Raw genomic sequence first — 144,179 nt, 5'->3', positions numbered from 1 at the left:
AGGCAAAGAATGCAGACCTAGAAAGGTGTATGTATAGAGAAAAGATTGTATATGTAGCACGGTGCTGCCCTAGAAAGTGGTCACAGATATGAATCCCCTGGAACGCTTACCGAGGGAATATTTGCAGCCCGCCACATAGCATTGATTCGGATTATCCCCATACCCAATAAAATGTCCTTACAGTGTACTGTTGTGCTGCACATTTTATGTCGATGAATGTTTAATTAAAGGAATTCGAAAAAAAATATGGAAATACTCTTACTAAGGTAAATAGGCTTTTAGAAAGATGGACGTTACTACCTCTCTCACTACTGGGCCGAGTTTACCCTAGTAAAAATGTCAATACTTCCCTTGCTGGTTTTTCTGTTTTTAAATATTCCTCTAAAAAGACCAACTTTATACTTTAAGGAGTTGGATAAAGTTATTTCTGAGTTTATATGGGCAAAAAAAAAAAAAACCTCGGGTCAAACTATCTATTCTACTGCTAGATATAGAACAATGCAGGCTAGCATTGCCCCATTTCTTCACCCTTTAACAAGCTGCGTTAGTTAGTCTACTAACTCAACTGACAGCCCCTTCTTCTTTGAAGTTTGATCTTTTTATACTAAACAGAAAGCGCATTTAAGTTACCAGTGTTTCTTCGTACAATGAAATTACCAACAAAAAAAAGATTTCAAGTCATAAATGAAATTGCAACGCGTACCCAATATTTATATAAAATGTATGAAGTTCCAACATGCCATGCATACACCTCTCTTCAGGATTGTGAGATATGGGGTCTCCAGCTTCCCCAAGGGGTGCTACAGTATTACAACAATCTAGGGTTTTGGTAGTTGGCAATTTTTATAATTATACACATTTGATAACGTGGGAATCATTCACATTGCAGTTTGAATCCCAGAGCCGTAGCTTGTGTTTAAGTTTCAGACAAATCATAGGCTTCCTTCAGAACAACTATTCAATGATTAATCAGACTGGAAAAAAAACTCCTAAAAGCATTCTTAGAGAAGAATCTGAGTGGTGTTGGAAACTGGTATCTGGTACTACACCAGGGCACAAATAATAAGCTAATTGAGGAGACGCTCCCAAAAATTGCCCAGGAAACAAACTATTGTTTTAATATTAAGGAATGGCAGTCATTTTGTGAGTTTGGGAACAAGGCTTTTAGGGCGGCCAAGTTGAAAAGAATGTCCTTCTTGTCTAAATGGCTGGCGTATTAATCCCCCCTTAGACTGCATAAACTGTTCCCATCAACTCCTAACCAATATTTTAGATGCAATATGGATGGAGTGGGAGAATGGTTTCATATATTTTTACATGCCCTAGACTGCAGCACTTTTGGGAAGAGCTTTTTAGGTTCATTAGTTGCTGTATTTCCATGGTCATTCTCCCCTCAACCTTGCTGGCCTTATACGGATTCTTCCATGCTGTCCTACAATTGCCAAAATGTTGCTAATACTTTGTTTTCAGAACAATAGCGTTAGCTAGATCCCTGGTGTTGCAAAATTGGAGATCATTGAAGGTACTGACAAATGGCAAGAGTCTCTCCAAGCTGGATCGGACCTATCAATTCGAAGAGGCCTAAGCAAAGAGGGTAGGGGCACTCTGTAGATTTAGGGCTACGTGGGAGGACTATGTTTTGATTACTCACGTAAATTGAAAAATAATAAAAAGAGAGGATGGGAACATAGCTTTAAGGTGTTAGCAATGTTTTATGCCCTTATTTATTTTTTTAGGGTATGAAATTTGTCACTGGATTTGTGATATGAATTTATGCTATTTGTTGTATGATGTAAGATGCGACCTTGTATTATGAAGTGTTTTTTAATCTTGTACTATTATGTTGATTATTTATGAATTAATTTTTATTATCTGTCTGTTTAATAAAAAAAAGGCATACTGCTACCCAATGTATGTCCCCACAGGGTAGAAAAGTTGAACCTTATCACATCTTCCTTCAAAAAACATAAACACATAACATCTAGACAAAATTAAATACAAAAAAACAACAAAGGAAACAAGTCTGAGGGCGAGGGGGATAAACTGTGGAGGCAGTAAAGCCCTCCTTGTATTTTAAAGTGAGGAGCAACTATCTTCCCTAATCCCGGCTCAATACTGTCCTGCAGTTCTCATAATCTGTTGATGTTTCATTCACTCTTTTAGTAATTTCTAGGGACCATCATGAGGACTTGATGAAAGTCCAAAGGTTCTAGGTTACTGTAATGAAATGCATGTTCACATAATAATATGTTGAAGCAATTGCGAGCGCGGGTATCTCATAAAACTGTGATATGTAGCTCCGCTCTAAACTTACTAAGCGAACCTCCAATTTCCATGCATCTTCGGGTCAATTAATTTTTGCCAATATATTAGAATGGAGCACAACTCAAAGGCATCTCAAAAATAAACATCCTTTTCAGCATTTGTTTTTCAGTCAATAATCAGAGGTTTGATAAAGTTTTAAAAGTCTATTTTCCCTTTAAGAGATCAGTCTCTATTTTTGTCTTTTTATACAGATTAGTCAAATAAATCAATTTATAGAAATACTGAGAAAATTTGGTTAGAACAAGCATACAAAATAATAGCATGTTCCATGAGAAAATTAGTCCCTATCTTAATCTAAAGGACCTAACTTATCCTAGCAAGAACTCGAAAAGAATTACTTTTTTAAAAGAGCAAGTACTTTTTGAGCACAGAACGAATGACTAAGAAAAGGTTGACCTGCCCATAAAGAGCAGTTCTGGAAATTCAGCCGAGTTCCCTAATAGATGCAGTAGCAACTGTTAAAACATGTAAAAGAATGTAATCACAGCAGTAGTGTCGATCAGCATAAAGCGTAAGGAAACAAAGAAATCACTGTTGGCAGTAACTTATGGCAATTTGGACTAGCACAACAAAGTGCTAAGGGGCATGGCATGGTAGGGGTGCATAGACTGTCTTAACTCTCTAACTAGAAACACATACTATATAGAAAGCACAAAACATGTTGCAAACTATAAATGTTGAATTCTCTCTAACCAATAGGAAAGACTCTTCCAATCGGCTGTCGTCTTCTTCCTCGATTCCGATGGTAAAAGGCAATGTCAAAGTAGTTATTTGAATGTGGCTACAGTGTATTACTAAAAGAAACATCTAAGAAGGTTCTCATGAGAACCTTTGCAAGCCTATTCTGTTAGCTATTCGTTGTCCCATTGTGTAACAATGAGCTATTCTATGAAATGAAACAATTAACCTGGTTAGATCATGGAATTTAAACCAACAGCGAGCTTGTCCACTATAAGCATGTGGCAGAGGAAACTATCTAAACTATAATTAAGTCATATGGTGTGAGGGAGGAAAGAAATACATTTTGCATCAAACAGCATATTTCAAGTAGATGACATTCTACAGTTCAGTTATAATGTTAAAGCATCATTTACAAAAAGGCATTTAAGGGCAGAATTACAAGCCCCTTGCGACACTTATGCATCACTTTTAAAATGGGAAAAGTGACGCAACAGTGGCGCAAGGGGCTTATAAATCTGCCCCTTAGATTTTTTTTAAGGGATAGGAAAGAAACAGGGAAATATTGAGGACTAGCAGTAAAAGAACGATAGAAATTGGACCTTTTTGCAGAAATTAGGAGCATTTTCACTTTTTGCATATTTAGCAAAAGCACATTTTTTAGCCACTATTTTGATATGCATTTTCTATATTAATTTAAAGCACATTTTGTATTATTATGAGGTTAAATTTCCGTAAACATTTTCAACTTCCTCATAAATTACTATATCTCATTGAAACTGTATACAACACAGTGTACAGATATTTCTCATAATTGCAAACTGAATTTCATGGATATTTAGAAAGGCTTTCATCATCTCTCATGAATTTATTTCCATCAATCACATTATTTTATACCAGTCGTATAGCTTTTAAATGCCACAAATATTCAATGCCACATGTCAAATTTCTTATAGCATAAGGCAAAAGCAATTTAAAATGCCCATCGATAAACATTTGAAAATGTCCTTGATTTCGACATTTTTGAATAGCCCTTCAACAGAACACAGATATGTATTGTTACACTTGTTCATATATTGCTTCATTATATTACTGTGCTGAAGAAACACTCCTTAGTCATTTATCAATATTTTGAATCATGACATAATTAATTCTCACATACTCAACAAGCAAAGTTGGTAAATACATGGCATTATACATAGTCATGTCACGGTTTCCAATAATAAAATACTTAAAACGAGACACATTTGCAACCAGCAACAAACCATCATTCAAAAATAACTTTTATATTAAAAAAGAAGAAGAAAAGGAAAAGAAAAGGCTGTAAAAAAGAGGTGCATCCTGGCCCTGACACCTGCTTAGCGAGGGGTCTGGATATTTTGAGGGTGTCTATTTAAGAGAACCCAGTGCTTTTGTTTGCCAATTATGTGATATTACTGACATGCCCAGACTGCTTGGAATTCTCTTACACGCCTTTCAAGATTATTGAAATAAAACCAGGTGGAGGTCACTTGAAACTAATGCATTTCATAGCACTTGGTACGTGCACACATTTGTGGTGAGGGACAAACATGTAAAAGGTGTTTATTCTTTAATTTATAATGTATAGATATTATCATAATGGAGATATTGTACTGTATGCACCTATTAGCATGGAAACTCTGGGCCGCATTTATGAGCAGTGGCGCATCGCTGCCTGAAAGCAGCGATGCAACACTTTTCAGTGCACCCTCCTTGTGACACCAATGATGCATCACATTTACAATATGACGCATCATGTCGCAAGGAATGACAGATAGGTCAGTATTATTGACGTATCTGTTGACGCAAAAGTGAAGCATTGCTGGAGTTGTGTTGGAAGCGTGACGCAACTCCAGCAATGTTCCTTTCACATGAGGTAAGTGCCATGTGAAAGAGTCTGCGTTACCCTTACGCCTGCCATAAGGTAGACGTGAGGTTTTGACGCATTTGCATCCCAGAAGTGGCACAGCGAAAATCCGTAAATTTCACTGCGCCATTCCTACGACCCTTCCTTGTGGGGGAATGCCCACCCTGCATACACTATACTTGACACATGTATAATGTAGTGCAGCGGTTTATGAAGTGATGCATTAGCCTAGATGAGTCACTTTGTAATTATGGCGCAACATGGCGCATTATTTACACCACCGCTGCATCACTTAAAGTGTTCCAAATAATGGGGTAACCCTAAAATCATCAGCAGACCTGGGTACAATGCGGGAATGAAAGAGTATTGGTCCGTGACTGCTTTAAAGAGAACTAAATTCAAATCTATCTACTATGTGCAACACACACTAGAAAGATTTGAATTTAGTTTTCTTTAAAGGAGTCACGGACCAATACTCTTTCATTTCCGCATCACTAAAAGTGACGCAATGGTGGCTCAAAAGTGACGCAAGCCTTCATAAATAAGGCCCTATGACAGTTTAATTTTATGATGAGATCCATTACATCGCAAACGTGTGGCCACAATGTTAATGTAAAATTAGACTCTTCAGAAATACCATTCTTTCTGCTGTGATTGTTGGGACATAAATATGGGGAAAATGCCAAAGTAGTCAAAATTGAATGAGGCTTAAATGGGATTAGTGCGAAGGTTCATGTTGATATACGTTTCAACATTTTTTATAGATTAGCATAAAGTATAAACAGGAAGCTTATTTTTTAAGTTCTCCAAACAATTTTGGGGCTTTAAAAGTACGTTTCTTGCTCAGTTCGTGAATTCATTTTGTTAAATTCCGAGACTCTATTGCAATAACAACGTATCGCTTTCACTTCAGAAACAAGTAAATTATACATTTAGAGGTATTGTGTATGCTTTTTTGTGGGTTTTTTTGTAATCGCACTTATGTAGCACACACCATCTGAAAGATCAAAATCCAAACTGGGGGACACCAGTGCTGAATTAGTTGCCATAGAAAATAAACTCCGCTAGTGGCATGTTTTTTGCAAACTTGGTAATCGGAGAATGAAAAGCTATGGAAGCACTTACTAACCAACCCTCTCAGAAGTAGCTCCTCAGCCTTGATTCTAGTGAATGTAAATGCATTTTATACACTTGACTAAATTAATAATTACATGCAAAATGCTGAGGACCTCCGTGACAAAATCATAAACTGTCCATACAATCTGCTGCATTATCTCTGCTCTACAGTGCATACATATGCGTACTTTTCAATAACGTGATTTGGCAGGTTTTGGCATTATTCTTGTAGTTTGATTCCAAGCACACAAATACAAGAAATGTGAGTTTAAGTGTTTTCATGTACATTTCCATGACGAGTGTCAAAAAAATGGTTTAACTTTTGATAGCAATACAAGTGTTAGTTTCATCGTGCAAAGTGCCAAATGTAACATCAATTCTCTGTATACAGGCATGTTTTCATATCCAATGCAGCATTTGTATGGGGGATGAATAAAAATTGATGTACTATCTGGAGTTTTAAAGATAGTTGTAACATCTGTGGACTGCATTTATCACCCTTTCTGTAAGAGGTACTATTGGCTTCATAACGTAGCTCATAGCATTTTTTTAATTTAAAAGTGTAATCCTAAAACACATAAAGACTCGCTTTAGTTTGTGTTGGATTTTTCGAAAACAGGCTATGCTGACAGGAATCTCTCTATCTTTAACATTAGATCTCCTTTACATTGTTGGATTCTCTGAGTGCTTTTGAAAATTACATTCCGTGCCCATGAAAAAGAGTATTACGCCTGGGAAAGCAAAATGTGGTATGCCATCGGTAAAATATCTTGGGGAAAGGAAAAATACCCTTACTAGAAGGTAGTTTAGCTAAACAATATCTCCAGCTAATTTAGGAGAGGGTCCCCTTAAGTACTCTGTGGTTTTGTGAGCACAAAGAGCTAATATTTAATCATGTATCCATAATGGGGCCATGCAATAAAATCTGATACACTTACTGCTTATTTGCCTGGCTGATGGCAGAAATCTATGACTGAGGCTTATCCATTGCATAATGCATTTAATATTGGACAATGCATAGGAGCAACGAATTGCTGTTTATTGGCAGAGGATTTTGATATAAATTGATCATCATGTAATTATTGCGGAGGCCATGGAGTAATACAATTAACAACCCGAATATGTCTTACAGTTCGACAGGTAATTACTATACTATTCAGGGGCAAATGTACAAGGAGTAAACGCCGCTTTAGCGGCCCATTTCCGACGGTTTTGCAGAGAGATTTTTATCGCCTTATGTAAAAGCTGTCGCTAACCTCTGTTAGTGGCAGTTTTCCGGCAAACGTCCATTATAAAGATCGCCACTTCTGTTGGCGATAATGGCATGCAACGGAGGCGTTCCCATGCAAAAACGGCCGCTAACCACACTTAGCGATGTTTACAAGGGGATTCCTTAAGTTTGGAGGATCAAAAAAACTGTCGCTAACTGCAGTTCGAGACCAGAAAATAGTTGGTCTTAAGAATTGAGATAACCCTTGGGGCCTAATGTCAGCAGGTTTTGTTGCTGGACCGCGCTGCAAGCAATATTGCTGCGCTGCCCTGCGACAAAACTACAGGGCAGGACTGCGCACCATCATTCCTGGGCCTCACTCATGAAAAGTGTTGCAGTGCTGTGACAGGACAGCTTTGCAACACTTTTCACTACCTCCTTCTTGCGACACCACATATGTGCTGTATTTACTGGACAGCGCTCCATGACGTAAGTAATGACAGATACGTCTGGAATCCTGACACATCTGTCTGCGCTTAAGTCACTCATTGCTGCAGTCGAGTCACAACCATGATGCAACTCCAGCAATGAATGGGGCCAGCCTATACCTGTGGCACTGCGTCACCCTTACGCCTGCCATCATGCAGGCGTAAGATACTGACACGGTGCCGTTCTTGAGGGGTGCCCGGGTGTCGGTGTACTTAGAAATCCCTCGGTGGTGGTTGAGCGCTGCAGTGTCCTCGTCTGTAAGTGTTGGCAGAGGGGTGGTGCTGAGGGATCTGACGACACGTACTTCTAGGCCTTGATCCAGCAGCGAGGGGGCGAATATGGCAGTTGTGTATGGTGGGCATGGTGAAGACTAACCCTGGGCGTGACACTACGCTTCGCCCACGTAGTGTACGTAGCGCTGCCTGCTTCGCGGACGCCCGCGCATGCGCATTTCTCGCAAGAAGTTGGAAACCAGGAAGAGGGAGCCCCAGAGACGCCGCGCTTCAGGTAGGTGTCTTTACTTTTATTTATTATAAATTCAGGGTATGTTTTAAAAGGAGGGCGGGCGGGTGGCGGGTGGCACGTAGTGGGGCTACGCGGAGCGCGTAGTGTGCGTAGATTTGGGCACACTACGCGCTGCTTCACATAGCCCCACTACGCCCACTACACCCACCCTTAGTGAAGACGTGAATTATACAATGATGGTTGGTCCAGGAGAGTCCGGTGGTGTGGCTGTAGTTGAAGGTCCCGATGGTGCGGGAGACGTGCTCGACCGTGTCTCCTGCTATGTGACTTGCTGCAGTGACTAGCTGCTTGAGTCTGATGTTGTGGAGCTACCCCAGTAGGGGTTGGTGTTCTGGTCACTGGGGTTGTCCAGGTGGAACTTGAGTTCACCGAGTAGGATGTCGTTGGTAGATGGGAGAGCCTGGTGTGCAATGAGGTCTACAATGGTATCGGCGAATGGGTGTCCATGGCCCCGGGAGGTCTGCAGATGAGGGTGCCACAGAGAATGGGGTGAAGTTGGTCCAGATCTGGAAGTTGAGGTGTTCCATGGTCACCGTTGAGTCATTAGAGTGCATGGTCAGTTGGAGTGTGCTTCTCTAGCTGATGGCAATGCCTCCTCCTGAATGGACAGGGTGGTCCTTGTGGGTGATTTAGTAGCAGACAGTGATGGCGATGGCGATGTCTGATCTGGAGCAGATGTTGGTCCTGGCAGGCAATAAGGTGTCCAGGGGTTGACGGCGAGGAGGGTGCTGGTGCCGTAGGGGTGGATTGTCAGAGAGGAAGGGTCCTTGGTGCTGAGCGCGGTCCAGGGGCAGAAGGACGCAGACGGGCTTGCCTATGGCTTGCCTTTGGCATGGGAGACGTCCATCACAATGCAGGCATTACATCGTAATGCCTTTAGAATGCAAATCCAACAACGCAGGTGCCTTTACATCGCATTCCATTGCAACACATTGTGAGGTCAATAATGGGGTATTTTAAATGTTTAGGGTGGGTAGGGGTTTTGGGTGTCAGAGATGAAAAGTGGGGTGTATTATGGGGTAAAACATGAAATTTGGGGGGTGTTTTGGGGTCAATCATGAAAATTGGGGTGTGCATTTGGGTTAAATATGATTTTTAGGGTGGGTTTTGAAAACTCAAAGATGAATTGTAGGGTTCAGGGTTTGTTTTGGGGTGCAAGGGTTAGTCTTAGGGTTGCACTCACTGAAGTGGGAATTGTGATGTTTACATCTCTGAAATCCAACACCTTCCCAACTGTTGCAATATGCCTAGTATAAGTATGCATTGTAATGGAATGCGATATAATGGTATGCGTCGTAACTCCATATATACCTTTAGCACACCAGTGATACGCCCGCTGCGCATGGCCGCACATCGGCCACCATTGAGGAGTGCTGCAGGGGAGACTGGACAGCTGGAAGGTGGGAAATGCCAGAAAGAACACTGGATGGGGCGTGGACGTGGGTGTGTGTGTGTGAGCGGGTGTTGTAAATAATTAGAAATCTTACCTCGAGACTGGGTCCTGTGACTTCGTTGTTCCTGCTCTCCTGAGTCTGCTTCCAGGAACAGGAAGTAGGCAGCCAGACTCACTCCCCTAAGCCAATCACAATGCTGCAATGCAGTGTCTGGATTGGTCATTGGCGTTCAGCCAGGGGCTGGAGGTGTGGGCATGTTCTCCATGCAGGCTGTACTGCAGCCTGCATTGTGAAAAAAACAGTACGCATGACTGATTTGTGCACGCTGAGCGGGCCAACCAACCAGTCACTGCGCACATGAGTGGACATGCCACTCCGACCCTGCCCTGCTCCGTGAGTGGAGCAGCCCTACCTACCGAGCCGCCTGCAAAAGAAACATGGCATGATAGCATCAGGAAGTTATCATCATGTGATGATTGTTCCTCTTCTGGCATTGCTTGGAAGCAGTGGGGCGACACTCTTCCGGCATAGCGGATGAGCTGACACTAGGGGTGCATCATCTACAGGTGCTAGGCCTGGGCGACTCAACTCCCGGGCCCCCTCGCTACATGTCCCACCTACTCCTTACCTGGACATTGACACTCTGGTGCAATCTGCTAAACTCTCTCCAAATCTGCGACTCAGCCAGTGGGAGCCTCAGTCAGGTGGGTTTTCACAAGCGTGGGTACAACAGTTGCCGCCAAGTCCGCTGGTGAACCACCCGATGCAGTTGATGCAGCAGGACCCCCTTAGGCGTGAACTTGCAGAGCTCCTGCAACACAAGTTTGGCGCAGCTCAGGGGCCTCACCCTCCACAGCGTCTGGCCAGCGCAACCTCATCTGACCTGTGATGCAGAGATGTGCTGCCCACTGTTGGTAATCCTCTCTGTGCACCCCGGTGTAGTGGTGGATCGCAGTATGCGATGCAGTCCTCCCTATGTTGGTGCGCAGGAGCACCTCTACCATTCACAGCTCCAAGGGGTGCAAGGCAGTCTTTTCACACAGGTCAGCAATGTGTCTCCATGCGACCGGCCAGACTTCACCACCAGGTACTGGCAATCTCCGCGCCTCAATGTCTACAGCCACGGCTCATCGACCCCACAGCTCCTCCACATCCCACTCCAGGCTCCAGACGCAGGTCCAGCGATGCATCCACGCTCCAGACGCAGGTCCAGTGATGCATCCAGGCTCCAGACGCAGGTCCAGCAAGGCATCCATGTTCCAGATGCAGGTCCAGTGAGGCATCCAGGCTCCAGACGCAGGTCCAGCGAGGCAACCAGGCTCCAGGCGCAGGTCCAGCGAGGCATCCAGGCTCCAGATGAGGGTCCAGCGAGGCATCCAGGCTCCAGACGCAGGTGCAGTGAGGCATCCAGGCTTCAGACACAGGTCCAGTGAGGCATCGAGGCTCCTGACACATGTCCAGCGAGGCATCAAGGCTCCAGACGCAGGTCCAGTGAGGCATCCAGGCTCCAGGCACAGGTCTAGTGAGGCATCCAGGCTCCTGACGCAGGTGCAGTGAGGCATCCAGGCTTCAGACACAGGTCCAGTGAGGCATCCAGGCTTCTGACGCATGTCCAGCGAGGCATCAAGGCTCCAGACGCAGGTCCTGCGAGCCATCCAGGCACTCATCCTGGATGTTGGGTGGCTTGAGGGGGTTGTTGTGTGCTGCACTTGGCCCTGGCTGCTCCATTCTGCATGTCATTGTTTTTGTTTGCCTAGTTTCTATTGGAGGTGGACTGATAGGCTATTCTTTCCATTAGTGGCAAACAATACTTATGTTGGGCTGACTAACATGCGTTTTTTTGCCGCTAATGGGCCTTTCCTTTGTTTTTGCCCGCTAATGCTGGAATTCCTATTGCCATCACGCTAATGTTTGCAGCAGTTTTCACCGCTGATCCCTGGAGCTATCACATGTAGTGACGTCTTGTACATACGTCGCTAATAAGGCAATAGTTTTCAGCGGTACACAGCGGTAAGAAAACTGCAGCTAACTAGCACTAGCTGTAGTTTTCACCAGTTCTTGTACATATGCTCCTCAGTCTTTTATTAGAAAACGTTTAATAAGCTGTATGAATTACATTGGTATATAATTATAATATGTCATCTTTTTGCAGTGTTTTCCAGCATTTTTAGTTTAATTTTTGCTGGTATTGGGACACCCTGTGCTGTGGAATGCCATTCAGTGTCATGGTGCATGTGCTCTTGCCTTCTAAACCTATGGTAACATTTGGTACACCTGATTGGCTATTTAAATACCTGGTAAGATATGGTGAGTAGGCACAGGAAACATACCAGTGACGTGGAAGTTAAATGTCAAATGTGTGTGTTCTTTACCCTTTCACATATATACATAAAATATATGGAGAACAACCTTTACAACGCAACTTTTACAACGCACTAACATTACAACGAAACTGTTACAACGCAAGTGGATTTACAACGCATGCCATTACAACGCAAGTCTTTACATCGACTTGCGCTAGATGGCGTGCTAACATTACAAATAGTGTAGTTTACTATCCCAACACCTTCCCTACTGTTAAGTGGACTGGAGTTGGAATAGTAAATTACACTTTTCTAATGTTAGTACGCCATCTAGCGCAAGTCGATGTAAAGACTTGCATTGTAATGGCATGCGTTGTAAATCCACTTGCGTTGTAACAGTTTCGTTGTAACAGAACGCGTTGTAACGTCATACATCCAAAATATATAGCTCCTGAAACAATACTGTGTCCTGGTTAGATACAATTTAAAACCACTGCAAGAGCATATTTGAGAAAATGTCTCTATCACATAGAAAACCTACTTTTATATATTGACTAAAATCATGTCTGCCCAATGGGTTGGATTCCTAATGCATAAAGTTCTGACAAGATAAATATTATAGAAAAATATGCTCCCATAGTGAACAGCATCCAAAATCACGTTATCGCTATACAGGCAAAGTTGTGAATAAAACTTATTTTTTTGGATGCTGCCTTTCTAATTTATCAAAAAACTATTTTATTGGTGAAAGTAGTTTTGTTTTTATCAGTAACGAAAAAGAACTTTTAAAAGGTAAGCATTGAGCTGGGTTTACTGGTGAAGGTAGACTTTTTATTTCAGTAGCAGAAAGTACGTTTTAAAAGGTATGCGTTGCCCTGCTAAAAATCCAACACAAGTAAATCAGTACTGCTGTCTTGCATTGCTCCCAGTGGTAATGATTGGTATTGAAATTATTAATGAAGTAGTCTGTGCCAGGAAATACTACAACATCCTCTGAGGGCAGGAAGACATTTGTGGGGAAATCACTGACCACTGAGGTGGGATGGGCCATATGGGAGCGAACAGAAACAAAAGCAATTGCCTTTATTTATATAATAGAAAATAAGCCACATGACTAAACCTTACTTCTGGAAGGGCCTCTTAGACATTTGTCTCTGTACACAGTAGAAGAGGAAGCTGTTAACAGACTTTTAAGAGGGAGTCAATATAACAGAAGTATCAGAGCTCCTAAGAGGGAAGTCTGACTGGTGCCATCTTTAATAGATGGTCTGCGGTAAGATTTAGAATCCTGCGATGCAGGAAATGATGAAAAGGATTGTTGAGTTATCGAGCCAATTCTGTCAGGATTGTTTTGAAGAAAATCTGAATTCACTGGCTAGTGAACTAAATAAAAATGATACCTCCCCTCCAACTCATCGAAATATTGCTGGACATGTGAGAAATATCTGAGGAAAAACAAATACTGCATGAGCAAATGGTGAAAGAAGTTTGAGAGTCTCCTGCTCTCCACTTCCATCCAGGGACTGGAATTGCTCTCCATGTGTTAACTGCCTAGCCTCCTGTTGTTCGCCTCTGGGACACAAAATGTCTGATGACAACAATGTTTCATATTGTGTGTGAGAACCAGCTGCCCATTTGGGAGTTTACTGCTCTGGATCCTGGGAGATCCCTGGCTGGACAGAAGCCTAACCTCTAGAAGCCTAAGCATTTGAGAGCTGTAGGAGAGACCAAGAGTCCAGAGTTATGAGTCAGCAGCAAGAAATACTGAGAGTTTTTTTATTTCAAGCATTTGGAGGATTTAGCCAAGCCTCCTTGCTACTAGGGGTGGGCAGAATATGTCATTCAGCCAGCAGAATTGATGGATTTTGGTGACTTAGTGTTACTCTTGTAACACGGAATTAGAGCCAAATTCAGCAAATCTCCGCATGGCAAATTTATTTCAAGTGAGGCTCCAGAAATGCTTATGAGATTTGGCATCCCCTCGCTCCATTTTCTAATGCAAGCGGTTGCAAGTGGTTGTAGTCAGAGAGCTGCTTCTCGAGTAGGTTTGCTGGCACTCAGTAGATTATCTGCTTGAGTGGCAGCAAAATCAACTTAAATGGCCACGCTCTCATGCGCGCGACATGGTGCCATTTGCGGTGATTTTTCATTGCTGCCCACACTACTGGTGTAACTTGCAGCACGAGCAGTGAAATATGCATATTTTCCACCCAAAGGTGGAACTCCACGTAACCTTGTTGAGTTTTTTATGTAACTATGTGGAATTACAGGAGCTCCTCTCACTCCTACTTGCGTATTGAGAAAGGCTGAGAAAGTAACCTCGCAAGCTACATATTTCTGGTTGTGCCTCCTAGAGCTTGTTCCGCCAATGTTTGAGACTACTACAGGACTGCTAAAAAGAAGCTTCTGATCCATGGAGTCGCTGTCGGCTACAGCCTCTTACTTTGCCCCACTTGTGAACCTCATTAGCAAGACACATGGCCAAAGCTATTGCAGTGGCTTCATATCTTAGTTTGTAAGTTGTGGCTGATTGTCAGTAGTACTGTACTGCTTTTTCTTTTCAGGTCCAACTATAACAGATTTAGTTGTCTGATAGTTTTAATTCCCCACTAAATCACCCCACAACACACACATAAATGCCATACACACTTATATGCCATGCTTAATTCAGAAAGGGAATTTTGATCCTCTCTCTTCTGCCTTTTGCTTGTACAGGTGAGCTTCCTTCACTCAAAGACTAGTTAAACTGTCGGTCTCATTTTGGATCTGCCCACAGCATTTCGTGAATGTTGACATTGTTTATATATAAATTATAAGCAAGAAAGTAACAGGACTGTTGGACTTGGCCCTTTTTGCAGGGTCATCCCAGAACTGGTTAGCCTTCCTCCTGTATTTTTTCTGACCTGTTTTTATTGGTTAATGACTTTGGGCACTTTACCACTGCTCATCAGTGCTAAAGTGCATGTGCTCTCTCTTGTAAACATAGTAAGATTGGTCTACACCTGTTTGGTATATTAGATTTACCTGTAAGTCCCTTGTACAGTGTTATCCCATATACCCAGGGTCTGTAAATTAAAAGCTACTAGTGGGCTTGCTGTGCTGCATGCGCCCCACAGCGAAGTAGCTTTTCAAACCTGTCTCTGGCCACTGCCGCTGCAAGGCCTGCACGTGCAATTTTCTTCTGTAGTGACGTTCTTTGTAAAGTGGTTGCCACATCTGAAACTTTCCTTTAACTACATATAAGTCACCCCTAAGGTATGCCCTAGTTAGCCCTATGGGCAGGGTGATGTGTAGGTGAAAGGTAGGACATGTGCCTTTACTGTGTGAAATGCCCTGGTTGTAGCAAACAGCCTATTTATTTTCTCACTGCTGTGAGGCTGCTTTGTCATAGGTGTGAATTGGGGATTCCCTGATATGTGCTTCAGTGATAATTTCAATATGAGAGGGGTAGCATGGCCATGTTTGGTATGTTTGGAATCATAGTGACAAATCCTGCTTATTGGTGAAAGCGCATTTGTTGTTACTATTTTAGACATGCCACTTTTAGACGTAGGCATTTCTGTGTGCTTATAACTCTTTGTTCCCTGCCTGAATGCTCCTGGTTTACACTGACAGGAGAAAGGGGATGTGCATTCACTCTAGACAGTCTCAAGCGGGATTGAGGTGTGTCCTGCCTTTCCTGGGTGACTCAGGGATAGGCTGAATAGACCTTGGCTGCAATGAGAGTGGTGGGAAGAGTTTCCCTTGCACCTGAATAGGCCTGGCCTGCATTTAGAGTGGTGGAAGGAGTTGCATGTGCACCTGAATAGGGGTGTACGTGCCTTGTACAATGCTGTCTCTGCCCCCCTGTAGTGTGTCTGGGGCCAGAGCTTGGAATGTGAATGGGATTGTTAAGCACTTCTAAACAGTGTTTGAAGTGCCCCCAGAACAAAGACTTTTTTTAACTCTTAGTACAAGGGCTGTAACCCCATATTGTAGACACTGCGTGGGACTGTAACAGATGCTTCTGGCTCTACAGCCTGTCAGGAGGAACCACCAGGTGTCTGGATTGATTGAAGCGCTGACCTGCTATCTACTGGGTGGAGAAAAGGACTGCCACATTACTCTGAGGACTCCTGATCTGGCCTACCTGATTGCACCCTGCTGGTGTGCCCCCAGTTCTCTCCAAGGAGTCCTATGAGGCTCCTTGTCCCTGCAAGCAGCATGTGGGAAGCATTGAATTATGGAGCTGGTTAATCGTTAAGTCATTTTGCCTTGCAATTGTCAGGATAACGAGCATTATTCCAGGATTTGCCTTACATGTGCAGTGATGATGGTTTTATAATGTGTGCAATATACAAGCATTTACTTGCTTGCACTAACTTGTGATGTTATTACAATTGCTTTATGGCAAAGTGATTTATGATCTAAGTGATGTCATGACAATAACCTTGTGTGGAGTCTCTTTTTGTGGCGTGCCTAGTGTGTCACTGGTGTATGTGTGTGTGGTGCATAAACGCTTTACACATTGCCTCTGGGATAAGCCTGACTGCTCTGCCAAACTACCAAGGGGATGAGCAGGGTATGTGTGTAACTCCCTTATCCTGACTAGAGTGGTGGGTTCTGCCTGGCTTAAGTGTATACCCTAGCCAACCCGAAACCCTGTTTCTAAAAGAGACAAAGATTAGTCCTCTGCTCATTCACAAACAAGACACTGCAGCTGCTTTATCTGCTAAAAATTTCCTTGAGTGTAAGATCACATTGTGAAAGACTGCATCTCATGGTGGAAAGAGCCTCACAATCCCTCTGCTTATAAAACTGAAAAAATAAAGCAGGGTGTTTGCTTCCATCAAACCTGCTTGCCCATGTCAGCCAAAGGAGCTTGGCCACAGAAACTGCTTTATTTAACAAAGAAATGAGAGGGAAACTATAAAAGGAGAATATTTAAAACTTGAGGATGCCAGTATGACAACAAGGGCCATCACTGAAGACTTCAGCTGTGCTGAGTGGGATGTAGCCCATATGCAGGGAAAATACGGTGACACCGTATGCCAGAGGGGGACACGGAGAGCAACAAGATGTGCTACCTGATCTACCACCCCTGTCGGAGAAGAGAGACTGCTGTGGAAGCACTGTCGCAGTCAGAAAGGTGAGGGACGTGCTTCAGGATTGTAGACTCAGTCCCTCCACACTCCTGAACAAATCAGACACTTACGCTGTAAGGATGAGCTGAAAAGAAACTCCAGCTGCCTTGGTGGCAAGACCAAAGTGTGAGGATACACTTTTTATTTTTTATGAAAGTGAGTTTTTAGGTGGACAATGATTTTTTCTGGTGCTCCTGTGCACACTGTGAGTTGTGAGCCTGTGCTCACTCTTGTATTCACACTGTCCCACTGAGGGAGCCTTGGACTGCTCTACCCATGTTACCACTGAGAGTCAAGTACTGAAGGGATACTTGGCTCAATTGTCCAGAAACCATAGAAGGTCACATCCCGGGACATCAGGGTAAAATGCATAAACCCCCACAGTTAGTAAAAGTAACCCCTTTTTGTCAGGTGGCCCTCTGAAACAGGTTCTAACAATTGGCTTTACACTTTACCCAAACCTGGACTAATTCAAGTGCACATATCTGGCAACCATCATGAATACAGGTAAAAAAATGTAAATCTGTTGAAGAATGCACCTTGCAAAACAATATACAGCCCATTTTAGCAGAACCTAGCAAGAATCATCACAATGAAACCCCCCAGGACTTATCAGAGTGTGTGGCCAATTCAAAACTCTTGCATTGTATAGTAATACATGACATTCTAAGCCAGAAAACACCAATATGTCCGATTTAATAAAGATTAATAACAATCCACACCTAAATGCAGAGTGCCTTCATCGTAACATTCCATAATAAACAGATCAGGCCTATATCCATGATCACCGGTTTGCCACCATCAAGTATAAACATTGCCACTGGCCAAAAAGTGCAATACATGCAATTTTTTTACATCATTTTAGTGGAAGCACACAAATTTGACCCAATCAAATCCTGCCTTCACAAGGACCAACATGTGGGTGGAGCCCAAACCCCTCTCTCAGTGCGACTTAAAGCTCTTTTTTGATGCTCACATAAGATCTGGTAACAGGTGCATTGTCCTACCAGATCTAAATGTCGATGAGGGTTATGACTACTTCCCTTTCATCTGTGCTGCTGCCAGACAAAAAACCCCATAAATTATCTATTTGTCTAAGACACTTTTATATCATTAAAAGGTTATATGTGTGCCCCTGACAGTTCAAGCTCAGGCAGAGGATACATAAACAAATTGGTCACAACTGGGTGGTACATGCACTCTGCTGTCACTTTCTACATGCATAGAAATGCTGCTTGCATTGTATTGTATTATTTGGGTCAGGTTCTGTGAGGATTGTGGTGTATTATATGGCATGGTTTTGCAACCTTACAGTGTAATACATTTACGAAAGCATATTGGGTCCAGCCAGCCTCTTTTGTACCTGTAGCTTCGAGCAGCAAGGCATAAACAAAGGGACTAGTGTAAAGCATTTAGAAGTCACAAATAATGAAAGAAGAACACAACACCATACAAAAGAAATCTGACACTAAATTATAAAAAAAGATTATATTTTTATGATTTTTTAGACACCAACATATGCAGAAACACGCATTGGTGTCCCTAAAGTTTACAAAGTTTTGAAAAGTTTGAAAGAGTTGTGTTAGTCTATTCTGGCCCAAGTTGATTGACCTATTCCGACAGGGAGAACGTCAAGGTGACCTATAAGGTGTATTAGGACAATTTCCTGGTCACCACAGCAGTCTCAAGTCCAGTTCCTCACTTTACATCAAGGCTGCCATATACTTCAATGTAGTGCCCTTGATGCTGGGGATGCAGAATGCTGAGGATGCTGAAAGATACTCTGGGCTTGTCCAGTAACGGGGGTCTTCCTGGGGTTTTTCCTTGGTCCATGGGTAAGGTGGGGCAGCTTTGGCCACGGGGTTCAGAGTCTCTCGAAGTCCTCTGTTAGGCACAAGAAGTCCAGCTGCAGCTGTTCTATCAATCTCCGGATTCAGTGGGTTCAGTAATATCCTTTGTTGATAGCTAGTGCCTGTCTTTGGTGACCAATTCAAATTCTGATGACTCTTCTGAGTCCGGCAGACATGGGTGCAACTTTTGAGTCCAGAGTGGAGGTCTTCTTGGCTGCACATCATCAGCGATTCCTTGTGAGTGGCTAATGACTGGCCAGGATGGGCTACTTCAGCTTTTATGGCCCTGGTGCTGGAATAGGGGGTCTGCAGATTGACCCATGGAGTCACAACTTTGGTCAGGGGCCAAGGAGCAACTTTTCCTTGAACCAGGCACCACAGGCTCTATCCTGTCTTTGCTAGCCCAAGAAGAAGCAGGTGCAGTCCAGCAGTTGATGCAGCCTCTCTTGCCATACTCAGGGGTCAGCAAGGCAGTTCTTCTTACCATCCTTTCTGAAGTCCAGATGAAATCTTACAATAAGGATGCCATGTTTATGCACAGGAAACTGTGAAGGCCACCGGATGAACCAGGCAACTGAGTGGCACACTTTCTAAAGTTATTTTCCGCTAAAAGCGACAATAGATTTCACTTAGGCATCAAGTCGGATTTAATGCCATGATTCATTTGATACTCCGCAGTAGAACGTTAGCACTGAGGTCTGGTTAGCAGGCCTCAGTTCAATCTCAGAGTTGAAAAAGCGAGCAGCATCTGTCCAAAACTTTGGGGGGGATCATGCAAAAAGAGGCATTTCATTTCAGCTTCCAAAGAATGACTTGCTACATTGACCTTTCCAGACATCCAACTTATGACATACAGGTTGCATACATATGTTTGTGCAGCACTTGTGTAAGCCCATTGAATTTCCTTATAAATTATAGTTAAGGGATATTGTGTTTCCAAACAGACACAGAATATTCTCTCATTACATTTTCAAACACACATGAATAACAGAGATTTTTCTGCATAGATAGTGTACGTGTGACTCAGGCAGTGATGCACACAAACAAGAAAAATATGACCACGCTTGCAAAGGGCACATTTCCAGAGCCTGCAGTCTCTGGTATTCAAGGACATTTTAAGGCATGGGCAAGTGGGCTCTGGCTCTGGGCCCAAGTCTTTCATAGGGCCCTTTGATACAGCCAGCCCTATTGTGCAGAGAGTCTTGCCCTGAGGACCTTGAATAATCCTTAAACAGATTGTTTTAATTACTGTTTTCCTTTCATTTATTTTTAATGTGGGCGATGGGTGAGAGTCTATTACAGCCATTTTGCAGATACATGTGTTCATGTTTTATGCAACACTCTTAAAAAAGGTTCTTTTAGATCATAGCAATACCTCATATGCAATAAATAGAAGGGTGTCACAGAGATAATTTGCCTTAATATTACTGAGCTACTGCTATATTACAATAGTGAGAATGCGGACGAGTTCGCCTGTGCAAAGTCAGGGGCACATTATCAACAAACGGCGTTAAAATTATCACCGCTTTAGCGGCAGAAAACTGCCGCTAAAGCGGCGATTATGGACTTGATAATATGTCCTTGAGAATTCCCATAGAAGCCCATGTTCTGGTGTCAACATTGGCTTCTATGGGAATTCTCCAGGGCATATTATCAAGCCCATTATCGCCGCTTTAGCAGCAGTTTTCTGCGGCTAAAGCGGCGATAATTTTAACGCAGTGCTTGATAATATGCCCCCAAGTAACTTAGCCAAAGAGGACATTAAAGAGCTGAAACAGGATCGTAAATTCAAAGCTGTTCAGAACAGGGGCACCTCAAACATGTTTGGCCCAGGGCACCCAAAATCCTTAAGATGTTCCTGTGATTATCATAAGTATACAGAGCAGGTGGGATGAGAGGGGATGGGGGGAACGCGGAGCTGGCAGAATGTTACTTTTTAACAATTCATAATCTGTGTTAAATGTGCTCCAGACACTCACAAGTGTGACAGAAAGGAAACACTAGCACACAGCGACACAATGATTTTGCTAGGATCAGAGAGTTGACTCTCATTGAGGAATCCGAGTTAGAACCTATGTTTGCGGAGTACACATCAAGACTCAGGGGCTTATTTACAAGCCCCTTGCGCAGCCAATGCGTCATTTTTAATATGGGAAAAAGTGACGTACGGGCGGTGCAAGGGGGCTTGTAAATAAGCCCTTCAGTGCTCCACTGCTACCGCAAGTAGATACCAATCCTACTGCCTTGTAGAGTGAATGCTGTCTGCCACCAGTGACTGGAAATGCCTCCCTCCAAGCAGGGCGCAAGGCACCGGAGCTCTCGCGTTGGTGCCCCGGTTGTGCCTATCAGTGGGTAACTGCATCATTGGGTCATTGAAATGCTCTGCTCAAAAGCATCTTGGAAGATGCATTTCTGCACGAGCCCCACAGGACAGAAGGCGACACCTTGGAAGGCAACACGGGGGTGAAAGCTGCAGCAGACAGATTCACCGAATTATGCCAGGTTATGGAGAAATTGTGAATTGCACCATAAATTGTGATTTCTCACCCTGATAGAATCTTTTTCATGATGAAACCGAACATTAACCAGCAGTGTGCAAAGGTTCGCTTCCTTAGATGGAAAAACAATGCATGTAAACATCTGATGACGACGAGTCTGGTCTCAGAATATAAAAAGAAAAAAAAACAATTATCAACTCATTCAACGGATAGCTGTAACTAAGAGGCATATTAACAAGGAACAGGGAAAATTAACGCTAACAGCGCTTAGCGGTAATTTTTTTAACGCCCGCTATCGCTGGATAATATCGCCTGTTTATCACGTTATGAACACTGCTAACCGCCTAGGCGATAAAAAGTCCAGCGATAGCGGCATTTTGGGAGGTTATCATTGGTAATGCAGCGATAAAACTACAAGGATAGGGATATCCTTGTTGATAGCCCATGGTGGACTTAGCCATGTAATCCACCTTCCATTGGATTACATGGCTAAGTCTGAAAATTTGCAGACGTAAAAAAGAAGCGTTAACTGTCGTTAGCGCTGCTTTTTTGGTCTCTAACAGGGTTAGCGTGAAGATTGAGAATAGGAGAAATGTCGCTCATTTCTCCTATTATTTTGCTCTGGAACGCCCACTTTGCATCTCATTAGAGATGCAAAGGGAAGCGTAGTCAAAAAGGGTGCTAACATGCAATTTTGCATGTTAGCACCCTGTTGTTGATAGGACGATATTTAAATCTCCGCTTCTTTGGTTTTTAACCCCTTGCATGCCCGCCCCTTTCCCCGCCCAGTGCCGCGCTTTGTATTAGCGGGCGGAGTTCATGACGAGCTGGACTCGTCATGGGCACAGCGCCACCGCAGCCCATGACGAGTCCAGCTCGTCATGGGCACTGAAGGGGTTAAAGCCAAAAAAGCGGAGATAAAGCCCTTGTTAATATGCCCCTAAATACGCCAGGACATTGACATTCAGCGTATGAGCGACCTTTGCACGCAAATATCCCATTTTGTGTGCAGCCCACGCTACTCGTAGTTAGTCTATTTCTAGGGGGTCACTTATTTCGGTAAATTAGGGAACTGAGGGAGAGAGTTGAAATCCCTCTTGCCCGGGATCAAACAAATGAGCCAATTTTAGACCTCAACACTGCCATCTAGAATTCTCATTTAAACCAGGAAGCCATACATAGCAAAGCTGAACCGTGGCCCGTGGTTATTCCAATGCCACGTGAAATCTATGGGTATGAAGAGCTCAGCAGCTGCCTTCTGCGTCTCTTGACCCCATTGCTTTTCAGACTATCTGCAGCCGGCTATAGGAATGCAGTGTCTCACATCCCTACCTTGAAATGGGCTTCACTGCAGAGCATTTTGCACGGGGTCAAAATATCACGTAGCTAAAAGCTATTCAAGTGGCGACACGGCAGGCATGTATTTTAGCACAATTACACTACTCATGTACTATCTAATACTTATGCGATCTTTCTTTTAAACTTCTGTGCTGTCTACCCTTTATCGACTGCTGTGCGTCTTTCATCTTTTAATACCACGGGTTTTCCTTTTAGTTTAAAAGTGCATTATAAAACAATGCATTGAATGTCTGAAAAAGTGAACATGTTTCCGACAACAGGAAGATATTTTGTGGCTTACTGTTCACACTGTGATTCGTCTGTGGAAAACTGGAGGATAATTATGTCATGGAGGCAAGCAATGGAGTGAGATATGGAGAAATGACAATGTTTTTACCTTTGATGACTAATGTGTCTATTTAGAGGCCCATGAAGGCATGGGCACTGAGCGGCATCTTCCTCGTTATCCCTAGATAGTTCCCCTCTAGCGTAGTTTAGTCGCAACCATACCGTGTAGACAAATGTGTGTATGTATGCTGCTTTGCAGAAAAACCTCTGGGGATATATGTCAGACTTTAATTTGAGGCTTTGCCAAGCTTCTGTGCCCTTTAGGTGGTGCTAACATTGCAACCTTTGAGTCTGTGGAACGTTGTTGTGTTGATCATGATGATGAATTTATTAATGTGCATTTTTGACTGTTAAGGCTTCTAAGTGCTTGATTCATCCACTGATGCTATCAACAACACCCTCACAGAACTCACAAATTAGAAGTCACACAAGCCAGAAGCGCTAGCACACTCCTCCCTGACAAGCAGTTTCATACTACCAACAGCACTCCCACCCCTCGCAGCCTAACAGTCTCACACTACTAACAGTACCCCCACCCCTGAGAGTTGCAGACCGACACTACCATCAGCATTGTTACAGCCTTCACAGACTAGCAGTCACAAAATACTAGAGCTATGCTTTCACCCTTCAAAGTAGTAATCTCACCTCTAATAATAGCACATATTTCCTTCATAGACTAACACAGTCTCACACTACAGACAGCACTAATACCCCACACAGAGCAGCAGCACATACTATCAACACTCTCACACCCTTCACATAGTAGCAGTTACACACTACAGACACCATTCACACACCTCAAAAAGCATCAGCCCATAATACCAGGAACACTCACACCCATCACAGAGTAGTAGTAACATACTACCAAATGTATTGGCTTACTCATCACAGGGTGAGAGTTGCGCACTGCCAAAAGCACTTTCCAAATCCTTACAATTGTGCATTCGCACACTACAGATGGCCTTGTAATGTTGAGGGGCTACTGTAAAGTTGGGGTTGCTTTCCCCATCAAATGAACACCAGGAACAGGGTAATTGTTGCTATATGTACTTTATTTCTTATTGTAGGGAGAGTGCCGGGAAAACGGACCTCGCGGCTAATCGCGGGTCTTCGCGCATGCGCACTCGCTCGTCTTCACGCATTCTCGCGCGCTGCGTTTCCACACAGCGCTCGAGAACTAGAGCGCAACACTACATATCTCCCTTCTTTTACAAACACAGGCAAGTGGTCCTAACAGTCCCAAGGATCGTTCAGCTACCTTCTAGTTCAAAGTCTCGGAAGTGGCTGGGTCGTACCACAACTCTGCCTGCTCTAGTGCGCCTTACCGAGTGGGGCATTCTTCTTGGGTACCTCCCTTCACCGGGCTTCCTGCTTGGCTTCTCGGTGTGCTCAGTTCTTCCCTCCTCGGGGTCCTGCTCTCCTCTCTGCTCTGTTCCACGATCTCTGGGGTCATTTGCTCCTCCTGTGTCTCTCTGCTCTCTTCTCCAGTCCTACCTTCCTCTCCAGACGTACTGTTTCCTTCACTCTCCCTGGAGCTTGCATCTTGGGGCGTCCTTTCGGCCACCTCCTGGGGCCAACGTATGATTTGGTTGCACTTGGTCAAACGGTCTTGAGACCACACATTCCCATCAATGAGCAAAGCCGCCCTGTTGTACACTTCTTTCACTTGTAGAGGAGGGCTGTACTTGCTGTCTCCCTTCTTTTTCTTCATTGCAGATCTGACTCTCACCCATTCCCCTCTCTCCAGGGAAGTGGTCTTCACTCTCCTCCTTTGATTATAGTATTCAGTATATATTCTTTGGGCCTTCTCCAGGTTATGCTGTACAACTGCCGGAGACCACTTGCTGGTTAGCGTCTTTTCTCTCCACACTGCATTGTCTTTGGTGAAAGGATGTCGTCCCCTCAGGATTTGGAAAGGGCTATACCCCATGCCTGTGGGGGTGATACGGTATGCCCATATCATATTCTGCATCTCCTTCTCCCAGTCCTTGCCCATCATGATGGCTGCTTGGATGGATCCCATGATGACTCGATTGAACCGTTCCACTTGTCCATTACTTGACGGATGATACACGGACGTATGTTGTACCTTGATTCCATTCCTCTCCGCATACTTGTACCACTTTTCTGAAGTGAATTGTGGTCCATTATCGCTCAAAATGGTCCTCGGGATTCCTTTTCTGAGGAATACTGATGTCATGAACTTGATCACCGTCTCTGTATCCATCGCCTCTTGAATGTGTATCTCTGGCCATTTGGAATACTTGTCCACAAGAACGCACAGATATTGGGGCGTCTCTTGGCTGTCTAACACCGGTCCTAGAATATCTATCGCTACTTCTTCCCACGGATCCTTTGGTAGCGTGAATCTCCCCAGCTCTGGCCTTGGTGGATTCAGTGTCTTATCAGCTCTCTGGCATTGGTCGCATTCCCTGACATGCCTCTTTACCTGTACGTCCATTCCGGGCCACCAGTACATGTGTTTCACCCTCATCTTGGTTTTCACTATTCCCAAGTGTCCTTCGTGCAGCAGCCCGACCAGGGGAGATACCAACGCTGCCAGGGGGATGAATCTCTCACCTCTGTACAGGAAAATTCCTTTGTCTCCCACTGACAGCTCCTCTCTGACTTCATAGAACTTCCTGAGCGCCTCCCGCAGCCGTCTTTTCTCGGGCCAAGCATGAACTATGTGGTCCTTGACCTCTCTAATTTCATGGTCATCTTCGTACGCTTGGGTCCATTCTTGCCTACTTATGACCCTTTTGGGGTCCTCCATTACCGCCACCATCTCTTCCTCTTCTGCTGCTGGGTTGGGGGCCTCCTCCATTGCTGCTGCTCTGCTAAGATATTCTGCGACTTTGTTGTGCGTCCCTGGTATGTACTCCACGTCATACCTGTATTCTAGCAACTTTAGTGTCATCTTGGCTATGCGCGGCATGGCACTGACATGTCCACTGGATGTAAGCACCTTGACTAAAGGCTTGTGATCCGTTTTGAGTGTGAACCTCGTGCACCATAGAAATTGGCAGAACCTTCCTATGGCCTATACCACCGCTAGCATTTCCTTCTCGATCACACTCTACTTTTGTTCTGTTGGTGATAGTGACCTGGATGCAAAACAGAGGGTCTCCATCGTCCCTCCTCTCCTCGTGCATGAGGACTGCTCCCAATCCTTTTTCACTGGCGTCTGTTGTCAGTATGGACTTTCCTTGCAGATCGCATCCATGCAGGGGCACTGCTTGACTGATGTCGCGCTTCAGCGCTTCAAATTCCTTTTGCGTTTCTTCTGTCCACTTGAACGCTGTCTTGTCCCGTATTAATTGTCTAAGATGGTGTGTCTTGGAGGCAAAGTGTTGCACGAACTTGCTGTAATATTCCGCCATCCCTAGGAATGATCTCACTTCTTCTTTGTTGGACGGTGCCTCAGCGTTACAGATGGCTTTCACGTTTGCTCGCTTAGGTGTAATAACTGCTTGTCCACCTATTTCATGTCCCAAATATGTGACCAACGTCATCCCTAGTCGGCGCTTCTCCCATTCTGCCGTCAAGCCATTGGTTTCCAACACTTGAAGCACTTTGTCTAGCTTTCTGTTGTGGTCTTTCCTGTCTGACCCCATCACCAGTATGTCATCCTGGAAGTATTGGATGCCCTCTATGTCCTTGAAGAGGCGATGCATTAATTTTTGGAACACTGCCGCTGCGGAAGCTAGCCCAAACGACATCCTGCGGTATTGATAACATCCAAAAGGCGTTATGAAGGAAGTCAATTTCCTGCTGGTAGGATGTAGATCAATCTGGTGATAAGCAGATGTGAGGTCGATGGTGGAAAACCACTTTATCCCCTTTGTTTTGGACAACATTTCTTCAATGCGTGGCAACGGGAATTTTTTCACTACCAGGCACGTGTTAAGTTCACGAAGGTCCACACACAAACAAACTATCCCGTTGGGTTTTGTGGCTACTACCAAGGGGGCCAGCCATTCCGAGCTGTCTATGGGCTCTATTATACCATTTTCTTCTAGTCTCCGCAGTTCCAACTGCACCGCTTCTTTTATGGCCAGCGGGACGTTGCAGACCTTGTGCGAGACTGGTCTCGAATTTTCCTTAAGTACTATTTTGTGGGTGAATTTCTCTAATTTACCCACTTCCCCGCCAAAGACTTTTGGGAATTTGCTTTTCATTTCTTCTAGTTCCGGCCAGCTCCCAGGCGCTGTCAGTAGCACTTGCGTTTCCCCTCCTGCGTCCAACTTGATCCCGAGGTCCCCTTGATCCATCCATCCTAGAACGGATGGGCCTCTTTCCGCCACATACAACTTGCAATCCGCGCATCTTCCTTTGAATTCGAAGTTCAACTTCCTGTATCCCACCATGGGAATGGATTCGCCTGTGTACGACACTGGCCGTATGTCCGGTGGTTCTAGCTTTGATCCTAAGCTGGGCTCGAAGTCTTCCTTCCATACTGCTCTTTGCACGATGGTGTACGGCGATCCTGAGTCTGCTATAATCTTGATTTTCACACCTCCTATTAGCATGTCGCACAGTGGTTTGCGGGAGCGCTTATTTCCGATACCTAATACCGGCTCATCCACACACAGTATCTCGTCTTCATCCTCTTGTTCGTCTTCTTCTTCCTGTTGGTCTTGCATCACATACTTCACCATTAGTTTCTTTGTTTTTCGGCGGCACACTTTTTCATAGTGCCCCATAACGCCACAGAACATGTATTTCGCCCGGAAAGCTGGGCATCGTTTGTCTTGCGCAAAATGCGCTGAACTACCACACCTGTAGCACCCCGTCCTGGCATCTCCGCTCGGCTTACATGACTGTCCTGGTTTTCCTTTCCATTTACTCTGTCCTTTCCCCTCAGGCAGCATGGTTTTGCCCCGTCCCTGCGGTCCGGCGTCATCCACCTTGTTCACCATGGTTCGCTGAATGGTCTCCCTCTTGGCCGCATCTGCGCACCTTTTCGACATCTCCGCATTTTTCACTAAGGCTATTACTTCCTTCAGAGATGCTTCACTGTTTGTCCACAATTTGTCTTGTACGTTTTTGTTGGTAGTGTGCATAACTATCTGGTCTTTTATGAACTCATCAGTTAGGACTCCATACCTGCATGTTATTGCCAACTTCCTCAACGCCGCCACATAGTCATCTATGGATTCGCCTGTTTCTTGTTTCCTTTGCTGGAAATTGTACCTGTCAATGGAGACGCATACCACGGGTCGGTAGTGGGTGTCGAGGTCTTCTATTGCATGTTTGAACATGTCATTATCCGTGTCCGGTCTGACTGCGGGTACTAGGGTCTGATAGACTCGTATCCCTTCTGGGCCCAAGTTGTGCAGTAGGATCCTTTTCTTTCGCGCACTGGGAAAAGCCTCCCCATTTTCATCTTCTAGCGCTGCGATGTAATTCTTGAAGTACTCTCTCCAGACTTCCCATTTCATTTGAGGTTCTCCTGGTCTCAACAGGAACGTGATTGGAGTTGTTAGTGAGGATGCTTGCGTGCTCATTTTGGCGCCTCCTTCTGGTGCTGCCCCTGGGCCTCTCGGACTGCCTGGCGCGTCCGCACTCTCACCTTGCAGTTGGTCTTGTTGGGGTTCTTCTGCCCCCCTGCCCCTGTGCACCGCTGCGTCTGCCAGGGTCTCTTTTGGGTTTGACTGGCCTTCTCCATCTTTGTTTCCTTCTCGTTATTTCTTCCCTTTTTTTTTTCCTCAGTGTGCCTTACATCCTTGTTGCTGCCTCTGCCACACTCTCCCATCTTGTTCTGCTCCCTGGAGGTGGTTATCCTCCTACGGTCCTCTCTGGTATCCTTCCAGCTCGACACCTTGCCATGTGGTGTGTCTGTGCTCCAGTTCCCCTCTGCTGTTCACCTTCCTGCATTCAGGTCCCAGCCTCGTCACCACTGTAATGTTGAGGGGCTACTGTAAAGTTGGGGTTGCTTTCCCCATCAAATGAAGACCAGGAACAGGGTAATTGTTGCTATATGTACTTTATTTCTTATTGTAGGGAGAGTGCCGGGAAAATGGACCTCGCAGCTAATTGCGGGTCTTCGTGCATGCGCACTCGCTCGTCTTCACAAGTTCTCACGCGCTGCATCACCACGCAGCTCTCGAGAACTAGAGCGCAACACTACAGGCCTTACACAGACTTCACGTCCCTCACCCACAAGCACTCACACACTACCAACAGCAATGTCACACCCCCATAAATATGTCTCATACTACTGGCAGCTCTCTAACCACTCACACACTATTTATCACCGGGGTGGTCTGGAATATCAAAGGCAGTCTATCGAAGGGTCACATAACCATGTCCAGAGGTTCAAGGAACAAAATATCGAAAGTTAAGATTGTATAGATTTGCTTTACCTACCTCCACTTATAAGTACCTTGGTAATATACCTATCTTAAAGGTCCCTAGATGTGGAGTTTGAGAAAAGTAAATTCATACCTCTTTGAGTACCTACCTCCTCAATATTTCACCCCACAATATTTCGGTCGCGATATTGTGACTCTTCGATAGTCTGTCTTCGAAATTCCATAGTGCAATCTCCATCACCCTTTACCAGGAGCACTCTTTCACCTCCTCACAGACTAGTAGGCTCTAATTGCCAATTGAATTCATATCCCTTACAGACTAGTAGTGATACTGCTAACAGCAGTCTCAAACCCATCACAGACAGGCAGTACCACTCTACTTAGAGCGCTTTCACCCTCATACAGTAGATATCAAGTTCTAACAGAAACATACCATCACCTCCTTATAGAGTTGCAGGCTTGCACTACAGAGAGCACTATCGTACTCCTTACAGAGCAAACATTACACACCATCACATGTATTCCCAAGCCTACCACACCCTCGCAGTCTCACTATCAAGTCCACTTTCACACCCTCACACACTAGCAGTCTCACACTACAGACAGCACAAACTAGCTATCACACGCTACCAGCAGCATTGCCACACCCCTCATAAATTGTCAGTCTCACACTGACAACACTCTCTCCCACAAAGTAGCCACCATACTCAGATACTCAGTAAGAGCAGTCCTTCTACTCCTCAAAGAATAGCAAGCCCACGCTACCGAAAGAACTCATACACCTCACACACTAGCCGTCACACTGTGCCAGAAACTCAAAAGCACTCCTTCGTAGATTAGTAGCTTCACACTTAAGAGAGCGCGTTCACGCTCCTCACTCAAAGAGAATCATTCTCAGACTTCTGAATCATTCACACCCATTGGAGAAGAAACCACGGACTACTGACACAACTCTCAACCCGACAGACTAGAAGCAACATCAATAGATATCACTTATAAATGAAAGAGCCTTTTCACTCATTGGTCAATGGGTGTGTGTAATTATGAACAAGCGTGCTGGTAAATGCAAGAATGAATAGATTTGTAGTTGTAGAGATGCATACCCGAGTGCATGGATGATGCTTAATTCAATGCATGGACATGCAGATGAGTGGCTGCATTGATAGAAGCATCCAGGCATTTCATTTGTAAACCAGAGCTTCTAGCTTTGTCAGTGCTTGTTTTATTGAATTACCCAGTTGAATTGCTGCTGAAATATACTGGAAGTGGGCTCTAGAGAAAACGTTTACAACAGCTACATTTGCATTGCTCAGTTTGTAACAAGTGGTAGTTGGCAATGTGTATGTTGTGACGAGGAAACCTCTATGGGGCTGAAGGAGCTCTAAAACTGCATTTCTTTGGTGTGATATTCTATCTGTAGAGTTCCTTCAGAGGAGAGCCTTCTAGGAAGAACTAATTGCCATTTTTCAAAAGCATTCCTAAATGTGCTTTTAAAAAAGTGAGACTTATTTATTGCCTTTGCCAATGCTTATTTCCATTACTCTTGGAACAGGATTATAATAATTAAATATATGAAAAAGCAAGTTGCAAATGCAACAGATACCATACATCAAAGCATCAACACGTTCAACGATTGGTGAGTTCCTGAACCACGTGATGCCTTCCACTAAACAATGTTTTCTAATGAAGGACTCTTGTACTGAGTCCCACTTTTGTGGAATTAAGAATAATTAAGAGGAATCGCCTGTGGATAACTAGATTGGATTTTCTAAGGAAAAAAGTCATTACTGAGAGCATTTCACCCCAAATCGAAGTCGGTGGTTTGGGTTCAATCAGTCACAGCGCAGGAGGAAAATAACATTGCTAAACAGATGATTAAAGAATATTTATATGAAAATATGAAACGTGCCTGCAGTAGTTACAGCCAGAAAAAAAATATCATACTGCTGAAATAATTTCTGAGAAGTGAAGTAAAGTTGACACGTTGTGAAAAAATAGGTTGGCAATTTCCTGGCATCATACATTTTTGGGGAATCAGAGGCGTGAGATAAACTCGATTTCTGTGCAGCTTTGCTCCACTTATTGGTTAAAAACACTAATCCGTCTGGTGACTGTGTGATGAGAGTTGCATGGTATATACTTCTCAGGACACTACTGGCAGACAACTGTTTCTGGAAGTGGAAGCAGCCCAAAATCCACATAGTTGGGGACCTAGTTTCAATAGGAAAAGCATTTTGTGAATTGACTATGGTTCAAGTCAAGTCAAAACATTCTTTATTCAGCCAGTCAAGGCCATAAAAGCATGGGTTCCATTGTTATAGAGAATTTAGGGGTGATCCTTGCAGTGGGGACCGAGAATTTGAGGCCCAAAATAAGGTTGCACATGTAATGTTAATTCCCATAGGAGCCTTTAGCCACACCTACGACCCGAACCACGAACGGACTTACACAAAATTTGTCAGGGAGGTAGATGTCGGTTCCGGGAAGTGCCTTTTGCTTATTTGGTGTAAATACGTTCAGTAGTTCTTGAGAAATTTAAGTTGAAAATTATGGTGATATTTCTGGGAACGGATATTTTGCAGTGGTTTCTCGATGAATCGCGAATGCATGCGCCAATTGGAATGCAATGAATGGCTGGACGCAACTTGAATACAAGGTTTCCTGGGGTGAAAATTTGTGTGAAAGTCCACATAAGGGGTCAGGGTGGAGCTACTAAGACCACATTTTTAAAAAAAAATATCTTTATTGGACTTTTAAAAAAAATTCCGTTTTCTCATGGTACATAACATAACAAAGCATAAAAAATAAAAAAAGATTAGTGTTTCCAAGTACATATTGCATTTTTGCGTCACTACTGTTGCGGGTAAACTACTCAAACTACAGCAGATCGTATTACGATGCGTTAAACACACAAACGTTTCATCAAGTGGCTATCTCTCTTAACGTCTTCTCGACGTGGAGCTACTAAGACCCCATGGTTGAGAAATGGGGGTAATAGTGATCTAAGTTATGTGTACAAAATAGATTTTTTGAATGGAGCATGATATTCCTGATGACGATGCAACCACCAGTGTGGCCCCACTGTACCATTGCGGGGACAGCACGACTATCAACGTCATCGCAAATATTGGTGGAAATATAAAAAAAATCATTAAATCGTTGATATGCATTGTTATAGAGATACTGAGATTTTTCTAAATGTTTTATAGAGTAATTTATATAGTGAGTTATCTACTGTGATGGTTAGAATTAATTATGGAGTTATAATTTTTTTATGTGGTGGTGGGTATTGAATTCCTGCTTTTGCTTTCTGCTTTCATGACGTAACCACAGGGATCACGATTACTGATGTTATTGCGATCTCCGACCTCACTACGAAAACGGAAAATAGGTTTTAGAGATGGTTGTTCTAGAAATACACTAGAAAACCATGAGTTTGAGGTGCACAGTAATACACCTCTAGTGTGTAAAATACTGTAATATCTGTGCATATATGTGTTTCCACTTTATGGAAAAGGCACAATTGTCACGGTTAACGCCGTCATTGTGATGTCTCGAATAACCGTGAAAAAGGAAAATAGGTCTTAATGATGATTTTCAAAGAATCTTGGTAGAAAAAGATAAGTTTAAACACACTTTGAAAGAAGTATGTAAATAGTAATATGTGTAGGGCAATGTTCTGAATGGATTTTTTAATATATAATTTTTGAATGTGTTTGTGGCCATTGAATGTCTGCTTTTATTTTCCGTTTTCGCGACGTGTCCATGGGGATCACAATTACCGACGTCATCGCGATCTCCGTCATCTCCGCGAAAACAGAAAATAGGTTTTAGAGATGGTTTTTATATAAACTCTCTAGTAAAACATGACTTAAGAGAGAACTATAAGAAACCCCTAGTGTGTAAAATACTGCAATATGTGTGGATATATGTGTTTTACCCTTTATGCAAAAGGCGTGATAGTCACGGTTAACGACATCTTCGTGACGTCCTGAATAACTGTGAAAACAGAACAGATCTAAAAGATGGTTTTAAAGGAAACTTAGTACAAAATATGAGTTTAAACATGCTTTGAAAGAAGTATGTATATAGTAATATGTGTAGGGCAATTTTCAGAAAGGATTTTTTTACATATTATTTTTGGGTGTGTTGGTGGTCATTAAATGTCTGCTTTTGTTTTCTATTTTTGCAACGTGTCCATGGGGATTGCGACATCGTCGTGAAGATCTCCAAAAAGTAAAGAAAAGCATACCTTTTAGAAAAAAAAATCACAATATTTCATGTACTAGGGTGTCTCTGACAAGAGCCATTGTGTTGGTTGTGTGTATATGGCTGCTATACCTAAGATTGGAGGCAGAAATTCAGGTTACTTTGAAACAACCTGTTGCCTTCATCTGTAAAGCACACTCCACCATTTCTATAAATTCCATGCATGTCAAAATGCAGATTGTTGTTATAGATACAGCCTATGCAATGGTCTCTGTGGAATGCAGAAACAGTTTTAATAACATGTTTCCTGGCTTTGTCAATCTGTGGGCAGAATCGATTTGATGATTTCCATGTCTGTCTTTTGCATATATTAGAGTACACCAAGACAGTGTGAGGGAAAAGCGTGTCAGTTCTGCGAAGGTTTCTTTCATTAGGATTTCCAGACCTACTCCAGCAAAGTGCCAAGGCCATTGTCAACACAGTACACAATAATGAGATGAGGAGCTTGAAAATCCACAATGGATTTAACGAAAGACAGCAACTAATGAAACATTAATCCTCTCTGTCCAAACCAAGTAATTTGTACATTTGGCAAACCCAAGTCCCTGTCAATTTCTTTCTTTTTTGCAGCCTCTTTAGCCCAATAGATATAGCTGCGGCTCACAATCCATACTCTAAGACTTTTGAAGTGAAGGAGCAATAGTAATCAGGAGAAGGCTGGAGCTCAATGAAGTAGTTTTCCCAAGGAAAAGCAGTTAAAATACAGGTTTTAAAAATAAAAAAATATATATATTTCATTGGATGCTGTCATCATGAAAGTGAATAAAATGAGGTAGTGTGTTGGATGCCTTAGCAAGAAGTCATAATATTGGCTGTTGTTTAAGAAAAGAAACGAAATACAGACATGGATATGCTTTTGAATATGTGAAGTAAAGCAAACCTGCTGTATCTTATTTGGAAGCAGCATGTTCCTTCTAGAATGTGCTGTGAACTTGAGTCCTACTGGTTCCACTCGGTTGCTAGGTAGGGGTGGGCGGAATTTGCGGAATTAACCTTCGCAAATTATCGCGAGAATGTTTAAAATTATCGCAAACAAGCAGAAATATCGCGAAGATGCGGAAGTTTTTTTCCGGCATGTTCGCGAGATTTTCTGCATGGTTGCGGGTCGCCAACTTACCCATGTGGTTGCTTGCGGGCGCGGCCATCTTGTTTTGAGTTGTTCTCGCGGTGCATGATCGCGAGAAGAAAGACGTGATCGCGCGACGCATGACGTCACTGCGGGCGCGAACTGTCGCGAGACAGCGCAAATGGCTAAAAACAATACAACATCTCATGGAGAACGCGACCGGATCAAGAAAACTTGTCGGCGAACGCAGGGATTCAGGTAAGGCGATCGCGCGCGCGCGAGAATGTATTATTTTACAGCGCGAGCAAGAAACAAATTATCGCCAAGCTGCGGAAACCAGAATTTTTGACATTTTCGCGCTCTCCGCGGAACGCAAAAATGTCAAATTATCGCAATTTCCGCGAACGGAACGAAATTTTTGCCCAGGCCTATTGCTAGGTAGAATGAGCTAAGACTGTTTTGAGGGGAAGAATGTGAAAGAGACAGAATATTTTTTTTTAAGTTGTGGAGTGATGACACAATGTAAGCAATGGCAAGTTTTAATTTCCAACTCAGGACTATGTAATAAACTGTCGTGTAGTATTTAATTTTCAGAAAAATGAAGCTAGATATAGGTTGGAACTCCTATTTTATTTCACGATTTCTCTGCGATCGTCGCAAAAACATGCCAACAGGAATCTCATTTTGAAAGCAAGGGAAAGGGTTAACAGATGCTAACCATTCACAAGTGGCGATGCAGTAGTCAAAAAGGAAAGGCATGATTCCATCTGCTGCCTTTCTCATGATGATAGAGTGGAAAGTTGAAGAGGTTGACATTTTAGAGTAGCTTTGTGTGAGAGTGGTCTACCGTTCTTGTGCTTAGTTTTTACAAATCTTTACAGTGTCAAAACTATCCAGAAAGAGCTAAAAGAACAATATAATCTACTAGCTCAATTCACTGGTATGTATTTAATTTTGTAATTATTTTTAAAATGTACATTAGAAATGAGGATGTATATGGGAGCTTGATTAAAAGGAGTATCACAGTGATGTGAAAAAATATATATGAGATGAACTGTATCTATTAGAGGGTTAGTGGTGAATGTTTTGGGAAGTAAGAGAAAAACAAGCATTGGCATAGCCAATAGGTCTCGCGTTTGGGACCTAATAAGTGTTTAGCCAGAGCTATTCATTTTGCCTATGTCTTTAAGCTATGTTGTTAGGTAGTGTGGCTGCTGTACATCATGTTGAAACGTTATAATTAAAAAATGTTATAAGCATTTTTGTTATCTAATATATAACTAAGAGGACATTATGTACAACTGAATGACCCTATCATACAACCATTGAAAATGCAACAGGTTTCCCATTTGCTTGAGTTACAGGTGTTGTAAATTATGTTGTGTTTTACCTGTGTGTTATGTAGTGTATGTATGGAGTGTGTAGTGTAATTATGTGGGTGAAAATATGTGGATAGCAATTATGTGCTATTGAGTGTACTGAAAGTATGCAGAGTGGGATTGTGTTTTATTTAGTGTAATTATATGTAAATGTGTTTTGTCTTTCTGAGTGGTATTTAGTGGTGTTTAAATATGTGGTGTGTTCTTAAATTTTGTGTCAGGATGTGGAATATTGTGGTGTGGATTGGATGTACGTGGAGTGTTGTGGAATTGTGTTATTAAGTTGAATTATGTGGTATGGTGTCGAATTATATTGCGTGGATTGGAAATGTGTGGAGTTGAATTGTGTGATGTGGAACTGTGAGGATAATCAACACTAACTTGTGAAAAGTAGCAAACCACAGCAGCAACCAGCTTTTCACAAAGTGCAAGACTTAGTAACAAATCTCACTCACCCTGCTGCCTAGACCTATGATTTAAATTAACAGGAATGGAATTCATGAGCCACACCGCTCGATAAGTACTGCACCTAGCTGTTTAACAATTTTACTAAACATTCTTACAGATTTGAGGGCATGGTACCATAATTCTCAAGTCAATCCATGTCACGCAATCCATGTCACGCACCACATCTTCAATGAGCTAGGGCTCAACCAACCAAAATTTAGCAAGGTATGGTTTTTATGCTGTATACAACAATATTAAAAGCAATACTACATGTCCCAAAAATGCCACTAATTGTTAAAAGGCTAGCGCTGTCTGAGCGTGTTGCATATAGTATGGACTCTTCTCAGTTAAAATGGATGTCTTTGGTTAGAGAAGAAGCAATATGTTGGCATGTACATATAATGTTTTGCCTGCCAGAAACCTATGAGTATGGGAGAAGCAACTCGGACGCATGCCATGGCTTAAGCACAGTTCAGAGATACATGACAGCTGATGGTTTGGAGGTGAAGGGACTCATTAAGGAGGTAGGTGCACTCACTCACCAACTGCAGTATCCCCATGACTGCATAATGCTCGGTACAAATTAGAAGCATCAGCTATCTGCAGGTTTCATCCTCGGCTTGTGGTACCAGTGGCATACAGAGCACACTTGGAAGCAGCTAAGCAGCCATCCAACTGACAGGGAATCGCTGCTATGTATGCAAACACATAAATTGTCAGAGTCACATGCTCACGTTGTTTCGAGGTGGGACATTAATTGGAAGTTAATAGGGAGAGGTTAGGAAACGCAAACAAAAATGAAGTACACTTTAGCACTTTTGGTAGCAAGTCACTGGAGGAGTTGTGACCAGAAGGGGGATATGATGCTACAATGTGAACAATGGCGTTAATTTTTCACCCAAAAGTGTTCTTTGATTGCGCACTGATAAATGCTCTAGCTGATCCTACCATGTCCGCAAGTGAACTTGTCTCTATGTACCGTAATGGAAGTGCACAAATAAAACAGCACAGCCACAGCCTGCTGGGAGAAGAAATGGGGATGGGTGAAGAAGAAACAGACACAAGGTTGTGTGGAGACCTTGAAGCAGTTCTGTGTGGTAGAGTAAGAGCCTGCTCTTTTAGCTTTGGATATTTAATGCACTCTGGGTTGGTAGAGAGCAGCGGTCAAAGTGCATGAAAAAGTATGGGAACTGCGATCCCTAGTACAATGGGGGCGAGATCAGCGTTGTGGGAAGGAGAGGGGTAGGCGCATTTCATTCAGGTAGCAGACTTTCTGGAGGCGGCACTTATGGAAATACCAATATTACACCTTTTGGTGAAAGTGTTTGATTTACTTTTATTTAAAGAGGCAGCCACATTTGATAGTGAACATTTTACAAAAAATTCAAGTAGAAAAAAAACAATGCAGAATTTTATTAATAAAAAACGCTGGCTCCTAAACTTACTCACAGGGATGGGTGACTTGCTTGCTGCAGATCACTTTCGAGCTGATGACAGAAGGCTGACTAGAGTGAAGCATGATGTTAAAGAAACACACTATAAGCCTAAAAACTGTACTATTCTGCACCACTTAAGGCTGAACTCAAATGGTGAAAGCAAACAAGGAGTATCAAACTGGAAGCAGCCAGCGGGAGGGGTTGCGAAGGTGGGGCTTTGGCGGACAAGAATGCAGCAACTAGGCTGCGAAGCCCAGACCCGGAGGAGGGAGCAGCGTGAGCTATTTTCAAGGCTCAGGATATTGAGTGGAACTTGCCTGCATTTCTGCAAAACACTTGATGCCTCTATTATGAGTCACATCCATTCAATTGATTGTAAATAGAACTGAGGGTTGTTTACCTGTACTGGTGAGTGGGAGGAGCTCAGGAGGCGAGGTTTCAGTGGTACACAAATTCCATGACTAGGCTGTGAAGCCCAGACCGGGAAGAGGGGCCAGCACGCTGCTTCACTAGAAGAAAAAGCAGCTCTAAATAAACCAGATGGGAGTGGAGAGGAGAGGCCATTGCACACTGGACAGTGTGATGTTCAATCAAAGTGTTCTCTTAGTGAATTCGCCAGTGAGGGAGTTAAGCCCACAAAGGTGGGACATTTAAATAAATGCACCAATAACAAGCCAGCATTTGTAAATGACACAGATAACAGCCAATGGAAACTGGTGGGTGTGCCAAACCCCACAGAAGAGATATAACAGGTTGCTCAAAGCTCGACCTAATGAATTAGTGTCTTACATTGTGTATTAAGAGTATAATCTTGTGGAAAGTTGCAATGAGAAACTAAGAATGTTTTAAAGGTGTAACCATCATGTTCAGAATAGATACATATGCTATTTGCATTTTGGGAGTTGTAGTACTTTTAGTAACATTATTAAACAGGAATAGTGTAGTTAGAAATAAAAGATGAGAACATGTTGTCTGCCTGTATATGAATTAGAAAGAAGTAATCCTTGTTAGGTATGTATTGGGCAGTGTTTGTCAATGTGCTTTTTTACTTATATGACCACTTTGCATACACTTAGAGGGTGGGATATGGTTTATGTGATTGCACATAGCTATATATATGGTGGTACTTTCATACAAACAACCTCCATTGGTAAAACAAGCATGTGTTTTGTGCAACATAGACCTTATACCATACACTTCACGGGTAGCCGAGTTCATGTTAAGTAAGAACCACAGATTAAAGGATAATCTGTCGTGCACATAATGTTCAATCTATATACAACTGTTCATGGAAAACCAAGATTCTCCAGATGCTCAAGTCCGGTTACATAACTCATGCCCTACTGCAGACAGTCTGTATCTCTATCAAACCCCTGACAGTTACTGAACATACACTGAGAAAAGGAGTGGATATAAGAAGAAAAAGAGGTACTGTTAACACTGTTTACTCAATAGAGATAGTTAACTGTGTTCACTTTAAAGGTAAATTCGAAAAACACTTTTTTTCTTTACCTGGAGGGGTAGAGAGGATATCAAGTTAGAGTAACTCCTCCTATAATATAATCAATTACTCACTTAAATTACTCTAACGGATCAACCGTGGTTGATATTGGTGCACATTAGTGGGGAGAGATGTGAAGGATCTAATTAGAGTAAATACCTGCGTCTTCACCTACAGGTGAGCAAGGAAAAGTCTTCCTTTTTGTTTATTTACCCTCACACACCCTAGTGGTGTCATGCTTCATCATCGGGTCACCCCGACGCCTAAAAGTCGGGGTGGGCTCAACCACAGTATTGGGAGCTCTTGGTAGAAGTTGGTGACCTGGGGGGCTGAATAAATTAAAATACCTCAAACAGATCCCCGGTTTCCCTTTATTCTTGGGTCTGTTTGGGTAACTAAAAAACAAAGGTTGGGTCTTATAAGGAGTCTTATGGTCCTAAGACCCTAGTGCCAACATGTTTCCGTCCTATTCTGGCCTTATGGGTCCTGGACTTTCATCAGGGCTAGGTTTTGGCCTCCCTAGGAGCCAGGATATAAGGGGGTTTCCCTATCCTGTATGCGATTCAAGGGCAGAGTAGCTGCTCCTTGTAACAATGATTGATGATTTACCAATCATGGGTAGTTCTCCATCTGTAAAGAAATGACAGACAACAGAGAAAAACGAAAAGACAAAAACAACATACATTTTATAGTAATGTCAATGTTTTTCTTCCAGACTTCGTCCCACATTGCGTGCTCTGGAACTAATTAATGAACCACTGGTGCCAATATGTGTCTATGACATAGTGGTAATCAATTGCTTCCAAACTTGTGCCACTCACGTGCTTGTCATCATATAATACTGTTAAGTGACAGTTGATTGGTGGGGTGGCTGTGGTACTCAATAACTGATCTTAATTTGTGTCAGTATGTCTATGCTTATACTAGTGTAACACTCCATGCCTCACATTCATTCCACATTCATACAGTGTTAGTGCGAAGAATAGCGGTAATCGTAATCATGTTGTATTTATGATTTATCCCTCCTGATTCTGTGCGAAAAAATAATAAACAATAAAATCTTAGTCCCTTACCCAATTCTTGAATGGTTTCTGTGTCTCAGGGGATCGTTAAGCATCTAGGGGTAGCTTTATAGTCAAACCCTACATTCATGACCCCAGATGGTTAAGGGAAATATAAACAAATATGGCGAGTGGTTATTGTCTAACCTCAAAAAGTACATCTCCCTCGTATTCCCCGTTTAGAGAAACGAAGGATAAAAGTACTTAGCGATCGAATTGGAAGTTGCCAGACTATGACTTACTTCTTCAAAAGTCCTGCCCCGCATGCACACCTACTTGGCTCCGGTCCCCGGCTTTCGCGTTTTGAAAAGCGAAGGGACCGTGTATTTGAACCCGTGAGTTGTCATGGAGACAAATTGGTAGGACGTACGTCCTAGGCGCATATCCGTATACGTCATAACGTTAGTTACGTATGCGGATCCATGGGGCTTGTAGTTCCAAATTAGATTTATATGCATACGCCGAGATCGAGATCTTGTACTAAGATCCAGCCTCTTAAAATGCCAACCTTGTACTACGTCTATAATTGCCATATCGTAGTGCAAACATGCAATATAAAAGTATATGCGGGCCGTAGTTAATGGCATTGTATATAGTTATCGCCATTGGAAAGTGGAAATAACGTCGTTACGTATGCCCACGTACCGGGAGATTAGGGAGATGTAGTTCCTTGTGGCTAATACACTACGGGCGAGTGAATAACACTGGTACCATTATCTAACCGTTAATGCCTATGGGATACAAGGCATGTATTAAATACAAAGAGGGTGAGATAAAGAATCCTTTTATGGTCTTATTACAACACAGTTGAGGCACACGTGGTGTGCCAACTTTTTCGGCTGTTTACTTGACCGCTGATTATTGGAGAAAGTTTAAACAGCACAATGACAGCGGATTTTTCTGGTAGATCCCCGATAGTGATGCATTAGTTATTCGTATTCAGCACGTGTAGGAGGATCAGCGGGGGAGTTTTAATCTAGGTATACTCCATGTGTTATAATAGAGGGAGCTTCCTTTTTTGTAGCAATTGATAAGCTTGATTCAAAAAATCAATCTTTATATATATAAAGGGTGTTGTATTTATATATATATATATATATATATATGTATGTGCCCTTCAACGAAGGGAGAAAAAAGCTGGGAATACCAACGTATACCAATGCTATCATTAGGAATATGAGCTAGTGCTCATGTTACCACCAGATAAAGGTCCCCAAGTTGTATAGACAGTGTTAGTGCCCGTTTTTAATAAACACATAACAGGAGGGTAGCCTAGTTATATACAACTTTTATTTATTTAGTTGGTTCCAGGGTATGCAATCGTTAAGGCCCCTTTCATGAGTTTTTAATCGGTGGACCCAACGTTGTTCGCGCTCCAAGAGTTTGTATTGGAGGTTGTTAACATGCTTGATCTTTTCTATGATGGTCCACTTTATTTCTGTGTCTTTGTGTTTTTTATCATTGTAGTGTGCAGTCAATTTAGTTGCTGTGATTGCACGTCTTATTGTGCTCCTGTGTTCACTAATGCGTAATTTTACTTTTCTGCTTGTCATACCAATATACATTAGATCGCACGGGCACTTGATCATATAGATCACTGCTTCAGAGTTGCAGTTGGTATGAGTTCTCTGTTCCCATGGGGAATGTAATCCCAGATCTATCTCTTTGGTGTGTTCTGTGAATGGACACGCTACACATGTGCCACATGGATAGTGTCCCGTGACCTGAGGTGTATTCCAGAGGGTTGATTGACTGGTGATCTTCGGTGTGTATGTGTCAGTATGTACCAGTAAATCTCGTAGACTTGTATTCCTTTTAAATGAGAACATAGGTTTCTCAAACGTTATTGTATTCGATGTCAGGATGGACCATTTTTTGTTAATTATCTTCTTTAGATCATTAGAAGATGTGTTATATGTTGTAACACATATCAGTTGGTCACTGTGTGTCTTTTCATGGGTCTCTAGCAATGCCTCTCTTGGTGTATTACGGGCTCTCTTATTTGCTTTATCTATAATCTTTTTCGGGTACAGTTTCTGTTTAAGTTTGTTGGTTAGGATGGTCGCTTCCTTTTTGTATGTTTCCAACTCAGTACAATTTCTACGAACCCTTAAAAACTGGCCTACAGGTAGATTCTCTCTTAATGAGCGCGGGTGTGCGCTATCGAACCTAAGTAGGCTATTTTTATCTGTAGCCTTGGTGAACAGAGAGTTCTTAAGGGTACCTTCACTAGCTGTGAAGACTACGTCTAGGAAGGATATTCTTTCTTTATTCATACTCATTGTGAAATGTAGATGGGGATTCAGACTATTGATCCATTTCTTGAATGTTTCCAAGCCAGTGGTATCTCCTTCCCAAATCAGAAAGACGTCATCAATATATCTATACCAACAACGTATGTTGGCAGAGAATGGATTATGTGTCCATATATGTTGGTCTTCAAAGTGTCCCACATATAGACAGGCCAGGCTCGGGGCGAATGTACTGCCCATCGAAGTGCCGTGAGTTTGTAGATATATCTGATCTTCAAACTTAAAAAAGTTTTCAGTAAGTGCTAAATGGATGAGTGTAGTGATCCATTCGATTGGCGCTGCCCATGGCCATTCTTCCTTTCTGAGGATCTCCTCAACTACCCTGATGCTCTCAGTCTGAGGGATGTTAGTATATAGCGCCTCAACGTCAAGGCTGACCAGGATATTCTTATCTGGATTGTATTGTATCCCGTCCAGTCGGTTGAAAAGGTGTTTTGTGTCCTGTACATAAGACTTAATCTTCGTTACAATGGGTCGTAGGAACCAATATGTGTACTTGGACAGGGGTTCAAGGATGGACCCTATCCCCGAGACAATCGGTCTTCCTGGTGGGGGTATCTTCCCTTTATGTATTTTCGGGATTGTGTAAAAAAGAGGTGTTCTTGGATCCTCCTGATTTAAAAAGTCATGTTCCTTCTTCGTGATCCAATCCTTATCCAGTGCCTCCGCGGTCAATGTGGAAATTGTTGTCTTGATCCGTTGTGTGGGGTCTCGATTAATTTTTTTGTAGTACTTTGTATCTGCCAGCAGGTTCATACATGCGGTTCTGTAGGCACTTGTACTCTGGATAACCGTGGCCCCTCCTTTGTCCGCAGGTTTTATTATTAGATCAGTTCTAGACTGAAGGGAGGTTAAGGCTTCCCGTTCCTTCTTACTTAGATTATTGAATGTGTCTCTCCTAATTTGTAACAATTCAACTTCTTTCGTTACAGCTTCTTCAAAGGCGAGTACCTCTGGCGGCATCATGTTGGTAGGGGGATAGAAGGTCGATCTGCACCGTAGGTCCGTGTGTGTTTCGTCCAGATGTGGGTCCTCTTTGTCCCTAAAGAATGTTTTTAAGCGGATCTTCCGGAAGAAGTCACCCAATTCACAGCGTAATCGGAATTTGTCCAAATGTGACGTGGGTACGAACCCTAGTCCTTTTTCCAGTACTGTTTCTTCATCTGTAGTAAATATAACATCCGTCAAATTTACCACTAGTCTCTCATGCTGCTCGTTCCTGGTTGTTGGTCCCGGGTGCTGCTCCGTGTGTTCATGCTGCTCCGATCCTCTTCCCATTGTACTCTTTTGTTCCCTCTTCTTCCACGTCTGCCTCTCCTGCCGCCCTGTCCTAAAAAACGTTGATTGTAGTCGGGCTGGTAGTAAGGACCCATAGGGAACTGGGAAGATCCGCTTAAAAACATTCTTTAGGGACAAAGAGGACCCACATCTGGACGAAACACACACGGACCTATGGTGCAGATCGACCTTCTATCCCCCTACAAACATGATGCCGCCAGAGGTACTCGCCTTTGAAGAAGCTGTAACGAAAGAAGTTGAATTGTTACAAATTAGGAGAGACACATTCAATAATCTAAGTAAGAAGGAACGGGAAGCCTTAACCTCCCTTCAGTCTAGAACTGATCTAATAATAAAACCTGCGGACAAAGGAGGGGCCACGGTTATCCAGAGTACAAGTGCCTACAGAACCGCATGTATGAACCTGCTGGCAGATACAAAGTACTACAAAAAAATTAATCGAGACCCCACACAACGGATCAAGACAACAATTTCCACATTGACCGCGGAGGCACTGGATAAGGATTGGATCACGAAGAAGGAACATGACTTTTTAAATCAGGAGGATCCAAGAACACCTCTTTTTTACACAATCCCGAAAATACATAAAGGGAAGATACCCCCACCAGGAAGACCGATTGTCTCGGGGATAGGGTCCATCCTTGAACCCCTGTCCAAGTACACAGATTGGTTCCTACGACCCATTGTAACGAAGATTAAGTCTTATGTACAGGACACAAAACACCTTTTCAACCGACTGGACGGGATACAATACAATCCAGATAAGAATATCCTGGTCAGCCTTGACGTTGAGGCGCTATATACTAACATCCCTCAGACTGAGAGCATCAGGGTAGTTGAGGAGATCCTCAGAAAGGAAGAATGGCCATGGGCAGCGCCAATCGAATGGATCACTACACTCATCCATTTAGCACTTACTGAAAACTTTTTTAAGTTTGAAGATCAGATATATCTACAAACTCACGGCACTTCGATGGGCAGTACATTCGCCCCGAGCCTGGCCTGTCTATATGTGGGACACTTTGAAGACCAACATATATGGACACATAATCCATTCTCTGCCAACATACGTTGTTGGTATAGATATATTGATGACGTCTTTCTGATTTGGGAAGGAGATACCACTGGCTTGGAAACATTCAAGAAATGGATCAATAGTCTGAATCCCCATCTACATTTCACAATGAGTATGAATAAAGAAAGAATATCCTTCCTAGACGTAGTCTTCACAGCTAGTGAAGGTACCCTTAAGAACTCTCTGTTCACCAAGGCTACAGATAAAAATAGCCTACTTAGGTTCGATAGCGCACACCCGCGCTCATTAAGAGAGAATCTACCTGTAGGCCAGTTTTTAAGGGTTCGTAGAAATTGTACTGAGTTGGAAACATACAAAAAGGAAGCGACCATCCTAACCAACAAACTTAAACAGAAACTGTACCCGAAAAAGATTATAGATAAAGCAAATAAGAGAGCCCGTAATACACCAAGAGAGGCATTGCTAGAGACCCATGAAAAGACACACAGTGACCAACTGATATGTGTTACAACATATAACACATCTTCTAATGATCTAAAGAAGATAATTAACAAAAAATGGTCCATCCTGACATCGAATACAATAACGTTTGAGAAACCTATGTTCTCATTTAAAAGGAATACAAGTCTACGAGATTTACTGGTACATACTGACACATACACACCGAAGATCACCAGTCAATCAACCCTCTGGAATACACCTCAGGTCACGGGACACTATCCATGTGGCACATGTGTAGCGTGTCCATTCACAGAACACACCAAAGAGATAGATCTGGGATTACATTCCCCATGGGAACAGAGAACTCATACCAACTGCAACTCTGAAGCAGTGATCTATATGATCAAGTGCCCGTGCGATCTAATGTATATTGGTATGACAAGCAGAAAAGTAAAATTACGCATTAGTGAACACAGGAGCACAATAAGACGTGCAATCACAGCAACTAAATTGACTGCACACTACAATGATAAAAAACACAAAGACACAGAAATAAAGTGGACCATCATAGAAAAGATCAAGCATGTTAACAACCTCCAATACAAACTCTTGGAGCGCGAACAACGTTGGGTCCACCGATTAAAAACTCATGAAAGGGGCCTTAACGATTGCATACCCTGGAACCAACTAAATAAATAAAAGTTGTATATAACTAGGCTACCCTCCTGTTATGTGTTTATTAAAAACGGGCACTAACACTGTCTATACAACTTGGGGACCTTTATCTGGTGGTAACATGAGCACTAGCTCATATTCCTAATGATAGCATTGGTATACGTTGGTATTCCCAGCTTTTTTCTCCCTTCGTTGAAGGGCACATACATATATATATATATATATATAAATACAACACCCTTTATATATATAAAGATTGATTTTTTGAATCAAGCTTATCAATTGCTACAAAAAAGGAAGCTCCCTCTATTATAACACATGGAGTATACCTAGATTAAAACTCCCCCGCTGATCCTCCTACACGTGCTGAATACGAACAACTAATGCATCACTATCGGGGATCTACCAGAAAAATCCGCTGTCATTGTGCTGTTTAAACTTTCTCCAATAATCAGCGGTCAAGTAAACAGCCGAAAAAGTTGGCACACCACGTGTGCCTCAACTGTGTTGTAATAAGACCATAAAAGGATTCTTTATCTCACCCTCTTTGTATTTAATACATGCCTTGTATCCCATAGGCATTAACGGTTAGATAATGGTACCAGTGTTATTCACTCGCCCGTAGTGTATTAGCCACAAGGAACTACATCTCCCTAATCTCCCGGTACGTGGGCATACGTAACGACGTTATTTCCACTTTCCAATGGCGATAACTATATACAATGCCATTAACTACGGCCCGCATATACTTTTATATTGCATGTTTGCACTACGATATGGCAATTATAGACGTAGTACAAGGTTGGCATTTTAAGAGGCTGGATCTTAGTACAAGATCTCGATCTCGGCGTATGCATATAAATCTAATTTGGAACTACAAGCCCCATGGATCCGCATACGTAACTAACGTTATGACGTATACGGATATGCGCCTAGGACGTACGTCCTACCAATTTGTCTCCATGACAACTCACGGGTTCAAATACACGGTCCCTTCGCTTTTCAAAACGCGAAAGCCGGGGACCGGAGCCAAGTAGGTGTGCATGCGGGGCAGGACTTTTGAAGAAGTAAGTCATAGTCTGGCAACTTCCAATTCGATCGCTAAGTACTTTTATCCTTCGTTTCTCTAAACGGGGAATACGAGGGAGATGTACTTTTTGAGGTTAGACAATAACCACTCGCCATATTTGTTTATATTTCCCTTAACCATCTGGGGTCATGAATGTAGGGTTTGACTATAAAGCTACCCCTAGATGCTTAACGATCCCCTGAGACACAGAAACCATTCAAGAATTGGGTAAGGGACTAAGATTTTATTGTTTATTATTTTTTCGCACAGAATCAGGAGGGATAAATCATAAATACAACATGATTACGATTACCGCTATTCTTCGCACTAACACTGTATGAATGTGGAATGAATGTGAGGCATGGAGTGTTACACTAGTATAAGCATAGACATACTGACACAAATTAAGATCAGTTATTGAGTACCACAGCCACCCCACCAATCAACTGTCACTTAACAGTATTATATGATGACAAGCACGTGAGTGGCACAAGTTTGGAAGCAATTGATTACCACTATGTCATAGACACATATTGGCACCAGTGGTTCATTAATTAGTTCCAGAGCACGCAATGTGGGACGAAGTCTGGAAGAAAAACATTGACATTACTATAAAATGTATGTTGTTTTTGTCTTTTCGTTTTTCTCTGTTGTCTGTCATTTCTTTACAGATGGAGAACTACCCATGATTGGTAAATCATCAATCATTGTTACAAGGAGCAGCTACTCTGCCCTTGAATCGCATACAGGATAGGGAAACCCCCTTATATCCTGGCTCCTAGGGAGGCCAAAACCTAGCCCTGATGAAAGTCCAGGACCCATAAGGCCAGAATAGGACTGAAACATGTTGGCACTAGGGTCTTAGGACCATAAGACTCCTTATAAGACCCAACCTTTGTTTTTTAGTTACCCAAACAGACCCAAGAATAAAGGGAAACCGGGGATCTGTTTGAGGTATTTTAATTTATTCCGCCCCCCAGGTCACCAACTTCTACCAAGAGCTCCCAATACTGTGGTTGAGCCCACCCCGACTTTTAGGCGTCGGGGTGACCCGATGATGAAGCATGACACCACTAGGGTGTGTGAGGGTAAATAAACAAAAAGGAAGACTTTTCCTTGCTCACCTGTTGGTGAAGACGCAGGTATTTACTCTAATTAGATCCTTCACATCTCTCCCCACTAATGTGCACCAATATCAACCACGGTTGATCCGTTAGAGTAATTTAAGTGAGTAATTAAATAGTTAACTGTGTACCACATTGTTTGCAAACAGTGAAACTCTTGTGGGAAATGCACCACAGAGTATTAAAACCAATCTACTAGTAAGAACAGTATACATTCTATGCAGACACTATTTGCTAAAAAAAAAACAAGATCTGAAGATACTAAAGATCATACTACCTGCATCCTTCATACTGTGGGGAAAACTTTACAGATAGGCCTTCTTCTGAAACAAGACAAGCAAGGTACATAGGTTAGTACCTGCTGCACACACTCTTCCATGTTAAATGTAAATTATTATGCTGACACAATGCTCCCTAACAACTCAAGGCTGCTCACAAAAGGTAGTATTTACTATGTACAAGTTAGCTGCCACTTACATACAGAGTTTATAATGTGTTCAATACCTCTACACAACTATTGGGCAATTGTAAACACTTACACCATTAGCTGCACCTCACTTGCACAAAATTAGGTAGATTGATATGGTAGTTCGTCGCCACTATGCAAACTGCAAAACAAACTTGAACACTCATTGGATGATGTCATCGGTAATGTCATTAATTATGTGATGTGAGATGACATTAGTGAAGTCACAAATGATGTGATAGAACATGTCAAGAGTGATGTCGTCTATGAGGTCATGAGTAGTGCATGGTAGGGGGAAGTTTTACTTAGCACTGCTAACTGTTTCTGCCAAATTTCTGTGTAGTTTTTGTATATATATAGATATAGATATATATATATATATCCACAAGAAATCCCTCCAGCCGGAAAGAAAAACGGGATGCACTCTTGACAACCTTTTATGCGCTTTATTTTCTTTATATTTTCACTGCATGGGGTATGGGCAATAGCTGATCTACGCGTTTCGGTATTCCTGATACATTGCTCACGATCAACTGTTTGTTTGGTCCCGCCTTCTTTAAGTTCAATTGTAATTGCATCATTTCCTGGCGGTTTCCAAACACCCCTTTGAATTCTGGAGAATGTAGTTTTGAAAACCAAATGTTTCTTTATGTTATATATGTCCTTCTTATTTATTTGCACCCTAATGTTTTATTTTTTGTAAGAAAAGTCCAGTCGACATTATTCTTCATGAGCGCTTTATCTTTTCTTCGCTTTACCTCCTCTGGTGGAGTTTGATCTTATGAGTGATAAGTTCTTTTGGATCATTAATTTCCATTTTTTCGATTTGTTCTTCGATGTTTTCATCCCTTGACTGCATTTTCTTTTTGTTTTACTGTTTTCATGTTCTTGTCTTCTTTTTTATAGATGTATGTAGAGCTCTTCTGACTGATTAAGGCCGTGCGGATGTAATGTTCGTAATTTTAAAATGTAACGTGACTCCTTCTGTCGCAATTGTCTTTCTCGATCTCCCCCACGTTCTTTCCTTGGAATGGTTTCAATTCCATAGTATTTCAATTTTTTCCAGTCTCCTTGATGGACTTGTTCCATATGTTTTGCCACCGCGTTGGATTTGTCTTTATGTATTGTAGCTCTTATGTGTTCCAGTATTCTTTTTTTCAATTCAAAGATGGTACTCCCCACGTACTTCAGTGGGCAGGGACACTCCAATACATAAATCACATATTGCGTCTTGCACGTTATTAATTGGCGAATCTCCCAGATTTTGTTGTTTGCCATCTTTATGTTTTTTGTCTGTTGGACAATTTGACAGGCTTTACACATATGACATTTTATGAAACCTTTTGTCTTCAGCCATGTAGATTCCTTATCTTTTCCTTTGAAGCGACTGTGGATTAGATGATCCTTCAAGTTCTTTGCTCTCCTGTATGTTACCATTGGATGCTTTCCTTCTGGTTCCTTCATAGTAGGATCCAACTGTAGTATCTTCCAGTTTTTTCTCAAGATACTCACTATTTGTTTGCTTTCCAATGAATAATCCATTATTAGACGGATGGTCTCAGGTTCTGTTTTCTTTGATTTTCTGGATAGACAATCCTCTCTCGTTTTGCTGTTTGTTTTTTCCCAGCATTTTTTACTATTTTGGTATTGTATTTTCTTTTTTTGAATCTTTCTATTGTGTTTTGTCCGTGTATTCGCCATATATATATATATATATAGATATATGTATATATGTATATATTCACAGAAAAAACCATAGGTTTCAGGCACGTTATAGTTAGGAATTAGCATTTAAAAAACCTCAGAAATTCACTGGCATTGTGTAACAGGATGTATAGGTGTATGAGTACATATGATGAGTGAGTACATGTATGAGTGACTGTATAGGACTGTTGGTGAATGAGTGGATGTGTATGTGGATCTTAGAATTACTGAAGAGGTTGTTGTAACTGGTATTGGTATGTCCATTGTTTTGAAAATTTTAGTCTCTATTTTTGAATGTGTGTATCAAAGGTTATATTAGGGTGAGAGGAGGTCTGCCACTCTATCACAAGGATGATGTCATCAGTGATGTCATCAGTAATGTCATTTGAGATGTCATCAGTGATGTCATGAGTGATGTCACTGACCATGTCATGAGTGATGTAATATGTGACGTCATCAGCAGTGCATTGCGGGCGCGCGAGTTATAGTTAGCTGAACTAACTATAACGGGGGAATTTCAATGGTTTTGTACAAGTGAAAAGTCCAGCTAACTATAACACCCCTGAAACCTATGGTTTTTTCAGTGAATTTCTGAGGTTTTTTAAATGCTAATTCCTAACTATAACGTGCCTGAAACCTATGGTTTTTTCTGTGAATTTCAAAGGTTTTTTAAATGCTAATTTCTAACTATGCCTACAGAGATAGGACATGTGAAGAAAGAAGAAAAAATGCACAGAAAGAAACAAAAGAAGTGCAGAAAGAAGCAACAGAAGTCCTCAAATACGAAGATAAGTGCAGGAAGAAGGATAACGTGCAGAAAGAACAAAAAGAAGAGCAGAAAGAAGCCTTGTTGCAAAATCATCCTGTACCCTCAACTTTTTCAGACGGATACTGGTGGAAACTGAGTCTGACTAACCAGTCCTAGAGCCAGTGCTATGTTAAAAGACACTTAGAATACAGTGAAAACACCTACATACACTAGGGAACATTATGCGTTGGGGTCCCCCTGTGATTAGCATGACCTCCTCTGTAAGCCCCTAGTGTATAATAGGGCATGGGGATTAAAACTACCTCTTAAAACAGGCCACAGGGCGTTTTTGCACACGTTAACTCAGGCCCCGTCCCCTCCCTTCACCACTGTGTAAACACGCCCTGTGTCCATTTTTAGTTGGGAGATTAAGTTCATTTGAATCCTGAGGGTCCCTAGGGTCCAACTAGCCCACTAGGTACCTCCAGTAAGTGCCACAGAGCTGCGTTGCAGAGAGGTGTAAAAAGTGGCACGGCCTGGACCACCTCTCTGCAATGCAGCTCAGTGGCGCTTACTGGAAGCACTTGGTGGGCTAGTTAGCCCCCAGGGGCCCTCAGTATTGAAGGGAAATTATATCCCCAATTTAAAACGTGCCATAGTGCGTGTTTGCACACGTCACCTCAGGCCCCGTCCCCTCCCTTCACCACTGTGTAAACGCGCCCTGTGTTATGTTATGTTATGTTATGTTATGCAGGTTTTTGTATAGCGTACAGCTACTCCAAGGAGTGTCCCGACGCTTTAGAATGCATACTAATCATGGAACACAACAACGGAAATAAACAAAAAGAAAATAAAGAAGAGGAAACCTAATAGAACCTGAAACTAAGAAGTAAAAAGCCAGGTTTTAAGCCCCTTCCTGAAAGCCAGCAAGTTTGGAGTGCTACGCAGGGCCACAGGCAATTTGTTCCACAGCTGAGGCGCTAAACATTTGAAGGAGCGGCCGCCAATGCGAGCTCTCTTCGCGCGGGGGACTACAGCAAAAAACAAGGCTTCCGACCTGAGCGATCTGGCCGGACGGTAAAAAGACAACCTGTCCTGGAGATATTTTGCTCCAGATCTGTACAAGGCTTTGTGTGCCAGGGTGAGAGATTTAAAAACTATCCGCTTCCGGACAGGAAGCCAATGGAGAGATTCCAAAAGGCCCGAAGCTCTGGCACAACGAGGTAGTCCAAAAATAGCACGTGCAGCTGAATTCTGAACGACCTGTAGTCGTTGAAGCAGGTATTCAGGCAGGCCGAGATAGAGAACATTGGCATAATCTATTCTCGAGCCTATCATCGCCTGCACCGTGATCTTCCTATGTTCCTCCGATAGCAGAGGGAGGAACTTGCGAAGCATCCGGAGTACGCCAAAGCAGGTCCCTGTGAGGCCGATTACCTGCGAACGTAGTGTGAGGCCATTATCGATCTTAATCCCAAGGTTTTTTGCTACCTGGGAGGAACTAGCTGGTGGAAACATGTTCTCAGGCCACCACACTTTCCAGTCCGGGTCCGAGCTGCACCCAAAGAAGAGGACCTCAGATTTATCCGAGTTGCACTTGAGGCTGTGTTGATGGAACCACTGAAATACAGCCTCAAGGCAACCCTGGATCCTACCTCCATCGAAGTCCGCACCCCTCTCACAGGTGAAGAGGAGCTGGGTGTCATCAGCATAAGAGACGATCTGGGCCCCGAAAGACTCCGCCAGGGCCGCCAGAGGGGTCATAAAGATATTAAAAAGAGTCGGGCTCAGGACGGAGCCCTGAGGAACTCCGACACCCAAAGGCGACATATCGGCGGCGCAATCAGAAGCCCAGACCGATTGTCGACGACCAGCCAGAAAAGATCGAAACCACTGGAGCACCGTCCCACACAGACCAATCTCTGAGAGTCTAGCAAGCAGACCCTCGTGGGGGACGGTGTCAAAGGCCGCCGACAAGTCTAACAACACCAGCATCGCTCTCCCACCCGAATCCAACACCTCCTTTACCGCCTCCGAGACTTCCAAGAGGGCTGTTTCGGTGCTCAGATTGGCGCGAAAACCCGACTGGGTAGGGTGCAATAGATGGTGGGCCTCCAAGTAATCGGCAAGCGCCCTATGCACGTGCTTTTCAATGACCTTCGCCAGAGCCGGCAGGAGCGAAATAGGTCTATAATTCGCTAAAACCTCTACATCCAGACCAGGCTTTTTAAGCAGGGGAATAATCATAGCCTGCTTCCAGGACTGGGGAACCACACCCTGTGCAAGAGAACAGTTCAACAGGGGGTTCACAAGAGGATTCATGACAGCTGCCATTTTAGCCAGAAATTTTGCGGGGCAAGCATCCCGAGGGGAACCGGACTTTAGTCCTCCCATCAGGTCAAGAGAAGCTGACAGCGAAAGAGGGGGGAAAGCCGCCAAAGTCACACCGGCACTCAGTCGGGTAGCAGCGGCGTTCTCCACCCGACCTGGTGCCTCAGGATCCAACACACTGAAGGAATCCTGAATCCGCTGGATCTTAGAGGTGAAAAAGTCCGCAATCGCCCTGACCCAAGGCGCAGGAGGGGGGGTCTGGGCAGGCGCTGTGCGAGAGGCTGTAAACTCTCGCACAATGGCGAAAAGCTCCTTACAGGAGTTGGACGCGGCTTCAATTCTTCTAGCAAAGTAAGCCTTCTTCTCCGCGAGGATATTCCGATGGTACGCTTTCGCCAGAGACCTGTAAGTGAGTTTCGCCGTCGCGTCGTATTTCACGCGCCAGGCTCTTTCCGCTACCTTGCATTGCCGACGCGAGGCCGCCAATGCTTCCGTGAACCAGGGGGCAGAAGCACCTTTTCCGGGTTTGCGGGGGGGTCTCAGAGGCGCAAGCTCATTGAGCCTCTCTGAGAGCCAGACCTGCAAACGCTCCACATCCTCCTCTAAATTCCCGGATAAGGCACAGGGGTGATCGGCACAGGACTGTGCCAACAGTTCAGGAGTAATCCGGTGGAGTGGCCTAAATCCCACTAAAGACTGCCGGGGGACACTGGCCGGCTTCCCAGACTCTGAGAGATAAAATCTCACCAGCCTGTGGTCAGACCAAAGCACCTGGGTGGGGGCCAACATCTCTATAGGGATCGTAGAGAATGTCAAATCCAGGGTATGTCCCTTCTCATGGGTCGGCCCAACATGGTAAGGAACAAGGCCCATAGGGGCTGTGACCTCCAACATTTTCAAAGCATCGGGATCCGTTTCAACGTCCATATGGACGTTGAAGTCCCCGGCGACAATGCAATGTTCTGATGAAAAGAGCAAAGAAGAGGTCACCGACTGGAACTCTTCGAGAAAAGAGCCCAAGGGCCCCGGCGGCCGATAGACTAGAAGACCCTTAATCGATTGGTGAGGAGAAAGGACAAGGGCAAAGGCAAGGGATTCACAATCCTTGATCACCTCCGATGGAATAATGGTGCAAGAGACCATTTTGTTGACTATTAAAGCCACACCACCTCCCCGCCCCTTCGGCCTATCCTGCCTGAAAATGTTATACTCGGGCGGGATAGCAGTGGCAATATCAGGGTTAGACGCCGCGCCGAGCCACGTCTCGGTGAGCATTAGAAACAGGGGTTTTTCTGACTCCAGCAGATCAAAAACATCCAGAGCGTGCCGGCCCAACGATCGAGTGTTGAGCAGTAGGCCCAGATGTTTAGTGCAAAACGCCGCCTTCAGTGGCGCATCGCCCAAATATTTCTGCGGGCGCCAGCCACACTCAGGGCAGCAATGCTTACCCTTGTGGCGAGCAGGGAAAACCGGCCGGCAGAAGCCATTTGTGTACCGCAAGGACCAGAGTTCAGAGCCCGAGTAGTGAAGCATGATGTTGAATAGGCCAGCTGACTCGAGCCGAAAAGCCGCAACGCGTCTGTCGCCTCCGGGACGCGGACGGGCGCAGACGGGCTAACTCTGGCGTAAACTCCGGCGGAAATCCGGCGCCCCGCAGCGCGTATCCGCTGCGCGAAGTGTGGCTGTTATTTCATAGTGGTCTAGGCCCTTGTGACCCAGTGCCACACCTACCCCACAACGAGCACTAAACGTAGTTCCCCGTTCCAAAATGGCCGCCAAACACGAGTCGGGGCAAAGGACCCGCAAAACGCGGTGGTCGAACAGATTATGGTGCAGGTAAGCAGGGATGAGTGCCGGAGTGCGAGCAGCCCTAAAAACCAGGGGAAATAGAAAGAAAAAAGCAAATGAAATGGCAAACAGGGAGTTTTTAAAATATTATCTCGGACAGTCCGAGGACCTTAAAAATCACATGGGCAATTAATCATCAAAGCGTTCTCTTAGAGCAAGGGAGAATACACAGTTTGCCTGCTGTTTTATAGTGGTCTAGGCCCTTGTGACCCAGTGCCACACCTACCCCACAACGAGCACTAAACGTAGTTCCCCGTTCCAAAATGGCCGCCAAACACGAGTCGGGGCAAAGGACCCGCAAAACGCGGTGGTCGAACAGATTATGGTGCAGGTAAGCAGGGATGAGTGCCGGAGTGCGAGCAGCCCTAAAAACCAGGGGAAATAGAAAGAAAAAAGCAAATGAAATGGCAAACAGGGAGTTTTTAAAATATTATCTCGGACAGTCCGAGGACCTTAAAAATCACATGGGCAATTAATCATCAAAGCGTTCTCTTAGAGCAAGGGAGAATACACAGTTTGCCTGCTGTTTTATAGTGGTCTAGGCCCTTGTGACCCAGTGCCACACCTACCCCACAACGAGCACTAAACGTAGTTCCCCGTTCCAAAATGGCCGCCAAACACGAGTCGGGGCAAAGGACCCGCAAAACGCGGTGGTCGAACAGATTATGGTGCAGGTAAGCAGGGATGAGTGCCGGAGTGCGAGCAGCCCTAAAAACCAGGGGAAATAGAAAGAAAAAAGCAAATGAAATGGCAAACAGGGAGTTTTTAAAATATTATCTCGGACAGTCCGAGGACCTTAAAAATCACATGGGCAATTAATCATCAAAGCGTTCTCTTAGAGCAAGGGAGAATACACAGTTTGCCTGCTGTTTTATAGTGGTCTAGGCCCTTGTGACCCAGTGCCACACCTACCCCACAACGAGCACTAAACGTAGTTCCCCGTTCCAAAATGGCCGCCAAACACGAGTCGGGGCAAAGGACCCGCAAAACGCGGTGGTCGAACAGATTATGGTGCAGGTAAGCAGGGATGAGTGCCGGAGTGCGAGCAGCCCTAAAAACCAGGGGAAATAGAAAGAAAAAAGCAAATGAAATGGCAAACAGGGAGTTTTTAAAATATTATCTCGGACAGTCCGAGGACCTTAAAAATCACATGGGCAATTAATCATCAAAGCGTTCTCTTAGAGTTGGCTGTTCTAAGTTGAGAGATTAAGTCCCCCTGAATCCTAAGGGTCCCTAGGGTCAAACTAGACCACTAGGTACCTCCAGTAAGCGCCACAGAGCTGCGTTGCAGAGAGGTGTAAAAAGGGGCTTGGCCTCAGAACACCTGGCTGCAGCGCAGCTCCCTGGCGCATACTGGAGATGCCTGTTGGGGGCGCGTTTGCAGAGTGCTGCACGGAGGGGGCTTGGCCTCCGGCATGATGCCAGTCTTTTATTTATTTTAGTTTTTTAAGAAGGGGGGCTGTTTGGTTCCCCTTCTTATTCTAATTTATTGGCCCTGATGACCCCATCCCCCAGGGCCAGTCTCCTAATTATATTTTTTTGACCCCAAACCCCAGGGCCGGCCACTGTTTTTTATTATTTTTAAAAAATATATATTTATAGACACACCTAGGACATGCTGGACAAACCGTACGTACCTATCACCATGACGATTTGCGTGATATTCATTAAAAGGTGACTATGCATGCAATGAATCCACGTGGAATGTATTTACACCACTAGTGAAGCTCTGACATGTCTGATGCCCTACCGTGCCTAATCCTGGTAGACACCCTTGTCGTTTATTTATACAAACATGGGTAGCTATTGACGGGCACATTTAATACACATGCACACCAAGCCATTCAAAGGGGATTCGACAAAAATTCGACCAAAACTATGCAAGAAACCCCCCTCACGGTTAATAAAACACACATCCACTGCCGGATGTGTAATACTTTTTATTTTACTCTCTGGAAAGGGGACGAACATCACTTGAGAGTCACAGCGTGCTCCTGACAGAGCCCAATGCTGTGTTACACCCACCATTGCCTGCCGAGTGCCACACACCTCTGTGTTGTATTCCACTAGCTAGTGCATATGCTATGACACTCTCTAGCCCATGTGCACTGTAACACCACCCCGTGAATATGTCATGCCACACTTGTCTTCGCACGGGTTATATTGCCCCATCTAACGTGCCTTTCTCGATGCCTATGTTATAACGCACAGTGCTATGCCATACATATTACAATCTGGGATCCATATCTTTGTCACAGTGCATATGCAACCTTACACTCCCCAGCACATATTTTATATTACAACTTTAGAGACTAGTTAGGTTACACAACACTGCCCTGTGCATATTACACTCCAAGGCGCATATCGCATAGCACGCGCTAGTGCCTGTGCTATCTCGCGCTCTCCCATGAATCTGTCATTGCGCACAATGTATTGCATATTATATTTCACGCCCGGTTCATCTTATATCACACTTTTTGGTGCATAGTTTATACCATACACTATATCTAGTTTTCATTTTCAATCGTGCTCTCAGGACTATGTTCTATATAACACTGTGTTCACCTACCCTTTTCACGGGCATTACATTTTGCGATAGGGGGTGGAGGGTCAGGGGGTGTTTCTGCCAAGTGAGCCCGGAGTCACAGTCACAAACGTCCTCTTCTTCCTGAATAAAAGTGAGATTATGCTGCATACTTGTTCATATTTTAAGTAGTTCGCAAAGACACAATGTTTTAAAAACAATAAAGTTCCTAATACCCGCCTTCTCTGAACAGTTAGCTTGCTGGCCCATCCCCTTCCTCCCTATCCTCTGTTGTGTGAATCCATGGACTAGCCTCCTCCCTCCTGCCATGCATGGTATGATGTGCTGCCACTGCCCTCAATTTAGTATGATGTACCAGTCCACTCCTCCTGCCCTCCATTGCCCAATTCTATGCCCCATCATTGACCTCCTGCTTAAACTCTGTGCTTAGCTTGCTGCCCCTATTCTCCTTCCCCCTGCCCTCCGATGTCTTTGTGCATGCCCCTGCTCCATCCTTTTTGCCCACCATGTCCCATGGACCTGCCACTCCTATCTACTCTGAGTGTTCTGTTGAGCTGCCACTCCCCTCCCACCTGCCTAGCATTGTCAGATGACTGTAACCTGTCCCTGCCACCTCCACCCTGCCTGTCCACATGCCATGCCCCTATCCCCTTCCTCCTGTCCTACATGGTCCATTGTACTGCCACACCCTTCTGCCCTCCCTGGTCTGTTGTGCTGCAACTGCTCCTCCTGCCTGCCCCGTGTGGTCTGTTGTGAGGTCCCTTCCCCTGAACTTTCTTGTCTGTGCACAGGTCCTGACCCTTCCTTCTATCCTCCATCGTCCTTTGTGCATGCCCCTCCACCCTCCTTCTTGCCCATCATAGCCATTGTGCTGCCACTAACCCTCCCACTTGCCATGCATGGTCTTCTGTGCTGCCATGGCCCCTCCCACCTTCCCTGTGTGGTCAGTTAGCTGCCCCTGACCCCCTCCCACCTTCCCTCCATGGTCTGTGTGTATGCCATCACAGTCTCACTGTTGCTCTTCATGGTGTGTCTTGCTTCTAGTGCCCATCCTGCCTGACCTCCATGGCTATCTTGCTGCTCCTGCCCTGCCCCCTTGCCCCCAGCCCTACTCCCTCCCTCCTGGATTGTCTGTTCCATTGTAATGCCCCTGATCCGTCCCTCCTGCCCTTTATGGTCTGTTATACTGCAGCTTTCTCTCCTGTCTGTCCATTATGGTCAGCTAGCTACCATTGCCTCTTGCCCCTCTGTTCTCTGTTGTCCATGTGCATGGTCCTGTCCCCTCCCTCTTGCTTTCTATGGATTGTTGTGCTGCACTCCCGTCCTGCATGCCCTGTGTGGTGTATTGTGCTGCTGCAAACCCTGATGCCTGCCCTGCAGGGTCAGTTTGGTGCACCTCTCCATGTCCCTCCTGTCCTCTGTTATCCAAGTCCATGTCCCTATCCCATTTCCTTCCATGATCCAATGTACCATACTTGCGAACATTTTGAACTTGGTAAGAGGGAGATTTTGAAAAAAAACTGGGGTATTGATTTTCCCCTTTGAGTTACATTGAAAAAGAGGATATTGTAGACAGAAGACAGATCAAATAAAGCCCATTTGAGCTTAAAAACATTGGACGTTTCCTGGCTGAATCGGGTCTGTTGCATGTATGGTTGTACTACCATTGCCTCTTCCTTCTGCCCACAATGGTCTATTACATTGCCACAGCCTTGAAGGAGGGTAGATTTTGTATCACAGGGGGCCCCTGGCCCGTTCTGTCCACACCTGAAGTATGAGACCCTTGTCCTTGCCCTTCCAGCTGCATTTGTAGGCCGTATTAAATTGACCAGCGGGTCCTGTGTTGCTATATAATTATCCTGAGACATCCTTACCACTCAGCCAGCATAAAACCCCTGTGTAGGCCCTTCTGTTCAATATGTAGGCCTCTTTGTTAAATTGACCATAGCTCTGCAATTTTAGTGTATAGCAGTCTGAAGGCAGGTCTGCGAGGCCTTCTGATCCAAACTAGTAGCCCCCACCCTACCCGAGTGCTCCGTGCTCGGTATCAAAGTTCAACATCCCCCTGAAGCTGTCGACATACAGTAGGCTGCATCCTGGACTGGTACTTGCTTCCTGGGCAGGTTTCCCGCTTTTAAGGAAGTGGCAACCGCAGAGCGTCAAGTTAGGAGAACTGAAGAGATTTTATACATGAATATATTGAATTCCCGTACAATACCCATTATTTTCTGCTTGCTCTATGGAACTTACGATAAGCGATTGGCCTGAGAGACTGACCTTTTCACCCAGTCCATTGTCAGCATTAAGTGGGTAAATGACGAAATGTCTGGTAAATTCTGCAGACGAAGCTTTTGGGTAGCATACGTAGGTAGATGTAGCGTGCAAAGGAGCCCACAAAATTATATAAAAAGGGAGCACCCACAGATATCGACGGACTACCTCGCCGTCTGTATGTAGGTTAAAAGGCAGTGCAGGTTTTCCCCAAGAGCTGGGAGCTCTTGTCTTCCTTTGCTTAAAATGTCTTGCTCTGCTTTGCTTGAAGTATCTTATTCTATTTTACCTATATGAAATGTCATGTTATGTTTAACCATTGTTCTCTTTACTTTTGCATTTAAAAGATTTTGTATTGTAATTGCAGGAATGCTTGCTCTAAGAGTAAACGTGAGTGTTCCTAGGTAACATTTTCCTTGGTGTAACTTGTTTCTCATGATGCATTTATAGATGTGTTTTCTCTCTCTCTCTGTCAGTACATTAATTGAGATACAGAGAATATTATGACAGCTGTATGATTATCTGGATTCTGTATTTTGTACTTTATGTCTCTATTCTGCGGTTTCTTTGAAGTTGCATCTTCTCATTAAACTGCCATTGTATTCTGCCTCCAATTCCATGTCTCATATGTCTGTTTTCTTCATTTTTGGAGCAAGCGTTCCTAGGCACCCCGGCTCAAATTAAGGTGCCCCTTTTGTCCCTGACTCACTCTCCTGCTCAGTTCTGTGGTGGCTCCCGGGGATCTGGGGACCGCCCCTAGCTTCCTTGACCCGTAATAGATCTTCCCTCCAACAGCCTCTCTTGCAAGTCCTGTATTGTTGGTTTGTTGCCCCTGCCCCCCTTTCCACTGCCCTCCATAGTCTGTTGTGCTTCCACGGCCCTTCCTGCCTGCTCAGTGTGGTTAAATTGTTGCCTTTGCACCCTCCTACCTGCCTTCAATTTTCAGAGTCCGTGCCCCTGGGCCTCTGCCTCTCAACAGTATCCTAATGAACAACTAGATTGCTAACATTCTATATTTATTACAAAAGTGTGGAACGCCTGACATCATCTTGATGTAATCAAAACTGTAATACCTAGAGCATTTCCTTTAGAAATTACATATATGAGAGGGTCTTATTGGCATCAAAATTATGGTTAGTGCTCTAAAAGACTAAAATAAGGACATATTTTCTGAGTTTTCAAATAGCGACAAAGCACTTTTAAATTATTTGTTATCTTTATGTTTTTTTATCCAGTTGACCACTTGATTAAATGTTGCACTTAGGGGAGAGGATGTGGTGTTACTTCCAGAACTGCAGACTTTGCAACTGGGGAACCAGGTTGAAGTTTCTGCTTCAGCTCGACATTCTGTGATTCTGGTCAAATCACTTAGTCTCCCCATGTCTACAACCAAAATGAATTTGTTCTTGTGTGATGTAACCAATGCTCATGTAAAGCACTCCAATACCTGACAAGTCTGCACTATATAACACTGCAAAAACACAAAATAATAAGTGTTTTGCACACTTCTGTCATTGGGCTATATTTGGGCTACATCTGGGTGATTTTGGGCTACATTTGGGCTCTTTTGTCTCCGGTGGCCATCTTGGGAGATTTATTTGTTATGAAGTTTCCTAATTTCCTCATGTACTGCAGTCTCCTCAGTAGGAAATGCTTTCAGTTTTTTACTTTGATTCCATCATGAAGGTATTCAGATATGTCACACATTTGCCATAAATTCTGAATGTTAGCACTCTAGTTGCTCATTAGATCACTGTAGTAAAACTACTGCACCATGGAAGTCTGCTCCTGGTATTAAAAGTGCATGTTTCAGTCTGCATGTCAGAATTTTTTAATGAAATAGAAGAGGATTTGAGAAGTCACTCAAAATGTGCCCTCATTTTCTTTCTTCAGCATTAATCATAATTTCTATGGCAAAATGAACCTCCTCATTGTGTTCCTTTTTAAATTAAATGTTTTAAGTGTTACCAGTTTATTCCAATCAAGATGGCTTCAGGTGTGCCTTACTTTTGTCATAATGAAGACAGTAAGCGCTCTAGTTGTTTATAAGAACATTCTGGGACATTCTGTCATTGGGCTATACTTGGGCTACATCTGGGTGATATTTGGGCTACATTTGGGCTCTTTTGTCTCTGGTGGCCATCTTGGGAGACTTATTTGTTATTAAGTTTCCTAATTTCCTCATTTACTGCAGTCTCCTCAGTAGGAAATACTTTCAGTTTTTTACTTTGATTCCATCAAGAAGGCATTCAGATGTGTCACACATTTGCCATAAATTCAGAATGTTAGCACTCTTTTTGCTCATTAGATCACTGTAGTAAAGCTACTGCTCACCAGGGAAAACTGCTGCTGGTATTGAAAGTGCATGTTTCAGTCTGCATGTCAGAATTTTTTAATGAAATAGAAGAGGATTTGAGAAGTCACTCAAAATGTGCCCTAATTTTTCTTTCTGCAGCACTAATCATACTTTTTATGGAAAAATGAACTCCCTCATTTTGTTCCTTTTTAAATTAAATGTTTTAAGAGTTACCACTTTAATCCAAGCAAGATGGCTTCAGGTGTGCCATACGTTTATCATAAGTAGGACTGTTAGCGCTCTAGTTGTTCTTTGGAACACTCTGGGAAGCTGCAGTAGAACACAAAGGAATCAACTGACAGTCTCTGCCCTTGTTGGATGTACATGTTTTACTGAGAATGTCAGACTTCATTCTCACATGACTGAGAAAGATAATGTGAATTTACAGAAAATAAGCTCTCAGTTTAGCCTATAGATCACCTTCCAAACCTCTGTGGGAAAAGCATGAGAAAATATTTTTCTCTCAATCATGATATCCCAGCAGAAGGCTTTTTCACATGGTGAAATCACCTTAGAACATACCACAATTCCTAAAATGAGTATGGTACCATCAACAAATGATTTATAATGTAACTAAAGTCTTAAAACCTTCTATTAACTGCAATGCTTTTTAATGAGGTGCTATCATGTATATTGGTCCCAAGATGGCTGCCAACACTTCTTGGATGAAGTGCTGACAGCCAATCAGATCTCAGGATGAGATGTGTGGTTAGGCTCCGCCCACATATATATATGCTTTTAAATGCTATTTTCTCAGGAAATACTGAACAGATTTACACCAGACCTGCAAAAGGCACTTCCTTGACCTTATGGCTACCTCTCTGCCAAATTTCAAGTAATTCTGTTCAGCCGTTCGGGCTGTAGCCGTGTCTAAAGGTCCTATGGAAAAATGCATGGGGAAAACGCGTTTTGGGACCCCCCTTTTTTCTCCGCCCCTGCTTGACGAATCCCCCCGAGACTTTCAGGGTAGGAGCGGAGCGTAGCGCCCCACCTATTTTGAAAATTTCGCGAGGATTCGTCGACCGGCGCCAAAGTTATTCCAAATAGAATGTTGCGGATTTCCTATGGAAACAGGGTCCTAACTATATCTACCTACTGGCGACCGCCAGTAGGTAATATTATCGCTCTGCTCACCTTTTCCGGAGCACTCCTGTGACAACTTTCACCTCTTTCAAAAACACTATTTTCCAGCGTGCGTGCTACACATCAAAAAAGGCACAAGCTGAATCGCGTCTGTTTGTTGCATAAAATAAACTGACTGCAATTGCCCCGTGAGTGTTTTTTTCTTAAGAACAGATGAGAAAAAGGAGCGTATATCTATATATATATATATATATATATATATATATATATATATATATATATATATATTACCTACTGGCAGTCGCCAGTAGGTAGTTATAGTTAGGACCTAGTTACTATAGGAAAATGGCAACATTCTATTTGCAATAACTTTGGTGACGATTGATGAATCTTCGTGAAATTTTCAAAACTAATTCTTTGCTGAGATCAACTCCTATGTTGAAAGATTGGGGGTGATTCGTCAAGGGGGGGCCGAGAAACAAGGGGGGAACCAAAACATGTTTTTTCAATGTTCATTTCCATAGGAAACTTTAGACCAGGCTACAGGTCGAAAGGGTGAACGGAATTACCCAAATTTGGCAGGGAGAAGGGTCTTGGTCTAGAAAGCACGCTTTAGTTTATTTGGTGTAAATTTGTTCAGTAGTTTTTGAGAAATATAAAAATTTCCAGATATCGATATTTGGGAATCCTGCCATCTGATTGGCTGATGCGTTACGAGCAAGAGCTTGTTGCTGATTGGCTGCGAGCAGTGCGAGCGGTTGCAACTAGGAAGTGTTGGCCGCCATTTTCTGATTCAGTTGAAGCGAGTAAGGTGAAAAAAGGGGGAAAAAGGGGGAAAGAAGTGGGAACTAGGTAGGAGCACTATAACCTCGTGGGGTGTTTAGGGTGTGCTATAGAGGAGGTGTGAAGCAAAGTATTTACCCCTACGGTGTGTAAGTGGTGGGCTATGGAAATTAAGTGAGGTATTGGGTAGAGTCTGATGCAGGTAAGGTGAGCAGGTGTGGGACTCGGGGATTAAAGCGTGAGCCCAAATTGTGTGTCTTATGTTGTGAAGTCATGTGCCGTGGCCGCTGCACTACAGTTGTGGAAGTAGTGTCCGGATGTGTTTATAAATACTAGGACGAACTACTGACCTGTACTGGTATGAAAGTCCTGGGGTACGGAATATATGTGAGGTATTGTCTAGATTCTCATGTTGCTGAGCTGAGCTGCTGCCGGAGTCGGGAAGTGGTGGGCTACGGAAATTAAGTGAGGTATTGGGTAGAGTCTGATGCGGGTAAGGTGAGCTGGTGCAGGACTCGGGGATTAAAGCGTGAGCCCAAATTGTGTGTCTCATGTTGTGAAGTCATGTGCTCTGGCTGCTGTGCCACATCTGTGCAAGTAGTGTCAGCATGTAGTTATAGGTACTTGGATGAACTTTTGTTTAGAACATTGCAGCTTGTGTATGGTGCTTAGGTGGTGTTGTATAGGGAGTGCGAAGGTAAATCAATGTGGTATTTGTAGAGCGCAAACTCCTCACCCCTATGGGTGAGTAGAGCTGGGAATCACAGCAAGAGGTCTGTGCTGCAAAGTGAGATGGTCTGGCCGCTGCGCCACAGCTGTGTGTAGAATAAATTTGGGCGAGGGTGCAGGAGTTGGCGTTATCTGGCCCTAAAACAGAGGCCTAAGTTTTAAGTTATAGGGTGGCTCTAAAAGAGCCCTTGTGTTGATTAGTTGGAGCTACATATAAGTGCGGATGCACAGCTTCAAGTTATTCAGGAAAACTCGGTTTCCCTGATCTGTGAAGTGTACTACATCACTTCTGTATATATCCGCCATATCAAAACATATGTTGTTGTTGTATATGGACCCCATTTTGTGGTCTCTGAGGTATGCAGAGACAGCTTTGTTGACTTTTTTCTGAAATTTTTCAATCTGAGGACAAAATTGCTTGGACCATTTCCACTTGTGTCTTTGGCATATATTGATATATACAAAGACAGTTTGAGGCAAAAGTAACATCAATTGTCCAAAGGTGTCCATCATGAGCATTTCCAAATCTACCCAAGTCAATGTGCCTAGGTCGTTTCCACCACAGTGCACAATCATGAGGTAAGGGTGTTGGAGATGCAAAAAGGTTTTAACCAAAGGCAACAATTGGTGCCACTTCAATCCTCTCTGTCTAAACCATTTAATGTCCACATTTTGTAAACCTAGGTGGAGGTCAATACGTCTCTGTTCTGCATACCTCTTGCACCAGAAAACATAGCTATGCCCTACGATCCACACTAGCATTTTGAAGGTATAGCTGGAAGGTATGGAAAGATGTCTGTAGCTCATGCAGTTCCTTCGTAGAATAAGAGATATGTTTAAAGATGGGGAACTAGTTTATTTTCGCATACAAAACGGTACCTGATTGGGAGATGAAAAGCATTGTTTTTTAAAAGTAGGTGCACATTCTTTTTGTGGAAAAGTATGTTTGTGATTGGTTAAGAAAAAGCAGTTTGCACGTACATATTATAGTACATATTATCGGATAAAATTTGCTCAACCACACCTGCTACTTGCATTTGGAAGGCACTGTTCAAACTTAAAACAATCGTGAACTTTTAACCTGCACGTGGCGTTAAATGTTTGAGAAAATATAGTTAGGTTTAAAAAAATTGATGAACTTTTAACCTCCACGTGTTGTAGAATGTTCTAGAAAGTGTGTTGATAACATACGTTGCATTTCTGACTTCGATGTGTACTTGAATATTAAAAAAACTATTTATATGGAAAAGTAGAAAGACAGTAATAGAGAGGATTTTTGAAAGCTAAAAGAATCAAGGAACTATTGTAATTTGTTCTGGATTACCTACTGGTGGTCGACAGTAGGTAGTTATCACTGTTAACGGTCTGAAAGTGCGGTGTTGCTCAGAGTGGCATGGTGGTGATATGATATGGTGCTACACTCGGGTATGAAACCGAGAGTCTAAACCGTGAGGTCATTGCTGTAAAGTGATGTGGTCTGGTGTTTGTAGCATACGTGTGTTAGTAGGCATTTATACCATACAGGGAGTGGGAAGCGAACTACTGACCGCTACTGTGTGTTGATAGTATATCGGAAGCGGGAAGCAAAGTAGTTACGCCTACCGGTGTGAAGAGTTGGGGATGAAACCGAGCTGATTGCTGTAAAGTGATGGGCTCTGGGCGGTGTAGTATACTAGTCGCTGTAGTATAAGTGTGTAAGTAGTGTTAGTATGCGTTTATAGTATATAGGGAGTGGGAAGCAAACTACTCATCTCTACTGGTGTGAAAACTCGGGGATTAAAACGTGAGCTTAAATTGTGAGCGCATTGCTGTAAAATGATGTGCTCTGGGAGCTGTAGCATATTTGTGGAAGAAGTGTTAGTTTACGTTTATACAATATAGGGAGTGGGAAGCGAAAGTCTTACCCCTACCGGTGTCAAGACTTGTGGATGAAACTATGAGGTCATTGCTGTAAAGTCATGTGCTCTGTGTAGTATTCCATTGTAAGTCATAGTAGAATGTTAGTATGTAATTCTACTAGAATCTAAGGAGCATATTGTCAAGGAACGGCGTTACAGTTATCGCCGCTTTAGCAGCAGGAAACTGCCGCTAAAACGGTGATAATGGGCTTGATAATATGCCGTAGAGAATTCCAATAGAAGCCCATGTTAACACGAGAAAATGGGCTTCTATTGAAATTCTCTACGGCATATTATCAAGCTCATTATCACCATTTTAGCAGCAGTTTTCTGCCGCTAAATCAGCGATAATTTTAACGCCGTTCCTTGATAATATTGCCCTCAGTATGTAATGTTAGAATGTAGGGCTGTCATGAGGGGAACCTTGCGGAGTTTGTACACGGTGCTGGATTAGACGGTTGCTTTGCTGTCTGCTCCTTTTGGTGGTTGTTTCAGGTGTCTTGTTTTCTTTTAATAAATCTACTTATTGGATTCACTGCTGTCTGCCACTTCACTACATAAATTTGGCGACAAGTGGGAGAAGGCAAAAAGAAGGCACCACTCAGCAATATTTCAAAATTGCTTGTGTTGCGCTGAAGACCCGTTTTGTTCGTGTAGCTGTTTCTACTCATGACAGGGTCGTCGGCTCATTGAACTATGTCATCCTACTTCTGGTAGGATTTATATTTTTATATTTTGCGCTTTCTCTGCTTCTTCACTACATTCTGGTCGCTGTACTACACATGTGTAAGTAGTGTTAGTATGTGTTTATACTAACAAATGCATCATGGTAGTAGGGAGGGCGACCTCTCAGGCGCAGTTCATACAATGTCCCAGGGTGTGAAATTGCTGGGCATTTTTGTTTGCTATTAGAGGGTGGTGCATGGCTTCCACCCTGTGATAGCAAATACTTGTTGACTACTTGAAGCGAGAGGAGGAAAACCTTGTATTGCTGTAATAGATGGGATGCGGATGGAAAAAATGGAGAGAAAAAAACAAAAAAAGGCGTCTCACTCGTTCTTTTAAATGAGGCCCCTGGTGGGTGGGTAATGTTCCGTGGCCAATCCAATTATTATATTGCGGGGTCTCTGTAGGACTGGGGATCTTAATGGCACAGAGACGTTTTACAGCCTAGGGGAGCACCTTCCCGGGTATTGTTTACTAATTGTTCGGGGAGTTCGAGGCCAACTGAAATCCAGGGATCGCCACACTCCGGGTCTTTATTTAAATATGCAGGGTGGGCCTCGGCAGTCCCTGAAGCCTCGGTGGTCCTAGGAAGTGCCTTATTTGTTCTGTAATCACACGGGCAGTACTTATGGTGTTATAAGGTGATACACTCATCAAACTCTTGCAGTTGTACAATTACCCAGGCTTCATTTGTCTAATGGTCAGTTAGATTATGTTTGGTAGGTGCACTCTAATATTAGATAATGTTGTCCTTAAAATCTCCTATAAACAGATGATTTTCACAATAAACTATAGACAAGTGTTGTCAGAAAAAGAAGACATATACACTCAGTTATTTATTTGAAAAAATAAGTAACCTTTATTAAAACAGAAATAAATAGAAATGTAACTTTAATAGAACAGTACAATAAACAAAACGTGGGTTGGACTCCAGTGGAAGCAGCGTAGGAAACCTGCAAGACAAAAATGAAACATAAGTATGTGTGCTATGTGAAAGAGGTAAAGAAAGGAAGTCCGAATGAAAGGACCATAGTGAGAATGGAAGGCGGGGGAGTGGGTGGAAGGGAGAAGGGGAGGGAGAGTCAAAAGAAGAGAGTGAGGAGACAGAGCGTTGGCCTATTGCATCCAGCCCTTAGTGTTTACCCTCCGTCACCCGTTTGTCTATGATGCTGCGGTCTGCGAGAAAGAGTGTGGTTCAGCAAGTCCTTACAATTAATACATGAGGCCAGAGATTATGGGCCATATTATGAAGGAAGGGCAATAACATTATAGCCGCTTTAGCGACAGGAAACTGCCGCTAAAGTGGCGATAAGGGGTTGATAATATGCCCTTGTGAATTCCCTTAGAAGCCCAGGTTCTGATGTGAACCTGGGCTTCTATGGGAATTTACAAGGGCATATTATCAAGCCCTTATCCTCGATTTAGTGGCAGTTTCCAGTAGCTAAAGTGGTGATAATGTTATCGCTGTTGTTTGATAATATAGTCCTATATTATTAGCTACAGGAAAATTGTTTGCATGCACCTGTGCACCCAGGGTGCTGCACCCCAACCCCTTTCCCCACTGTGCTCAATTGTAGGTCTTGCACACCGAGGCTTCACTGCTCACCTGCCACCACTGGTGTGTCCCACGATGTGTTGGTGCAAGCTTCTAGTCCGGGGTATGTTTGTCCGATAGACCAGGTCTCCAGACGGGGACAGTGTCTTGATATCACGATGGAAGGTGTGAGAATGTCAGGGCATCATTGCGGGGTCAGCTCCCACTCCGCCCTTCTTGTGACAATCAATGGAATGTCTGAAAAGGGAGAAATCATTTAATGGTGGAAAAGTCTGGAGATAAATGAAGGTTTATTTCAAGCTTGATAGAAAATAGAAGTTGAGTGCATCCTTTGTTTTTGAAGTACGATCTACCAACTGTTAATGGTAATCGTGGTTCAAAGATGAGTTGGATTGTACGAGAATACACAAGGTTAAATAATAATATGTTATGCCAACGTTCACATACAAAGGAACAGAGCGCATGCTAGAAACATAATGTGCGCGTGTAATGCAGTGGCGGGAGCCTGTGTGCATGTACACTTAGTAAGGAGCTCACTACAGTGTCCTACAAGCCAATGTCACGTGTCTGTAGGGCAGCGCTGCCCGCAGGCTCAGGCCTACAGTAAGGTCCAGCAGGTCCTTAAAATTAGACCAATGTGACTGAATGAGATCAGAGATCATATCATTACGCACGGCAACACCGCTTTTTTGCACGTGCGCACTCAGGGTGATGCACCCCACCCCTCCGGCAGAACCGCCCTCAACAGGTGTCTGTAGGGCAGCGCTGCCCATAGGTTCAGGCCTACCTTATGGTATAGCAGGTCTTTAAAATGAGACAGAGATGTGACTGAATGAGGTCAAAGATCACATCATAAGACATGGCAATATCGTTTATTCGCATGTAAGCAGTCTGGCTGATGCATCCCATCCCTCCCGCAGCACCGTGCTGAAGAGGTGTCTGTAGGGCAGCGCTGCCTGCTGGCTCAGGCCTACATTACAGTCCAGCAGGTCTTTAAAATGAGACAGAGATGTGACTGAATGAGGTCAAAGATCACATCATAACACATGGCAATATCGTTTGTTCAGACCTGCGCAGCTAGGCTGAAGCACCACACCCCTCTCACCACAGCATGCTCAATTGGAGGCCATGTGCAGCCAGGCCGCTCTACGGGCAGCAGTGCTCACAATTCAGATGAAGTGTTTATTGCAGGAGAGTGTACACCTCATGGATCCCTTTCATAGACGACGGGCAGTAGGGCTCACAATTTAGAGCCCGTGTTGACTGGCAGGATGGAGTACACCTCATGGATACATTTCTTTTTTTTATTGTGCATTGTGATATGCGACGTGGATGTGGCAAATCATTTGAGGTAGTGTGGAAGAAGAGGGACGTGTGGCATTGTGGTTATCCTATTTTTATGTACGCAAAGTGGGCTCAGCTTGCGTATGCCAGGCCAGTGTAGGGGTGTGAAAAATTATTCCGGGGACTTGGGCGTTGTTCAGTTCCTGCCTGGCCAGGAAGTGTACTTATGTGTGTTTCTTTTGTAGTTTTGACCTCACAGAGTGTGCAATTTAGATTAGTATAACATGTGTCGGGAGGGCTGAAACTATCGTTAATGAGATGGCATGTGATCTAGGATGTGCAGTCTGCCCATGGCTGATGATGCTCCTTAGAGCCAGCAATACCCAGGCTGAAAGGCAGCACAATAATGTGCAGACACACACACCAGGGGCATCGTGTAACACATATTTGTTTTTGATGGAACGCTTGAGATGCATGGCAATCACACGTGGAAGGCTAATGTACAGAGCATGAATATTGATCAAGATGATCGTTGCATGTTGTATGTAGTATAAGATATGTGTATACAGGAAAACACTTTTCAAATAAGCTTTCTAAGCAGAAGAGGTGTCTCTCATCAAACGCTGTAGAGAGAATGAGTAAAATGGGTGTTATGAACCAATCAAATGCTTTTTTTATGGTCACATGGCCATCGCGCACCTAGCACGCAAGGAGGCCACACCCAACGCGATTTTGACAAAATATATTTATCATAATATAAGTTTATTACAGTTAGAAATATATAAATGTTTAAAATATTTTCGATTTTCGTGTGCTCTCATATACTGTTTAAAGTCATTTAGATATACTTTTGAGACAAAAAAAGGGAATGGCGTACCTGGCACGATACTATACGTCTGTGATGTGACACAGGGCCTGGCAGCGTGTACTCGTCATATACGCAACGTGCAGCAGGCGCGACCCCATACATACATGACGTAACGCATGGCTTGGTACTGCGTACCCGTCAGATACCAAAGTAGTACCGGGGGTGACTTCATGCGTATATGATGTTACGCGGGACGCGGTGCCACAAACTCGTTGGATACGAAATATGCATCATTTACAAGTTTAGCAATATGGCGGATAGGATTTGTGTGGTGATGGAGTTTGGTACGCTACCGGTATGGGACTGCAGTTTTCTCCCCCCCCCCCAAAAAAATACATATTTTTGGGGGGAAATATAAAACATTCCATGATTTTTAAAGTTAAAAACAAAAAGTATAATAGAGTTCCAAAATATTAAAAAATATAATAGAACAAATATAGGATTTATTAATATTAAAATATGAAATTAATATTTTAAAAACCTTTGAATTTCACAGAAAAAACATAGGTTTTACAGATGTCATAGTTAGGAATTAGCATTTAAAAAACCTTTGAAATTCACTAAAAAAACATAGGTTTCAGGGACGTTAAAGTTAGTTGAACATTTGATTCATATAGAACCAGAGAAATTCGCCTGTTATAGTTAGTTGAGCTAACTATAACTCGCGCGCCCGCAATGCACTGCTGATGATGTCACATATTACATCACTCATGACATGGTAATTGACATCACTGATGACATCTCAAACGAGATCACTCATGACAAAATCCACGTGACAATCTGATGCTCATACTGATGCTCTAATATAAACTTTGATACACCCATTCTAAAATGCTGACTACTATTTTTGAAACCATACACAGAAGAATGCCATATACTTCATAGCACTCACTATTTCCTAGGTCTACAGACACATCCAGTCACTTATAGATGTAGTTACTCATCAAGAGAGGACTATAATATGCACTCATACATCTATACATGCAGTCATACGCTGCCACTCATCCATAGAGTTACTCACACGCCTAGTCAGTAATACAAAGAATGAATCACATACCCATTTAATCATGTATACAGTTATACACACCAACTTTGTTATTTTTAGACATACCACATTGTAGAAATCAAAACCTTCTCAGGGGCTTCACTGATACACCTGGTCCTTTTAAACCAACAAAGAAGAGATTGACACAGAAGCTGTAATATAAAAGACATCTTTTTATTTAACCTCTAAAGAGGGAAGAAATGCGTCACACAGTATTCTTAAGTCACTGTATGAGACATTTTCTAAGGAGTACAGAGAACAGGGGCATTATATACCCACACAGGGGCTGAAAAAAGGCGGTACAAGTACACATGAGAAGAGTTATGCACATAGATGGTCATACAGAAACTGCACAGTCAACAAGTAGGAGGAGTAATAAGTTGCTGACATCAGTTAGAACAGCCTGACAGATCTATACTAGGAACAAGTGCACTCTACTAGCTAAGCACATCTGAGCATGTGCAAGACTCTGGGAGAGGGAAACAGCAAAGGGCCAGCACATAGCTAACTAAAATGGCTGCCAAGTACAAAATGGCTTTCAGCTCATGCTAAGAGATTAATGCAATCTTCAACAACATCACTTATTTATACAGATACTAACACATATTTACTGTCTTATACAATCACTGATACAAGCAGACACTTATTTATACACCCACACTTGAAATAACTTAGTCTCAAGTATACTCATTTATATACTCCAACACTCAGATATAGTGGCTTAAAACATATGTAGTTAGTCCCCGATATACCACTGAGGCATTTATTCACTCACCTACACACCCATAGACACACTAACTCACCCATACAGCCCTTTCCAGATGCACTTTTTAATCCATAAACCACTGAATCACCCACTCAGACATCTATGCACAGACTCATACACCCACCCACCCACACAGACACTCAGGGACCCATAAAGACACTCAGAAAACAAATCAATAACCTATATAGACACACATGTAGGTATTCAGCAACCCATGCAGTTTCTTCCACACCAATGGAGAGACAAATACAGACTTTTACACAGTTTAATCAGTAACCCATGCATGCAGTAAGACATGTTCAATCACTCACTTATACAGTCAGTCACACACATACAAAATAATTCCTTTAGGCACTTGTAAATGCATTCATTTTTCAATACACCTTGGCATATATATATAACACATATTTACATTTTATAGAAACACACATTCACTGGATGATGTCATGAGTGATGTCATGAGTGATGTCATTTGAGATGTCATCAGTGATGTCATCAGTGATGTCACTGACCATGTCTTGAGTGATGTAATATGTGACATCATCAGCAGTGCATTGCGGGCGCGCAAGTTATAGTTAGCTCAACTAACTATAACAGGCGAATTTCTCTGGTTTGATATGAGTCAAATGTTCAACTAACTATAACGTCCCTGAAACCTATGTTTTTTTAGTGAATTTCAAAGGTTTTTTAAATGCTAATTCCTAACTAAAACAACTGTAAAGCCTATGTTTTTTTTCAGTGAATATATATATATCTATATAATATCTAATTTTTTAAATCTGATTTCCCAACTATAACAGCCCTGTAACCCAGTGAAAATATATATATATATATATGTTCAAACAAATTGCCCCAGCATTTTGAAAAGGTCACTCAACAGCGCCCCATACCAACGGTATTGTCATGCCTCGCTGCAACTTGCCTTGGACCAGCCATTCGTTCTCCTCATGTTGCCGACGCGTTTCGAGGCTAACACGCCTCTTCTTCTTGGGCTTTTGAGAAAACAGGCATCACGCATTTACTTCATACAGGTGTGATTTTTATTAGACTTCCTCAGTGGGTTGGGCTTAGTGCCATCGTCAGTTCCTGTGCATTATGGGACTTGCGGTCCTATGAAGTAAATGAAATAATTATCCTTTAGTAGGTTGATGTCCTGTTAATTATTAAAAGCATTTTTCATCCTAGGTAGGTAGGCAGGTTTAAGGCGGGCTTTATCTGCAAAGAGACGCTGTGCCTGGTAGAAAGAAACAGTTCCTCCCCACAGCCTTTCACTTGATACAGGAAATGGTGCTCCTTTTCCCACGGCGGGCCGCCGCGTAAGTAAGTGTTCAAACAAATTGCCCCAGCATTTTGAAAAGGTCACTCAACAGCGCCCCATACCAACGGGATTGTCATGCCTCGCTGCAGCTTGCCTTGGACCAGCCATTCGTTCTCCTCATGTTGCCGACGCGTTTCGAAGCTAACACGCCTCTTCTTCTTGGGCTTTTGAGAAAACAGGCATCACGCATTTACTTCATACAGGTGTGATTTTTATTAGACTTCCTCAGTGGGTTGGGCTTAGTGCCATCGTCAGTTCCTGTGCATTATGGGACTTGCGGTCCTATGAAGTAAATGAAATAATTATCCTTTAGTAGGTTGATGTCCTGTTAATTATTAAAAGCATTTTTCATCCTAGGTAGGTAGGCAGGTTTAAGGCGGGCTTTATCTGCAAAGAGACGCTGTGCCTGGTAGAAAGAAACAGTTCCTCCCCACAGCCTTTCACTTGATACACGAAATGGTGCTCCTTTTCCCACGGCGGGCCGCCGCGTAAGTAAGTGTTCAAACAAATTGCCCCAGCATTTTGAAAAGGTCACTCAACAGCGCCCCATACCAACGGTATTGTCATGCCTCACTGCAGCTTGCCTTGGACCAGCCATTCGTTCTCCTCATGTTGCTGACGCGTTTCAAGGCTAACACGCCTCTTCTTCTTGGGCTTTTGAGAAAACAGGCATCACGCATTTACTTCATACAGGTGACCTTTTCAAAATGCTGTGGCAATTTATATATATATATATATATATATATATATATATATATATATATATATAATCTACTGGCGGTCGCCAGTAGATAGTTGTAGTTAGGACCGTGTTTCTATAGGAAATCTGAAAATTCTATTTTGAATAACTTTGGCGCCGGTTGACGGATCCTCGGGAAATTTTCAAAACTAATGGGGCGCTCCGCTCAGCTCCTACCCTGAAAGTCTCGGGGTGATTCGTCAAGTGGGGGCTGAGAAAAAAGGGGGTTCCCAAAACGCGTTTTCCCCATGCATTTTCCCATAGGACCTTTAGTCGAAGGTACAGCCCGAACGGCTGAACAGAATTACTTGAAATTTGGCAAAGAGGTAGTCCTCAGGTCAGGGATGTGCCTTTTGCATATATGGTGTCAATCTGTTCAGTAGTTGCTGAGAAAATTGCATTTAAAAGTACATAAATATCTATATGCGCGCACCGTGCGAGCACGGTGCGCGCACCATAACGTGCCTGAGCGTAATTCTGATTGGTGGTTACATGTCAGTCAACATTTGAATCGGTCGAAATCAGGAAGTGTCGTCCGCCATTTTGTGTGTGACAGTGAAAAAGAAAGGTGGAGAATGTGAAAAGGGGGCAGGGTACAGAGTTCCTGACCCCCTAGCTTTTGTCAGGGGGTCCCTGAAGGACCCCGAAGGGTGAAAAAACATTTTTTTTTTTTTTTAAATCGCGAGGTGCGCGCACGGTGGAAAAAAATCATTAAAAAAAAAATTAGTTGGCTCTAAAAAGAGCCGTTGTGGTAATTGAGGAACAGAGGAACAAAAAAATTAAAAAAATTATGGGATGCCCCATGTGTGCTGCTGTATCTTGCTCTCTATTAGGGGAATGCTGGTGTCGCCATAAGAGAGAAGAGCATTGCACGCATTGCACCGTATATGCACCCTCTTGAACAGAGGGTGTATATCCAGAGGAACAGAAGCAGGTGAAGCTGCCGCCGCAGATGAAGTGCTCGGCTGAGCTGCTGATGATGTGCTTGGCTGAGCTGCTGAGGATGTGCTCGGCTGAGCTGCTGAGGATGTGCTCGGCTGAGCTGCTGGAGGGTTGTCTCTAGCAGCTCGAGCAAAAGCCACAGGATGTACTCCTTTAACGTGCCTGATCATAGTCAAAATGCTAAAAGAGTATTTCTTTTTAGGATCTCCTCTGGATAAGACAACACCACAAATAGTGCAGGTGACTTTTGGAGCATTCACCTTCTTCTGCCCCTCTGGAAATGTAAAAAATTGCCATATAAAAGAGTCTTTCTGTTTCCTCTGTCTGTGTAGCACAAGGGTCTCCTGCTCACTCCCAGATGACTGCTGCTCTGCCATTCTCAAGTACTGGAGTACTGGAAAAGCTGCTCAGCTCCTTCTCCCAGGGAATCAGAAGAAATAATGAGGGGAGTGGGTGTGGTGTTGGAAGTTTCTGGAACTGAAACTACTATAAACCAATGAAAAGTGTTGTTTCTTAATCACATGACCTGAAACTACTATAAACCAATGAAAAGTCACATGACTTGCCGTGCGCGCACCGTGTGCGCACAGTGCACGTGCGCACTGTGCACGCGCGCACGGTGCACACGCGCATGCGCGTACAGAGCATGCGTGTACGGAGCACGCTCGCATGCGTGTACGGAGCACGCTCGCATGCGCGTACGGAGCACGCGCGTAAGGAGCACGCGGTGTGTAACCTATGTTTTTTTCAGTGAATATATATATATATTCACTGGGTTACATGGCTGTTATAGTTGGGAAATTAGATTTAAAAAACTTAGATGTTCCCCCCCAAAAAACAAGGGTTACAGGGATGTTATAGTTAGGCTCAGATTTTACACACACAAAAGCAGGGAAATTCAGCAGTTACAGTTAGCTGAACAAACTATAACTCGTGCTCCTGCAATGTACTTCGTAAGACCTCACATATTACATCACTCATGACATGGTCAGTGACATCACTGATGGCATCACTGATGACATATCAAAGGACATCACTGGTGACATCATCTGTTTAAAAAGTTTATGAGTGTTAAATATATGTACACACCAAGGTGTATTGATGAGTCAGTGGGTGTTTTAGTGCCTGTATGTATGATTTAGTGGGTGCATGACTGACTGTATAAGCGAGTGATTAGGTGTCAGTAAATGTATGGGTGAGTGACTTGTGTGAATCTCTGTGTTGTGTCAGTTGATGTCTAAGTGGTTATGTAGGTGTGTGAGTGAGTATGTGAGTTTCTGTATGGGTGATTGATTGCTTATCTGAGTACGTGTATGGGTGTCTCAATGTCTGTGGAGGGGGTATGTAACTGCCAATATAGATGTGTGTAAGGGGCTGCATGGGTGAGTGAGTGTGTGTATGACTCTGTCGGTGAGTGAATGGATGTGTTCGTGGTTATTGAGTGAGTAACTGCATATGTGAAAAGCAATATAGGTGAGTGTTGGAGTATATGAGTGAGTGTATGTGTGACTGAGTGATTGCAATAGTGGCCTCATGGGTGAGTGTTTGCATTTGTCACTGACTGTATAAGTGAGTGAGAATGTGTTAAAATCTGTATGAATAAATGAGTGTGTGTGTGTGTGTGAGTGTGTATAACTGTATAGGTGAGTAAATGCTTGTGTGATTGACTCTATAGGTGATTGAGTACGTGTGTGAGTAGCTCTATGAGTGACTGACTGTATGTGAGTGTATGAGCAATTATATCAGTGGCTGTATTAGTGATTGAGATGGTATATGTTTTGGATGTATGGGTGACTGGGTGGAAGTGTGTGTAGTCCTATGAATCAGTGAGTGTGTTTGTAAGTATGGGTAGGGGTATGGGTGTGTCAACGGTTTTGAGAATGCGAGTGTGGAAGTTGGGGTGGGTGTATGACCAGTTATATTGGGGTGTGAGTGGGTACATCAGATATTCTGTGGCTGATGTCATCAGTGATGTAATTTGAGATGTCATCAGCGATGTTACTAACCATGTCATGAGTCATGTAATATGTGAGGTCATAAGCAGTGCATTGCGGGGGTACGAGCTATAGTTAGTTTAACTGCTGAATTTCTCTGGTTTCATGCGTGTGAAATCTGAGCTTAACTATAACATCCCTGTAACCTTTGTTTTTTTTAGTGAATATCTAAGGTTTTTTAATTCAATTTCCTAACTATAACAACCCTCTAACTTTTGTTTTTTCAGTGAATTTCTAAGGTTTTTTAAATATGAATTCCTAACTGTAACTTGCCTGTAACCTTTGTTTTTTTTTGTAAATTTCCATGGGTTTTTCACTCCTCTTGTGACTAAGATTCCCATACTGCATCATGGTTTGCCTCTGGCTTTCAGTACACAGCTTCATCCACTGGGCTAAAGATAATGACATTAATTGTGCTATTGACAAGAATCTTGGATTTCCAAACTTGAATAATGGTCATAGTGGTATGAAGTGGTATCAATTATTACCAATGGTTGAGAGCATTTTGGACTGTGAACATCCTGACCGGATGATAGTGCACTGTGGTAGTAATGGCCTAGGCACAATCGCAGGTGATGCACTTGAAATCCAAATGAAGGAGCCCTTTACACAATTGAAATCTCTATTTACTCACACTGCCTTTGTAAATTTTAATATATGTCAAAGGCAGAGTTGGCAATGGTCAAAAGATTTTTTCCTAGGATTGAGACATTCTGGAAGCATGTCAAAAAACAGTTTCTGCATTTCTTTGTGACTATGGCTTGGACTCTATTTATCATAACAGCATCTGGTTTGATAGGCCAGGTGTCTGTACACATCTATAGGTGAGATAGATAGATAGATAGATAGATAGATAGATAGATAGATAGATAGATAGATAGATAGATAGATAGATAGATAGATAGATAGATAGATAGATAGATAGATAGATAGATAGATAGATAGATAGATAGATAGATAGATAGATAGATAGATAGATAGATAGATAGATAGATAGATAGATAGATAGATAGATAGATAGATAGATAGATAGATAGATACTTTGTATTAAAAGCAGCAGACACTAGTTCAATCATATTTAGTTCTTGGATTTTAGAAAGATTTATTTACATTAAAATCAGTTTGGCAAGATGTGGATCCCACCCCTCACACTTGCTTCCAATTGTGTGAAAGATATATTGTGATTATGCCACAATTCAGTATACAAAGAAAGTGATAGGATCCAGAGTCACGGCCTAGACAAATGTTTTCTCCTGCATTGCCTAATTTCCGATGCTAAAGTTTGAGAGTTCAAACCACTTACCTCCCTACAATTTTTATGGGTAGCATCAATGTACTGCTCTGCGTAACCATTTTTACACTAGAAAAACATTTCAATCTCCACTGTACTGTAATAAACATTATTTCAGGGTCTGATATAGCAGTTTATGAAACTTGTAAAAACAGCTTAGCAACACAAGAATGCAACTATATTGACAATAACATATAGGTTATAATTTTGTCACTTCCAAAAGCATTTACTTATAACTCTATAGAGAGTAACTGGAACAAGCTCCCACATATCATTTTGGTTTGAATGTTACTTAATCCACAATATTTCCACCATATTATGTCTACAGATAAAAAAAACTAAGGGACTGATTACGACTTTGGCGTAGTTGCGCCGGCTCTCTGAAGACATAGCGCATCAAAGCCGCGCAAGTACCACCCGCCGCTTTACACGTTGAACTTGTGTACGGCGACAGTCCTTTGCCTTTCACATAGCGGTGCCTGGAAAACAGACACCACAATGTGAATGGCAAAAAAGTTCCAGCACAGAATGGATGGTGGCATCCATGCCATGCTGGAACTTTTGGGGGAACACAAACAGGGAGGCACATGTTGTGCCCACCTGAATGTATCCCCATGGTGTGGCGGCATGGGAGCCCTGTAGTGCCCCCTTTGTTCCTCCACCACCAGCCTTTTCATGGCTGGTGGTGGCAGAACTCGTAATATATGCTGAGTGGGACTGCGCCAGTACTCCTCAGCATGTTACATTGTGGCGCACCTCTGCCACTGCCAGGGAGTTCCCTGGTGCAGCTGGTGGTCCTCTGCCTCAATGACTTTTGAAGTCATAATGCAGCAGACGGACCACCACCATTTGAATCAAGACTCGTAATCAGGCCCTAAATCCTAAATGAACATCTCTTTCCAAAATTATTAGTTGCAGACTCTGCAACTATAAGTCCTTTAACTCACATTTTTGATGCTGTTTGGCACTTTTGCAAACACAACGCACTTTCTTAAGACCTCTCTTTTACACACATGGAATCTGCACCTGCAATGAGGCAAGGAACTTGGCTGCCTGATTACAAGTTTGGCGGACAGTGTTATTCTGTGGTTTGGCTGTCCTGTCATTTGGAGGGGATAAAGGCTGTACAAGTCCAGGGGGTGTACCATGTCTTCCATGGGGCGGGCGGACAATATGCAGATTCCCCCCGGAGCAGAGATGATTCAAAGTTCGACAAACAATGACTATGCTTGCCGTTAGGGTTGTTTGCATAGAAAGGGTCAGGTTAGATGTGGAATTAGCCTTTGGCTTCCTGAGTGATATTAATTCTGCTAGATACTTTGCTTGCCCTATCATGGACTGCATTTTACTAATAATCAAGCACTTTACAGCATTAAAATGTAGAAATTACTGTTACTGCTATATTTTAGCTATTGTCAGTCTCATCGTATATTAATATATTGCTTTTCAGTGATCACAATATTGTAAAAGATTTTAACTAATCATACAATGAACATATTACTTGTGTTTAAATCTGCTTTCTACATATCGAAATTAAAAATCTGAGTCATTTCATGATTCAAGTTATAACCCCAAAGTGTGTGCTGATTAGAAAAAGTCTCAATGTCTTGACAGAAGCTAACATCAGCAGGTCTATATATAAATAAGGAAAAGTCTTCAACCAAGTATCGAGTGATAGAAATGTAATTCTGAATTAATTAGGTACATAGCTTGAGGACTAGAGTTATTGAAGACGTGGAGAACATGCATCCTTCCTGGCTGAGAAGGGCTTTTGTGCCTCCGGCAGAGACAAAGAGAGCTTAAGACTGTAGCAAACTTTCACTGCTTCCATAGGTTTCAAGGGGAGCATAAAATGCTCTATTCCCAATGACATATTATTGATCCTAAAACACCTACCATTCAAAACTAAATAAAAGAAAAATTCATCACATTCAATGTTGGACCGGGCCCTTTTTGCAGGGTATCCCCTAGATTTTTATCTTGTTTTGCTGAAACTCATTGTTGCTGGCATTAGGACACTAGGTACTCTTCTTCTGCTAACCATGCGCTTGTGTTCTCTCCCTAAAGTATTGCACGATTGGCATATACCTGATTGGTATATTCAATGTACTTGCATGTCATGGGTAAATGGTATTACATCTACCAATGGCCTGTAAATGAAATGCTACTAATGGGCCTGCTACACTCATTGTGCAGTCTTTCAAAACATGTCTCAAGGCTTGTCACTGAAGCCTGTAGTGCAGTTGTAAACACAATTTTGACCTGGCAAAATATTTTTTTTGCCAGGCCTAAGCTATCCTTTTTATTACTTATAAGCCCCCCAAAGTGGGCCCTAAAATACCGTACGGCAGGGTGCATTGTGGGACATATGGCTTTACGTTTTAGATGCCCTAGCAGTGAATCACTCCCAAATAGTTTTTCACCATTGTAACGCCTTTCTTTCCCTTTGTGTAACACTGGGTCACCTAATTACATGTAATAAGTGGTAACTTTGGATTGGGATCAGATAGAGATATGATGTTCACACTCAAATCAAGTGTAATTTTAAATTGCAGATAATGATAAAGTCATATTTTAAGTCGCAATTCTGAAAATGCCACCTTTAGAAAGGCAGCATTTTCTAGTCCCAACCATGTATGCATTCTCTCAGTATCCTGGGCCACACTACTGTGAATTTCTTTGCTGTTGGAGTTTGTGTATTCTTCCCAGACAGTGACACAAAGGGGACTAGATGTGGTTGAGGATAGAGCTGTTCCCTGTCCCAGTTGCACTTTAAAGGACTTGGCTCTGGCTCACACAGAGGAACCTAACACCGGCCTTTTGTCATCCCAGACTTCTTAGAGCCTTGACAAGGGACAAGAACTTTCTAGAACCAGATGTGGGAGTACGACAGGGTGTCCCACCCACACACAAAAGCAAGCACCAGTTAAAAAATACTGAAACCCAGAACCCCTCATCAGTACACTGTAAGACCTGTGGACACCACAAAAAAGGGCTTTCCTGCCATCGGAAGACTGCTCTGCTTTTACAGAGGACTGTCCTGTCTTTTGAGGACTGCCTTGCTCTGGGAAGAAGGACTGGACCTTCTCCCTTCATGTCAGGCTAACGTGAGTGACTCCAAGGCTCAGTTGACTGATCTCCTGTATGAGCTATAGAAGCAGAACAAGCTACAAAGGCTTCAATGCAACTACTGTTAAGAATTGTGTTGTTTTGGTATCATTTTATTTATTAACATTTTAAAATTGATTTGGGATTTTTCTCATGTTGTGTTTATACTTTATTACTGTTGTGTGCTGTATAAATACCTTACACATTACCTCTAAGTTAAGCCTGACTGTTTTGTGCCAATCTACCAGAGGGCTAAGCACTCCTAACTTAGGTGAATGTGTCATACTGTGTTTCTCTCTAGAACAAATACATGTAACTCTGCTAAAATTGCAGAAGGAAGGAGAGGCAAAAGGTATACAGCCAACACCTTTGCATTGAATTTCCTCTCTGTGTTAGGAGCAGAGATGTCACAAAGGGAGCAAAGCACTTTAGACCTTTTAAAAAGTTAGTTAACTGCTGTGCTTGTGGGTCTGGTGTAATGTCAAGTAATGCATCCACTCCAAAAGCTTGTGTTTGATCTTCTAGGCCCCAATATGTGAAAGTGAGCTTTACAAATGCAGTGTTGTGGTTGCTAAGAAATTATGTGGTTGTACGTTTAGTCACTTCCTTCACTCACTCATTTACTGGGTCAAAAACTGTTATTTTGCTCCACATTCTTTCACAAATTATAAAGATCTTGGTCCCCACTCCTTAAAGCACAGAAGAACCTTATTATGTGCCATAATGTCACTCAAAAATATGTGCCTGCAGTTTGAGTCCCACTGATCCCTATTAATGAATTGCTGAGTGTGTGAGAGAGAGGTTGAGTGCAGAGGTATAGACCAGCTCTCCAAGTATAACAAAGTATTGAGTATACAAAAAGTGATGGATTAAGTACTTGAATCAATCTCAGCCACAGGTAATTACTCGGGTCGTATTCCTATCCACTGTTATTTTGCACATGTCCTCAGTTTGGAACCAGCAATAAGCACAATATTCTTGACCCTGCTCCTATGGGAACAATCCAGCCCCAACTGCCAAGCCAGGTTCTCCCTAAACTAGAGCACAGGCCCCCTTCTTTTCTGCAGCGCTGAAGAATGAGCTCCAGGAGGGCAGCGGGAGCCAATGCAGTGCGGTGGAACCCTCACAAGAGCTTATCACGCCAGTAACAACAGAAGTGTAGAGCGGGAATTGTGCTGGAGCGAGTGTTGGAGGGGCATGTGGTACCATTTTCTGAGACAGGCACTAGATTCAGCAATGGACTTCCTTGGATACTGCTGGGACCAACTTGTTCTCCCTTGGAGCAGCTGTAAAGTGAAGCTCAGAGAAGAAGGCTCAACGCTTGGGACAATGCTTGTTGCTTGGTGCTCTGTGTGCTTTCCATCAGTAGAGGCAACTGGTAATATGGCCCATGCCCGGGGTAAGGTGTACAAACTTCACGTCGGGCAGCAGTCTTCTTCCACTGCTCAGCATGGCACTGGGCCTAGGAGGCACCCTGAAACAGGTGTACTACTCCACCGCTGTGATCAGGGAGGCCATATTTCACCACTGAGTGCTTGATGTGACACCAGGCAAAGGCAACAAAACGAACACTTGAATCTCCGAGTCACCACGGAAAAGGCAGAATCCTCCGGCAGGTGTACAAACATTCCCACTGGGCCAAAGTGAACATGGAACTTCCTCAAGTACTGGGTGCTACTCTGTGCAAAGGGAGTACATTCATTGCAGGTACATAACCCCCATGTTTAACCCAAGCATAAATCTATGAGTGGCTGGAAACACTAGACAAATATAGCTCTGGGAGATGGGAAGGGAGCTTTGAGAGCATGGGCTGATCTCACTCTGGAGCTTGTTGTGAAGAGAGTAGTTCAAACCAGCATTGTACATATGTATTTCCTAGTGCCTCACTGCTCTACACACACTACAATTTTAGTCGAATTGCATACTGAAGAAAGGTTATTCGTTCAATCAGAATGCTTAGTTATACATCTAACTTCTAATTATGTTCCTCTGGTCCAATATATGTTCTAACGTCTGCAAAGACTCTACGGCTTAATTGATGCATGTCAAAAAGCTAGAGCAAGAATGCTTCTTCCCGCCCCAGAGAGGTGCCGCTGTTTGCTCTGTCCAACCTCCTCTGTCTGTGCACGAGGCCTGGCTGTGTATAAGCTCAGCAGGTGGAAATGGCCTCATTTGTTGTTTTAAGAGATATGCATCACCAGCTGCAAAACAAATTAGAATCGTACTTGTTTGTGTATTAAAGAATATTATTGCAGCACCCGGAATCCCTATTTCCAACAAGTGGGGCTGAAAGGAAGCAGAAAATACACAAAATGCAGCATTGATTTATTAATTATCAACGGTAAAAGGCAACGTTTTTCAAAATCGTACGACTGACAAAATACCACTGAGTGAACAATATGAACCACACATTTAAAGTAGCTGGCTGTCACACAGTTACTTGACTTTAACATAATTTGGGCTGGGGGGTTCTTTCATGGGGGATATCCAGGCTGGCAGTGTATGTACTTGGGCATCTCAATATCAGGACCATAGCACATAGTGTGTGGCTCATGCCACGTTCTAGCGCAGCTTATCAGTTAAAAGCGGGGAGAGGGGTGGCTGTAATAACGCGCCTTTGTCCCCATGGCCAGGTTGTGGGCCCTATCAGTGCAATGCTGTAAGGGGACAGGCAGTGCACATCTTTATCCTGGGTGCAGAGTGTGCAGACAATCCCAGATCCCATGCCTGCCCAGAATTGACATATGTGGTTTCTGTTTACACAGGACATGGTCTGCGCATAGCCAGAACTACTATATGTGCTATGTTGTCACATTACATTCCATCAAGAAGTGCCATATGTACTTCTAGTGTGCATTTTCTAGATTCCACAAGAGACCACTGTACACAGTACATGTTCGAAACCTACTCAACACTATCTTTGTGCAGAGGGCGTTCCGTACACCTGTCCACCAGCACTGCCATGAATATTTTATGGGTACACTGCAAATACCCCGCATTTGCCCTGCACCACTACTTCCATGTGACTGTGTGTGCACAGTACGTGTCTTCAAAACAAATAACTTCAGCATGGGTTCCGCCTGTGATATAAAGTGTGGTTGTATATGTGTTTTCATTAATGTATCCATTGACAGAAGCACGGTGATGATAAAGGTGCTTTCACCTTGTACCGCAGCACATCCTATAAGTTAGCTCATATTACTTTCAAAATGCATGTGACACGCAGGCAGGATGATGCGTTTAACATTCAACAGGCAATACATGCTTGCAGAACTGCTCGATTACTGTGGAGTTGTTCTTATGCAGACTGATATTATATATGGTTAATATGTAGATGACAAACACATGACTGCAAGTTTCATTGATCATTTAAATGCGGGATAATGTTTTTTAGATGGATATGTAGTAAATAGGAGTGGTCAGAACTCTGCGGAATTTTCGCTGAGTTTTTATGTAACTCCGCGGAAATCCTGGGGGTAAAACTCTGCGAGATCCGCCCACCCCTCATTTCGTGCAAAAGAGCTTTTAAGAGTGGCATGTTTGATATACCACCAACCATACCATTAAACTTCACCACGGAACCTACCTGTAATAGAGCTCTAGATCTTATTTCCTTCAGTTGTTCATTCCACTTTAAATTGCCATTAAAGTGCAGTCTTAAGCATTTATATGGTTTAACATCTTCTACTTTCATGCTATCACTATACTCATTTTAGTTGGATACTTTCTTTCCCAAAAGCTAAGGGGTATATTCACAAGAACCTGTGATAACTACCGCAAGAGTAGCGTAACACAACTTCCAATATCGCAGCCCATCATGGGAAAATAACCCAGTGTCAACATGGAATTCACCACACAGAAGTAGCATGCGATAGTCCGCCGACAACGCAGCCAATGTCCACGATACAACCACCCCAATGGAGATAAAAACACAAACCACAACACCAGAAAACTCATGATGAACCCATCCGCAAGGAGGGAAGCAGGGATAAGCACCACCCGGACAGCGAAACACACGGCAGGCGGGAATAAGCACAACCACTGCCTGAAAAAGTATGACAGACCAAACAGAAAACAACAGCCAACCACACTGGAGGCAACCCGAGCCAGCAGACAACCCCACCAAACCCATTGGCAACAAAACATTGTACATGGCAGCCCAACGTGGACAAGATGAATGCATCCTGAGAGCAGAGGAGGTCAATGGCAAAAAGACAGAACTCCAGCAATGATGCGAAATGCACAAATAAGCAGAAATACGCCAACAACAAGAAGGCAGCAATGCACACCGGAGGTGGGAGTCCAGCACCACACCAGGAGCTGGATGACATGGAGGAAATGGAGTCTACCACATCAGTCCGGAGATGGTGGCAGGACTTGGGGCCCGCAAAATGCACCAAACAACAGATACAACAGCAACAGGGCGAAGAACCAGCAGGGACTGGGGGACGGGGGGAGGTGGGCACAATGGCACACATGCACAACTAAGCACAGCACAACAGCAGACAAACCATGCCCATGAGCAACAACTCCAACCAGGTGCACAAGTCACACAACCCGGCAATGTCACACCACTGAACAGGTACAGAAGTGAACACAACAGCGCCTGAAAGGGTGAACCAAATCAGAGCTGAAGGGACATCTCACACACAATGCAGCACACACACACTGGAAGCAGAGCACCCCAACACCCAACACAATGTGGGACAAACACCAACTTGCGCACAACTAAACACAGGAAACAAGTGCACCCACCTGTGGCCGGTAAAAGGCCATACGCATCTGGCAAAGCATGAAACAAGGACATGATATTGCACAAGTACAAATCCACAGTCCTGATGGGGTAGCAATGCACAGATGGCAGGGAGCCAGAGAGTCTGTGACGCTCATTGGCATGCAAATCAAGACACAAGACAGTTGGAGACAAGTGAAAGTGCAGAAACTTTATCAGCAAGTGCGGGTCAGTATCGACAAGCGAAGTGCCATGACATGCAGACCAATGCAGCAGCATGTCCGAATGAGGAATGTAGGAAAGTGCCCATGTCCATCTCGGGGGAGTCCCTCACCAACACAAGTCAGTGCCAACCCGCGTTGGTTGTCCGTGCCTGGAACATGAGTTCTGGCCAATGTAGCCATGTCCACTGACGTCTCTGGACTAGTGACCACATCCACAACATACAACCATGTGTCGTGACTAGTGCAATGACTCACATCCAGTTGTGGCAGCAGGTACCTTGTCACTCGGCCATGAACGCGAGTGCAGCAGCGTAGGCCAACATCTCCAATCAGCAATCGTCGGCCACCACATCTGACATGTCCTCGACGTAATCCATCAGCTGACCAGGACAGAAGTGCTGACTCCAACCACTGGACCCAATGTGCACCAAAGCCCAGTCTGATAGTGGCTCAATGTGGTCACTGCACAGGATGATTCCTGCAATCTCCCAGGTCCAGTTTCCAGCCTGTATGCTGAACATCCATGCATGCCTGGTGACACCCCTGGTTGTGGTCCAATAGGGGGCGCACACACACGTCGAAATCCAGGTCAGCTACCGTTACGTTGGAGAGGAAGACATCCATGGACCACTCGAATATGCACGAGCGACAATGCAACACAGGCTGCACGCAGGTGACGTGCGCAAGGCGGAAGTTCAGACGGCAACTGATCTGCAGCAGTGCCATCGGCAGTGCCCCCAGTACATGCAGCAGACGTGCACAGTACAGCTCCACGTGACTGGAGTAGACCATGTGTCCTGGATGTTCTGCCATTGCATAGTAGCTCTGCTTGAAGCGGGACTGGCCTGCCCTGAGACAGTCCGGAGGGTGAAATGGCACAGCTCGGTGCAATGAGCAGTGTCTGTGTGCAACGGGTGCATGCCTTGGGTGGGGTGGTAGTACATGCGTAGGCCATATCACGCACGCCAACTGTGACCAAGGACCACTGCATGTGGGATGTGTACACGTCGGTCTCACGCCAGGCAGTGTGCAGTGTGGGAGTCACAAGCAAATGCCCTAGTACCTGTCAGGGGTGCTGGGCACATTCATTTTGCTGCTCGGAGCTGCAGATGTGCTACCGCCTGATAGTACAGACAAAGCACCTTTCATCCCTACGTAAACTTCTCCAGTTGCATGCATACAGGAGACGTACAGAGGCCGGTTGTGGGTGTGGTGGGACGTCTGCGACCCTGGTAATCATGGATGATTTGCCCAGCACGATGCACATGAGCTGACTCACTGTGTGTCACGTTGCCACACAGCTGCTCAGCCCTGCCACCGACACCCACACTTGTCTGCACTGCACGCTTGCATCACGTGCACTCCCACGGGACACCATTCCAATGCCTATCCGCACATGTCCAGCGCCATGCCATCAACACCATGATGCTGGACTTCGGAGGTGTGCACCCACTTGGGTATAGGCCAATGGTCCGGACAGGGCAGACACAGGTGTCCAGCCGATGGCTGGCTGGGACTGCGCAGCGAAAGAGGACAGGCAACAGACTCATGCATCCGCAATAATGATACACATCACACCTGGCATGCATGTGCCAAGAGCCCGAGCATTCTAGCGCTCTGACATGTCCCCGTACCTGCGGGCCCGCCCTCCTGGTACATGCCACATTGCAACATCTTGTACTGTGGCCCTGGTGGCGACAACACCCCAATACAGGGACACACTTACCGCTCTTCCTGCACCTGGCCAGGTCCGGACCACGGCCTGCCCTCCATGCCGAACCAGCACACGTAGCCTGTGCATGCAGGGGGGCAGGTGCAGAGCTACATGTCCAGGGTCACTGCCAACGCTGAGGTGACATGGCAACATCCGCAGAAGACAGCACACTGTGATGTTGCAGGGCCCGTGCACATCAAGCTGACACAATGAACACACGGACACACTTGCTCAGATGGTGTGAATGGCTACGGGCATGTGCGCACGGCCACATTTATTAGCAGGCACACCTACCGAGTGACACCTGTGTTGGATGTGTGTGGGGTGTGTGCTCACCAGCCGGCAAGGCCTGCCTGGTGCAGTCAGAAATCGACAACAGTGTACATCGTGAAGGACACAACCATACAATCATAAAGGCCCCATGATTTGTGCTGCACAGAGTTAGTGGCCCGGATGCACTACATCCTGCTCTGGCCTGCCGCCACGGGCCGCTGACTTGCGGTGCACTGGGGCAGCATCATGAGTGCAGAGCAGGTTCTCGTAAATGACAGGGGGCTTGTCACGGAGTGTCTCTGTGGACAGTTGAAGGTGTTCCCCCAGGGCAAGATGCAGAGGGCAGGACCACGCAGAAACAGTCACTATGGCGGAGAGTAATGGAACAGACACATGTCGGACACCAAGTCCGGTCCAGCCAGATGAAGATGCCGGAAACCACCAGCCTCTGGACTCAGTCTCCACCAAGGTCCAACCAGATAGCGCAGATGACTCATTGCGCTCAGAGTTAGTGGCACCAGTGCCGTTAGGGGATGCCACCTGTGATGAGGCGTGTCCAATGGTGTTGGCTCCTCCACATCTTGGCCAGGACACAGTTCAACATGTGTGACATACTGGACCGCTCTGTCGGCCTGAGGCAGTGGTCAGCACGGGCCATTCACCTAGTGTTGCTGGCTTAGGTTGGATGGCCCCATCGGCCTGCGTAATTCAGGTTCGGTGGCACCACAGCTCGCGGACTTGTGGTAAACAGGGTTGATGGCACCAGGTCAGTTGTTGATAGTGTGAGATCTCCTCCGTGACTCGGATCCGGGTTCCGTCTGGACTGAGCCGCATCTTCCTCTTACTCCTCACCGTGCATTCACTGTTGTGGAGTCTGCCATTCGTGATTCGCGACTAGGTGCTGGATGTGGGAAATACTGGTCCGCAGGGTAGGCCTGAGCCCTCATCCACGGATCGCTGGCTGGCATTGAACAGGGTTAGTGGCACCACGTGTCCCAAGATGCCCATATGGAACTAAGCCTCACTGATCCGGGGCGGGTCTGGTGCTGTGGCCGCTGCCCATGCTTTGGGGTCACTGCGATTCAGGACTCAGGACACAGTTTCACATATGGGACCTACTTGGCCGAAGAGGATGCCGGTGTAGTATGTGTTTGTGGAAGGAGTAATGTGGGCCAGCGTCGGGGGGCCAGGAATGGACTGCGGAGGACACAGAAGTCACGGAACTGGTGCTTGGAACTTCCACCGGCATGTGGTGGACCCTCCTTGACACACACCGGTGTCTGCAGGTGATCAATGTGGCCTGGCTGCTCAGGGGCGGGTCTGACGGGTATGTGGTCCAGCGTGCCGGAGTCCGGCAGGCGCACAGGATCACAGGCAACTCCGCTCACAAGGATGGAGTCGGCTGTGTGGCATGGTGAGAGGCGTCGTCCTGGCAGAGATGTTGGGCTTTCCGGAAGTGGACCATGCCCTGGGCTACATGCTTTTTATTTACACCCCTACGCTGGCCTGGCGTACGCCGGGCAATCCCAATCCACTCACGCTTACGGGGGGGACATGACAGGCAACATTTGCGCAAACTCCCCCACTGGCCAGGGGGACATGGTTGCATCCACTGTCCACCACACTCCATACACCAGTGGTGTGTGTCGATATGGGTGTGTTCTGCATACTGCCATCTGTCCAGCACATATCCGCCACTCTTGTCATAGTGTGCTTTCCCAATCATGGTTCTCCTGCCTCCTTCACACATGCCTGGTTGCAACCTCTCCCTAAATAGGGCTAGTGTGTGGCTGAGGTGCCATGCCGTTGATGGCTCATGTGCAGGGCTTGCCTAGGTAACCATTGGGAGTTGTTCTGTAATGTCTGGTGGGTGGGCATGTTGTTTGGCATGTTGGTTTTGATTTTGTGACATGTGCATTGCCAGAGTTGTGTGTTGCATGGTTGTGGGGCTGATGTGAGTGGGGTGTTACCTTTAGACTTGCCAGGGGGTTGTGCATTTCCCTTGGTGCCATCCTGGGGATGCTGGTTGCTGATGGACTGTTGGAGGATGACGGACTCATGCACACTGGCTGGGTATTTGGAGGCGACATTGGTGGTAGTTCCATGGTGTTCGCTTGTTGTCTGCACAATGCTGTGAGACGTGTGCTTTTTGTTGTGGTGATTGTGTGCTGTGTTGGCAGGGGGCACAGTTATCAAATGTGTGCTGTGGACTGCCCCCAACACATGCGTGCATCCAGCTATGGCCTATGGTCCTTGCTTGGTGTCCAGTGAGTCCTGTGCATTGTGTTGGGCGTATGGGTCTGGGGTGACAGGCTGATGGTGCTGTCCAGGTCAGGTGTGAGGGACTAGGATGTGGCTCGCTGTGTGACTCCTCCGACTGTGATAGATGTTGGTTGGTGGGTGCCAGGGGCCAGCAGGTGCAGCCAAACCAGCAGCTTTGTGTGGGGTGTGATGTTGGTTGTCTGCTGTGTTGGTGTGGTCGGCCTGTTGGGCGTTATTGGTTAGGATGTGTAGGATGGCGTCCCTTTCAGCCTGTGGTGGACAGTTACATTGTCAGGGGTTGGGTCTGTGCGGCTGGTGCGCTTCCTGGGGGTCAGCTGTCTTTGTCTGTGCTGCATCTGTGGTGGTCGGGGGGTGTCTGGGTGTGGATTGTGGTACTGGGGTGCTGTGGGTGGGTGTTGTGGCCCTCTTGGGTGTCCAGGCCGCATGATGGGTGGCTCCATGGCATCTGTTGCCCTTCCAATGTGGCTATGGGCTGTGCTCTCTTTTGTTGTGCAATCTGCCGTCCGAGGTCAGAGCAGGTGTAGATTTCCTGGTGCTAACGTGCCTTATCACCTGTTTTGTGTTTTTCTCCCAGTTCTGTCTGGTTGTTGAGAATGTTGAGGTGTGATGTTGCCACGGCTTTTGGCGCGGGAAGGCCCACTCTGCATCTCAATAGCGATAGTTGTGCTGGGCCTCTGCGGCGAGGTGTTTTGCGGCTGCTATCACGGGTAAACTGGTGCTGTAGGCTGTTAACACCAGCTTGTGAATGGAGAGGTATTTTTATCACAACTTTGGCTGCGATAAAGTGCCGTTGACTAGGTGATAGTTTCTTGTGAATATGCCCCTAAGACTTTTGTCTTATTTAAATTAATTCACAGGGGGAGTTGATGCACAGTATGCTGCTGTCAATGTGTCACCTTTCTTCTGGTGACCCTTCGAGTAAAATCTAAAATAACCAGCTTTTCAAAATACATCAGACAGGGAATATGAGTTGCCCACATGTTTGTGGAAAACTAATTATTTAGGCTTGTTGTAAGGTCAGCCACATAGAGTCTATAAAGGATCAGGACTAACACAAAGCCTTGCTGTAAGCCATTATTTATTTATTTTTGTTCAGGTTAGTCTGCCAGACCAATCTATCTCCACCTGGGTCCAATTTGAGGAATGCAATGCTTGAATCAAAACACAACAAGCCCTTAAGAACATTCCAAGTGTGCAATTTGTTCCATAGGCACCTGCTATCTAACAAAGGTGCTACAGAAGGTCATGAAACAACTGCTCAGTCTTTGATTTCTTTTTTTTTCCGATTTTCTAATTGTTGCACAGAGGGCAAAAGAATGGTCTGTTGTGGAATGGCCTACCCAGAAACCACCTTGTTCAATTGGTAAACGTTTATTTTCTAAAACCATGTTTTCAAACCTTTTGAAGCAATATTTTGGTGAATATTTTGGCTGACACATCCAAAAGACGAATTAGCCTTTAATTTGCTGTGATTCTACCATATCCTTTCTTTGAAATTTTTTTTATCACAGATCCCCTCCATGACTCTGGATCATTCGTGTTTCAGCTATTCATGAATACAGTTACACCAGAATCTCTGCCCACCAATCAATGTTATCTTTTAATACCATTGTTGGGATGTTATGTGGTTCAGCGGCCCTACTTATTGTATTTTTAATTTTTTCTTCAGTGAAAATATCAAGAGTTTCTGGATCAGCACTATAAACTTTTACCTGATCTTCTGATGAAGGACAACCATGGAGATAATAAACATGTATAACCCAATACTTTTCTGAAAACTCATACTAGGAAGATATTGCATGTGAATCAGCTACTTTATTAACAGACCGTTAAATTTGTTATTATCTCCTGCTTAGATATCTCCCAGCATTTCACTCCATTTTCTATTGCAGAAGTCAACTTGATTTTAATCATTAGTCTTTTCAACCACGTAATATGATTACCATTCGCCCCCGTTGAATATATTCTGAAGTGATATTGTAATATCCTTAGCTCTTTTTTTGGCTTTCTACACTCTGTCAAATCATTCCCTATTATATTTGTATACAGAATTATTCCTCACATACCTCACTGCTGCCAGAAAATTCGAAAGACATGAGCAAGCTATCTTCAAAGTGGAAAAACAATTTAATTTATTAAAAATGGTTTTAAAATTCATGCAGGGTATGTAAGAGGTTTGAAACTCTTTAGCTACGAGGCAAGGATGCCCCCTCTCCCTGATCCTTTTTGCACTGACCATGGAGCCGCTGGCGAGCAGAGCCAGGAGTGGACAGGATTACAAGGGCCTGAAGACAGGAGTGGTGCAACATTACATAGCATTGTACACTGGTGACCTCTTGCTATTCTTAAGCAACACAATGGACAAGCTGCGAGGAGCGCGTGACATGCTGGCCCGATTTGGCACAATATCTGGCCTTAAAGTCAATTGGCAAAAATCCAACTTATACTCAATGGTGACCGATGCCGCCCCACCTCCTGATCTCGAACATTTGAAGTGGGAGCCTAGCTGTCTACAGTACCTTGGAATTAAAATATATCACGGGGCAGCGGAATTACTGGAAGGTAATGTGGGTAGAGCGATAAGATCTATGAAAATTTCGATGGATTTCTGGCAAGCGCTGCCGCTGTCGGTACCTGGGAGAGTAGCCGTCCTGAAGATGGTAAAGCTGCAGCGACTACTATACTACTTCGGCACTCTCCCGGTGTGGATCCCGCAAGCGATATTTAAAGAGCTCGACTCCATTACGTCCTTCCTTTGGGGAGTGGAGCATAGGAGAGTAGCGTTGGCCGTATAGAAACGTCCCACAGTAGAGGGCGGATTGGCGGTGCCTGACTTTGAAAGTTACTACTTAGCTACACAGCTATATTGGCTAATCCAATGGCTGGCAGCGGACCACAACCCGGAAAGCGAAAAATTCTCGGCTGCACCAGATGCAGCACCCCTGGAAAAAATCTGCTGCGAGTGGGTCAGAATATGTCTGAAGACACGACAGAAACTAGGGTGGTGGTGCGTTGCTGGGCTAGATACCTGAGACGAACAGGTGCTGGGACCCCCTACTCCCCTGACATACATATCACAATGCTACGCTGTCTTCCACAGGGAGAGAACCGGGCAGGGCTGGAGGGCTGGGTTGAGGCAGGACTAAGAGTGATGGGGGACTTGTATCAAGATTCCACACTACCATCCTTTGAAGACTTGCAAACGGCATACAATTTGCCTGGGAGTCACTTTCTGAAGCACTGGGCCCTCACGAGAAGGATTAGAAAGCACTGGAAAGTTGTGGGTGCAGAGCCGTGGTCACTAGCGGGGTGTAGATATGTTGGGCTGTCAGCAGGACGAATTAAGATGGTTTCCTGCCTATATAAGTCAATTCAGGGTGTAATACAAAAGCTATTAGAGTGCTTGCAATTACAGTGGGAAGACGACCTATGCAAACAGATACCGAAGCGAGAATGGGACAAAATCTAACAGCGAACCCCAAAAGCAATTAGAAATGAGAGATATAAATTGTTTAACTGTTAAGTGCTACATAGAGCGTATCTAACACCGTCCTGCATTAGGAGACATTTTGGGGGAGAAATGGCAGTGTGCCCGAGATCGAGGAGATGGAGGTGCACATACTTCACATGTTTTGGAGCTACCCCATGTTGCAATCCTTTTCCGAGGAAATAAGACAGGTGATAGGCGACCTTATTGACAAAGAGCTTCCGCAGACCCCAGAGCACTTCCTATTAGGGTGGTTCCCCCACACAACCAAAAATAAAATGACGGGAAAGTTCCAGGACCTCGCCTATGTCCTAGCCAAGAGAGAGATAGCCAGGAGTTGGCCCCAAGTGAGTGATCACCACGGTTAGGGGAGGCACCCGCTCTGCCTTGGTTGGCTGCGGACCGCCCTTCACCCGAAGGACTGGCCCCACGAGCGCACCACCCTGGGGCTTACAACATAGAATCTCAGCCCCACTCACCACTCCTTGCGTCTCCTGCCGCACTTGAGTGAGCCTGCATCTCGGACAATGATTTCAACCACTCGCCTCTGTCGGATAGGAGCAGTGCCTCTTGACCACAGAACAAGGATGCGCTCCATGGCAGCAGGAGCCCAAACCTAGGGCTCAGACAAATAACTCCAGAGCGCCCCAAGCCAAGGATCAGGGCCAAAAGCAATCCCCAGACCCTGTGTAGCGCTCACCATGCGATACGTCTTCTCACGCCCAGGGCAGCCTGCAGGAGCAGCCCACAGTGTTCCTTTCGTGTTTAGCTCCGTGAGAGCAATGGGACACTCAGGTTAAGAAATCAGGCAGCAGGCCAGCACACATGGTCCCTGGGCATAGGGGCAGTTCCATCAGCAAAGCAGCTCACAAGGCAAAGTTCCAGTGGCGGTTCCCTGCTATCTTCTCGCCCCACGCAGTGACTTCTCTCTTTACATTCGGTCATAGCCCCTTTACTTATAGTCCCAAAGTCTTTGTTCTGGGGGTACGTTAAAATACATTTACAAGTGCACAAATACCCCCTAGTCACAGTGTAAGCCTTGGCCTCAGACACACCACAGAGGGGCAGAGCCAGCATTGTAGAAGGCAGGCACAGCCCTATTCAGATGCAGGTGTAACTCGTCCCACCACTTCAAATGCAGACCAGGCCTATTCAGGTGCAAGGTAAAACTCCTACCGCTACTCTAAATTCAGCCAAGGTCTATTCAGCCTAGCGCTGAGTCACCTAGGGAGGGCAGGACAAACCTCAACCCCCCCAGGGACTGGCTGGAGTGAATGCACATCCCCTCTCCCATGTCAGTCAGATCCTCACAGTCAATACACATCCAGGCAGGGCACAAAGACACATAGCACATAGAAATGCCCAATTCTAAAAGTGGCATTTCTAAAATAGTAATAATAAATCTGCTTTCATCAATAAGCAGGATTTATCACTACTATTCCAAACATACCAAACATGGTCACACTGCCCCTCTCATGTCAGGAATTACCACTGAAGCACATATCAGTGAATCCCCAATGCAAACCTATCAGAGGCTAGTCTCACAGCAGTGAGAAACAAAATAGGCTGTTTGTCACTACCAGGAGATGCCACACAGTTAAGGCACATATCCTACCTTTTACCTACATTGCACCCTGCCAATAGGGTAAGCTAGGGCCTACCTTAGGGGTGACTGATATGTAGTAAAAGGGGAGTTGCAGACGTGGCAACCACATTAGATTAGATTAGTTCTGGGATGACCCTGCAAAAAGGGCCAAGTCCAACACAGCCACCTTCCAGCCTAAATCCAGGGTAGACTTGATGGGCTTCCTTGTTTGGAGTGATAGAACATGGACCAGGGACCAGAACTGCAGGGGCACCTTCCAGTTCTATGTCAATCTGACACCATGTAGATTCCTCTGTCTCTGGTCTTGAAGAACCGGGGTTTAACCCAGAGGCATCAGGGGCACGCCTAAGATCTTCGAGTTCACCTGTCTTGGTATACAGAGACACGGAATACTTCTGGATGGCATCAGAGACCAAGTTAATTAGCTGCAGCTAGTAACAGTGATCCTAGAAATACATCACGGTGTAAATTCTCAGGAGACTGCTCATTTTACTAAGGCGAGACATCTCCTTTTATACCCAAAATTCACATTATAAATGTACACCCACTGCACAAAATTCTAGCCAATAAGGTACATTTTCAAACAAAGTGTCACATAACAAAAACTCAATATACAGTATCCCAACCCAAAAGTTAATTATTTGGAATGTCCCAAATTCAATCTCCATAAGCCGGACAAACCTATAATTGAAAGCATAACCCATGTAATGAAGAAACATAAAAAAAGAAACAGTAACAGATGCTGAACAAGATAAGGCATGTGCAAGGAAACTAAAAGTTAACGATGTCCTGAACATTGGTTGGCAATCTCAGACAAAGATCGATCAGGGAAATTGGCTTTGCGGGGTCAGTTTCAGGTGCAGAGGTCAGTTTCTTACAGTTCATTTCAGAGTCAAAAAGAAACCTAGTTAATGTATACATGAACTAAGAAGGCCAGGCCACTTTATTCGCCAGGCTACCTTCACAGGCCTACGTTAGGGCAACACAAAATGGTGGCGCAGAACAAAATGGAGTCAGACTCGAGAATTACAGAACATCAGACCCTCCTTTTGCCATTACGTACGCATTAACCTAAGACTCATGTTAATCTGAATCTAGGTCTATGTCGATATTCATTAGGTCATCAAGGTGTTGCTGTAGCATCATCTTATTATTCTCTACTTCTCTCGGGACAGGTCTCCGAACACACATAGTAGCACAAAGACTACAAATGGCGGGACCACACTGGATGCAAAGACAACAAGAGAAAAGGATGGTTAAAACCATACCAAGGAATGTCAAAATCTTCCATCCCCATTTGGACAGCAGTCCCCAAAACCATCCCGTCAATGACCAGTCTCCTTCGTCTACATGGATAGACTCAGAGATTTTATACAACCTAGAGATGGCTTGGTACACTGTAGGGGCATTATCTGGTATGTAAACACAGCAACTGGATCCAATCAATTTACATACTCCTCCTCGATCTGCAAGTATGATGTCTAATACCATACGGTTCTGCAAAGTCATAAGGCGGTCCGCTTGAAGCTCAGCTGTAACATTACTAAGACCACCTGCTGTCTCATTAATAGTAGCTTCAACAACGCGGACAAGCTGTCGAATATGCCTACTATTGATCATAGGACCCCAAAAGGGCAAGAAGCTCTTGAAGAAATCTCCTACTTCGTGTGCTGCGGTATCTTCCTTATTGAAGATACCTCTTCCATATTCTATGATAGTCTGAAGCAGTAGTGTATGTAGGGGGAAGTAGAAACGCCACATAACACGTTCCTGAAAAATCAGGTGGCAACCATGTGTAGGCTCTGTCATGACAAACAAAATATGTGCCTTTAGCTGGCACAAACTGTGGAGAAGTCCGAGATGAATAGACATAGGTTTGAGCACACACACTCTTCCCTAGCTGAGCTTTCGGATTCCGACCATTACCTTGAAAACAAAAGTGGCCTCGGTGGGGTACAATCCAAATAGGGGGAGACCTTTTTCGTCTCTCCTTCTCTGTCAAACTGGTACTATATCCAGTCACGTTCCAACCAACGTAAGCCTGCACCTCATCCTTAGGGATAGCATTATATGCATCAATATCTAGGATCATAGCTACTAATCCCCTTATTAAGGCACTATTGCTCAAGTTATCTTTAAGGGAATGTAAGGGGCGTACCTCATTTGCATAGATAAACATGGTCTGAAAAGCCCACACAGACCCATTAAAAGAAAAAGGCAAAACTAAATATGGCATACCTTTATCTGTTGTATGAGGCATAAGACCACAAACCCAACAATTAGTGGTATTTACTACTAACTGATGCTGATGCAACAACTGTATAAACGAGTTGTTGACAAATTCTGATCTCCTTGTCTGTTCATGTTCAGGCAACGTATAAAACTGGTGCAAAGAAACAGTAGTGAAAGAAAGCATAGGTTGGGAGGTGGGTGCAGATGTCTGTTGTGTAGTATAGACAGTCCAACCCACACAAGCTAATGTGATACTTAAAAACATCAAAAAGCACAATATAATAAAACATTTGCTATGTATCAATGTACAAAATCTTGTCTTAAGATCTATTCTCTCAACATCTCTTTCAGTTACAACAGACTCCATCCTCTAACGTGCTGCTCGCGGCAATTTTCCTTCTTCACTCAAGTGTGCGTCCAGGCGTCCTAGACGCCCCTAGAACCGCAGACCTTTCGTCAATACACGGGCCACCCCTTAAGTTCTTATACCGCGACCCTGCAGCTGAACCCGGATGGTGGTTCGAAAAAGAAAAAGAAAAATAGTCTCTTGTCTGAAAGAGTGTAACTCACAAAAAAATTCACATTTTATGTGTCCTTTTTAGACCTTAAGTTGTAGCGTTCTTTACCACACAGTTTGATCCTGAAAGAGTGTCTCTGGGTGCGTAGTATCAAGTCTCAAACACGGCGGCACAGCTTCTTGCAAGACTTTATCATCCGCACGTTCTGACTGAGTCCATTTCAGATGTGCATCGCTAAAAGGTACAAATCTCGGAACCCTTTCACTCTCGGAATCGCAAAACACCTTCCCGGACCCACTTATCGTACGGTAAGGGCAAAGGTATCTTCTTACATGTACCCAGTTTTTCTTGCCGAACACCTTAATAGCAGTCCAAGTTGATAACAGGACTTGGTATGAACCGGTCCATCTTGGTTCCAAGTTCTTTGACCTTCGGAAATTCTTGGTTAGAACCCAGTCGCCAGGTTGAATCGTGTGGCCTGCGTCTACAGAAACTGAAGGCAAAGTGTCATGGACCTGTTGGTGAAGAACACGCAATTTAGCAGTCAAATCATGTCAGTAGTCAACCAACATAGGGTACTCGATATCACTGTACTTCTTAGGCCTCGGCACACCCCCGACATTTGTCGGGCGTCCAAAAACAATCTCGTATTGTCTAAGTCCCACGCGAGAATGTACTGTCGTTCTCGTGGACAAAAGTGCTAATGGAAAGGCATCGGGCCATGTAAGACCAGAGCTCGCTTGCACCTTGGCCAACTTCAGCTTCAGAGTGCCATTATAGCACTCGACCAAGCCTGCTGACTGGGGGTGATTCGCAGCGTGAAATTTCTGTTTAATACCCAGACCCGCACATACTTTCTTCATAACCTGACCCACGAATTCACTTCCATTATCACTCCATACCATCCTCGGCAAGCCATATCTGGGAAAGAATTCTTTAAGCAAAACCTTGGCTGTATCCATCTAGAAAAGGCACAAACAACCACAAGAACATACTTCAAGTTATTGCATCTTTCCATATGAATATAGTCTATCTGCAGCACCTCGAATGGATACGTTGGAGGAGCAAAATGACCCGCTGGAGTTGGGGTTCCCTTTCCAGGATAATGCATCAAGCAAATCATGCAGTGTTTAACCAAATTCTCAGCACACTTAGGAATTCCACCATTCTGCCATACTGGAGCCAACAACTTACATATCCCTTTTGAACTAATGTGAGCCAACCCATGAGCCATAGTAACCACCAGAAGCACATATGCATCCGGCAACAACCATCGCTGGTGCTCTGACAACTCAACCCAACAGCCTGTTGAATCCAACATTCCCGTACTCTCTCTCCACATACTCAATTCTTTCTCAGTAGCTTCTGCCAGAATCATCTTCACACTTTCTGTTGTATCGTCACACATTCCTCCTTCCACAACCCATCTGGCAGGACCTGCAACATACATCCGACTCGTCACATCTTTCGCCGTTTCTCTCGCTACTTCATCTGCAAACGCATTCCCTTGACCCACATCATCCGTAACCTTCTTATGCGCACTACACTTCACTATCGCAATTTGGGTCGGCAAAGTAAGTGATTCAAGAAGTTCACTCACTAATTGTCCATGCTAAATTTTCATACCATGGGAAGTAAGAAATCCTCTCTCTTTCCACAAGCGACCAAAACTGTGAGCCATGCCAAATGCGTATTGGCTATCAGTATAAACATTCACTCTCTTTCCTTTTGACAACACACACGCTCTAGTCAATGCTATCAACTCCGCTGCTTGCGCTGAATTCTGTGCAATACGTGCTGTTTCAACAATCGTGTGCAAAGTTGTGACAGCATATGCTGCAGTCGTCTCTCCATTCGGAAGCTTAAAGCACAAACCATCTACCCATAGGGTACCATCAGGATTCGAAAGAGGAGTATCTTTCAGATCAACTCTACCCTTCGTTTCCTCCTCTGTCCGGAGAAAACAGTCATGCTGTTCCTGAGCATCTGTCTCTACAAAAATCGGCAACAATGTAGCTGGATTCAATGTGTTGCACCGCTTGATGTGCACATGGCTAGCCAAAAGCGTCAACTCATAACCTGACAAACGCGCACTGGTAAGATGTTGAGTCTTCGTTCTATTCAATAGGATATCCACTGCATGTGGGACCATCACAATCAATGTATTATCCAATACCAAACTAGCAGACTGTCGGATAGAAACAGCCGCAGCCGCTGTAGCTCTTAGACAACTAGGCAACGCTCTAGCTACTGGATCTAAAGTAGCTGAAAAATACGCACATGGGCGCTGCTTGTCTCCAAATTGTTGCGTCAACACTGACAAGGCACAACCTTCTCTCTCGTGTACATAAAGTGTAAAAGGTTTACTGTAGTCGGGGGTACCCAACACCGGAGCAGAACATAATGCATCACGCAATTCGGAAAAACTCTTCTGACATTCGTCAGACCAAGGAAGAGGGTGTGGTGTGTCCTTAAGAGTAAGTGCCAACAAAGGTTTCGCTAGCAAAGATAAATTCGGAATCCACTGTCTACAATACGAGGTGATACCTAAGAAGGCACGCACCTCTCTCTTTGTGCATGGCACAGTCATTTGGGCAATCGCTTGAATATGCTCTGGGGTCAATCGCCTTCCCTCCTTCAACAAGAGATGACCTAAGTAGGTCACTTCTTGGCGGCAATACTGCAACTTCGAAGGTGAGACTTTATGATGAAGGTCAGACAGGTGTCGCAACAAAGAAAGAGTAACTTCTTTACAAATCTCTTCATCATCAGCAGCAACCAACAGATCATCAACATACTGGATAAGAGTAACACAAGAAGGCAATGCAAGAGTATCAAGCTGAGTTTTCAAAGCCTGACTGTAAATGGAGGACTCTCACAATAACCTTGAGGAGCGCGCTTAAACCGGAAACTGCGGCCTCCTAAAGAGAAGCCAAAAATATCCCTACTTTCCTCAGCAATCGGAATACTGAAGAACGCGTTCTACAGATCAATAACAGAAAACCAAGCAGCTGAGGCAGGGATCATAGTCAATAAAGCAGTAATGTCCGGGACAACAGGAAACTGTGGCACAACGATCTTATTGACCTCTCGAAGGTCGATCACAAACCGATACACAGGTGGCTGAGAAGAGTCAGTACGCTTAAGGACAGGCAGAACAGGACTGTTGCACACATTACCTGTCGTTTCTTCAACCACACCTTTCTCAACAAAATCATAGATAATCGCTATAAGAGCTCTTTCGCCATCACTGGAAATTTTGTACTGGGGAATGCAAGGTAATTTAGCATTCAACTTAAGGGTAACAATATAGGGTGGAATCTGCAAGAGACCAACATCATTGGGACCTGTAGCCCAAAGTGTATCAGGGAGAGAACGCAGTTCCAGTGGAAGGCGATCCTTAGACAGATACATCGGGGAAATCACTTTCTTACCCACCGTAAGATGTACTCCCGAAGGAGAACAATGTAATGTCGCATACAATCTTTTCAACAAGTCCAAACCCAACAGATTCTCGCCACAGCCCGTCGTTAGAATAAGGGGGCCTCCAATTCACAGGGACCAATAGGAAGGGGCAAAGGACAAGAAACCGGATTACGAACTGGGCCGCCAGAAAATCCTACTGAAACATTGGTCAAGCCAGACAAAGGTGCGCCGGGGAGTTTAGAGTGCATGTTAGAACTCTTTGCTGCACCAGTATCCAAAAGAAAAGGTTCTGCCACACCTGATGTAATCACTTCAACATAAGGTCCACTCTGGTCTACTGGAACTGACACTACTCCCTCCCTTTGTCCATGGCTGTCCTAACTATCATTAAAACCAGCACTCTCACTTCCAACATAATAATCATCAGTGTAGTACTGAGCGGACTGGACGGTTGGAACATTCTGTCGGTCAAAATAATTCATAGAATTCTGAGGGGAAAAGGAACGTTCATTCTAGGGAAACGTACCACGTCCCCTACCCCTAGGTACTTGTTGGAAACCACCACGATCTCTCAGAGCAGACACACCATTTGCACGCTGTAGCAAGATTGGGCAACTATTCTTGAAGTGACCTTCTTCTTTACAATAAGCACACTGATTAGGGCCTAGCGGGAGTCGCGAAGCAAAAGACTCAGGCTTCTGCAACAGTTTCTGAAACTGTGGGGGTTGCTGAAACTGGGAAGGTTGCTGAAACTGACGCTGATTAGGGTGAGGCGAATAAGCCTGCTGCAGAAGAACTTTCGTTTTTAATTCTCTAGTCTTCTTCTCTACTTTATCCTTCTCATCTTTATCTCTATTCTCATAGTATTGTGCAGTAGCCAATATCTGAGCTGAAGAAGAAACAGCCCATGAACTCTCAGAGTCATTTAACTTATTAGAAAGTTCAGGAAGTAAATTAAAAACAGACTTATCTACAAACAACCTCTGACCACCTTCTGTACTCATATCCTGACCACTATGATCAATGAATGTTTCCTCAAACCTAGTGAAGAAATCAGACACACTCTTGTCTTTCTTTTGTTTGCTTGCTGCTAACTTGTCCCAATTGACCCGCAGAGGAGGCATCATAGTTTTCATTAAATTAATAATCCTACCAGGTAGTTCTGCAACTAAGGTTTCAGGTTTGGCACCTCCTACCTGCCGACCATCTGCAGCAGTAATATTAACCCACGTATCTCCTAACTCTGGCGTGTGATCCTCGTGACGGATCTTCGCCCACAAGGGTTGAGGAACTACATTACCCATCAACATATCTATGTCAGCTAAATTCATAACACACGCATCAACTGTCTGAGACAACTCCTTATAATAACCAGCAGGATTTTTACGGGGGTCAGGCAAAGTCTACTTAAAAGCCAGGACCTCAGCTCTCTTCCAAGGGACATGCACCCACACTCGCTGAAAATGAGCCGGTGCAGCCGCAATACCATGAGCGGCATCAGCCACTACTTCCTCTCTCCATACAGCGGGAACCTCCCTCATAGGATACTGCTTCACTTTTCTCCTAATAGAAGGGTCAGGGTCGAACAATGACTGAGGTGGAAGTCTAGACCTAAAAGTGAGTAGTGTCTCTACCGCTTCCTCAACATCGGAACCCACTATAGTCCCTTTAGCAAATTCAGATTGAACATTAAGCAATTCCAGTGGAATTGAACCCAACTCATTATCTTCCAACTCCTGACGAAGGAAGGTACACATGACATCAAAAACATACCTTTGTTTTGGTGCCTCCAACTGTAGGAAGATTTCCATAACCACTTGTGGAATGTACTTGGAGGTATTCGAAACCCATCTACGAGCAAGGAGATCTAACACTGCCCGCTCTTCGGGACCAGGGAGCTGACTACGTCTCTGCTTATGTTCAGAAACAGGGGTCATATTCAGTGACCCAAAGAAAGGAGACAAAAGACTAGTGACAGTCTCAGTCATTCGTTGCCGAGCAGAAGGAGAAGAAGTTGACATGAGGACAGGAGACAAGGGACAGAAATAAGAGAAGTCAAAGATAAAAGAGTGTAAGGCAAAGGAGTTTGAGGCAAGGCTGGCGGCCCTGGAGGGGGCTGCGCCGGGGGAGGAAGAACCACCTGTGAAGCAACGGGTGGCTGAACTACAACAGGGGGTTGAACGACAACAAGGGGTGCAACAACTGGAGGTAACGGAGGTGCAGTAGCACCCTGCACATAAGGGGGTGGTAATCTCAGTAAATGTGACATCAAAGGATCCTTTTCAGGGTCTACAGTCACATTTGAAAGGGGAGGTGGCAAACGTGGGTAACATTTGTCAATGGCCATGCAATGTTGTCTATCTGACACTTCAATCGCACGATATTCTTTATCTTCCTTAAACTGCCTAGCAGCTTGCATTACCGATATATTCCTTTCCTTCCTATCTCTCTTAGCTTGCTTAATTTCTCGCTGTTTGGCTTCCTTACGCCAAAGGCGGAAAGAGTCAAACATCGCCGGCCGGGCTTTCTTCTTAAATAGTGCAACTTCTAGGTTATCTAAAACATCTGATTCTAAACTACCATGTTGGGGCCATCGTAAAACACCATCTTTCCTTGTATAACGGACCCATACTTCATTAAAGATAATGGGACCTACACCATGCTTTGAATAGAGCTCATAAGTTGGAGTTCCAACCAGAGGTATCGGACACGAGTCCTCCAATCGGGAATCCCTATTACAACTATGTAGGAACCTGGGGTCACCAGGCCCTATGGGTGGTAACGTGGCGCGAGCCGGTCGGGCAACCAGAGGGCTATGTGTTAAGCAACCATACACCACACGCTTCTCATGGGCTAGAGACACACACAATAAGGGACGCCACACCGTTTAAATTATGCAAATACTTCAAGTTTATCCAAGTATAGCTGGTCAGTTGCAGTTCAGGAGATAACAAGGCGATACATGTGTAGTGATACCATCAATCAGTAGATACGGTAATCCTGGCGATATACATGCAGTGCCTACCCTTATTCATATACCCACTGCAGATGGTGAAGTGCGGGTGATTATAGCGCTATGCGCGCTAAGAGAGGTCTTTCCCTGAACAGGCCGTCTAACACAGCACAATACTCGTAATGGGTGACATTGGGTACATCAACATGGAGCTTGTAGCACTGAGCGCTCCGCGTAATCAATGGCACTTAAGGCTATGAAGCAAGGCATATAAAACAATGCGCTACGAGCATTCATTTGCATATAAATACGTTCGAGCAAAGTATAGAACACCACACATTACTCGTAATCCTTTGCATGTAACTACTTTGGAGCAGAGCATATAACACAACGCATTACTCGTAATCATTTGCATGTAACTACTTTGGAGCAGAGCATATAACACAACGCATTACTCGTAATCATTTGCATGTAATTACTCCTGAGCAGAGCATATAACACAACGCGCTACTCGTAACCATTTGCAGGTAAATACTTTCGAGCAGAGCACATAACACAACACGCTACTCGCTTTCCTTGGCATGTAATTACTTTGGAGCAGAGCATATAACACAACGTGCTGCTAGCAGTCCCGGTCTCTCAGGACGTGGAAGCGGAGTCGGTGGCGTGGAGCACCACACGAGGGTAATGTCAGGCAGTACTTCGGAAGGCTTCCAGCGGGTAGTGTTACCGGACTCGAGGAGTAAGACCCTATGCTCCGGTGCAGTTCACAGGGCACCGCGTTCAGTATCGCGGAAGGGGGGACACGGACAGGATCCCTCGGCGGGGTCTCTCCGTCGCGCAGGCAGGGGAGGGGACTCCCACGGAGGGGACAACCCGGGCCAAGTGTGGTGTGGTTCCCAGACCAGCAGGCGGCGCAGCAGGGGGGATCCGGCCTCCGGGCTTACCTCCATCTCGGCATCAGCAGGCGTCCGTCCTCACGACGATGGGGGAACTCGGCCCCGACCTTGCGCACCTCCTCACCCGGCTGCGACGGCAGCGACGGGGCCCCGGGCTTCTCCTGCGCCTCGCGACACAGCAGGGCACTTCTCCAGGCCTCCAGGCCGCGGCGGTGAGTGCGCTGGCTTCGTCGTCGCAGGGGGGGGCTCAAATTAAGGATGGGGATATGGTGCTCAGCGGAGCACGCTGCCGGGGGTCCCAGACCAGGGCAGGGAGCGCGGGGGTCACAGCGCTAGTACCTGGTCGATCCCCGGTGGCTTGGCAATCGGCTTAGCATTTAGTTTGATAGGTTAGCTTGGACACGCAGTCTCAGCTCTGGCATTCAAGGCTTACAACTCGCTCTTGTCATGCAGTCTCAGTTCTTACAGTTAGGTTTCAGTTCTCAGTTGACAGATGAAGTCTTGTGGCGCAGATGTATCTGGCGCCCTTAAGGGATTCTGTTACTGGGGGTAGGAATGGAGAGGGCGACTAGATCCTTCCTAGTCAGGCTGGCAGAGAGTCTCTGGGTCCTCCTACTACTGGGCAAGATCAGTGGGATTCACAGGGCACCTCACTCACTTAAGAGGCAGTACCTAAATCCTGTCACTCTCAGAGGCATAAGTCCCTGGCTAGGCCCTACCACCTACACTCCTGGTGGATTCTTCCAGCTCTGCTTTACCCCAATGGCCAACTCACCACAAAAGTTTCCCTCCCACTCTTAAGTAGCCCTAGGTCAGGTGACCTCTAGCCAAGGCAGCAAAAGAAAAACCACACCTCCCTTCTAGAAGGTTCCAGCACATTCCAGGAGCTTCCCCACTCTACCTATGGGACAAAAAGGCGGGCTGGTGTCGCAACATTGTTGTGGGGCTCCAGCTAGCTCCTGGAAGCTAGGGTGCTACTATGAAAGACCACTCTGCAGTAGCAGGGGTCTGTGGCAGCCATCTTGGGAGAAGGGAGCACCTGCACCTTAACACTGATTGGCAATGAAAAGGCGCCCGGAGACCTAGTCCAACATAAAAATGAGGGTGGAAAAAATGAGGCATGATACAAAAATGGAAGGGGAGACCACCCTAGGGCTGACAGGTCCAACATGCGTCCCCCCCAGCCGAAAGAGGGGAGAGCTACCCAACCTCTAGGGAGTTCTCATCGCTAAGGCGGAAAAACCTGGAGAGACCGTCAGCATTGGCGTGGTCAACTCCGGGCCGATGTTCCACCCGAAAATCCATCCCCTTTAGGGAAATGGACCACCACAACAACTTGGGGTTTTCGCTTCTCATCTGCATGAGCCAGCGAAGGGGGCGGTGGTCGGTCTGGATAAGGAAGTGAGTGCCAAAGAGGTATGGTCTCAACTTCTTCAGAGCCCATACCACCGCGAAGGCTTCTCTCTCAATGGTGCTCCATCGCCGTTCCCGAGGGAGGAGTCTTCTGGATATGAAGGCCACTGGTTGATCTTGGCCCTCAGTATTGAGTTGTGAGAGCACCGCACCTATGCCTTGCTCCGAGGCATCTGTCTGTACAATAAATTCCTTGCTGAAATTGGGGGTTGCTAGTACTGGAGCGGTACACATCGCCTGTTTCAGCGTGTCAAAGGCTTCTTGGCATGCAGCTGTCCATATGACCTTGCGAGGTTGCTTCTTTGAGGTCAATTCCATCAAGGGGGTTACGATGGCACCATATCCCTTGATGAACCGGCGGTAATACCCAGTGAGGCAGAGGAAAGCTCGGACCTCTGTTTGGGTCTTGGGGGGCTCCCAAGCCAAGATGGTCTCAATTTTGGCCTGGAGGGGTTGCACCTTACCTCCGCCCACCAGGTGTCCCAGGTACACAACAGATCCCTGTCCAATCTGGCACTTGCTGGCTTTAATGGTTAAGCCAGCGCGTTGCAGCGCCTGCAATACCTCCTGGAGGTGTTGCAGATGGTCCTCCCAGGTGCTACTGAAGACAGCTATGTCATCCAAGTAGGCCGCTGAGAAGGACTCCAGGCCAGATAGTACCTGATTCACTAACCGCTGGAATGTGGCCGGAGCATTTTTTAGCCCAAAGGGCATCACTCGAAACTGGTAGTGGCCCTCGGGGGCGGAGAACGCTGTCTTCTCCCGTGCTCCATCGGCCATGGCAATCTGCCAATATCCGGATGTCAGGTCAATGGTGCTGAGGTACCGGGCTGCTCCCAGCCGGTCCACCAGCTCATCTGCACATGGGGTGAGCATCTGTCTTCGTGACAGAGTTCAACCCCCGGTAGTCCACACAGAACCGAAGTTCTGGCGTCGTACCTGGTGGGGCCGCTTTCGGCACCAACACCACTGGACTAGCCCACGGGCTGCTGGAAGGTTCTATCACCCCCAGCTCCAGCATTTTTGCCACCTCACGCTGGATGCTATCCTTCACTCGGTCAGAGAGCCGGTAAGACTTGTTCTTCACCGGGGGGCTGTCCCCTGTGTCCACGTCATGGGTACACAGCTGAGTGATTCCAGGCGTGAGGGAGAACAACGAGGCAAACTGTCCCAGGACATGGCGACAGTCCCTCTGTTGCTCTGGGGTCAAGGATGGGGAGAGGACTACACCTTCCACCGAACCATCCTTCTCTTGTACCGCTAAAAGGTCAGGAAGAGCTTCACTCTCCTCTCTTCGCTCCCATCCGTCACCATAAGGAGAGCAAGTTCTGATCGCTCATGGTGCGGCTTCAGGCGGTTGACGTGGAGCACCCTGAGGGGCTGACGGGGGGTTTTCACATCGACAACGTACGTGGTCTGGCCTCGCCGCTCCACAATGTCGAACGGGCCGGTGCACCGGTCCTGGAGGACACAAAGCTCCCCAGGTTCCATAACCCACACCTTCTGTCCAACGTCTAACTCGACCGTCCGAGCGTTGCGGTCATACCACTCCTTCATCACGGTCTGGCTAGCCTCCAGGTTCTCTGTGGCTGCCTTCCACAGCTTGGCCATCTGGCTGCGGAACGCCAGCATGTAGCTGACAATGTCACGGGGAAGCTTCTGTGAAGTCTTCTCCCACCCCTCTTTCACTAAACTGAGGGGACCCCTAACGGGATGGCCATAGAGCAATTCAAACGGGCTGAACCCGACTCCCTTCTGCGGTACCTCCCGGTAGGAGAATAACAAGCAGGGGAGGAGGACGTCCAATTTACGTCTCAAGCCCTCTGGAAGGCTTCAGATCATCCCCTTCAACGTCTTGTTGAAGCGCTCTACCAGTCCGTTAGTCTGGGGGTGGTAAGGAGTGGAGAACCGGTAGGTCACCCCAAACTCCTTACACATGGCCTGCATGTAGGCCGACATGAAATTGGTGCCCCTGTCCGACACCACGACCTTCGGGAATCCCACTCGGGTAAAAATTCCCAACAGTGCCCTCGCCACCACCGTTGCAGTGATGGTCCTCAGAGGAATAGCCTCTGGGTACCTCGTGGCGTGGTCCACCAAAACCAAGATGAACCGGTGTCCCGCTGCGGTCGGAGGGTCCAACGGCCCAGCAATATCGATACCGACCCTCTCAAAAGGGGTCCCGACCACGGGGAGCGGTTCCAACGGGACCTTCAATTTAGTCCCAGTCTTGCCACTAGCCTGACAAGACTTGCAGGTCTTGCAAAAGGTGTCTGATGCAATCCTCATCCTGGGCCAATAAAAATGGGGGACTAACCGTGCAAAGATTTTGTCCTGACCCAGATGTCCGGCTAAGGGTATCTCGTGCGCTAACTCCAGCAGGAAGACCCGGAAACATTGGGGGACCACTATGGCCCTCGAAGATCCATGTACCGGCACCCTGGGCTCACTGTATAGGAGACCATCCTCCCAATACACGTGATAACCTCCCAGTTCCTGACTGGCCACTTGGGCTTCGGCCTGCCGCCGCATGCCTTCAAGAGTGGGGCACGCCCTTTGTGCCTGACAAAATTCTTCCCGGGTAGGCCCTCCTTCCACATGCCAGTCAGCAAGGGTCGGCAAGTCCTCCACAGGAACGACATCTACCTCTGCGGACTCCGGGGGCACCTCTCCGGCCTCCCCATCCGACTTACAGGGCATGTCCTCCACCACCTTCTTCTTTCCATGTTTGGCTGTGGGTTGGGCCATAATTCCAGGCTCCAACCCCGGGTGAGTTCCATGCCGGGCAGCCATGGACCGCGTGCTCACGCAAGTCCACCCTGGTAATCCCAGCATCTCGGTGTGAGCGTGAAACTCGACATCCTTCCACTTGGTGTGCTCCAGGTCGCTCCCTAGCAAACACCCCACAGGCAAGGCAGGGCTCACAGCAACTCTCAATAGGCCTTTGACTCCTCCCCACTCAAATGGAACACGAGCCACTGGATAGTGACTCAAACTGCCGTCAGCCAATACGGCCGGATGGAACTCCTCGGGGACTACTTGGTCTGGGGACCCCAGCTGCCGCACGACAGTGGTCATGCTGGCCCCTGTGTCTCTCAGAGCTTCCACCTCCTCCCCATTAATTCTCACCCTCTGCTGATATTTAGCAGTGTTCGGGGGCAGGGACACTACGGGGACCACCTCTCTATCCCCGAGTGAAACCAGCGTCAGGCCTGTCCACTCCCCTTCCCTATCTAAGGGCAGCTCCACCCCAAGCGCTATACTACTTACCCCGGGACTTTTCCCGCCCGTTGGGGCTGGGGGTCGCTTGCGACACTTGGGATCTCCTCTGTAGTGTCCAATCTCCCCACACTCGTAGCACCGCACAATCCTTGGCTGCTGACTCCTGTCAGGGTAAGTGGGTCTTGTGGAATTGGACGGGGGTGGGGTTCCTACTCCCTTCCCAAACTTATTTTGGGGACCTTTCGAGAACTCCACCTTTTTATCTCCCCCCTCCTTCTTCTGGGGGAAACCCTGTCCGCCTTTCGAGCCATCTCCCCCGGGGCCCTTGTGAGACACCCGGGTGCTCACCCAAATACCTGCCCCCTCCGCAAGCTCTCGAGGATTCCTCAGCTTGCGGTCCACCAGATGTTGGCGCAGCTCCGGAAAGCTCTTATCCAAGAGGTGTTCCCTTAAAAAAAGATCGTACAACCCTTGGTAGTCCTGCACCTCGCTGCCACGCACCCAACCATCTAGTGCCTTCCTCGCATAATCAAAAAAATCTACCCATGTCTTGGTGGACAGCTTATGGCTGCCACAAAACTTCTGCCTATACCTCTCGGGGTTGAGACCAAACTTTTTTAACAAGGCCTCTTTCATGGAGGCATACCTTACCTGATCCGCCTTGGCCAAATATAACAGGGTGTCCCTAACATTGGGAGGTATATACCGGTATAAACCACCTCCCCAATTACTCTCGGGTACCCCATGGGCAGTCAAGGCTACCTCGTATGCCTCCAACCATTTCATGATGTCGTCCCCCACAGTGTAATTGGCAATTACTTCTTTAGGTAGGTAGAATTTTGACTCGTGAGGTTCCTTAGGTATGCTGCCACCATTGTCCTTATTGGACGCGTTCAATTGGAGGGCGCGTAACTCCAGCTCTTTTAGCTGAAGCTCGTGTGCCAGCTTCTTTTCCTCCATTGCCCATCTCTTGTTCTCTCTTTCTTGTTCCCTTTTGTGTTCCCACTTGGCCAATTCCCTTACTTTCTCTTTTTCCAATTTGGCCAGCTCCCACTTTAACTGCCTCTCCTCCCTCCTGTCCTCGTACTCCTCTGGAGACGCGCTCTTCCTAGACCCTGTCCTACTACTGGCCCCAGAACGTCTCCCTGGGGGCACATTTTCAGACACATCTACGTTTAGGATGTCTAGTACTTCCTGGGCGCTCTCCTCCTGAGGTGCATCTGGCGCCTCCTGTCCCTCATCCCCTCTCCCGTCTGGGTGGGCTTCTACCCATGCCCTAATGGCGGTGCGGAGTTCCGGTCCTTTGGCCTTCCGCACCCCAGGCACCCCCATCCCCTGCCCGAACTCCCTTAGTTGCTTCACAGTGTACCCCTCGAGGTCAGCTAACCGGAATTCCATTCTGGCAGGTGGGGACCTAAACACTAAGGAGAAAATTTCCTAGGGCGTAGGTAACAGTTATCAGCTAACCCGGCTTCTTGCACTCTCAACCTGGACAGTGGAAATAACAATGCAGTAATCAATGGTTGTTGAGCCCTGGAACAACAATGTAGGATAGGCGTTTAATTGTGGCGCCCTTCGCCTCACGGAAGGGTGCTGTATGGTTACAGGTCCTAAGGATCCCACCGCTGGTCAACAATGTAGGAACCTGGGGTCACCAGGCCCTATGGGCGGTAACGTGGCAAGAGCCGGTCGGGCAACCAGAGGGCTATGTGTTAAGCAACCATACACCACACGCTTCTCATGGGCTAGAGACACACACAATAAGGGACGCCACACCGTTTAAATTATGCAAATACTTCAAGTTTATCCAAGTATAGCTGGTCAGTTGCAGTTCAGGAGATAACAAGGCGATACATGTGTAGTGATATCATCAATCAGTAGATACGGTAATCCTGGCGATATACATGCAGTGCCTACCCTTATTCATATACCCACTGCAGATGGTGAAGTGCGGGTGATTATAGCGCTATGCGCGCTAAGAGAGGTCTTTCCCTGAACAGGCCGTCTAACACAGCACAATACTCGTAATGGGTGACATTGGGTACATCAACATGGAGCTTGTAGCACTGAGCGCTCCGCGTACTCCGTGGCACTTAAGGCTATGAAGCAAGGCATATAAAACAATGCGCTACGCGCATTCATTTGCATATAAATACGTTCGAGCAAAGTATAGAACACCACACATTACTCGTAATCCTTTGCATGTAACTACTTTGGAGCAGAGCATATAACACAACGCATTACTCGTAATCATTTGCATGTAACTACTTTGGAGCAGAGCATATAACACAACGCATTACTCGTAATCATTTGCATGTAACTACTTTGGAGCAGAGCATATAACACAACGCATTACTCGTAATCATTTGCATGTAATTACTCCTGAGCAGAGCATATAACACAACGCGCTACTCGTAACCATTTGCAGGTAAATACTTTCGAGCAGAGCACATAACACAACGCGCTACTCGCTTTCCTTGTCATGTAATTACTTTGGAGCAGAGCATATAACACAACGTGCTGCTCTCAGTCCCGGTCTCTCAGGACGTGGAAGCGGAGTCGGTGGCGTGGAGCGCCACACGAGGGTAATGTCAGGCAGTACTTCGGAAGGCTTCCAGCGGGGAGTGTTACCGGACTCGAGGAGCAATTCCATATGCTCCGGTGCAGTTCACAGGGCACCGCGTTCAGTATCGCGGAAGGGGGGACACGGACAGGATCCCTCGGCGGGGTCTCTCCGTCGCGCAGGCAGTGGAGGGGACTCCCACAGAGGGGACAACCCGGGCCAAGTGCGGTGTGGTTCCCAGACCAGCAGGGGGCGCACCAGGGGGGATCTCGGCCTCAGGGCTTACCTCCGTCTCGGCGTCAGCAGGCGTCCGTCCTCACGACGATGGGGGAACTCGGCCCCGACCTTGCGTACCTCCTCACCCGGCTGCGATGGCAGCGACGGGGCCCCGGGCTTCTCCTGGGCCTCGCGACACAGCAGGGCACTTCTCCAGGCCTCCAGGCCGCGGCGGTGAGTGCGCTGGCTTCGTCGTCACAGGGGGGGGCTCAAATTAAGGCTGGGGATATGGTGCTCAGCGGAGCACGCTGCCGGAGGTCCCAGACCCGGGCAGGGAGCGCGGGGGTCACAGCGCTAGTACCTGGTCGATCCCCGGTGGCTTGGCAATCGGCTTAGCATTTAGTTTGATAGGTTAGCTTGGACACGCAGTCTCAGCTCTGGCATTCAAGGCTTACAACTCGCTCTTGTCATGCAGTCTCAGTTCTTACAGTTAGGTTTCAGTTCTCAGTTGACAGATGAAGTCTTGTGGCGCAGATGTATCTGGCGCCCTTAAGGGGTTCTGGTACTGGGGGTAGGAATGGAGAGGGCGACTAGATCCTTCCTAGTCAGACTGGCAGAGAGTCTCTGGGTCCTCCTACTACTGGGCAAGATCAGTGGGATTCACAGGGCACCTCACTCACTTAAGAGGCAGTACCTAAATCCTGTCACTCTCAGAGGCATAAGTCCCTGGCTAGGCCCTACCGCCTACACTCCTGGTGGATTCTTCCAGCTCTGCTTCACCCCAATGGCCAACTCACCACAAAAGTTTCCCTCCCACTCTTAAGTAGCCCTAGGTCCGGTGACCTCTAGCCAAGGCGGCAAAAGAAAAACCACACCTCCCTTCTAGAAGGTTCCAGCACTTCCCCACTGTACCTATGGGACAAAAAGGCGGGCTGGTGTCGCAACATTGTTGTGGGGCTCCAGCCAGCTCCTGGCAGCTAGGGTGCTACTATGAAAGACCACTCTGCAGTAGCAGGGGTCTGTGGCAGCCATCTTGGGAGAAGGGAGCACCTGCACCTTAACACTGATTGGCAATGAAAAGGCGCCCGGAGACCTAGTCCAACATAAAAATGAGGGTGGAAAAAATGAGGCATGATACAAAAATGGAAGGGGAGACCACCCTAGGGCTGACAGGTCCAACAAACTACAACAAAACCATTTCCTAAATTTGCTAAAACCAGGCATCTTTTAGCACACTAGTCTTGCTTCAATCTTCAAGGAGTTATCAAAAATGATATACTCGCAAATATACAAACCCCCCGGCTTCGACTATTGCAATGGCCGAATCAAAACCAAGAAACAAAACAAAGTTGTGGGAGTGACCCACTTATACTTAACCAAAATGTCTGTCACGCCACCAGAAGACCGTCTAACGTCTCGCCTTACACATCATCACAAGAGGGTCCAAGACAGGGTGACAGTCAGGGCAGCAGTCCTTCGCAGCCATCGGAAAGGGGAAGCCTCGCAGAAAAAAACCTTCGGTCCACGTCGACATGCAGGGGTCGATGAAGTGGCGGCCGTCCTCCAGCATTTCCTCACGGGGCTCCTCACAATCTTCGGGCTTGGACCAGTACCGCTGAAGTCGCCCCACTTTGGGCGCCAGTTGAAGAACTGGGGTTTAACCCAGCGGCATCAGGGGCACGCCTAAGATCTTCGAGTTCACCTGTCTTGGTATACAGAGACACGGAATACTTCTGGATGGCATCAGAGACCAAGTTTATTAGCTGCAGCTAGTAACAGTGATCCTAGAAATACAGCACGGTGTAAATTCTCAGGAGACTGCTCATTTTACTAAGGTGAGACGTCACCTTTTATACCCAATATTCACATTATAAATGTACACCCACTGCACACAATTCTAGCCAATAAGGTACATTTTCAAACAAAGTGTCACATAACAAAAACTCAATTTACAGTATCCCAACCCAAAAGTTAATTATTAGGAATGTCCCAAATTCAATCTCCACAAGCCGGACAAACCTATAATTGAAAGCATAACCCATGTAATGAAGAATCATAAAAAAAGAAACAGTAACAGATGCTGAACAAGATAAGGCATGTGCAAGGAAACTAAAAGTTAACAATGTCCTGAACATTGATTGGCAATCTCAGACAAAGATCGATCAGGGAAATTGGCTTTGAGGGGTCAGTTTCAGGTCCAGAGGTCAGTTTCTTACAGTTCATTTCAGAGTCAAAAAGAAACCTAGTTAATGTATACATGAACTAAGAAGGCCAGGCCACTTTATTCGCCAGGCTACCTTCACAGGCCTACGTGAGGGCAACACAAAATGGTGGCACAGAACAAAATGGAGTCAGACTCGAGAATTACAGAACCTCAGACTCAGGACCAACTACGCTAACCCATGGGGATTCCTTAGCTGTCTGCTGCCAGAAACAGGCCCTAGGCTATCAAGGTGTCTCTGGTCCTTGCCATCTCACAGAGTGGGGGGCCGTTGCCCCAGGTACACACACCCTCAGGCCCACCAGGGGTCATGGGCGAGGCTTCCCTCCCCTACCTCTCCTTCTGCAGTTTTGTATCCTCCTCCTAGGAGAGGTACCCACAGAACCTAAAACTGTCAGGGTGTTGGTATCAGCCCTACCACACAATTCTCCCACCAGTTCAGGATTTCTACCCTGCAACTGGTCTCCCAACCCAGGGACCAAACCCTCAGGTTGAACCGGAGCCAGAGGCAAGTATTGCCTCCCTCTTCCAGAGTTCTGCACCCTCCCACCTGGAGTGGTACCCTCAGAAGACACAATGGTAGGGACACTTCTAGCTGTTGACCTCCGCCCCAGGTCAGACATTACCTCCTGAACCTGTTCTCCCAACCCAGGGACTACACACTGCGGCTGAGCATTTGCCTGGCAAGTCAGGACTTCTTGGGAAGCACACCTGCCCCCTTAAAGGTAACACATATCTCATGTGTTGCGTTACAGTCTGCCTGATGCTGATCTCCTGACCTCTGCCTATCTGACAGTGTGCGAATACCCCCCAGACCAGAAGCATTAATTGCCAGATGATGGACACTCCCCCATACACACCACACTGTTACAACTATCATGGATCACACACTGACGTCACAGAGCTAGTACCATATGCTCATTACATTTACGTGTCACATCAGGGTTGTGGAAGGTTTCCATTTCTCCCCAGCTGAAAGGCACATGTACACCTGCAAGACATTGAATTAGAAATTGCAATGTAGAAAGGTGCTTCTACATACAGTTCGACATCAAAACTAAGTACAACATCCCAGTGTTAATGCACATGTATAACAATGTATACATTGTCAGAACATGGAATGCAGCTAATTACCTTGCAGGGCAGAACTGGCTGGAGGCACAAGGTCAGAGATATCCTGCATCACAAGGCAGAATCATTCTTCATGCAAGTGAAGTTTTAAGTACTGCTGGCCAGCATCATCACTGGCCCCCTTGCACCTTTACACAAGGGAACAACCACTGGCACTAGGCACAACAAGTGTTCCTGAGATAGGAAAGGTAAAGATTAACAATAATGCATTCCTGCCCTTTCACTCTGCCGCAGCACAAGGTGACTTGCTGTGCTGTGCATAACTGTTTTAATAGGGTCTCTAGGTGGCAGAGGTATGGACCCTGTCAAAGTAGGGGCCATCACTCTATTCCTGGTAAGTCAGATACACAACCTAAATTAACCTGTGTTCACCTTCTGGTAGCTTGGCACAGAGCAATCATGCTTAACTTAAGATTCAATGTGTAAAGTATTTGTGCAACACTTAAATTCCAGTAAGTCAATGAAAACACCGCAAAAAGTCTCCAGCTTTAGAAACAGGGAACATTTTTCTGATTAAAAGAAGACCAAAACTACAAAAGTCCAATAAGTAGAGATATGAATTGATAAACATTAAGGGCCTCATGTAGGTAGCATACAAGTTACCACTTCTTAAATACCGAACGTTACCGAATCGGTATTTAAGAAGTGGTAACTCGTATGTAGGTAATCATTCGGGAAATATTACCGAATCGGTAAAATTCGGTAATTACCGAATCGGTATTTACCGATTCGGTAATGAGGCATACCTTCCCATTGATGGGAAGGTATGCCTCATTACCGAATCGGTAAATACCGATTCGGTAATGGGGGGAACACATGCAAGGGTGGCAGGGTGTCACATTGACACCCTGTTGCACCCCTGAAGCGGCCATGTGTGCACATGTGGCACACATACATGCCCTAAAGGCATGTATGTCTGCCACATTGCACACTTGTAGGCGCTTTGAAATGCATTTACACATCCATTCTTCATTTACCACCAACTATTAGTTGGTGGTAAATACCGACTCATAACAACACCCACACACTCCCCCTACATCTCATTTCTGGATTCGGAATTTACCGAATCGGTAAAATTACCGATTCGGTAATTTTACCGAATCGGTAAATTCCGAATCCAGAAATTGTCCCCCTACATACCAAAAGCCAAAATACCGGCCGGTAACGGTATAATTACCGAAAATCGGCCGTTACCGACCAGTATTTGGCTACCTACATGAGGCCCTAAATGTGAAACAGTGCATTGTTACTTGAGGTCACGAGGGACCGGTGCAAATCCAAAGTTCTGGCTGACCGCGATTGACGAAGAGCCAGCCACAGGACACAGACAGGTACCTTGGATGGAGCAAAGTGCTGACATCTGAGACTTGAGGCGAGGAATCAAGGAGGCTCGTCATTGTCGCTGATCGGTGGATTGAGGTGAGCATTGCAAATATCTGCGCCATTGATGGAAGCTTTTGTTGCCATCGAGTGGTTTCGGCGGTAGGATCGCTGCCATCAATGAGCCGCATCAGCACTGAAGACACTGTGGTCGAGCACCAGCTGCATTAGCGTCAAAAGGCGATACATTGGTGCGGATCAGCACAAAATCACTGCTGCATCGACATCGAGGATTAAAACTGCTGCATAACCCACTTGTGAGGCCTAGAGGGGGCATCTCAGGCAAGGGTAGGACTCACAGATGTCAGAGACCAGTGGCCCCAGGAGATTTGAGACGTCTTTTGTGTCCCTGAGACTTCATATATAAAGAGACAAGCCAGCAAGCCCTTGGAGAATCGTGGGTTTAAGGATTTAGAGAGCAGTTCCAGTCCCTCTCACTCCCAGGAAAGAAGCCGCAAGAAGCATGCCAACACAGCAGAACAGGTTGCAAAGTGGCAGTCTCTCCTGTAGCACAGCAATCAACAGGCAGCAGGACAACACACCAGTGCAAGTAGCAAAGTGGTAGTCCCTCCTACTGCACAGCAGCTCTTCTTCCAGGCAGACTTTTTTTGGTTCCAGTTGAGTTCTGATTTGGTGGAGTCAGGATTCAAGTACTTATACCCAAATGTGACTTTGAAGTGAAGAAGACATCAAAGAGGCCTTTGATGATCACAAGCTCCCTTCCTTTTCTGCCCTGGTTCCAGACACACTAAAGGAGGGTATGCAGCTCTTTACTTGGGGACAAACACAGCCCTTTTCAGGTGCAAGTGTCAGCTCCTGCCTCCCAATCTACATCAGGAAGGCCCATCAGTCTGGTGATGGCCCATCAGGATGCAAATGTGAACCCCCAGCTCCCTTTGTGTGACTGTCAAGAGGGAATGCACCAAGGCCAGCTGACACCCTTACCCAGACGTGTATTCAGAGACAGGCAGAAAGGTAAGAATATGCCAACTTTCAGAAGTCATATGTATGACCCAAATTTTTACCATAACTTTACATTTATACATATTTTAAAATAATCATTACAAAATTATTTTAATGTAGCGTTATTTCTTATTTAATTCTATTTTCAGTCGTGGCCTTTATTATTTTCTATGGAAGGGTGTTTCAGTTAATTGTTTGGCGATGTGTGGTGCTGGATTTATTACTGCTCTTTTTTGGCTGCTGTAACTTACACTCATAAAATTGGTTCCACCCCCTGAGAGAGAGAGAGCGAAAGAGAGAGAGAGAGAGAGAGATAGAGAGAGAGAGAGGGAGAGAGAAAGAGAGTGAGAGGAAGGGAGAGGGATAGAGAGGGAGAGAGAAAGGGAGAGAGAAGGAGAGGGAGAGAGAAAAAGAGAGGGAGAGAGAAAGAGAGGGAGAGAAAAAGAGATGGAGAGAGATAGAGAGCGAGAGAGAGAGAGAGAGTGCCGACACTTGCGCAGGGGTCAGAAAACTGCAGCAACTTCAGAGCCGGAGCATAGTGTTCTTTCCAAGAATTTTACTCAGACTTTCAAACTGATAGGCGAGTATTTAAAAAGAAAATGGCAGTGAAAAATATTTTCCTAAAATAAATTATAAATTTGAAAGAGGGTGTTGTAAAAAAAACTAATGCACAATAAAGCCTTAACATAGTCAGCTATGCTAAATAGGATAAAACCCTACCTTGGATTTCAGTTACAACACAACGTTAGAAGAATTTTATTTTTGCGGAAATCAGGAATTTTACCATTAAAGCTGCGCTTGTGACCTATGGAGCAACCTATGATCAGTGGCTATGCCCTCTAGGTGGCGGCGGACTGCAAGATCTTGATCATGTGCTGTTTACTGTTTGGGTTTAAACGTGCAGGTATATTTATTTATAAAGCATGAGGTAACATTGTCATGTGTTTAATGTCAATTATTATCCTAGCTCTTTATTTTGAACTTTGGTGACCTCTACGAGGCCTAAATCAATACATTGACTTGACCTGATCACTTCTTGATGCTTTTGCATTTATTGTCTGACACAAAATCGCCCGGGGAAAACCCTGTGAAACTGGACATGCTGACGTCCTGGTATAACCGTCCTTCCAAGCCTCTGTCTTGGAGAAGCAATGACGAATATATTTTCAATGATGGCAGTTTATTTAGTTCTGTGTTGTTCAGCATATTCCAGCTGTATGTTCAAACATATGTTTTTCTTCAGGGTTCATTTTTGTGAACCTTCTTGTCTACGATTGGTAAACATCCACTATCACATAACTTTTCACACGGATATGAAAGTGCCACATCTCCTAGGTCCCTTGTGCAGCAATTTGCACAATGCTTTACTTCAACACAGTAAAAACATATAGCTCTATCTCTTTACAGAGCACTCATCACAACAGTTTCATGTAAGTTCTTCATTATCTACAAATATAACACGCTAATTGTGTTTATTTTTTGCATTTGTTTACGCATGGCTATATCTTTAGGTCTATGGGTATGGTACGTGCACTGCTAGTGTATTTGTGACCATATTTTATCAGGTTTTTGGAGAGGTAAGTCCATGCTCCTAGGGTGTCACTTCTCTGAACAAGGAGTGTGGGGATTCAGTATAATTAGTTGCAAGCCCAACCTGAGAGAGATTATAAAAAAAACCACAGATCAGACCGCACAAATCCAATATAAAGGAACTCTAGCATGTTGGAATTGCAACAATTGCAATAATATCATCCCTGGTTCATACATCACACATCCGATGAAAGGCTACATCATCAAACTTAAAGTAACAGCCACATGTGACACAGCCAATACAATATACCAACTAAAATGCCCATTTGGAAAAATATACATGGGACAAACAGAAAGAAAGATTAAAACACGTATAAATGAACACAAAAGTAACATCAGGACTCAGAACCTCAAATACACAGTGGCAAGCCATTTCCTAGAAGCTGGAAATCATATAAGCCAACTCAAATTCAACATTCTGGAAATTATTGTTAAAACGGAAGGAAGAGACAATCACAAAACTTTATTACAACGCGAAAATCACTGGATTCGCACACTTAATTCCATGAAACCAAATGGGATGAATGACCGGATGGAATTTACATGTTATCTCTGATTGTACTAACAGTAAACATGTGTATTAATTATTTTATTTTACACAGATGAATGTTTTATATTGCAGACTGTCAAATGTGTTTGATGTTGCACGCATAGTCTTTTCTCCCTATCAGTTCTCAAACAACAAGTCCCATTTCTATCTTTATCACACAACTTCACATTAACCCACACTCGACCCAGCGTTCACACACTGACGGAGGCACTCGGCACGGCTGTCCACAGCATGCGCTAGAAACCTTCCCAACACGAAAGTAAGTAACTTTAGAGAGCAAGCGTTACTTTGTGTCACACACGAAATAATGGGAGACACTCGCTTCTCAATCGTACCACTGCTATGGCGCACGCTCGCATTAGCATAAAGATTGCACTTCGTTTCTTTAAACACTCACCCACAGCTCTTTTTAAATGCACGTACACAATTTCTTTTTTAGCATCTTTGCTGAGCCCCATAGTTACATCACCCTAGACTTAGCTTTTAGACCACGACACCAACTAACAGTCACTAAATACCGCCCCACCTTAATCACTACCGAGACACGCAGAATGACTAATTACAATTAACGCTAACGTCTGTAATATTTTTCTTTAGTGATACAAAGTGACATTGTACTACAAACGGCTCATACATTATTTACTTTTAGATATTCCCCGGAAGAAGGCATCACGCCGAAATGCATTGGGAATTGTAAACTCGTATTATACGACGCATCATCGAAATGACATATGAATTTCGTGATTAAAGAAATATAAACTACAAAAAACTTTTGAAGAAACTTTATTGAATTCAATTGGGTAACAACAATCCAACATCGACACACCAGTGCCCAGGGGACACGCCCAATGTTTAAGGGCTTGCAACTAATTATATATCTTTAGGTCCTCATTTACAACTTGTAGGCGCAGGGCAGTGCTTCAAGGCTTCTTGCTGCACTACCGTGCATCAAAAGGAAAAGGCAGGATTTTTCTGTATTAATGAAATACATTGCATTCCTATCCTTTCTGCCTGTGCTGGCACACAAATTGGTGCCAAGCGCCAATGCAGGCAGACTTTTACCTTGCTGCACAGAAACAATCAATGAAGGTGTTTTTCTCTTTCTATGGGGCATATCAGCAACATCCGGCGATAATTATCGCTCAGCGCAAGGATAATTATCGCCGGGTAACGTGGATTTTTATCGCTGAGATAGCATGCTATTAGTAACGCTTATCTCCTCAGCGATAGAAATCCTCACGCTAACTGCCTCACGTGAGATTATCACTGGAAACCCAGCGATAATCTCACGCAATGTGGCATTAGCTAGTTGATAGGGACTCACAAACTTAGCCATGATATCCACCTTCCATAGGATATCATGGCTAAGTCAGTCCTGAAGCAGGTGTAAGGAAAGTAGCGATAACAGGGGTTATCACTACTTTTCCTGACGCTATGCTTCATAGCGTGGGGATTGATGATAGGAGAAAGGGCGCTTAGCGACATTTCTCCTGTCATGTTAGGTCAGGAACGCCCACTTTGAATCTCATTAGAGATGCAAAGCTGGGCGTTAGGAATCCCGATGCTAAAGCAAGGTCTCACGCGTTAGCATGGCCTTGCCAATTAGGCAATAAAATTATCGCCGTTTTTCGGCTGAAAACAGACGCAAAAGCGGCGATAATTTATGATCGCCAGCTTGTAAATATGCCCCTCTGTTTGTTACAGAGTACAGGACACATAGAAAGAGGAAAAAACAAGGAAAAAGAAAGCTATTTCTCCTCATTAAGCCTCCCCAGGGGAGGCCCACAGTTTTGGCGGATTTAACAGGTTTACAGATCCTTTTAAATCTTCTAATGTGTCAAAATCCCATGGGTTCTTGTGTGGGAAAACCCACAGCAACACCCATGGAATGCCTCTTTGACGTAGAGTTAGGTAGCGCATCGCTTTGCACTGCCTTGCCTTACTCCATATCTATGAGGTTATGCAAAGCCACGCAGGTTGGTTTTGCGTTGGAACATATTTATGATTGAGAGGCCTGTGCCACCAGAGCATCATAAAACGTGATTTTTCGGCAGCAGGTCTCTTGTAAATAAGGCCCTTAATTTCTACATGTCTATATCAGTACTTCATTTAACCCCTTCGCTGCTAGGCCTTTCCCCCCCCCTGTACTAAGCCTTTTTTTGGCTATTCGGGGTAGTTTGCGCTTACGCCCCTGTGACTTTTTGACCACATAAGGAATCCATGCCAAATTTGCATCCTTTTCTTCCAACAACATGGGGATTCTAAAGGTACCCAGGGTTTGTGGATTCCTCTGGAGGGGACCTGCGGGGGAGGAAACTCTTTTGTTTTCTTTGGGGGGTAGGGTGGGGCAATTGCATACCCATTCTATAAAACAAATAAACCCTGGCTTCTAGGGTGCTTTCTGTTCTCCGGGGGGGCAAAGAGACTGGAATTTTGTGGGGGGAGGGGTGGGGGCATTGGCATGCCTTTATTTGGGCAACCCCCACCCCTAAATTCATCCGGGACAAAAAACTGGTGTCTAGTGGGCTTTCTGCCCCTCCGGGGGGGCAAATTGGGTGCTACTGCCCCCATCTGCCCCCTGGGGGTCAGAAAGACTGTACCTTTGTGGCAGAGGGGTGGGGGCATTGTCATGCCCATATTGGGCAGCCCCCACCCTAATTCTAATAAAAATAAATACATCCCTGGTATCTAGTGGGCTTTCTGCCCCGCCAGGGGGCCAGATTTGGGGCTACTGCTCCATCTGCCCCCGGGGGGGGGGCAGAAAGACTGAATGTGCCCATTTTAATATGGGGGAGCAAAGGTTCTTGCCCAAGAGGCCGCTCCCCCCTCCCTGGTGCCTAGTGGGTGGATCCCTGCTTGTGGATCACCCTCCTGCAGCCATTCCAACGATACCTCTCCCGTCTTTCAACGTGCTCAGGGGGCTGAGATAGACCCCTGAGCATGTAGAAAGGCAAATGAAATGAGCGTCTTGGCTCATTTCAGTTTCCGTTTCACTGAAATTACATCAGAGCGACGTGCGCGCTGATCGTCAGTTCAGGGAAACCTTGGGGGGCCTCGGGAACTGGGGAAGCTCTTCCCCAGTTCCGAGGCTCTTGCGGGGTAAATGGAATCCCTCTGATGCCTGCACCAGAGGGATTCCCAGTGCCATGGCGTTGGACGCGCGGGAGCCGTCCGATGCACATGAGCACTGATGTGTCGGAGGGCTTCCACGCGTCCGACGCATCGAAGGGGTTAAAGAGCAAAAAAAGTTCCCTGAGGTCCTTGGGCTCAAACAGGTAGATGCTTCTCCACCTACATTAGTTACTGTTCTTGTTTACAGCACTTGACTGAGTTACAAATATACATTATATATATATTTTTTTAAAGCCCTTCATACCCAGTGTAGAAAAAGTAGCCCTTTAATTGACTATGATTATGTAAAACGGACCAGATAGCGATAACTAAAAACTGCTTTTCAGATTAAGAGAGAACAAACCCAATGTGTTTTGGTCTAGAATGATTGTGTTTTTAAAACTGGAATACCTATGCCATAATCTTCACACATTAGAAAATGCTCCATATCTGTTTGCAGTGTTTGTTGAATTGACATTATTCCTAACAAAAGAAAAAAAGGGAGCACAGTGCCATATACCAGTAAATCTAAAATAAAGCAGCCATTGTGTAGAAAATCTGCAGAACAGTTGTGTTTTTTCGGTGAATATTTTATACATGCACAACGGCACAGAAAAATATAATGTAAAGAAACAACTTTTCCGTGGGAGATTCTTTTCCTGTCACATTTTAAAGACTATCCCTTATCCTATGTTGATTATAATTAGTTTTCCTTAAATGCAATACGTTTCTTCCTCATTATTGTTTCATGTGTTTAATTATTCACCTGATCGGACAGGCCTCAAAATTATACATCTTCATGCTCTAATCTGCCACAAGCAGGAGGCTGAATGCCCATGTGACATCCAGGATTCCATGCCTATCATTGATACCTAGCATGCTTCGCTGACATTTTGATTTGCTTTATTTCTCACCAGGTTAGCCACTGTCTCTTCCATGCCTGTGGTCTCCTTAGTGTGTTCCACCATCATATGTGCAACCAAGAAATAAACTAAACAACACAGGGAAAAACGTATTACCCAATCCCAGTGGCAACTATAAACACAGTCTGAAACTATAGGAAGGATAGTGAGCCATCTTGAAAGAGGGTTACTTGGGCATCTTGGAAAGCGAGAGCAGATTCATGCTGGCCAGGTCATGCTCATAGACAATGAACTCATATCCATGCCACCATCTGAAACCACCATGTCACTGTAACCACTATATATCCTACTAAATGTTAAACTCAGCCAACATACACCTACTTAAGCAATTCCTTTCATAAAATTGAGCCTTGTCAACAAACACACAGCCCAACAGTGTATACTAGATGCTCAGGAGTTTTAATGTAATCATTCTTGCCAGCTTCTTTTCTAAGGGTGTCAACAGTATCCACAGTACAGCCTTAATTGTTACCACAATGCAAACCTGCAAGAAAATATACAACACCCTTTATAAACTGTTGGGTGAAAGATTGTCCATTGTATAATCAATCCAAGACATGAGTAATAGATTATCATAAAGTGCACAGCCACACAACCCTTATCATGGTATACAACAAAGAAAAGTAATCTATTATCCTAAAGTGCACGGCCACACAACCCTTATCATGGTATACAACAAAGAAAATCCTGATCACTGGTGACTTCAACCCCTGGGCCTGTGACGTGACTGAAAGCCTGGCAGCCCTCTTGAAATCCTACAAATAGTCTGCTTCAGTTAGGATGTGAGTGCCAAACTGACAACTATACACATTTATGATCTACTGTTCAGAAATAACTAAGAAACCTTTCCCATGAGGGTATATATTAAGCATGTCTCATCCCCTCTATTATTTTCATCTACTTCTCAATTCACCTATACCAACCACTGCTACTGCAGAATAGATTTGCAACCATCCAACTCAGAAACTATCCAGTACATCAAAATGTAAACACAGACCTGTTCAGTGAAATGTATAGAGACATTACAACTAACCTCCTACATGCCACTTAACAAAAAGGCTTAATGTAAACAGTCTACCACAAAACACTTGGGCATCTGCACAAAATGGCCCTTTTAAAAACAAAATGCAAGGCATCATATCAAACAGTGAACCTTCTGAGCTGAGACAAGTTTGCAGAAACCTGGATTGCCAGTGGTGCAAGTAGGTGGCTGAAGAGAAGACACTGTTTAAGTGATCATGAGGATTAGTCATGAAACCTTGAAGAGTTTTAAATGCCCATTTCAACAACATCCTTTGCAAAATCTTAATAAAAAACAACAAAACAGCTATAATATGCCTCAGAATTCAATACTCTATTGCAATGTGGTCCACAACAGATCCTGGAAATGTTTAAACAGTTGCAATGAGTGTCTGGAGCTAAAACAACGTGGGTTCAGTCCTTTGACTTCAACTGCAACTGACAACTACTGATTATGGAAGTGGAGTGATCTACACTTTGGGTGTGATGAAAAGTGCAACAGTTTTTATCCTGTAATGATTGCTGTTCACTCTGTGTAGTTCCTCTGACATCCAACTGTACATCAATGACACACAAATCTAATTGGGTTTAGAGAGCAAGCAATTAATCCTTGTCAGCTCCACCATATGATGTTTCCAGGTGTTTTCTAGGATGAAACATGTTTTACTGTCCATGAAAAAAGTCATGGCTGAGATTCTCATTATGAGAGGATCGGAGTCAGACATCTTGCTTTTCACTTGGGGTAAAGATCAGGCACACTTGGGGGATCACACGAGCATGTGAAACAAGATGGCCACCTCCAAGTAAACCTCTGTGAAGTCTGATTTATCACTGATTATATTCTGCCTAACTGGCGATTTAACCTGCTTGGTTTCTCTCTTGGGTGCTGTGTCTGGCTGGCGCTTAGTTTTGGTGTTGTCGCTGGGACATTTTTGGCAGCCTAGCAGGTGTTTTCCTGCTTCAGCCTTTTACCTCATAGGAATATAAGCTGCTGCCGAAGTTTCCTGCCAGGAGGACAGAGTTACTTTAAGGAAAGTGTGCAGCTGAGGCCTAAACCACACCCGCAAATGGTTTCAGCAGCTGCACAGTCTCTTGTTACAGAGATTGCCATTTATTTCTTCCCACATCTTCAATTTAAGCTAATTAGCAAAATGGAAGGGAAAAATGTGCATGTTACGGCTAACAAAAGAAAAGAAAATATTCCTCATCTACCAGTCAAGTCCAAAATTGTGGCGTCTGAGGAACCTTCTTTATCCATTTTAATTAAGAGGAATTGCAAGCTGTTCATTCCAATACAGAAAATATTGTATCAGAAATTAAAAATATGCACAAAGACATGGCTAGTCTTTATATGAAGGTCTCTGACAAATGAAATAAAAATTCAGGATAACAAATCCAAAATTGACGGTGTAATGCCTAATACAGCAAAAATATTGCAGGTGAGTAGTTTATTGCTTGATTTAGAAAATCGCAATAGACAGTACAACTTGCATAGTTTTAATTTGTCTGAGGATATTGAAGACAATAACTGCAGACAATATTTAGAAAAATTACCTGTTCTTTTACACCTTACTTTCCCAGAAAAATTAGAAATTGATAATGCACAGAGAATTCCTTCAGAACGTAATCCAAGCCATATCAAACCACGTCAAATATCTTAAAGGTTTTGCGTCATCATCATCTGGTGGTGGTCTGGAAAGCAGCACAAAAGATCCTGTCTTTGATGGTCTACCACCATAACATTTTCATACACCAAGACTTTGCTAAAGAAACGCAAGGAGTTCTCGGACCACAGACCACGATTAAGAAGCCGTGGTATAAATATGGCCTTTTTGACCGATCTACTATGAGACTATGGAAAGATGGTTTTGTCAAGTCCTCTCAACACCCAGAGGATCTTTGTTTCTTCCTGCATTAGCAGTTATCACTCTAAATGAGCACGAATGTAACTGACACTTGATTCCGATGTTATAATTTTTTCTTTAAACTTACCTACTTTTCAAAGTTCTTCTATGAGGGCTTTATTTAGCCAGGTCATATACACGTGTGCAATTCTGAGCTACTATTTATATTTTTATGTTTGTCGATGTTGTTTTTTTTAGTGCTTGTCTGCTTATTTCCTTTTCCTCCATTCACTTCATGTTAGAGCTACTTTTTATTCTCTTAATCTACTTGTTTTTTTATTTTGTACTGTCCACAGTCTTCTATATAATGGATAATATTAAAGGTATTAAAATTGTTTCTTTAATGTTAAAAGGTTTCCAACACCCTGTTAAACTTACTAAGGTTCTAGATTATTTAGCTAGACATAAAATGTATATTTACTTCAGGAGATTCATATGGATGATACAGTTTTACCTCATATGAACAAAAAATGGGTTGTTGTAATATTATTACTTATCTGGTGCTTAATAAGAAAATTGGAGTCACTTTCTGCTAAAGTGCTAAACAAACGTTCAGATTCAGAAGGTCGTTACCTCATTGTTAAAATTAAAATTGATAATACCATTTTGCGCCTAATTATTGTGTATGGTCTATATCATTTTTGGTCTCTTTTCACGTCAGGAATACTAAAATTAGGTAATGTCCCGCTTATTATTGGTGGTGATTTTAATCTCATATGTGACCCCTTATTGGAGGTAACTGCCTGCTTGGACCGGATATATCTGTCAGACGGGTTGGAGTCGGTACTTAATACACAGATTGTTGGCATTTGTCTTGAAGTCGAGTAAGATGGAAGCAAGTATTTACAGGATTTACTTTTCTGCAACGCTGAGTCCTGATGATGGTCCATTGGGCCATTGAAGACCGAAACGTTGACACCACACCCTTATTAACTTGAAACATTACAAATCGATCTTTGTTATATCCCATTTATGTGAACATTTGGATGATTGATTCATTGGGATTGAAGATGTTTTCTACACTGTTTTAGGTAAAAGGAGTGACTGCACTTCCATCAATCCCTTGATAGAGTCTGGAGAGTTGAAGGGATTGTCTGGTAGTGCCAGTGTTGCTATTAATAGCAAAGCTACATTTTGTTTCAGTGCTAATCGATCTGGAAAACCTTTGGCAAATTATCTTCGTATTAAGAAAGATAAAAATCAAATGAATGCAATACATAATTTTAATGGTCTAATTGCTTTATCTTATAAAGAAATACTTAATGAATTTATGAATTATTCTTCAACTTTATATAATAAGCCCCCGTCTTGTGACATGGTGCACATTGATAACTTTTTAGAGATGTGTGGTTTGTCTAAAGTTACTGTCAGTTAATAGTATTTTGGAGTTACCGATTAAATTAGCAGAAGTGCAAACAGCTATTAGATTCCTTAAGTCCCTGTCCCAATGGTATTACTGCTGAATTTTAGAAATAATTTTCTCCCTATCTTTCACCTCATTATTCAAATTGTTTACTCATTTTGGTAGTACAAGATCAGCTTCTGGGACCTGTACTGAGGCTTTAATTATAGTTTACCCAGAGCAATAACAAGGATCCCACTATTGTCTCAAATCGTCAACCTATTTCCTTGATTAATAAAAACTGTTAACTTTATGCAAAGCTTTTTACAACCAGGTTGGCCTCTATGATCGATACTATTGTTCATATTGATCAATCTAGTTTTATGAAAAATAGGCAATCAGTAAATAATGTAAGACTACTCTTCCAGGCCATTGAGACTGGTCCATCTTTACAGAAACTATCTGGTGTTTTACCATTGGAGGCAGAAAAGGCTTTTGATAAAGACCATTTGCAAAATCTTTTCCATAACTTATCTGGTTTTAACTTTGTCAGCTCATTTATTTGTATGATCTCAGCGCTTTACTCTGGTCCATCTGACAAACATTTCATGAATGCTCACATTTCTCATACATTTTTCTTTTTTAGGGATACCAGACAAGGTCGCCCCATCACCTTTACCTTTTCTTCTTGCAATTGAACCGTTACTTATTGCCATCAGAAATTGTGCGGAAATTGAAGGCCTTCTCATAGATAATGTCCCTATCAAAACATTAGCTTATGCTGATGATAGACTCCTATATATTGGCAATCCTGAATTTTCCATTCCTCCTCTATTAAATCTGATTCACAAATACTCTCAGATTTCAGGATATACTCTAAACACTAATAAAACAGAATTATTTCCTTTAAATGTTTGTTGTGCCCTTGTTATGATACCAAGCAAAGATAAACTATGGCAAAAGGAAAAACTTAAATATCTTGGTATATTATTTTCTCACACCATTAAACAATTGATTACATTGAATTGTGATTATATTGTCAATCATATCGAAGGCAAATTTCAGAAATGCTCCGCCTTACATTTATCTTGGGGAAAAGTTGATTCTACTCAAATGGTTATTGCTCCAAATAATTTCTACTTTCTTTTTCTGATACCTATTCAACTTCCTCTTAAGTTTTATAAAAATATAGATAAAATTATTTCTAAATTTATTTGGAATAATACATCTCCTCAAATGAGTAATAAAATTTAAAAAATGACTAAGAACAATGGGAGTTTTGGCTTACCATATTTCCTTAATTATCCTAAAGCGTTTTTTAAAACCAAAGTTCCTTATGGTTCCATCATACAGAGCTTTCTAGTCAATCTCATGGCTTCTTGTTGAACAAATTCTGATTTCTCCATTTCTTCTACCTGGTTTAACCACTATGGCTAACTCTTACTGCCCTACTTAAAAAAGTCATAATACTGAAGTCTTAAAAAATAAGTGTTACAAGATTTAGACTTGATTTTCCAATCCTCGATTTCACTTACCTTAAATGTATTATTATGGTTTAATCCTGTGACAAAGCTAACTTCACACCCTACATGTTCGCAATCCTGGTTTATGGCTGGTATTTTTCATTTAAAAGATTTTCATCATAATAACTCTTTTTTGACTTTTCATGAGTTGCAGCAAAAATGTACAATACAAACATCAGATATTTATCAATATGAACTTTTGTGTAATTCAATCCTTGATTCATTTCCAAGTAATTTTCCTCTAAAGACAGCTTCAGATTTAGAAATGTACATTCACACAATTGCTTCATCGTCACATGCAGTATCATTGCTTTACAAAAAATGGATTAATTTGAAAGGGGAGAATATTAACATTCTCTCATCATTTTGGAATAAGGAATTGAATTTATTAATATCACGTGGAAGACAATTTGGAAGAATAGTATCAATGGATGGTTGCCTGTCTCTCTATATCAACAAACTACATTATATTATTTAACTTTTTATGGACACCTTTAAGGTTATTTAATGCAAAACTCTAAGATTATTCTAATCTTTGGAATTGTAATCGTCATGCAGGCTTATTAGGTCATATGCTTTCTGAGTGTAATATTGTTCTTACATTTTCGAAAGAAGTTTGGATGATTACAAAAATATTTCATATCACAGATAAACTGTCATGTGACATAGTAATTTGTAAATCATCTTCACTTCAAACAAAGCTATCTGTTACTAATAGCAAACTTAGTGATTTCTTTTTTTATTTCGGCAGCTTTAACATCAATTACTACCAATTGGAAAAATTCTTCATTGTTATCTGTACATGCACGGTGGTCCTGGATAATATTTTCCAGAAGAGGAGCTAAATTGACTTTGTTGGGTGTCACTCGCAATACTCCTAATTGTCATTTATTGTGGAACCCTCTATTGACAATTATATGGATTTACATTTCAGCTTAACCCTTACTGATAACCTATTTAACTCTTTCTTATTTAGATCGATCGGTTCAATTTAGTAGCTCTTTTAAGTTATACTTGAAATGCTGTTTCACTTTATTCCCTTTTCAGTTTCAATTTACTTTTAACATTATCACATTTGAGAATGTATAGGTACTTTATTGGCTTTACTTTGATATTATCTTACAATTGGTATTGCTACACGCTTAGGTATCATATTAATGAAATGAAATGAAAAGAACATTTATAAAGTGCATGGCTACCCGGAGGCCTGTCAGTGCTGGGTTAGACTGCACGGAACAAAATGAGGAAGATTAGGGGAACAGGAGAGTTTTCAATTGTCTTCGGAAAGGTAGGTGGTTAGGTTCACTTTGTGGCTGGAGAAGCAAGGCATTCCAAAGTTTGGATGCATTAAAAGAAAAGAGGCGACCTCCACTTCTGGCCCATTTAACTTACAGGATTGATACCAAATGCAGATCATTGGAGCGGAGGTTCCTGTTGGCTTTATAAGGCCGAATTAAGGGTGCCAAGAGAGGGGGGCCATACCCTTGAAGGGTTTTGTGAACAATGCAAAGGGCTTTGAAGTTTACCCTCTCCTTCACCGGCAGCCAGTGCAGTCAGCGAATCAAAGGTTTAGCCGAAGAACGATTGGATATGCCTGAAAGCAGTCTGGCTGCACAGTTTTGGATCCTTTGGAGTTTGGTCATAAATAACGCTGGAGCACCCAGAAAAAGGGCATTGCCATAATAAATCCTAGAAAGTATCAAGGACTGGACCAGGATTTTCTTAGCCCAAGGGGGGAGGAGAGGCAGCACTTTCCTATCCATTCTGAGCAGGCCGAAGCAGGTGGCCACTGTTTTCCTTGCCTGCACTTTGAATGACAAATCCTGGTCAAGCCAAATGCCTAAACCCTTTATTTCAGTTTTGAAAACAGGGAGGGGGCCCATGCACGCTTGTTAAATGGTAGCGGCAGTTTCAGTCGATAACCTTTCAAGTATTTGCCCGGCGGTAATCGCCTCTCATACCACTCGATAATTTACCAATGAAAGAGGCAGGCGCCGGAGACTAGAAGGCAGGAAACAAAGTTTTATTCCGTCGGAGCAGAACACATCAGATCAGACAGCAAGGTATCGTCACGAGGTGCTCTAACCGCATCTCTGAGACCTGGTCTCTTATACACCGGTTTATTGCTTTATTACACATAGTACATTCTTGAGATTCTCTTGATGCATGAAAGAACATCCCCTGAAGCCCCGGCTCAGATCCGATCCCACACATAGTTACAGTAGAGGTTCCCACCCTACCCGCAGTGGGAGATGGCTATCGTGCAGCAGGGAATTCCGCCAATTCCCAGGGGTGTGTGCGACCGGCCGGGTCTCAGGGGGTAGGGGCTTTGATCCACTGTAATCCCTTTGATGTGGGGTGTTTCCCTTACAGTAGGGGCAATAAACTGCATCCGCAGGGCTAGGTGATGGCCTGGGACCAGTTCGGACAATGGGGCGCAGAGGAAGGGGGTTATCAAAGGTGCGGCATGACCATGTATGGGATGTCGGTTGGATGTGGTTCCGTAGCAGGGTCGCGCTGAAGGAGAGGGTTTATGGCCCGCGTATGAGAGAGCGGGGGTGGCCGGCGCGCGGGGGGATGTTCGCAGCGCCAGGGGGAAGCGCTGGTGATCGAGAATGAGCGGGGAGTGAGTGGGGTGCCTAAAATGGCGGCCGTGCATTCGCTGTGCGTGGCGCTGGGGAGAGGCAAGATGGCGCAGATAATGTTCAGTTTGCAAGCTAAATTTCCACAGTCCTCCCTTTTAACATATCTCGCCAGCTTGCCTGGCCGTCATTTATCTTCGTTAACCTTCAGCTATAATATCGTTAATGTCTTTCGTACATTCCTTAAAGATACAGAGTTTTTAGGGCATGCAGGAGTAATCTGACACATTTGCTTATAGTTACTTACAGGTGATAAAGTAGGCGAGGAGGTAGTACATACAGAGTTACAGTATAGTCGTGTACATGGCCGGTGTTGTATGGATGTTACTATACAAAGTTACATTTTGTGAACTTCTCAGTGTACAGTCGGAAGTGATTGATGCAACATCATGAAAACTTGATAAGAAGATAGCTAATATAAAAAGGTGGTTGGGAGAGGATTTTCAACTTTGACATGGGTTCTTCTTTCCAGTGTCCTTTTTTTATAAAGAGCCATCACTGGTAAGCTCTCATTGTTGTTCTTCTTTCGTTGGCACTGTTGAGCACCGGCGGTGGAGCTAAGGTCCAGCTCAAATCCAATTTCTCACGTTGCAGGGTGTGATCATTCACTGTTCTCCGATTACAGCCCTGTTCCTTAACACAGTTCACCATAGGTACTTTGAGACAGGGTACCTGCTTTTTGTTCTTCTGTGGGTAGGTCAGATTCATAATCCATATAAAAGATGGTGAGAGAGAGAAGGGTGTGACATGCTTCGGGACGCCGAGGGAAGAGGGGGTGGAGTGGGATCAGATAAAAAAAATGTGGACCAAGGGGAGCAGAATCTTCCAGCACTGGGCCCATCAATCGGGCCCGACGGGTTGAGACTTCAGGCACGCTGGTCGGTGAGCAGGGGGCCTCGATGTAGCCCTTCGCGCTTATCATCCTGAAAATGGTGTCTCGTCTCACGCCCTTTTTGCTTCGTAGCCTCCCCCCTGGTCGATGTCATAGATGTTCCGTGGTCTGCAGCCAGGCTGTGCGTCACGTCCGACCCCTCCCTTCCGATGGCAGCACGTTATCTTTAAATGGGTACAAGAAACAAAAGTCTTAGAGAGTTGGCAGGGAAGGCATTTACATACTTCATCCTCTCTCCCAACCACCGAGTAGTTGCGGACATGTTTTTATCGGTTGCTGCATGATTGGTGTCTTTTAACTCTGATGTTAGTGTGTGCGTTACTAATCTATTAATTATTGTTGTTGTGCAAGTTTCTGTGGGTGTCCCTGTCCATCGTCTGGCCCCCTAGGTGCCGATTCCTGTGCCCGATACTGGTTGCAGGAAGCCTGACATCTGTCAACCTTCTAGTCTATTAAAAATTCGAACCGGCTTCTCCGGCAGAGGCTCGTTCATCTCAACACAAGTTTTGTTATTACATATTTCCTTCCGAGGACTGCTAAGTTTATAAAAAGAAAGTGCGAGGTGCTACTGTCACGTGTTCACGAGTATCCATTTCGGGGAGGAACATAAGCTAAGCATTAATTTTGCTGGCGACAATAGATAGCCCTTTATCAGTTTAGGCGAAGTATTATTAGTGAATAAGGTCATCAGCTGTTTCGTACGAAATACTCTGAGGCGGCTAGTATAGGGCTGGGGTTATCTTGGGAGAACGGGGTGCTTTTAGACATTCTATTTCGGGGTAATTGGGCGGGGGTAATTCTGGGCGGTGGAGATGGTGTTGTTAAAGCTCTGAGAAAACGGAAACCACTGACATATAGTACCCGTGATGAGGGCCAAATTGGGAGACATCAGTCGTCTTACCTGTCCTTTCTTTTCTCAGCCAATTAAGCTCAATATTTGTAGAAAGGAGAGGTAGTAACGTGGCAAAGTACGGTCGTTTTGTTTCAGTCAATTTGTTCGAACACCACCGTGCTCCAGGCCAATTATACACTTACCGAGGAGGTATGTGTCGTTAATTTATTCAAACAGAAAAGAGGGTAAGAAGGCTTTTTAGTGAGGGAGGGAGTGAGAGAGAGAGAGAGAGAGAGAGAGAGAGAGAGAGAGAGAGAGAGAGAGAGAGAGAGAGAGAGAGAGAGAGAGGAGAGAGAGAGAGAGGTGTGCGTCAAGTAGGCTATTTGGCATACATACGATACAAAACGAGAGAGACATGGGTAAGATAATAGGCCACTTGGTGCACACACAACATGGAGTAGCATGGGTCTGTTCCATGTAAGAAAACACAAGCGGGGAAAAGACATAAATTCGGTGATCACGTACACACAAATGCCGGATAGGCTGTGACAGTACATGCATCAAGCGCAGAAACTTAAGATGGAGACTCAGGGCTACGTTGAGCATCGGGACCTCTCCTTTCCTGTCCTCCTTTCCTATGCATGCTGCGTACTTTCAGTATTTTGAAGTTTATCCTAGGGGGTGTCGTACCCTGTATTCTCCTCCCTTTGATCGATGGTGAGCATTTCAATCATACAGTGACGCTCTCTCCAAGTGACCTAAGCATGAGATGCACACACATTCATACCGTGTAATTATAGCACACACGCACAATCATGCCATACAGTTTCTTATGTTCTCAATGGTGGTCTGCACTTCACGCACTATCTCACAATGTTTGTCTAAATTTTCCCTGATATTGAACTCGGTGCGGTCCATGTCCACTTCATTCTTCAGTCGGAGCTTCGTTGTGACCTATAGAGGGGAAAAAGAGGGGAGGGGATGTGCAGTATTCAAAGTACCCCAGCGCGCGCAGACACGAAAAAGTTCTACTTACCACGTACCAAGCTAGTCGCAGGAATGGGTGATACCACAGACCTATTATTCTCTTTGTCCGAGACAAAGATGCTCTAATTTATTTCATTTCCTAAATTCGGGTTCCCTTGTCATATATGCATTTCTCAATCGGTCGTGTATTAGGGTGCAAGATACCATACCTTGCGTTCGGCATATACCCTGAGCTATGGTTGACCATGGTTTAACAACTCTTGGAAAAAGATAGGTGTGATGGGTACAAATTCCGTTAATCAAAAAAAAAGATTCAGGCAAATGGGGACTGCATTATCTGTTTTCTATTGCTTGGGGGTAACAATCATTTATTCAAATGAAGAAATCTCTATCAACCTATGTGATTAGTCATGGCACTGATTCCGTAATTCTTTCAAGAGACCCTTTATTTAAAACAATGTCAGCATACAAGATACGGGCCTACAACCGTTCAGGCCGGCCACGTGGTGGGGAGGCGTCGAGTGTCATGAGCAACGCTACTATGGCATAAAATCGGTTCCCTTCCCGCCCCTCCCTGACCATCATGTGTGGAAGCATCGTATATATATATATATATATATATGTCTCTTTTTAACACAAATGTCACGTGACTGGGACGCCATAAGGGGTTGTAGGCCTCTCCTACATCGGCGCCATCTTGGGGCGAGGTCGGGCCAGAGTACAGTCTAAGTCTTTCCATGAAGTAGCTGTTGGACCAGAATCCCTTTCAGTAGTTCGAGAACTTTCGTTAGCGTCAACTTTGCGTCAGCATGGCGTCACTGCGACCTCGTAGCAATGCCATGGTTCGTTCTTGGGGCGGGGCAGCAGGCGGGTTCTTCCGCCGACGCTTCGAACCAGTCTTTCTCACTGCACCAAGCGGAGGCAAGGTGGCTGCTGTCCGGGGCAAAGAGCAGTGGCAGCGGTTTGTCCTTACCGGAAGTCCGCGGGAGTCGAGTGTCAAATGACTCCAGCCGATTCTGCAAGGCTGAGGGGAGCATATTGTCAAGGGTGGGGCCCATGCCCAAGCAGACAAGCTTTCGAGTCCAGAATTGTCTCACGGTGGGCTTTAGGCCTGGATCCGGAGGAGTCGACCGCCGGAGTTCAAGGGCAGCAGTAGCAGCAGCTCTTCGGTACAGTCACCGGAGAGGAGCCAGCAGCAGTAACAGCGGCAGTTCGGATGGTACTGCCACCGGGGTGATTCCAGTAGCAGTGACGACAGCAGTTTGGATGGTATCGCCACCGGGGTGGGTCCCCGATTACTCGGCTGCGGGGGCCCACTCCTCGCGTTGGGTGCTAGCGGCAGTCCTGGTGAACCCTGTGCTTGGGTGGTTGCCTGGCGGCCGCGTGCAGGGGCGCCGGCTCAGCCGAACGGCGAATGAAGTGGCAGGGCGCAACTCAGCTGGCTGACGTGTGAAAGATGCGGTTGGGGTGCCCTCATCTGCTGGCGAGCCTCCACCTGGGGAGGCGGGGGAGGCCCGTCCGCGTCGCTTCCCCCCACCAGGGCATCAGCCCTTATTGAAGAAAGAAGAAAGAAAGCGGGAAGATCCGCACAGCGTGCCAGGGTGAAATTCAGCAGGCCGATGAAAAAGATGGCTGGGGCGTCCTCATCTGCTGGTGAGCCTCCACCTGGGGAGGTGGGGGAGGCCCGTCTGCGTCGCCTCCCCCCATCAGGGCATCAGCCCTTATTAAAGAAAGAAGAAGAGAAAACGGCAAGGCCCGCACAGCGTGGCGGGCTCCGCCTTGGGGTTGCCAGAACTTCGGCGCTTCGTATAGCCTCCGGCCTATTCGCACAGTCGTCCGCCACTGATGTCAATGGATTTTTGCATGGCTTTTATAGCCCAAAGCCGACTAAAAGAACCGCCCAAAACAGGCCAATGTTGCAATTTCGAGGAAGGAGAGGCGAGGACGGTGTCACGTGGACGTTAAGGCTTTGGGATGGAGGTTGCAGCAGACTGTCATGTAAATAGTTGTTTTAAAACGTGTTTTAACCTGGTTACCTTGTTGGTGTGTTCGTTATATCTTATAAGTTATTAAAATGTTATAACTATACTACTTCGTTGGAGTGTTTGTACCTATTTGCAATTTGATGACGAGCACAAGGAGGTTACTGCGCAATCGGAAAAATAACATAGACCAATTGCGCGCGATCTAGCCCTAGTTTGGTGACGTCGATGGTGGGGTGCCAGCAGGCTTCCGTTTGTGCAGGATTTTGTCATACTTATTGGGCGGGGTGGGCAGTAGGGCAGACATGTTTAGGTAGGCGAGAGTAATGGAGTCGGGCTACCTCGTGGCCGTTTCGACCGTGAGCTTGGCTCCTTCCCTTGGTCTCATACGTCCCACAAGGGGCTAACTCCTAGCGTTACTTTAGTTTTTGTAAGGTCAAAAAGGATCCTACCAGTGCCTTTACTATCTTGTCGATTCCTGTTCGTTCATCCTTCGCTAGCCGATTCATTCTGGTGGACTCTTTCTTTCTCATCTCTGGGTCGTCTAACGTTATAGCCGACGTTGTGTTCAGCACAGGAGGCTCGGCCGGCGCGGAGGCCGTGAGGACCGAGGCACCTGTACTGCTTTCGCTCGTGTTCGGGGGTTTTGGGTGTTGCACTACTGACTGGGAGGGTGCATATGGAGGGGGCATGTAAATGATCGGGGGGACCTAACAGTAATTCGTCATTCGTTCGCTGCTTGGAGGACAACTCAGGGTAGAGCAAAGAAGGGGTCCTAACAGCGTACTGTCCTGATGTTTCGGGCTCCTGTCTTAGTTTAGTTTCCCTTCTCTCCTTTATTTCTTCTTCTAACTTTCTAGCGGCAAGGTGAGCTGCCTTTCGTAATTCCTTTTCTGCTTTTACTTCTTCCCTCTTTTTCCGTTGCGTTGCTTCTTCGCGCCACATGCCGATACTGTCAAGCATAGTAGGCGTGGTCTTATTGCTACGCAGGGCTATTTCTAGCACTTCTATCTTATGGTCGTCGAAGGATCCCATCAGTGGCCACTGACTCTCGGGGTCCTTCTTTGTATATTTATGCCATAGCTTGGTATAAGCTACGGCGACTAGTCCATATTTAGTGAACATGTCCTTATTAGGGGTGCCCTCCAGAGGAGACGGATGGTTCACCTCTAATAAGCGGTCCGGGCAGAACCAACTACCAATCAGTGGGGAGAAGATAGGCATGACGGGTTTCAACGGGGACAAAAGTCAGCACTACCTATCTTTTCACTGCTTGCAAAGACTAGACAGAATATCTCTATTCTTCGTTATTTGTAAGCAGAGAATACCTCCAAAGAACTAATATTGAACAACTAGTGTTCGGACAATCAATCAATCAATCAATCAATGGGAGATAAAGATAGGCATGACGGGTTTCAACGGGGACAAAAGTCAGCATTACCTACCCTTCACTATTTGCAAAGACTAGACAGAATATTTCTATTCTACGTTATTTGCAAACAGAGAATATCTCAAAGAGCACTGTTCTTCAAAACAATCAATGTTCGGACAATCAATCAGTGGGGAGATAAAGATAGGCACGACGGGTTTCAACGGGGACAAAAGTCTGCGTTACCTACCCTTCACTATCTGCAAAGGGAGAGAGAGAGAGTATTTCTACTCCTCCCCGTTTGTAGACAGCGAATATCTCAAAGAGAACAATCAATGAGCACAATCAATGAGCAATACTAGTATTCAAAAAGCTTCGGACAATCAATCAATTATTTCGCAATTTGTCGTGTATCACAACCTTACCCGGACCGCGTGGACAGTTTCTCGTCTTCCGCCTCCAGCGCCCGATCGTCCTCTACTCTCCGTATTTGCCGCGGCACTCCTGATGGTTCCCAGTCAGGACCGTAGATCACTCGAGAGAGGTCTGCTCGGAACCAGTGAAGTTCGGATGATCGGCTGCCAGACGAGGGTCTATTGGGCAGGAGCTCTCCGATCGTTGCAGTCGTTCACTCTGTCGTCGGGACCTCTCCCACTGGATCCACGTGTCGCTGATGGGCCCCACGTTTGGGACGCCAATTGTTAAATGGTAGCGGCAGTTTCAGTCGATAACCTTTCAAGTATTTGCCCGGCGGTAATCGCCTCTCATACCACTCGATAATTTACCAATGAAAGAGGCAGGCGCCGGAGACTGGAAGGCAGGAAACAAAGTTTTATTCCGTCGTGGGCAGAACACATCAGATCAGACAGCAAGGTATCGTCACGAGGTGCTCTAACCGCATCTCTGAGACCTGGTCTCTTATACACCGGTTTATTGCTTTATTACACATAGTACATTCTTGAGATTCTCTTGATGCATGAAAGAACATCCCCTGAAGCCCCGGCTCAGATCCGATCCCACACATAGTTACAGTAGAGGTTCCCACCCTACCCGCAGTGGGAGATGGCTATCGAGCAGCAGGGAATTCCGCCAATTCCCAGGGGTGTGTGCGACCGGCCGGGTCTCAGGAGGTAGGGGCTTTGATCCACTGTAATCCCTTTGATGTGGGGTGTTTCCCTTACAGTAGGGGCAATAAACTGCATCCGCAGGGCTAGGTGATGGCCTGGGACCAGTTCGGACAATGGGGCGCAGAGGAAGGGGGTTATCAAAGGTGCCGCATGACCATGTATGGGATGTCGGTCGGATGTGGAGAGGGTTTATGGCCCGCGTATGAGAGAGCGGGGGTGGCCGGCGCGCGGGGGGATGTTCGCAGCGCCAGGGGGAAGCGCTGGTGATCGAGAATGAGCGGGGAGTGAGTGGGGTGCCTAAAATGGCGGCCGTGCATTCGCTGTGCGTGGCGCTGGGGAGAGGCAAGATGGCGCAGATAATGTTCAGTTTGCAAGCTAAATTTCCACACGCTGGCCATGAGGACTCCAGTACAGCTGGGGGGGGATTACCCAGAATCATAATCTCCGTCCTATCGCCATTCAGCTTCAGCAGATAGGCAGTCATCCACTTAAAGACCTCAGATAAACAAAAGAAGAGGGCCTTAGTCTGGTGAGTTGTTTGGTTAAGGGCCACGACTAATTGGGTGTCGTCGACATAAGTTACCATTTGAATTCCGAATGGTGCTATAATAGCTGCCAGGGGGGCCATGTATATATTGAATAGGGTAGGGCTTAGTGACGATCCCTGGGGGATGCCACATAGCAGAGGTTGAGGTGGCGAGCTCACATCTCCCTCAAAGACCTGGAAGACTCAATCCTCTAAAAAGAACAGAGCCATTTCAGGGCCATGCCACCTATTCCAATTTTTGTGAGGTGGTGTATCAGAGTCGGATGGTTCACCGTATCGAATGCAGCGCTTAGGTCGAGAAGAATGATTGCTGCCGACCCTCCAGCGTCTACAATCTTTCTACCTTCCTCCACCACAGCCACCAGGGCAGTCTCCGTGCCCTGTCGTGGGCGGAATCCGGTCTGAGAGGGATGTAGAACCCCATGCAATTGTATGAACACAAATTGGGAGCACCTCCATTCAGACTCCTCATGCCTAAGAGTTTAGGAATGTTAATTGACATTGAATTGTCATTCACCCATCCTTATTCAATTCAGCTCAGTTGTCAAACACATAAATCTGCAGCTTTCCTTAGAACATCATCCCTTTTATTTAAAAGTACTGTCAGGAAGAGCTGTGGAGAACCCTTGTAATATTGTGCTTAGGGCCCGATTACAACATTGGCGGTCTTACAGCAGATGGTGCAATGTGCCATCCGCTGTAGGACTGACAAAACCGTGGGGCTGCTGTCTGCCATATTAGGAGGTAAATCCTAGTCTGGCAGGTGGTACTTCGGGGGTTTGACAGCAGCGGTCTGTCAGCCTCATAGAACAGCCTAATATGGAGACCGCCACTGTCAGAGTGCCATCTGCACCTTCCTGCATTGTGTGGGCATACATGCCACACCATGCAGGAACTGGGGCTGCAAATCCAGGGGGGCACTACATGTGCACCCCTGCATGCACCCCCAGGGCCCAGAGGTGGCAGGGGGCAAAATTAGGGCCTCCTAAGTTACCTCACCACCACCTTTTTCATGGCGGGCTCACCGCCATGGAAAGGTTGGAGGTTTAGCAACTCAGTATTTGCTTGGTGGTGCCGCTACAGCACTGCCAGCATATTCCTGCCTCAGACCACCACGCCACAGGATCCTGGAGGAGGCTGCTGTCCTGAAGCTGACCGACTGCTCCACTCAGAATGCAGCACACGGTGCCGCAGTGTGGCAGAGGTCAGACTGCCACCGCAAGTACGACAGTCCATAATCCGGCCCTAGACCACAGTGGAAGCCTCAAGTAACAGCTATAGAATAACAAGGAACTTAATAAAATGACCAGAAAGTGTTAGAGGTGTTTCCTTTTTCCCCTAGTCCTATGTAAAGTTTGGCTAAATCCTCAGAAGTGTCTGAAAGGCACTGTTAATAAACGTAATACATTAATAGTGAACACTGGCTGAAACTAAAAAAAAACAATACTGAGACATCGAATGAAGTGG

This window comes from Triturus cristatus, chromosome 8, assembly GCF_964204655.1.
Source record: "Triturus cristatus chromosome 8, aTriCri1.1, whole genome shotgun sequence".
Taxonomy (NCBI): domain Eukaryota; kingdom Metazoa; phylum Chordata; class Amphibia; order Caudata; family Salamandridae; genus Triturus; species Triturus cristatus.
This window is presented reverse-complemented; position numbering follows the sequence as displayed.